Source organism: Doryrhamphus excisus, chromosome 5 (genome assembly GCF_030265055.1).
Source record: "Doryrhamphus excisus isolate RoL2022-K1 chromosome 5, RoL_Dexc_1.0, whole genome shotgun sequence".
Lineage (NCBI taxonomy): Eukaryota > Metazoa > Chordata > Actinopteri > Syngnathiformes > Syngnathidae > Doryrhamphus > Doryrhamphus excisus.
Window position 1 is genome coordinate 16,980,175 of NC_080470.1, and position 144,179 is coordinate 17,124,353.

General features: G+C 39.7%; 1 protein-coding gene across 5 annotated transcripts; it reads left to right on the top strand.

The window, feature by feature from the left end:
• Nucleotides 1-287: 287 nt before the first annotated feature.
• On the top strand, nucleotides 288-108,686 carry ttll7 (tubulin tyrosine ligase-like family, member 7). Of its 5 annotated transcripts, none has more exons than XM_058072664.1 (23): nucleotides 288-648; nucleotides 9,088-9,439; nucleotides 11,225-11,350; nucleotides 15,570-15,691; nucleotides 18,264-18,331; nucleotides 19,072-19,230; nucleotides 26,160-26,376; nucleotides 30,079-30,243; nucleotides 31,601-31,759; nucleotides 46,487-46,581; nucleotides 52,464-52,611; nucleotides 54,358-54,431; nucleotides 58,462-58,597; nucleotides 63,628-63,714; nucleotides 67,101-67,314; nucleotides 70,525-70,820; nucleotides 72,849-72,983; nucleotides 76,942-77,022; nucleotides 80,862-81,022; nucleotides 88,657-88,830; nucleotides 91,733-91,830; nucleotides 96,699-96,806; nucleotides 98,849-102,565. In XM_058072664.1, the coding sequence occupies exons 2-22, from the start codon at nucleotides 9,415-9,417 to the stop codon at nucleotides 96,779-96,781; spliced, it is 2,823 nt and encodes a 940-aa protein (XP_057928647.1). In that variant the 5' UTR covers nucleotides 288-648; nucleotides 9,088-9,414; the 3' UTR covers nucleotides 96,782-96,806; nucleotides 98,849-102,565. The 5 variants fall into 5 exon arrangements, 4 of the variants coding, with proteins under 4 accessions (XP_057928647.1, XP_057928648.1, XP_057928649.1 ...); XR_009129814.1 differs by lacking the exon at nucleotides 91,733-91,830 and adding an exon at nucleotides 92,587-92,713 and having other exon boundaries at nucleotides 289-648; XM_058072665.1 differs by lacking the exon at nucleotides 91,733-91,830 and having other exon boundaries at nucleotides 289-648.
• Nucleotides 108,687-144,179: the final 35,493 nt, after the last annotated feature.

Consider the following 144,179-nt stretch of genomic DNA (forward strand, 5'->3'; position numbering starts at 1 on the left):
ATTTTTGCTCTTTTGTTTTTTTCATGTTTTAACTGTATTTTTGAATTTTTAAAGTCATATTTTAGTCAATTTTAGTCAATTTGACATTAAAACCAAAAAAAAAACTTTTCATGTTTTAATTGTATTAACAGTAATAACAGTAAATGACTCTCGGGCTACTCATTGGACACCCACTGTGCTAAAACGTGAACGGCAGCTTGATGACTTAAGAGTAGGGTGCGTCCATGATGACGGGGTGGATTTTTAGTACCACGGTCAGCGACACTGTTGCCAGGTAGCTTCCAGTGTTTGCGTTCAGCCGGGAGGAAAAAGAGCAACAAGGACATCCCCAGCCATCTAACTGCTTCTAACTCTTCAACAAGACTCTTGTTTTAAAATATAATACATATTTTGATTGAAAACAATTCAGGTAGCGTCACCCACCCTTTTTCCACAGCAAATGGTTTGGTCCATGGATTCGCTCCAGTGCTCCTTGCACACCACAGTGCTCCAACACACAGATTTGTAATTTCTGTGAATGTCAAGCAGCATTTCGTGTTGTGTGTGTTTTTTTTGTGGGTGTGCATAACAAAACACACTGCACGATGACTTACCTCGGCTGGGAAGAAAGCAGGAGCTGCGCTAACGCTGACTGCATTGAATGATAAGGTAACGAGCTCCTAAACCAATCCTTCTCTAAGAATATAAGCTAATTGTGCAGCGTCTTTGTTTCCTAGCATCACGCATGGAATGAATGGACTAATTGTACTTGTCCTGCGTTGCCAAATCGAAACGCAGCAGATACTTTTCTTCATTTTAGCTCTTGCTATGTTCTTGGATTCCTACTATGACCTCCTGCTAGCAATAGCACGCTAACAACTACAGTATTCCGGAGGACACCTGCTCAGGTTGTGTGACGTGACATTACGGCGTATTTTCATAAAAAAACACAGCTTCTCCCACAAAGAGATATCATTTAAAGGTAAATTGGAAACACTGCTGTTCTAAAAAAGTTCACGGCTTGCAGTCTTTGCTGTGGCAAGCACTAGTCCTATCACCGCTTGTTAGCTTAGCTTTGTGAGGTAACTCTTAAAGTGTTCAGCTGCATGATAAGCCCCTTAACACTTAGAGAGAATATGAACGAATTCATGCCATGTAGTGTTGACAGTATACAAGTCAGGGAATCCTCTAAATGACAGATTTATTTTTTAATATAAGGCCATTCTGCAGAAAAAGGCAATCAAATATTATCTGTATCACAGGAACATTCTACTCTTTTTAAGGACCTAAAACACCAGTCAGAGATTCTCCATATGACAGTCGTGGTCTTATGGTCTTATGTTTTTAAGGAAATACTACCAAAACACAAATCAAAGATCCTCTATATGACATATGTGGTCTTATGTTTTTAAGGAAATACTACCAAAACACAAATCAAATCAAAGATCCTCTATATGACAGAAGTGTTCTCCTGTCATATCTACTGCCAAAAGACTACTTCAAGATCCCTTGCACAACAGGAGCACGGTATTATTATTAAGGGCCTAAAACATCAGTCAAAGATCATCTACATGACAGGAGCACTCTGCTGATTATACTGTCAGGACATACTGCAATAAGTGTATAGTCAAAGATCCTCTGTGTGGCAGAAGTGGTCTTATTAAGGTAAGGATATGGGAGGAATGCTGTGGTGTTTTTACCGACCTAAAATTCCAGTTAAAGATCCTCTATATGACAGAAGTACACTGCTGTTGTATCAGGACCTCCTGCACAAAGACAGGAGCACAGTATTGTTATTAAGGACCTAAAACACCAGTCATAGATCCTCTATATCATAGGACCTCTCTGCCATTTATACTTTAAGGACCAACTGCAAAAAATGCTAGTCAATGAGCCCCTATACAGCAGAAGTGGTGTTATGTTTACTACAAAAAAAACAAAAAACGGCAGTCAAACATCCTCTATATGACATGACTGATCTGCTGTTTTTAAAGACATTAAAATCCAGTCAAAGATCCTCTATATAACAGGAGAGCTCAGCTGTTTTCAAGGATGTAAAACACCAGTCAAAGATTCTCTATATGACAGGGTAACTGTGCTGCTCATACTCTAAGGGCCTACTGCAAAAAGTACTAGTCAAAGGTCCTCTATAAGACAGTAGCCATCTACTATTTGGAAGGAACAAAAACACCGGTCAAAGATCTTCTAAATCGGTGGTCTCAAACTTGCGGCCCGCGGGACGCTAGTTTGAGGCCCCCACCTTGATATGAAAGTTTTAATGTTAAATTAAATGTTAAATTGGTTATTTATCTCATTTTGTGTGGAAAACTAAAAATTAAGATATTTGAGAACAGTGGAATGAGTTTGAGACCCCTGTTCCAAATGGAATACTGTCGTGTTGAATTATGGGCTAAGTTGATAGGCTGTATCTGCAGGCGTATCGCTGTAAGAGCACAGTGCTGGTGGTGTAGCAAGGCTGAGTGTGTTGACAGATGTGTTTGCTTGGCATTCAGGTGTCTGTTGGTGTATTTCGGTGTGTTGTGGGTTGAGCTCTCCCACACTGTGTTGCTCCTCGCTTATGTGGAAGAAGACACAAAACACGTACATCACGTCTCTATCCTTTTTGCAACACCAGCAATCCTATGGCAAATATGAATAGGAACATAAAATCATTTCATCTCATCGCAGATGAGCGGCATAGTCATTTACACCAAAATAATTATTCTAGTCTTTGATATGTTGTAGAACCTGTTAGAAACTTTTTTGGTAGTTTTTTTTTTCAAGTGCTCCGACCTTTTTTTGTGGATTTATATACACAAATGCCAAAAAAGGTCCTATCTTGCAATGTTAAAGAGTCATTTAAAAATGTCCTGAATCCAGACAGTGATTCAGATCCCATGTCCGAAAATTCCCGACAATGTCGTCCAAATTCATTCGGAACATTTGAAGTTATTATTCATTCATTCATTTTCTACCGTTTATCCTCACAAGGGGGTGCTGGAGCCTATCCCAGCTGTCTTCAGGCGAGAGGCGGGGTACACCCTGGACTGGTCGCCAGCCAATCACAGGGCACAACCATTCACACTCACATTCATACCTATGGACAATTAACCTAGCATGTTTTCGGAATGTGGGAGGAAACCAGAGTACCCGGAAAAAAACGGGGGAGAACATGCAAACTCCACACAGAGATGGCCGAGGGTGGGATTGAATTCGGGTAGCTGTGAGGTCTGCGCGCTAACCACTCGACCGCCGTGCAGCCTTGAAGTCACTATTATTATATATATATTTTTTACATTTTTATAACACAAACAAACTGGCAAAATCATAACCTCCACTCCGCGGATGAAGAAATTGGCATATTTCGCACAATTGCTAATGGTGATTAATCATGATTAATTAATTTAAAAACTTTGTGATTAATCTAATTTAAATTCATAATCATTTGACAGCCTGACTGCATATATTAGACTGACAATATAGCGACGGACTGCATATTATTTAGCCTTGTTCTCTTTCTTGTTCAAGTTGTAAAAATAAAAACACACAAAGCCAAAGAAAAAGCATGGTAGTGAGGTCAAATCTCCTGAGGTCATTGAGCTCCAGTAGGAAGAAGGGAAATCCGCCTCTGCAGATAAGAACTTGGAGCTAAATGAGGTTTCCCCAAGCCTCTCTTTAGTTTCTCTCCCTTGGATGTTTGTTTTTTATGTAATGCAGGATAAAAACAACCCCCTCTGGGACATTCTTGAAGAGACCAGTGTAATATGTGTGGCACCACTTTTTAAAGAGTCAGCATTTTCTTCGTAGCGCTTGGTGTCTTTGACTTTGATACAGTATGGAAGCGAGGTTGTGGTGCCACCTACATGAATCACTTCCTTGAAAGATGTTTAGATCATTTTTAAATACCGCAGACGCTTACAGACAACAACAACGTACTGCAACAGCATACAATGTCAACAGACAAACATTTATTTGTTATGGTTTATGGCATGGCCTGGGACAGACGGGGGTGAGGAGATAGCTCCGCACAATGAAGTGTGTGTTGAGACAGAGGACTTGAATGAGCTCAGAATCCTTAACAGCACTTTCTCTGTCCCTGCAGTTCTTTATTGCTGTTTGGCTCCATCTGTTGTTCAAATCTAGTCACAGCAACAGTGGAAGACGGGCATAGTAACAGTTCTTGGAGTAGAAAGTTGATATTTAGTTGTATTGTTATATTGCACGGCCATGTAATTCCAACTTCCACCAGTTTATCCTGGTCAAACACAGAATTCTATGACAAGAGCAAGACCAAAATGCAATCAATTAAATTTTTATTTGACACATTTTTTTATTTATTTACAGCTTAAAAGTTTGGGATCACTTGGAAATTTTTGGGGCGAGTCTGAGATATGTTTTTTTCTTGGCAGTCCTGCTATGAACTCCAGGTTCTAAAATGTTGTGTTCCATGGGTTTATAAACCAAAAGAAACATTAGAATCCTGTCTTTCATCAGAAAAGAAATCCTACCCTTTTCTGTTCTTTAGTAATCAGCAGTAGAACATAGGTACGTTTCAGGAAGTTTAGTTCCTGACTAAAAAGTGAAAAAAGCAGCTTCAGTTTGACACATGCTTTTGTGCTTTTGTGACAGTTCAAATATCAAAACCACTATGCTAACTCAACACAAAAAGGGGTTGTTTTACTTCAAAATAACAAATATAACACCTGAACAAGGACCTTTTTTACATATGGAACTGAAGCATGTGTGTGCATGTGTTTACATTTCCATACAATGATGCAACCTTCTGCATGCTACACTCTCTATCACTCTATCATTTCCTCCTTCCTGTCATGTGTGATTTTCCTCATATGCGCTCTACCGAGGCTGCATGGTGGATATATATATATATATATACACACTACCGCTCAAAAGTTAGGGATCACTTGCAAATTTCCTTGTTTTCCAAAGAAAAACAAATGCTAATCCAAGTTCATCATTTTATAAGGCTAATAGATGATTAGAAAAGCCAACTAAAAATCTAAACAAAAACTAAAATCTCTTACCATGCTGTTAACTACTCCCTTCAGAGAGCAGCACAAACTGGGTCTAACAAGGGCAGAAAAACGCTGCACAACTGTGCAAGAAGACAAATATCAAACACCAAACAAACACCAGTGTCAGTATCAACAGTGAAGCGGCGACTTCAGGATGCTGGACTTCATAGCATGACTGCCAAGAAAAAGCCATATCTCAGACTGGCCAAAAACATTTCCAAGTCATCCCAAACTTTTGAGTGGTCGTTTATATATACATACATCATATCCTGTATATACAGTATATGTATATATGGGGTCGTCTCCAAAGGGGGTTTTACATGACATCAAGGTGTGTTGGTCCTCTAGAGCGAGTGTTCCTTCCTTGCCTACCGTACAGAAAGCCAGCAAGCCACTGGGAGGTGGGTGGGTTGGGCCAGTGTATTGTCAAAAGCACAGCTTTCCTCACTTCATCACTTGGACTGTTGTTGGTCTTTTGGCTCCCTGCTAAACTCATTCCAGTATAGTCTGAATCGATGGGTCACTCTGTCAAAAAGACCAAAGAGAGTGACGTTCAATGATGATGATGGTAATGTAATGATAATAATGATTGTTTCACTTTTTTTTTAGTGGATATTGATTGGATCAATGGGGGAAGTGTATGTCTGAATATTCTTTGTGTATCAATAGATGAGGAACGTGTGTGTGTGGACAGTGGTGGGGTTTGCATCTGACCAGTAGAGGGCAATGTTGGTCTCTGTAGGGAGGAGAAAGAAGGCTGGACATTATCTGTGATAAATACATTATGGAATCTTTATGTTTGTTATGAATTGACGACAACTCTTTTGTTTGCATTTTTTCTGAGAATTTTATTTTTTTAAGACTTTGTTATATATAGAGGCGGGTGATACTACAACTTTACTTTGTTTATCTAATGCCAAGTATACGTACATGGACAGTATCACCAATATCCATACAGATACCTTCTGCTCATTATTGGGCTCTTTTGAGTACTGAGTTGTGGACTCCTATAGAGCAGCTACACACAATAACCAGCACAAACAACTCTATAGTTGTAAAATGGTCTGTTTTAATGGATTCACCCACGGCCCGCCCCCAGGCACGCCTATTCTGCTGTGGTTGGTCACACACACGTGCGTAGGAACACTTCACCGCTAATTTATAGGAGTTAATGAGAGATTTCTTTTGCTGGTAGGAAATCAGGAACTCCAACCACTTGTGCTTGATGGTTGTGTTGTTAGGAATTGGAAACAAGTGTGGCTTTGCAGAAAAGGGTAGAGCGTTTAACTGGCTGACAGACACGCCCATATAAGGAAGTCCGCCTCTATATATAAGGGGAAGTTTTACCACGCCTTTTAAAACTGAGCGTTTTGAGCCATCCCGAACTTCTTTCAGGGCTCACTTCCAAATACGTAAACCTCATTATCTGAAACTTTGACATGGTTTAACACGGGAATACAACATGCTAGCGACAGTTATAGGTCAGAAAAGTGGAAAAAGCATCATAGGTCCCCTTAACTGAGCATTTTTCAAGATCACTGAATTATTTTGTAATGTTTTTACTTTGAATGTGTTGAACATGATTATAATCAGAATTAATACATATTCAAATTGAAATTTTTATATTAGATAAATATTTTAATAAAATTGTAATTAATTTTAAAAAAATATTTAAATATGAATAAAATCTAAAAGCAAAACCTGCCATTGGTTCTTGTGTGTCCAAGAATAATAAATAGACTTGAACAACACAATAAAAGTATTTGTAAAAATAAATTAAACTGAGAAATATCAATCCCATTACTTTAGCATCAAACCAATGCTAATATTACTCTGATATTGATAATAACGATATTTGGATTGATCCACCCAGCTCTATTGGATGCAATACAGTGGTACCTCCATTTTTGGTGCGTATGAAAATGTATGAAAACCAAAGCATTGTTTCTCATAGGAAATCATAAATATTAACACAAAAATAATTTTTTTAGAGATAATTAGAATTAAATTAATTCAAGTTGAATTAAACATGAGGAATGAAACGGATAAGTGAACATTTAGTATCACTGATGCCTTTACTGAAGTTGGGTGAAGACTGCGAAGATTATAGAGCGAGGAGTGTAAGGGGGAGTGTAATCTTACAACTTTGCGCTGAGTTTTCTTGAATTAAGTTGGGTTTCAATTGCTGGCACTTGCAACTTTTTTGGCCCCATTTAGCAGGAATGATATGGTACACAGCAAACTAGTTACTAGTTTGTCATGCACAATATTCTATGATAACTGAGACAGCGTATGAAAACCGGATCAGATTTCTGCAAAAAATTGTGTTGGAAATGGAGGTTGAATAGTAATTGTATACCAGGACCCCCCCCCCCCCCCCCCCCCCCCCCCCCATTGATGCCATTGCTTTTGTTTTCTGATTAGCTCAGGATTACAAGACACTTATTCACAATGTAAGCCTTTTAAGAGCAGGAGTGGCTCCTGTCTTTTCCTATGCTCAAGAGGTCCTGGTGGGCGGGGGTTGTGACCTTTATGATTGACAACCAACATTATGAATAATTGCAGGGTTGAGCAGCGATAGGCTTTTTATAGTATCCTGTTAAATGCTTCTTGTTTTTATACACTTTTTGACACATCCTTGAGGTTTATACATAACTAATAAGCCACTTTTAGCCACGGTTTACGCCGTCATGGCAGGACAAGATAGTATGTTGCCCACCTGAGGACAGGTGATACGATGATGTGCTTCAAGAACCATCACGCTTTCCGAGGCACGGCTGGATAATAAGTGACAGCAACGGCTGACGGCTGAGAAAACAGGAATTGTTTCTCGGGCCTGCTCGCAGACACCGGAATTTGGCAGAGGACGAGCGTTAATTCCTCACATTGTCGGTAGCCTGACGCGTCCACTTGACAAACTGCTGTGAAATCTGCGTGAATGACCTCTCAAGCCGTGCAGTCACATCCAACACAAAGTTGCTTTGTGTTGAACCAACTTTCTTTGCAAGTTAACATAAAAGTTACAAGTGACAAGAATAAATGTGCATGGTTAACCTACAATGGAGAATATGAGCGAGAGAAACATCACGTTAGGAAAAAATGAAACTTCCCTGTTTTCTGCTATGCTACCTATTGACACGAACTTGTGGACTTTAGTGAATTTGAATACGCTAAAGCAGCGCTGGGGTAATTTTACTGGCCTGCGGCACATATATATTTATTATATATATATATTATATATATATATATTTCTAGTTAAGTATAACTTAACTAGAAATATAACGTAACTTAATGGCAATAAAGTCAAAATATTAAGAGAATGTTTTTATTTTATGAAAATCACATCACAATATTATCATCGTTTTAATAGCATAAAGTTTAAATATTATGGAGTTGAAAAAAGTCATAAAATGAGAAACAAATTAAACAACAAATAAAGTTAGGTTGTGGAAAAAGTTACAAATTATAAGTCCAAAAGAAATTTGGAAGTGTTGGAAAATTGAAAAAAAAAAACAACAGCAGAAAAAAAAAATCTGATCAAAATATTCAGAGAAAAAAAGAACTTTATTAGAATAAATTAATAATATTATGAGGAAAAATAATGTAATTCTAGTAACATAGAGATGAAATATAAATTTTGTTGTATTTTGTATAAGTTGTAATTTTATGAAACAAAACACAATATATTTGTATTTTCTCAATATTTAGGTGAGGGAAAAAGTTATATTATTATGGGAATAAAGCCAAAATATTCTGAAAAGGACATTTACCAAAATTGTTGAAAAAGAATAAAAAAATGTTTGCAAAATTGATATCATTAATATACTTTTACATCTATATGACAAAGCTGAGATGCAGTTTTATCTCTAATCTAGATTTAAAAAATCACATCTTATAATATCAAAGTGGCAAAGTTGCATCCTTTCATGTTTCACTATGGTTTGGTTTGCCCCCCGCGCTCTTTTACAATAAATAAATAACCTGTGTGCTTCTCCTGTTCTTCTTCATGCATTCCTATCCATCTCTGTATTACCCCCCCCCCCCCCCCCCCCGCTCCCTGCCTTTTCCCACACAGAGCTGTAAATAAGCTGGGCCTGTGTAGACTCCTGAGACCCCCCCCCCTGCACTCTCCCACCCCCACTCTTCCCTCCGACCTCTTTTTCCATCAATTGTTCCCATCACCACTACCCTCCTCAAACTTCCACCCGGACCACCGCCGCTCTCATCCCTGCTGGAAGGCACCTGGGAGATGCTCAGATGATCCACCGACTGAAACACATCGTCTACACAGCCCGAGACCGTGACGACTATCTGCTGTGATTGCGAGCGTGTCCTCGGAGGGACCCACCTGCCACGTTTGGCAGGAAGCTTGGCATCTCTCCTCACACCTCCGGCACCGGAGATGCCCTCGCCTCCCAATGATGGAGGTGAGTCAAATATGCCGGACTGACCGTTCTTGCACAAAAAAATGCAAACGTACAACTTGTGTACTATGATACATAAGGATCATACACTATTATGTTGTTCCGTCTGGAAAACACTGCAAACAAACATAATACAGGAGGTCCTCGGGTTACCAAAGAGTTCTGTTGCTAAGTCGAGATCACAACGGGCTCCTACAGTTATACATGCATACCATGCAAGAAACGCACGTTTATGTGTATTTGTGTGACTTCGCGCACTACCGCTCAAAAATTTGGGATCACTTGGAAATTTTTTTGGGCCAGTCTGAGATATGGCTTTTTCTTGGCAGTCCTGCTATGAAGTCCAGCATCCTGAAGTCGCCGCTTCACTGTTGATACTGACACTGGTGTTTGACGGCTACTATTTAGTGCAGCTGCCAGGTGACGACCTGTGAGGCGTCTTTGTCTTAAACTACACACTCTCAGATATTTGTCTTCTTGCACAGTTGTGCATCGTTTTTCTGTCCTTGTTAGACCCAGTTTGTGCTGCTCTCTGAAGGGAGTAGTTAACAGCATGGTAAGAGATTTTAGTTTTAGTTTAGATTTTTACATTTTCTAATAATCTATTAGCCTTATAAAATGATAAACTTATTAGCAGCCAAGTTTAGTTTAGTCTTGTCCTATTTTGTCTTATTATGTTGACTATATTGGGTAATAGGAGTATAAAGATGACTGTGGGGTGTTATTTTATGTTGTTGTTGCTTTCATGATGTTTAAAATTGTATTTAGAAGTTGGTAAACACGTTTTCTATGTCTTATATGTCGTATTTTGTCTTATTATGTCGACTAAATTGGGTAATTAACTTTTTTAGCAGCCATTCCAGGAGATTGATGCAGAGGACTGACAGTTGTTGATAGTAGGCCTCTATGCAAAAATGTACATCCTTCTTTGAAAATCATCTAGTTCATTTTCATTGTTTGTGAAATGGATACAAATGTTTGTGAAATGGAAAAAAATGTTTGTGAAATGCAGGAAAATTTGTTTTTCTTTGGAAAACAAAGACATTTGCAAGTGATCCCAAACTTTTGAGTGGTCGTGTACGTCTTTGTGCCTCGTCCGTACGGCCAACGCGGCTTGGTTTGTTTGTACGTCGCACTTGCGGACTCAATATGTGTGTCGTGCGCCACACATGCACCCCACAGTTGGGACCAAAATAGTGGCCAGCATATCGGCTTTCCTTTTCTTTGTCATACTGCTAATTGGGACACAAAATTAAGTGCTTAACGTATACTACCAATCCATATACAGCACTGCATTCTTAGTCGCGCGTTCACGGACAGAAATGATGTTTTGAATTCATTTAGAGTACACTGGGTAACACACTCAATCCCACCCTCGGCCATCTCTGTGTGGAGTTTGCATGTTCTCCCCGTGCATGCGTGGGTTTTCTCCGGGTACAAAACATGTTAATTGGCGACTCCAAATTGTCCATAGGTATGAATGTGGGTGTGAATGGTTGTTTGTCTATATGTGCCCTGTGATTGGCTGGCCACCAGTCCAGGGTGTACCCCGCCTCTCTCGCCCGAAGACAGCTGGGATAGGCTCCAGCACCCCCGCAACCCTCGTGAGGATAAGAGGTAGAAAATGAATGAATGACTGAATGAATGGGTAAGACACAACCAAGGACGACCCGTGCATGTTAGTAACTACACCAGCGTATAATTCCCTGCAGACGTGAGGCGCCTTTCCACTCTTGCTTGCATGCTGTGACGACATCTCGCACTGACGTTTGCCGTCTTCTCCTCCAGAGGATCACGGAGCATCCCCCGTGAACTTGCTTTCTGTGGGCTCCTATCACAGCAAGAGGAAGGTGCGCAGCAAAAAGAAGAAGGGCATCATCAGCGCCAATGTCGCCGGAACCAAATATGAGATCGGTATGAAGCTGAAAAAAGCCTTTTCAGAGATGGTATTTTGGTACAACAATCATTTCCAAACTGAACTATAAGCAAGATTACATTACGGTCAAGACTACTTGTTTGACACAGTAAAAAGATAGAACGCTAAGAACAATTATACTAAACACAACTAGGCTAACTACGACTATCAAGGGGAATAATCAACATGTGAACATGCAGTGTGAGCCGCAAGGCATGCTGGGAAATTTTCAAATTTTTAAATAATTTCTGAAAAACTCCACTGGAATTGAGTACATTTTGGTTTGAGTCGGCCCTTCTGGAACGGATTGATGATGCTGACCAAGGTCCCAGTGTACTTGAAAGCCTTTTTTTTGTGTAATACTTGATGTGACCCGGAGTGTACCTCCTGTGGCACCCAGGAAATTTGAGTTTGAGACCCCGGCCTTGGACTTTGGCACAGTACCGCACATTATAAGAGTCTTTTCACTGGTATTACTGCTGTAAATTCAGTTAGTCATTTTCCAGAGCTCCACTAGATTGGGAAAAATCCTAATTGCCGTAAGAAAATGACTAATATAGCCATGGAAATGTTAGGCAGCGCCATCATTTGGTAATGTGGACGTCAAATTGGGAAAAGTGGACTCAATAAGGGTCAGTCAGTCCCGAACAATGCCCCTATGCTGTTTCGGAAGGCATAATGGTGACATTTAACATCTGATATGAAAGCTAATTAAGTTTCAGGTCGATGAAAGTGCTCGTGTGGAGACAACCCTGGCAAACATACATAGCTAAATCTTTACTGAAGGTAATCTAACGTGGCGGTGCGTGTTTCTTTTTTTTTTTTTTTTGTCTTAGAGACGGGCTAAAAAGAGCTCAGTAAGCAATCCTCACATGCTGGCTATATTGCACGGCGGCAAAGCTCTCAGGGGTGAACTTCAACCTTTGAAACAAAGGAGTCAGCAGCAGTGGAGGAGAAATTTGGGGCTGTCGGGATCCGGCATGTAGATGAGAGTCATGCTGTGAATCACTTGGCTTGCTGTGATGAGACCGTCACGGTAGCCATTTTCAGGGTAGAGCTGTGCTATTACCAGGATAAATAAACACTAAAAGGTAAATGGATGGCTCATATTTGCTCTTTTCTTTTTTCAGTTTGTTTTAGAATGGACTGAATTACGCACAAAGGTGCGAGATCAAAGAATGGTGTAATTTGCTGAGGGGGCCACGTAAACTGATTTTAGGTTTTATGAATGGGGCCTAAAAATATCCAAAACACTAGTCCCTCGTTTATCACGGTTAATTGGTAATGGTAATGGTTTAATTTCATTTGAACATGCATCAGATTACAATTGAGTGTATCACATAGTCAGTTCATAGTTCCAAAAGGAGTAGGAAGAAGCAAAGCTTATTAAATCCTACCCCTCCATCTGGTACTTTTACAATCAGTAAGTGTTACATTTGTTCATTTCCTGCTTTCCTAATATAGCTTATTTTTATTTTTATTTTTATTTTTATTTTTATTTTTATTTTTATTTTTATTTTTATTTTTATTTTTATTTTTATTTTTATTTTTATTTTTATTTTTATTTTTATTTTTATTTTTATTTTTATTTTTATTTTTATTTTTATTTTTATTTTTATTTTTATTTTTATTTTTATTTTTATTTTTATTTTTATTTTTGTAAGTATGAGGTGATTGACATAATCGGTAATTGGCTCCAGATGCGACAGCGTTAAATGAATTTCCACGATATAACATCAATGTTATTAAATTGAATATTTTGGTACTTAGAACGTATAAAACCAGGTTTTTAACACTGCAGTGGTGCCTTGGTTAACATCATTAGGTCGAACTCAAACCAAATCGGACTGTAACCAAAGCAAAGTTTCCCGTAGAAAATATTGTAAATTCAATTCATTCCAGACACCAATTTTTATTTATTTTTTTTAATTTTTATTTTAATTATTATATTTTTCCCCCACTTTGTGAGTTCTGGTTGATTTTCATTGTGATGGAAAGTAGTTGGTGGGGCCACCTTTCTTCTCAAAACAATATGCGCTCAAAAGAGTAATACATTTGCATAACAAAAAGTCAGACCCCTCAATGGCTCGGCATGAATTTATTTTCATTCCTATCACCGCACTGCTACTCCTTATTAAATTATGTCTTTAGAATGTGCCGCAGGCAAAACCCCCCACTGTTGGCTGTAAATGGCCCCCGAGCCGCCCTTTGGACACCCTTGTATTAAAGGAAGATGCTTTACTCTGCCTTCCAACACTTTCAGTGCAAATTGCACATTTACATTCCAAAGTCTAAATTTGTACCAGATGAGCCAGATTGTTGCCGTGTGGAGCATGAAAAAAACATACCGATGTGAACCGATATTTTATGTTCATGTCAGTATCCGCACAAATATCTCGTAAACGCAGGCCCTGTTCTAGTTATGAAAATACAGTTAACATCCACCAGCACCAGCAGATTGATGAAGTCGCATTGGAAATATGCTTTTCCCTTTCAAGCGCCAGCATGCAACATTAGGCAGACTGGCGTCAGGTTTGTGTAGGTTTTTGAAGAAATGAATGAATATGTCATTACGTTCGGGCACATGAATCTTTCATTACTGGCTAAATAATGAATAGTTGGTGGATTCATGTCCAAATGGGCTCACCACCTATCTCTCATACTATATACTTTCCAGTGGGATTTGAATGCATTCAGGACAATTCATGTATTGTACAGGGAATTAACTGTAGGGTTTTTTTTCATTTTAACCCTAATGAGGATAAGCGGCATAGAAAATAAATGAATGATTTTTTATTATTATTTTGTTTATTTCTGGGAAGTAGGATTCCGCATTTATAGATGTAATATTTTTGTAGTTTTTGTTTACGACATTGTAAGTACACTTTTCACATTATTAGAGCCCTCTAGACATGGAATAACACCCCTATAATCACCTTTACACTCCTTTTAAGCAATATATAAGAGAAAATAAAAGTTGTGCATGGAAAATGTGAAACTTTTTTACAAAATAAAATGGTGAAGACTTTACTGTATTTTCTTATATCGGGTGCCGGGGCATGTTCTTACTCAACTTCAGAAAGTACCAGGCAACTTTTAGGAGTAGCAGATGCCTTTTAGGGCTGTGAAATTATTACACATTTGGATGGATAGATGTCTACTATATTGTGTAATCGGAGTGTGTGTAAAAGGTTACTATAGGGGTGTTATTTCATGTCTGGAAAGCTCTAATAATGTTAAAATAAAACTGTATTTAAGGCAGTTTGTATATATGTGCCCTGCGATTGGATGGCGACCAGTCCAGGGTGTACCCTGCCTCTCGACCAAAGTTAGCTGGGATAGGATCGAGCGGCATAGAAAATGGATGGATAGATGTCTACTATATTGTGTAATAGGAGTGTAATAGTTACTATAGGGGTGTTATTTCATGTCTTGAGGGCTCTAATAATGTTACAAACCATATTTAAGATTGTTTGCATATTTGTGCCCTGTGATTGGCTGGCGACCAGTCCAGGGTGTACCCCGTCTTTCGCCCAAAGTCAGCTGGCATACCAAAGTCCAGCATACTCTGACGACCCTAATGAGGAGAAACGGCATAGAAAATGGATGGATATCTACTATATTGTGTAATAGGAGTGTCAAGATTACTATAAGGGTGTTATTTCATGTCTAGAGGGCTCTAATAATGTTATAAACCGTATTTTAGACCGTTTGCATATACGCCCTGCGATTGGCTGGCGACCAGTCCAGGGTGTACCCCACCTCTTGCCCAAAGTCAGCTGCAATAGGCTCCAGCATACTCCTACGACACTAATGAAGATAAGCAGCATAGAAAATGGATAGATAGATGCCTACTATATTGTGTAATAGGAGTGCAAAGGTTACTTTAGGGGTGTTATTTCATGCCTAGAGGACTCTAATGATGTTACAAACCGTATTTAAGACTACTTTAGGGGTGTTATTTCATGTTTAAAGGGCTGTAATAGTGCTAAAAACTGTATTTAGAAGGTTTTGCAGATTTTCTGTACTTTAACTATGACAATATGCCATTCATAAATAAGGAATCTTACTGTTATATTGACATATAAATCTGTGTGCTGATATTATTATAATACAACTCATCCAATACTCTTGGAATGGAACTTCAATGAAAAGCCTATTCTATTCTCAGCCTATTGCCTATTCTATTCCAATCTAATGCGAATGTCTTCCAACCAGTCCGCATCGTCATCAGCGAGATGGACTTTCTCAAAACGAGAGACGAAGACGAGACCGCCAACCTCATCTGGAACGATTCGGCCGTACAGCATGAGAAAATTGCTGAGCTGAGGAATTATCAGGTACTCTGCATGGCTTCCGTCAGCACATTCGTAAAGAAAACCATGGCAGGCTATATGGCTCCATAAAGTTATTAGGCAAAATAGAATCATCTGAAGAAGATCACACTGCTTAACACTGCTCAAACAAAACATTAAAACCTATAAACCTGTCCCTTCCAAGTGCTTGAGGGAGGATTTTCCCCAAGTATTCCTTTAAGGGAAAAGGTGAAAGAGATTCCTGTAAAAAGTAACATGCGTGTAGGATGAATGCAGTGGTTTGAACATCCAATGATAAGAGGATCTCCCTCAAAGGGCGTTTTACTGATATCGGTATCTGTTTTTTTCCCCGATCATCATCATTTTAAAACAAATGCTGTATACAACACATATGTGTTCATTCCACCACAGGAGATATGTCATGTTACGCATATCGGCATTGGCTGATATTGACAGTTGGCATATCAGTTTACGTCAAAAAAAGCCAATTGGTCACCCACAGAATAAAGTCATCATTATGAGAAGAAAATGTACAAGAAGAACGTTGAAATTGTTTGTGTTAAACATTTAAAGCAGAAATGGAAAACAGCCCCAAACAATTTTACAGGCTGCATGGCGGACAAGTGGTTAGCGCACAGACCTCACAGCTAGGACACCCGCGTTCAATCCCACCCTCGACCATCTCTGGATGGAGTTTGCATGTTCTGCCCGTGCATGTGTGGGTTTTCTCCGGGTACTCCGGTTTCCTCCCGCATTCCAAAAACATGCTAGGTTAATTAGCGACTCCAAATTGTCCATAGGTATGAATGTGAGTGTGAATGGTTGTTTGTCTATATGTGCCCTGTGATTGGCTGGCCACCAGTCCAGGGTGTACCCTGCCTCGAGCCCAAAGACAGCTGGGATGGCTCCAGCACCCCCGCAACCCTCGTGAGTATATGCGATAGAAAATGAATGAATGAATGTCTACTATATTGGTAATCGGACTGTATAGGTGACTGTAGGGGTGTTACTTCATGCCTAGAGGGCTCTAATAATACAAAGCCTATTTAGAAGGCTGTAAACATGTGTAAATTAACAATATATTCCATTCATAAATAGGGAATCCTACTTGGTGGAAATTCACTTATCCCAGTCGGGTCTGGAACCAGTTAATCACATAAACAAGGGATTACTGTGCGCCTTTTGACGTAATGCACCATGTATATGTCAATATGTCAATTGGGTGTAGAAAAAATTATATGATGTCAAAATGTCAAATGTCAAAATATTTGTCATAATGTTACAAGAAGAAAATTTACCTTTTCTAATTTTAGGGAAAAGGTTGAAATATTTGGAAAAAAACAGCAAAAATTTGAAAAAAAAGAGCAAAGGCCGAAGTTGATATAAAAATAGGATTTTTCACCGACTACATAAGAATTAAATGCACTTTTTTCTTGAAATATATATACCATACTTTCTGGACTATAAGTCACTCCGGAGTATAAGTCGCACAAGGCCAAAAATGCATAATTGGGTAGAATAAAACATACATAAGTCACACTGAAGTATAAACTGCATTTTTTGCAGGTAATTTATTTTACAAACTACTTGACCAAAAACAGACATTACGTCATCTTGGAAAGCAAGTTCTAACATTAATAAAAGAATAAAGAACAGGCTGAATAGATGTGGTGGTTATTCAGCTACTCGAAAAATAAACATAAACAGAGAAGATGTCCAGTGTTTATGTAAATAAACACTTTCTTCATTAATAAGTCGCTCTGGAGTATAAGTCGCAGGAACAGCCAACCTATGAAAAAAAAGTGTGACTTATAGTCTGGAAAATATGCTATAACCTCTTAGCATAATTTTGCACCATGTGGCCCTCACTGGAAAAAGTTTGGACAACCATACCGTATCACGTCTTCTTGTGCGGGGAGGGTCTTTCATTGGATTATTTCTCAGAAGAAACTTTTAATTTTCTCTCACGAACAGCGTCGTCTTGCAGCATTGGCATAATTGCGCAATTTCTACCCGATGCCTAATTGCATGTGTCTCGCTGGGATAATAATCACGTATCCTTTTTACACTCTGAATTCTTGGCGCAGCCCCCTCCCCCCTCCTTTTAGCGATGTACTATAGGAGTTTGTTGTCAAGTTTAAATTCATACGAACCTAATTAACGCCCCTGTTCAAGCTCATTTGGTCAAACAAGGCAAAAAAACCCCTACAGATTTCTTATACACCTCCCCCCACCCCGCCCCCACTGTTGGTGCATTTAAAGCAATTCATTCAGCTGTCACTGCAGGAACTTACGATGCAGAACCAATTACCTCGAGCCCTCAGAGCCAAGATTGATCTTTTTTTATTTTTTTTTACTTACTTCTTCCCTCCCCAACCTTTAAAGTCTGAAAAACATTGTAAACTAAATAAGGGTTGCGAAAGGTCTCACCGTCACCTTTTTGTTTTACGTCCGTAATTGGGCATAAATGTCAGAACATTCTAAGCTCACTTCAGGTTGCCGCCTCTAATGTGCTCATTTTTAGGATGGGGCGGTGGTGGAATCCAGAGGTGTAATGGCCCTAACAACATTATTATGTCTGTCTGTCCCTCTGCAGAGAATTAACCATTTTCCTGGGATGGGCGAAATTTGCCGCAAAGACTGCTTAGCAAGAAACATGTCGAAGTAAGTTTCGCCTTGGAGTTGTGTCAATACATTTCCTTTTGAAACTATTTCTAACTGAGTCCACAAAACTACAAATGACTACACAGACTCTGCGGGAAGCACACTAGATGCTTACAGACTAGTGTACACGCAAAACAATACAATGAATATACTGTATGTAATATATAATCCACAAGGCATGCTGGGAAAGTGTACCCTTAAGTGTGGGCTTAAGACAGTCCCATAAAAATGTTTCTTTTAACTCTCCAACACAGATATTTACACCCTTACACATCACAAACAAAATCATCAAATAAAATGCCTCCCTCGCTCATAGTGCAACCAAAAATATCACACAATGTTACAGTATCACACATAGACCATGCGAGTATTGAAATAGACGCCTCCACATTAGTATACTTTACATGCACAACGATATGTTACTTTGTTATGTTACTTTATATCCCACAAGGCATGCTGGGTAACTTCCTGCTAATTTTTTAAACATTCAACACAAACCAACAGGAGGTCATCAAACGGGCGCCTCCCTCACCAAACCAAAAATAACTCAACAATACTATTTTATACTCCTTTATAACGCTTATATTTATTATGTGTGTCGCAAAAGTCAAAGAAAAAGCACATCAGGCCTATGTTGTTAAGTATTTCACCAGATATATTGATATTTCATCAGATGGATTTTTACAGGAATGTTTTACATTGTGAATTCTGCGACTACAACTACCACTTTGTCTCTACAGAATGATTAAGTGCCAGCCTCAAGAGTACAGCTTCATACCCAAAACTTGGATATTCCCCGCTGAGTACACGCAGTTTCAAACCTACGTGAAGGAGCTGCGGCGGAAACGCAAGCAGAAGACCTTCATCGTCAAACCAGCCAACGGAGCCATGGGTCACGGGTAGGTCAGAGGCAAGAACCAGTGCCGCAGGGAACACACACACACAGACAAACCCACTGATTTCATGACAAGATAGACAGGAAGTGAGAAAGTTGAAAGAGAAATAAATAAAGAAATAAAGACAGTGAAGGGTGTTTGACCCTGGCATGGAAATGGCGTTATGGTCTGGTCCAGATTGATTATGTGGGTTGAGCAGGTGTGCTAAATCTCATTGTTGGCCTCTTTGTCCTCCATGGTCACAATCACCATAAATCAGATCTTATCGTGGCGAGATGACACTCACACACACACACACACACACACACGCACACACACACACACACACACGACCCCGGTAGTGACTGCACCTCCTCCCCTGAAGGTATGTGCTTATGAATATTGGATTCCTTTATGAGGCACCATTGGCACCCACCAGGCAGATTGGGAAATGGACTAAGAGGGTGGAAGGCTTGTCTTAGAAGATGGAGAGATACATTTTTCATACATGACATCCAAGTATTTCAAGGCTCATCTCACCAGTAGATGCCACACCTTTGCCACTCTACTATCTACTCTACAATCTACTTTATTTTGAAATGTGAGCTCTGTATGTATTTGTTTACAGGAGTGAGTACAGTCCTCACCTTACAGCAACCATTTTATTACCGTATTTTCCGGACTATAAGTCGCTTTTTTTTTCATAGGTTGGCTGTTCCTGCGACTTATACTACAGAGTGACTTATAAATGAGAAAACTGTTTATGTTACATGCCCTGTGATTGGCTGGCGACCAGTCCAGGGTGTACCCCGCCTTACGCCCGAAGACAGCTGGGATAGGCTCCAGCACCCCCCGCGACCCTCGTGAGGAAAAGCGGTAGAAAATGAATGAATGAATGAATGAATGTTTATGTTACATAAACACTGGACACATTTTTCTGTTTCTCTGTTTATTTTTCATGTAGCTGAATAACCATTGTGTTAGCATATCTTACACCTATTCAGCCTGTTCTCTATTATTTTATTGTTAGAACTTTTCTTCCAAGAGGACGTAATGTCTCTTCTGGTCAAGTAGTTTGGAAAATTAATTACCTGCAAAAAATGCGACTTATACTCCAGTGCGACTTATGTATATTTTTTCTACCCAATTATGCATTTTTGGCCTTGTGCGACTTACACCCCGGAGCGATTTATAGTCCAGAAAATACGGTATATCTTCGCCAGGTACAGTACTATGGAACATGACTATGTTAGAGTACTCAGTGTACAACATAGAAAGCAGTGAATTAACCCCTCGCCACTTTGCACAATTTTGCAGCGTTGCTAAATCACGGTTTTGAGATAGAGCATATTGTACTGTAATGTACTGTACTGCACTGGTATTGTATACCATTGTTTTCGGAAAGGTAATTTGGAGAGATTCAATTCAGAAAGAGGAAAAACTCCTCATGTAAACATGGCTACTGTTTATCACTTTCTTGTGTCATTGTCATAAATGATACAATTCAACAAGTAAAACACGCATACACTACCGCTTAAAAGTTTGGGATCACTTGCAAATTTCTTTGTTTTCCAAAGAAAAACACATTTTCATGCATTTCACAAACATTTTTACCCATTTCACATACATTTGTATCCATTTCATAAAGCATGAAAATGAATCAGATGATTTTCAAAGAAGGATGTACATTTTTGCATAGAGGCCTACTATCAACAACTGTCAGTCCTCTGCATCAATCTCCTGGTATGGCTGCTAATCTAAGTTCATCATTTTATAAGGCTAATAGATTATTAGAAAACCCATCTACATATACATTATTACCCATATACATTATTATTTATGTTTATGTCTTTTCTTACAGAGGTTACCTTGTCTCTTTTGTCCCAATAACCTTTGAACTTTTTCCCAAAACTATGTATAGTGAAATTCTGGTCTTGGAGACTGCAGACGTTTAAGACCTAAATATGCCTTAGACACTTAAACACTTAAAAGTAGTAAAATGTATCATAAACCAGCATAATAAATCAGAGCCACTGGGAAGCCAGTGACAACACACAACAATGGCGCGTTCAAGGACAGATACCAAAGTGTGGAATTTCAACGCTTGAGGAAATCAATGAATCAGACGTATGTATGGTGTACACTTTACCTGTATTGTTAAATATTTATAGATTACTTCCAAATTATGGTAAGTGAGATGCGTTTTATGCAAAAAACAGTTTATTCAGAGAAAAAAATCCACCAAAATTCCACAAATATGCAGGATCTGCTGCACTGTATTGACTTGAATGCAGTAATCCCTCATTTATCACGGTTAATTAGTTGCAGACCTGACCAACATACACTACTGCTCAAAAGTTTGGGATCACTTGCAAATTTCTTTGTTTGTTTTGTTTTCCAAAGAAAAACACATTTTTCTGCATTTCATAATTTCATAACATTTTTTTCCATTTCACAAACAATGAAAATGAATCAGATGATTTTCAAAGAAGGATGTACATTTTTGCATAGAGGCCTACTATCAACAACTGCCAGTCCTCTGCATCAATCTCCTGGTATGGCTGCTAATCCAAGTTCATCATTTTATAAGGCTAATAGATGATTAGAAAAGCCATCTAAAAATTAAAAACTAAAAAAAAACTAAAATCTCTTGCCATGCTGTTAACTACTCTCTTCAGAGAGCAGCACAAACTGGGTCTAACAAGGACAGAAAAACGATGCACAACTGTGCAAGAAGATAAATATCTGAGAGTGTGTAGTTTAAGACAAAGACACCTCGCAGGTCATCACCTGGCAGCTGCACTAAATAGTAGCCGTCAAACACCAGTGTCAGTATCAACAATGAAGCGGCGACTTCAGGATGCTGTACGTCATAGCAGGACTGCCAAGAAAAAGCCACATCTCAGACTGGCCATAAAAAATTCCAAGTGATCCTAAACTTTTGAGTGGTAGTGTATGTTAAGGCAGTATTTATGACCTCACCCTGTCATTCGTGTCGCAGTAAGTCTATGCTGAAAACTCCCAGGCAGATGTCCCTACTGTACCATGAGACATACAACACTTGCATTCATCATAGGAGCCAATAGATGGGGATATTGGCATGCGAATAGCTCAGAGTGCTCAACCTCTCCCTCTAATTCTCTGTGAATTTGTCCTTTCTGCTATAATGTGCACATTACTTATAGCTCCATGCTGCACTAAGCTCTTATTTATTAAAGAATAAAATGCAGCTAAGGCTGAATTACTGCAATACATTTAGAATATGAAAGATGATGAGCTTAGCTCAACCTCTCAACAGCACAGGGCTCACAAGATTAGATTTGCCTCTATTTTTTTGTGCATGTTATGCTGCGGCAGGAAATTAAGTTAGACCTACCCCCGTAATTTATTTTGTGGTGGGCCCACTAAGTGAAGTTATTGTTTGTGTCTGAAGCAGAGCTTGTTATAAAGGTAACAAAAGCAAAGCATGGGCGAGATCCCCTCTGGTGCCAAATGAAATAGGCAAGGGAGAGTGGGCTATGATTACGTGACACTCCGGCTCATCAATCACGTCGTCTTCTCCTCGCCGACTCCTCCTTGACTAACTAACGCTGTTAACCCCGTCCTCATCAATCAACGTGCCGGCTGCCCACTCGCATTATTGGTCAGGCTCCTATCAGCTTGTCGCTGTTTGGTTCTGCTCAAGAGTGCTGATAAGTGGGGAGATGAAGCACTGCTCTTTAACGCAGCCTAGCAAATGCTAACGTAACCTGATTGATAAGGATATGGCAGCGTGCGGGGGGGGGGGGGGGGGGTGGACTTGCTCCTCAGAGGGCCACAGTGAAAAACGAAAGGATGCAACTTTGTCATTTTGATACTTTGTAAATATGCTAAGGCGTAGAAGTTCCATTCCGTTCCGTTTAGTGTAAGTGGGAACTTACTGCTCAGTCATACAAGAGGGGAATTGCAAAGGAGGAAGGGCACTCGGTTGATGAGTTATCACTGTCCATTTCATAGGAAGAGATTCATTCATTCATTAATTTTCTACCGCTTGTCCTCACGAGGGTCACGGGGGTGCTGGAGCCTATCCCAGCTGTCTTCGGGCTCGAGGCGGGGTACACCCTGGACTGGTCGCCAGCCAATGAAAGGGCACAGATAGACAAACAACCATTCACACTCACATTCATACCTATGGACAATTTGGAGTCGCCACCTAGCATGTTTTTGGAATGTGGGAGGAAACCTGAGTACCCGGAGAAAACCCATGCATATTATTTACATATCATATTCATATATATATATTTCATATATATTTTTACAGTAAATGAATTAGCATGTTTATTTATTTTGTAAATAATTACAAATTAAAAAAAGAAATGAAAGTGACTTAAAGAAAAGTGTCAAATAAAACAATACAAATCTAATTATAAAAAATACATAAATAAAAAAAATATATAACAAAAGTGACTTATAAATAAAAATGACTTAAATAAAAGTGTTGTGACTTAATGTGTGTCCCAGGTTGAGACCATTTGAGAAAATGTGTGTGCAGTTTAGCCCAAATGTTATCCACCACCTCTACCATACTACACAGTGCCGATGTCATCAGCCTGTGTTCATGCTTGCTATTCTGGCCATTTCTCATTTTGTTAAATGATCTTTTTGTCTTTCCTGTGCCATATTTTATAATGCTGCTGAAGACGTTCCAATTTCATAGGAGTACCTGGATAAAACCCACGCATGCACGGGGAGAACATGCAAACTTCACACAGAGATGGCCGAGAATGGAATTTAATCCTGGTCTCCTAGCTGTGAGGTCTGCGCGCTAACCACTCGACCGCCGTGCAGCCTTCATAGGAAGAGATGATATAAAATTATTGAGGACCATTGGCTTAGTCCAAGCAATATTTCTTCACATATTTCTTCATTTACAATGTCCAATTTCACTTCACTTTTCACTTTCACTTTCTTTGACTGGCATTAAATAAGAAATATCCTCACCGTCCCAGTAGAGTGTGTACATCTCAGACATATATGTGCGTGTGTATAATCCCTCCTTACATAATGGAGCCGTCCTTCCAGGCTACGCATGCAACCAATTTAGGCCCGGTGGACTTTAAGTATGAGTGATGGGGATGTAGGTCAGTCGTATGCTGCTTTGAGACAGTTTAACAAGCACCCCTTAAGCCAGCAGCTCGCGTGCACGCAAGACAGAGTCACGCTGTCCCACGCAAACACAAACCCATAAAGCCTGAGTGCCAGTGACATGAGACCAAAGGAAACTGAATTAGAAACAAAGCCCCTGGACTGCTCATGTTTACCCAAGTGACCTTGCAACTTTGACTTTTCCTCAGATAATTACAATGCTCTCCAAGTCCCCTTACATACGTGTCTGTCTTTTTAAATGTCCTTTTATTGACGGGGCCTGGGAATCAAGTAGTAGACATAGTTTAGACGAGCCATAAATCAAGCCAAGGGCTTTTATTTACACAACGTCTTTTCAGTGACGCCTCCGCAGGAGTACAAGGTCATGTGAAGTATATACCGTCAGGGCACTTCCAATGCTTTTATCCCCCCCACCACCAACTCCACAACTTTAATGTACATATAGAAATCTTGTCGCACTGTAAAGAAATAACTAGGGATGTCCGATATTAGATTTTTGTCTGGAAACCGATATGCGTCTCCTATCATTCATTCATTCCTTTTCTACCGCTTATCCTCATGAGGGTCGCGGGGGTGCTGGAGCCTATCCCAGCTGTCTTTGGGCGAGAGGCGGGGTACACCCAGGACTGGTGGCCAGCCAATCACAGGGCACATATAGACAAACAACCATTCACACTCACATTCTAGCTGTGAGGTCTGTGCGCTAACCACTCGACCACGGTGCAGCCCGTCTCTTATCATATATTTTTTAAATATCGGTTTTCATGAAGCGGAAAAAGTCAGATACCGATATTTTATTTTTATGCCGATATCAGGCCGGTAATTATCAGTATAACTATCAGACATCCCTAGAAATAACCCTTTATGTTCCCCAAGAACACATTTTTAAAATGTCTTTATAATACTGTCCAACCTGTTTGGTTTTGTATGTCCTGGGTTTCATAGGATTTGTTTAAAATATATAAGAAAAATATTATTTACATATATTTTTCATGTATATTTTTATAGTAAATGAATTAGCATGTTTATTTATTTTGTAAATAATTAGAAATAAAAAAAGAAATGCAAGTGACTTAAAGAAAAGTGTCAAATAAAACAATACAAATTCATTCATTCATTAATTTTCTACCGCTTTTCCTCACAAGGGTCGCGGGGGTGCTGGAGCCTATCCCAGCTGTCTTCGGGCGAGAGGCGGGGTACACCCTGGATTGGTCGCCAGCCAATCACAGGGCACATATAGACAAACAACCATTCACACTCACATTCATACCTATGGACAATTTGGAGTGGCCAATTAACCTAGCATGTTTTTGGAATGTGGGAGGAAACCGGAGTACCCGGAGAAAACCCACGCATGCACGGGGAGAACATGCAAACTCCACACAGAGATGGCCGAGGGTGGAATTGAACCCTGGTCTCCTAGCTGTGAGGTCTGCGCGCTAACCACTAGACCAATACAAATTGAATTATAAAAAATACATAAATAAAAAAAATATATAACAAAAGTGACTTAAAGGAAAAAAAATCTATTAATAAAAATGACTTAAATAAAAGTGTGTTGTGACTTAATGTGTGTCCCAGGTTGAGACCATTTGAGAAAATGTGCGTACAATTTCACCCAAATGTTATCAGCTACTTCTACTGTACTACACAGTGCCGATGTCATCAGCCTATGTTCATGCTCGCTATTCAGGCCATTTCTCATTTTGTTAAATGATCTTTTTGTCTTTCCTATGCCATATTTTATGATGCTGCTGAAGACATTCCAATTTCCCCCCAGAGGATTAATCGAGCGTGTGTCTACGCAGGATCTCACTTATCCGTAACTGCGAGAAGCTGCCATCCCAGGAGCACTTTATCGTGCAGGAGTACTTGGACAAACCCTTCCTGATGGAGGGCTACAAGTTTGATCTGCGCATCTATATCCTTGTCACTTCCTGCGACCCGCTACGCATTTTCCTCTACAATGACGGCTTGGTGCGCATGGGGACAGAGAAATACCATGCACCCAGCGAGGCCAACCTGGTGAGTCATTTTATGCATACAGTATGGTATATACTTTGTATTATATATATACTGTATATACGATATCCATGCACACACATCCAATGGAACCTTAGTACACATTGCAGTCACTGCTAGCATGATGCACAGTTGCACTTTTGAGGCAGGTTTTCCTTCACATTTAAGGCAACAGATTTCTAGGTTTGAGATATACTTTATTCCAGTACGTTATTCCAGCAAAATTACAACTTTTGTTTGCATAATTATGACTTAATTGCAAAATGTTTTCCCTTATTCTTATAACCTAAACTTTTCCGCAATCATGGCTTATGGTGAAAGCATCAAGTGGAGCTAAAGACGCTAATCAACATGTTTCCGGTTCTTAGTGCACATTCCACGGAGCATTCATGGACAATTTTTGGTTATATACCAGTAACAGACTACAGGAGGTCCTGTGTAAGGATCGGCCGATACATCGGGCCGATATTTGCGTTTTTTTCCCTTTTATCGGCATCGGCCGGTACGCGCGTGGTTTCGCCGATATTTTTTTGCACCGCATGATTTACAGTCAGGCATCCGCCGGGGGCAACACAAAGCTGCCCCGGCGGATGCAGAGGACCCTGCAACACACGTAGTCACGATACCCTGCCCCCACTGTTGAAGCACATCAAGGGTGCGTATTCACAAGTAATAGAGTTAGCTTGCTTTTAACACTTTACTAAGCCCATCACATTTCACTGGGTGATCACTAGGCACAACAGTTTAAGTCACGGTGTGACAAGAAATCCCAAAAACATCACATACCAATGCAACAGACGAATAAAAGCACTCTCACTAGTTGAGCAGAACAAGAATGAACAACTATGCAACTATAAATGCATGTCGTGTTATGTGTGTGCACTCTCTCCGAGCACGCACACACACACAGAAGGAATTGGAGCAGCCGTGTCTGCTTATGAGAGGTCTTTCTTTCGTGCTCAACACGAACTTTAATGATGAGAGAAATGTTTTATATATCGTACTAAATTGTGTCAGTGTGATGTGTTTGTGTGTGTGTGTGTGGGGGGGGGGGTGCGTCACGCTGCAGAGGAGCAGTCATCACATCGATGCTAGATAAATTTAAACTACGACAGAAATGTTTTGCACATGGTTGAATATTTATTCCCTTTAAAGTTGATAATGCCGTTTAAATGTGTGTTTAAGAAAGCTGAATGCTACTGTGTTCAGTGTTTACATTTCAATAAATATTTGTTTAAACATGAGACCTGTAATATTTATTATCATGGTCATTTTTTCATGTAAATTGAGGGATCAAAAGCAGTATCGGCCACAAATATCGGCCCAAGCAAAATCGGCCATCGGTGATGGAAAAAAATCGGTATCGGCCCCAAAAAAAACATCGGTCAATCCCTAGTCCTGTGTTTGTTCTGTAAATAGCCAATGTATCATCCACAGCTCAGTTGAAGCAGAAGCAGGTGATAAATACAGTGTGGAAGCTGTGGAACTGTCTAATTCAATCCAAAAGTTCACAAAGTATCATGCTCACGTAGGACGTGCAGGCTCGGTTGGAGATATCCATATATTTCCCGGTAATATTACACCTTCTTGAGGTTCTGCAACCACTAAGTACACTTTGCTGCAACACACCCACAGATGTGCACGGAACAGGATGCGTATTATCAACACTGGGTGTGTATTCTCTCTCCAAGTGTGTGACACATGATGGAGTGTGCCGTGCCGTGGAGATGGATGTTCAGTCCCGCAGAGAGAGGCGGCCAGACAGCCATCAGGAGGCAGAGTGGCCTGCGGTCACAGCATTATTACCTTGTAGCTAAGACCATGGATGCATTATAACGAGAGGTGTGCAACAAGGCCACTAATAGGCAGCCGCTCAGCTACGCTGTGTGGGAACTATGAGGCTCTTATCTGGTTCACTTTTGTTTACTGCATGTAGCATTAATGCACAGCTGCTCTCCAAGGGTATGTCTCATAGGCTGGAGGTCGAGAACCAGGTTTTTTCTTTATTTAAGCAGCATCTCCAAACGTCAAATGTCCCTGCTGCAGGACAGTAGATGCAAATGCAGTTATTTATAGATGCGCTTTTCAAAAAATCAACAAATACCACACTGATGGCCGTTTTTATACGCATTATCTGCATGCTATAGTGTTTTTATCATGGCTTTTTCATCCCTGGAAAAAAATCTCTATTTACTCTCTCGAAGCAAGAAAAGGTTTTTTTGCGTCTTTATTTTTCTCAAGCTGTCGCACCTCCTCTGGTTTCCTTCCACATTCCAAAAACATGCTAGGTTAATTGGCGACTCCAAATTGTCCATAGGTATGAATGTGAGTGTGAATGGTTGTTTGTCTATATGTGCCCTGTGATTGGCTGGCCACCAGTCCAGGGTGTACCCCGCCTCTCGCCCAAAGACAGCTGAGATAGGCTCCAGCACCCACCCCCCACGACCCTCGTGAGGATAAGCGGTAGAAAATTAATGAATGAACGAACAGTGGTATCTTGGTTAATGTTGTTAATCTGTTCTGCAAGGTCCGACTCAAACAGCAAATTTTCCTATAGAAAATAATGTAAATCCTGTCACGCCCTGTGTGGGTTCCTGCGTGACAGTTTGTCTTATGTTCCCTGTCTGGGCTTTGGTTTCCTTTTTGGACACTCTTATTTTGTATTTGACTTCCTGTTTTGCCTCCTCTGCCTTCGTTGCCATAGCCACCCACACCTGTCCCTAATTTGTCCTCTCTATTTAGTTCAGGTGTGTGCTTCTCCCTTTGTTGGATCATTATCGTTTGTCAGTCAATCCCTGAGTTGCTTTGTTCTTCTGTTGCTGTTATTGCACAGAATAAATATTATTTACCTGCTATTGGTCCTGCTCTCTGCATCGTGGGGTCGAACATTAAAGCAATGAAGCCGAACCGTGACAAATCCAAACGTAAATCCAAATGTGTTTTTGTAAATATCCATGTTTGTGTGGCCAAGTTCTAAGAATGCATCTGTAAAGCCTTTTGAAAAACCTATATATGCGCCAACAACGCTGCATTTACATCATGTGAACTGCATATTTAACCAAGCTACTGTAAAATTATCATTATTGTCAACATTGTTACGCTCAAGAACTATCTTACTGGTGTAGTGACACCTCGCCACACCACCTGGGTAGCTACTCCAGCTTCATCAAACAGCCACCGATGTTGTTGGACATTATTTAGAATGCTTTGAAGAGCTATTTTCATAACTACATTCATTCATTTATTCATTCATTTTCAACCGCATTTCTTCACTATCCTTATCCTAGCCTATCCATCACTGAGATGGCCGAGGGTGGAATTGAACTCGGGTCTCCTAGCTGTGAGGCCTGAATGCTAACCACCTTCTACGGTGCAGCCCCATAACAATTCCCCAAATTCATATAGTTCATGTCTTACATAAGAATTGGGGATGATAGGCAGAATTACTAAATTAATTGCACTTTTCCTTTAAAAATGTGAGATAGCGTTTCGTATGAGACAAACCATAAAAGTCGGTTTCAAAGGTTGCACACACAGTTTTGGAAAATCAGTGAATTGGTACCAAGGAAATTGATGGGTGACCAAGAAACTCAACTTTCCATCTGGTGTACGCACATTGTCTTTTTATATGTGGCCACAACACAAAAATGGTTAGAAGTGGTCACCCAAAGGTGCTGTCCTTATTTCCCATGTTGATATCCACAGAGCCAGCTCTACATGCATCTAACCAACTATTCCGTCAACAAACACAACGAGAACTTCGAGCGAGACGAGACGGTGGACAAAGGCAGCAAGAGATCCGTCAGCTGGTTCACAGAGTTCCTGCGCACCAATGACTACGACGTGGCCAAGTTCTGGGGAGACGTCTCGGTATGTGCTCGGCAAATACAGAGCATGCTCACTTGCATCTGGAAGGGCACCTTCTCATACGCACATGACGGGGAAAGGTTTGATGACATTGTGTTGTGACAGTCAGCTTCACGGCTTTCTTGAAGTGAGTGGAAGAGCTCGGCCAAAACATCATTCTCGGAGGGTGAGCTCGCCCGACCGGTCACTATTCCCAGCTTATCTAAACACTGTGATAGAGACTGTGATAATAAATCAATTAATTCATCCCATGGCAAATGAACTTGATAATTGTGTATACTTGTGTGGTTTCCTCTCCTCTCCCCTCCAAACAGGCAGGAAGAGGGTTCACTCTGTGCTTGTTTTCAGGCCTTAGGTGCGTTTGCTCCATATGAATACGGCTTGAACAAAGTGAGCCCTCTTGTCAGTCTCTGTGAGGAGAGGCGGGGCTGCTAGCATACACACAGCAGAACAGTGTAGCCTCGCAAGGAGCAATGCATGCCAACGTATCCGTATCAGGTATCAAGATGCATACAGACCCATTTACCACAAAGAGATTCACATCCCTACATATTATAGATATCTGTGATTAATTGCAATTAAATATGAGTTAACTTTGCACTGATGAATCGCAATTAAATATTTGAATCGATTGACAGCCCTACTTGATCATAGAAGTAGGGCTGCTCTTTAACACGGTTGAAAGCACAGCATTACCAGAAATGCAGCAAACGTTTGACAGACAGAATGGATGGCCTGTGAGAAAATACATGTAACAAACGTCAATTCCACAACTTTACAATCGTGATAGATGATGTATTAGTTCAAATGAAGAAGGTGAGCCCATCAATCCGGACCGTATGCCGAATTTGTTCAAAAGTGGTGTCAACAAAAAGGCAACGCCCACCAAAATAGTAACCACCCGACCTAGTTTTAGCATGAGGGAAAAACACACTGACATACAGAGCCTTTAGCCTGTCAATCAACACTCGCTGAAATGTGTGGTCGACAAAGATCGTAGAAGTAGGGCTGCTCTTTAACACGGTTGAAAAGACGGCATTACCAGAAATGCGTGGAAGTGAGCGAGGGACAGACGGCGGGGCTTCTGCCTTAGCAGTCCGAGGCTAGAACATTACAGCCTGTGGGCAGCCTGTGGGCCAGCAACACCGCATGGGACTCGACTAAAGACAGGAAGCTTTGTGCACTGCGTGTGTGTGTATGTGTAAGCGCATACGTATTCACCTCAACTTGACTTCCTGGTAACTATGTGCTGCCGACTATAGATGTACTATACGATGTTAGCATTTTACTATGAATGCTTCTGTTGTTTTTCCTCCAGCTCGGGTTGACATTCTCTCATTGTCTCCTTGTGTTTGTGCAGGAGTTGGTCGTGAAGACGTTAATTGTGGCAGAGCCCCATGTTCTGCACGCATACCGCATGTGCCGTCCCGGTCAGCCACCAGGGAGCGACAGTGTCTGCTTTGAGGTCCTGGGCTTTGACATCATCCTGGACCGCAAGCTTAAACCTTGGCTCCTTGAGGTATGTTCACGTGTGAGTGTGTGTTATTTGGCTTATGAGAGCATAGAGAAATCAACGTAGACACATCAATATCATGTACATTCAGGCGTGTGAGGGGATGATTGTTTATTTTTGCTGACGTACCTCCTATTAAAATTGGTTTACCCTTGGGGATATGCGTACCGCACTTTGGGAACCTTGGATGTAAATTGTAAAACTGTTTCTACAGTGTAGGCGTGGCTCAGGTTTTAGACTGATCGTCAAACACCAACACCGTGGTTGCTGGTTCGCTTCTGTGTGTAATGGTTCAACATATTTATATATACTCGGTTTTTACATCCACTATTTTTGCAATAGGCTATCTATCAGAACTTTAAAAGACTGTCTAGTTTCCATTTGTCAGCTTTTTCTGTGACATTATTCCCCATTGAAAATAAATGGACGCTATTAATGGCACCCCCTATTGGTAGAAATTCGTGTTGCACTTAACATGATGTGTAACATTGTGCTTACTCTGTGCACGGTGGCACGGCTCGGGTCGTAGAGTGGTCATCTCGCCATTTTGTTCGATCCTTGTACGGGTTATAGATTTAATCACATATGTAATAACTATAAAATCAATCTTCACTCTCTAAAAATGTACTGCAAAAAAGGTCAGTAAGGATAATTCATAATGCCACCTACAGAGAACATACTGACTCCTTATTTCTAAAATCACAAATACTTCAACTTGCTGATATAGTTAATCTTCAAACAGCTAAAATAATGCATATGGCTAAAAATAACCAATTAGCTAAAAATGTCATCCAATACTTCTCAACAAGAGAGGAGAAATATGATCTCAGGGAAGAAGTACATTTGAAACACTTCTATGCTAGGACTACGTTAAAAAGCCATAGCATTTCAGTATGTGGAATCAAACTATGGAATGGATTGAGTAAGGACCTCAAACAATGCACAACGGTGAGCCAATTCAAGAAACAATACAAGCAGTTGATGTTTGCGAAATACAAGAATGAAGAGCCTTGAACCAGTCATAATGTGCTATATATATCACTATATTGACACTTACTATGGTACCCATTATGTCATTGCATGGTCTTATCACCTCGTACTTTGGTACGTGACAAAAAATAAAATAAAATAAATTAAAATAAATGAATAAAATAAAAAAATATTCATTCATGAATGAATGAAATGAAAATAAAATTTATAAAAATTATTTAATAAAATAAAATAATTAATTAATTCATTCAATCATGAATGAATAATTTTTTAATGTATTTAATTAATTAATTTAATAATTTATTTTTTTAATTTTTTTTGTCACATACTGAAGTACGAGGTGATATGACCATGCAATGACATCATAGGTACCACATAACTCTCAATATACTATTGACAGTTACTGCCAGTAACTGTAACTGTAACTGCCAATATACTATGGTACCCATTATGTCATTGTATGGTCACATCACCTCGTACTTCGGCATGTGACAAAATAAATAAATAAATAAAAAAAAAAAACCCAAACAATAATAAAATAAAATAAAAAACCTCAATTATTTTAGGAAAGCAGGAAGTGAACAAATGCAACAGTTACTGTTGTTAAAAAACAGATGGAGGGTAGGATTTAATAAGCTTTGCTTCTTCCTACTCCTTTTGGAACTGTGAACTGATTATGTGATGCACTCAATTGTAATCTGATGCATGTTCAAATGAAATTAAACCATTACCATTACCATATATAGGATATGTCAACATTCATTCCTACTCATTTTCTACTGAAACTGCATCATTTTAGGGGTGCTCTGATCGGTCCCTGAAAATGTCCTAGAAAGTCATTTCAGGGAAGGGGTAGGCCCCCTGATCAGGTTTTATGTGAGGGCGTGCTGGGGGTCAGAAAACAAGGACTGCTGTCTGTGGAGTGTCACCTGTCTACACTGCTAGTGACAGCGGCTTGTGAAGTGAAGCACTGTTCCATTGGTAGGAGAGGGCGAATGCCCGTGCATCACACTGACAGAAGGCATAAACACACACTGATTTGCTTGCACATGCTCGTCCTGCACCCCCACCCCCCACACCCCCCCCGGAGCACCGAAACACCCACGCGGCCCTTGATACAGTATGTATTTATGCACCCCCGAATATGAAACACACCCCTGTGTACACACAAAGGACTGTTTAGGTAGGCAGACGCACAATTACATGGAGGCATGCACTCAAACACACAGGATACGTAGTATAGGAGTACAGAATTTACTGCACACACACACACACTAAATATAGGTCAAGGTAGCAAGAAACCCACCTTCACTGTCAGTCATTCTAGAGTGGCGTTCAGGTTCAGGGTCCACTCCAGGATTTCTGTCTTGCCATCAGTTCAAGCCTGACCTAAATCTTTAAACGTCTCCTGGCTGAGTGACACCCCCCAGATGCCCCCATCCACCTCATTTCCATTCCTATACCCCCCCATGAAAATTGAGTTAAGTATGGAGAACGTAAGGTGATTTTTTTTGTTTGTTTTTTTAATGACTTTAATGAACAGCAGTAGGGGAGTATTTGTAGTAATAGTACAAGTATTAGTGATGCAACTAACTACTTTAACAATTTTTTGCTAAATCGATTCATCTGAAGCTTGTTGTTGGGATGAACTCATTTAGTCCCAGCCATTTTTCAAAAGACAACCCCTTCAGTACTGGCCATTTGGACTGATCTTTGTGTGAAGATCTTGTTTTTCACAGTATTATGATTTCTATATATCAACGTTTTTGCTCATAATACTATGTTATTCTTGTACAATTCTGACATATTATCGTTGGATGACTTCTTTCTTAATCTTAATCTCTTTTTTAATTCCACAATCTGACCCCTCCATACCTCACAGACCTCTCCATCCACACAATCCCCTGTGTCCCCTTCGCTCCTCAGACTCTAACCTCCTGGCACTCCCCTTTTAGACCAAGCTCAGAACCTGGGGAGACAGAGCCTTCTCCATCGCTGCCCCCACCCTCTGGAACTCTTTGCCCCATTCGCCCCGTGCTTGCCCCAACCTTCCCTCCTTCAAAAAACAACTGTTTAAATCTGTTTTTAATGTCTAACTTTTCATTATTATTCATTTATTATTATTAGCTTTGAATGAATCTATGGATATTGAATTTTAATGCATCGTTTACTCTGTTTTTACTCAACTCCATTTTTATTTCTTTTTTCTCTACTGTAAAGAGTCTTTGAGTACTCTGAAAAGCGATATACGAATAAAATGTATTATTACATTACATTACATTACATTATATTATGTTATGTTATATTATTTGGACTTAGTTTTGTAAAATTACTGCAGATTTTTCCGTTTTTGCTGTTTGCATAAAACAAAGATAGCAGGTCTGCATTCGTGGACGACTAAGGAAAGAGTCTGAAATCGATGTTATTTACATTTTTTAAATCAACAAACCGAAATAGCTGTCCATTATTTGGACGAATCATTGCTTAAGAATAAAGACTCAGAATTACCACAACAAATGTATATATATATATATGTGTGTGTGTGTGTGAGTGTGTGTCTCGTAAAGAGTGGTGGTGCTCCATTTGACTGCCACTTCATTGAGACCGATGGTGTGTGTGTGTGTGTGTGTGTATGGTACACACTCATGAATGCAGTCGTTCCACTCTAGCAGTAATGATCACCCCTGTGCGACAAGCAGCGCTCTATAATGTTCATCAATTAACATCCGTCACACACACACCGACTTCTCTTTCATGCAACATTTACAGCAACATCCATTTATTGCCAAAACTGAAAATGATTAGTCAGGGGATGTCTGTGAGCGTGGAGACCCTTTCTCAAACGCTGTGTGCACAGGCTGTCAGGTCTGAAAATAACTTTATTACTCGCGTAGCCTGTCGATGCGCATTGCTATTCAACGGGGACTCAACACGCAGCAAGGACAGGCTTTCTGCAAACTCTGCCCAGTGGCAAGCCCTCAAGCTTGAATTTGATATATTAAGACATTACTTTGCTACACTTTGAGGTTAATTAAATCTATTTCAAACCCTTCCACTGTTTTTCATTTTCAACTTTTCTGTCCTCCCCCAAACGCTGAGTCGTGCCTGGCATGGAAACACAATCTGGTCCTCCCAGGTTTGTTTGGAATATGCAGACGCCAGCTCTCGGGTTTCGCTGTTGGTGTCATTGTGAATTATCCGCGCCACGCCTGCTTGCTGCTTTTACCCGCTCTGCTGTTCCTGACGCCGGCCGTCCTGCCTTACGCCTTCAAATGTCAAAGCTGGTTGTTGGACATGCGTGCTCGCCGCCAGGAAATGGAAGTCCGACGTGTGTCAAGTCAAAGCCAGGTGGTCACCTGAACGCTAGGTGCCATCAAATGAACTGAGTCCTTTCCTTTGCATTGGCTGCCGATTGAAAAGGAACCTATATTCATATAGACACTGCAGAAGTTTCCTAGTTTGATATATTGCTTGCCTCGTAAAGATAAAGAATGAAATACCGTAAGACCTCACCACTTCGGGCTTCCTATTTTTGGGGCTGTTTAGTGGTTGAATTATTAGTCCCAAAATATGCATATTTAAACACTTTTTGGCCTAAATGAAGCATTTTTAGGCATAAACTGCCTATGTTATGTAGTATGTGTCTTATGTTCTTTTATTATGTCTACTGTATTGGCTAATCGGGGTGTAAAGGTGACTATAGGGGTGTTATTCCGTGTATAGAGAGCTCTAACAATGTTAAAAACATATTTAGGAGGTCCTAAACAGGTTTCGATGCTCTATGGAAATATTACATTTTTAAGAATCTCAAGTATCATGAGATTAGCCCCGCCTCCCTGACGCCTCCCTGGTGTTTTATTTTCTCTTATTATGTCCACTGTATTGGCTAATAGGGGTATAAAGGTGACTATAGGGGTGTTATTCCGTGTATAGAGAGCTCTAACAATGTTAAAAACATGTTTAGGAGGTCCTAAACAGGTTTTCGATGCTCTAACTATGGAAATATAAAATTTTTAAGAATCTCTTTTTAAGAATTTCTCTTATTATGTCTACTGTATTGGCTAATAGGGGTATAAAGGTGACTATAGGGGTGTTATTCCGTGTATAGAGTGCTCTAACAATGTTAAAAACATATTTAGGAGGTCCTTTAGGAGGTCCTAAACAGGTTTTCTTTGCTCTCACTCTGGAAATGTTCAGTTTTTAAGAATCTCAAGTATCATGAGATTACTCCCACCTCCCAGACGCCTCCCTGGTGAGGTGTTCCGGGCATGCCCAGCCGGGAAAAGGCCTTGGGGCAGACCTAGGACACGCTGGAGGGATTATGTCTCATAGCTGGCCTGGGAATGCCTTGGTGTCCACCTGGACCCGGATAAGCGGAGGAAAATGGATGTATCATGAGTGGCCCGCATCCTGCAGCTTTATTTACTTCTACATGCGCTTTAAAACAAAGAAAAGTACCTCCCCACACCGTTTCTTATATATTGAAGATTCGGGGGACTGAAGAGGTTCTTTCAATTGCGGATTGATTATTTATTTGACCAGGACCAAAGCCCCAAGAGCTGTTCCATGTACATGAATAGTCAGACGGTGCCTAAGCAGTATCATCACACTTGAAGCAGCATGTGACGTTGGATGCGGCGATATGGCACACGCAGCACCCTCTGCTCTCAAGTTCAGCTACAACAACTGCATAAATGCAGTGAATAAATGCTACTTGATCATTTTTGCAAGGGGGGGGGGGTTAGGGGGGTCCACCGAGCGCAACATAAGACAAATAGATTGAGGTCCGACCTCATTATCGTCTGTGGAACTCCAGAGATGCCAGCGCAGGCTGCAGTGGTGCCGGCACCGTGATTATTGATGGTTGTGATTACATCTCGCCATCCATTCCTTCCCATTTTCTATCACCACCGCCCCCCCCCCCCACGCTGTTCCAGAAGGGTTGTGCAGAGTGATTGGCAACTAATGAGGCGGGTATGGTTAGGTCAAGCGTGGCATGGGTTGTTTGTGTCTCACTGTTAGTGTGTGTTTGTGTGTGAATTGGCATAACGACAACAGACCAGCAGACTGCAGCTGGACCGCTTCCCCAAGGGCGGCGATACCTCAACCCCCCCCCTTTCCTGCAACTTTTAGTGCTTCAAGATGAGTTTGCTTTAACTGTCCATCCCTCAGAGCCAACATAATCCAGACTTCCTTTCCTTTCCACTGCAAATGTGTGTGTGTGTGTGTTTAGGGGCACTAATATGCAACGGCAAGTGTAAACAGTGCTCACACACACACACACACACACACACACACACACACACACACACATTTTATTCTCCTTCACATCCAAGTGCAGGGGCGTCCAAACCTTTTCCAGCAAGGGCCATATCTTTCACAAAAATGAAAAGATGTAAAAAAAAAAGTGTATTATTAATACACTCTTTTAATCTATTAATCACTCTTTTTTGCTGTTAATATTACAAATATTAAAAAATGTAAAAACATTTAATAAAAAAATTACTAAAAATATGACTTAATTCCCAGAACATTTTATTATTATTGTTAATATTATTATAATATTAATATAATATTATATAATATTATTATTATAATTTTATTTACTTTATTCATTCATTCATTCATTTTCAACCGCTTTTCCTCACGAGCCTATCCCAGCTGTCTTCGGGCGCGAGGCGGGGTACACCCTGGACTGGTGGCCAGCCAATCACAGGGCACATATAGACAAACAACCATTCACACTCACATTCATACCTATGGACAATTTGGATTTGGACAATTAACCTAGCATGTTTTTGGATGTGGGAGAAAACCGGAGTACCCGGAGAAAACCCACACATGCACGGAGAGAGATGGCCACTCAGAGATGGCCGAGGGTGGAATTGAACCCTGGTCTCCTAGCTGTGAGGTCTGCGCGTTAACCACTCAACCGCCGTGCCGCTTTATTTATTTTATTCCCATTTAATTGTTACTTTTACCCAAACCTAATTTTCCAAAAAAATTACATCTTTATTTTTTTTTCAAATAATCTGCTAAATCACATTATTTTTCTTCACACTGCTACTTTTTTATTCACACTTTGAACACCCCTGTCTGGCACATACAAACACTACAAATGAAATGCAACTGCTGCGTAGTTGTGAATTTCCCGTGCAGTGTAAATAATGCCGTTTAATTTTGTAGCCATTTAAATCAAACTCTCTCCGGGAGCGAGCGCGGGAGGTCAAAGGTCGACGTTCTTACGGCTGTAAATCGGCATGGCGGCCGTAAGCTTTGAATCTTCCAGGTTTGGCAGCCTCTGAGATATCTTCTCACCCCCCTCCCCCCACCCAACAGAATCCATTCTCCTGCCTTCACAGTGACGGTGACTTACTTTTGCTATCTACAGTGTATATATTCTCTTCATTCAATTTATTGAACTCCAGGGGTGAAAAATGATCCATAGTTTTATAGTTTTATATTCTTCATTTTCTCCCTCTAATACTCCCTTCCCTTTTTTAATTTCCCCTCTGCCTTTGATTAATCTGCCGCACTTAGTGGGATTCATTCTTATTTAAATGCTCATACAGTACGTGTGAAGGGCCGTTGTGTTTTCCCCTTTCACCTCTAGGTGGCAATAGATACCTGCAGGCAAGGCCGTGGCTCATAAAGAGGTTTATTAAGGAATAATTAGAATGACGTATGGGACTGTCTGGTCTATCCACGTCCATTTTCCTGCAAGATGACTATTTCATAGAATATGTATCAAATTAGGGTTGCACATACCGTAGCTCATATATGGGGCAGTTGGAAGTACACCTCAGCATTTAGTCATTTATCATCATGTGTGGCAGCGTGGGGGCAGAAGATATATGTTGCATGTAAATAACCAACATAGACTCGTGTGTGTCGGTAGGTACGGGATGCTCGGAAGAAAGTACACACTCCTCCCGATCAAAATCTTAAGACCAACTGAAATATGGCAACAATGTGCATTTTGTATGGCCGGATCTTAAGGAGGTTCCAAACAGAGCTTTAAAATGCAGAAAGAAAAATGGGAGCATTAAAGTGTTCCTGATATGATTGATCAACTTTGCTTAAATCGATTATACATATATTGTTTGTAATGGTTTTCTACATTGTTTGATTTTTGAAAGAGAACGGTAAATTTGCAAAAATAAGATTTATAGTTGATGGGTCTCCCTCATTTCCGAAAGTGACGTAAATGTCAAACAAATGCTATGACTTGGTTCAGTATAGTAGTCATGGCAAAACGTTGTGTTGCTGCTGGATGTTCATATTGTCCGTGTGTTACTGTAAGTTTGTTTTCTTTTTCAAAAGAGGACAATTTTATGCAAAAATTGACAAAGCAAGTGAAAAAGCAAGTAAACAGTAATTGGAAACTTCAAACATTCAGAGGCTGACGGAACAAAACAAGTCAAGTGTTAGACCTTTGTAGTATTTGGACACAAGTCCTCAAGTATTATAAGTTCGCTCTGCTTTTTTCCACCCTTGAAACACCAAACACACACACACACACACACACACAAGCACGATTGATAAGACGACTGAAATAAAAGCACGGCTTAACAGGGTCTCTGTGTGCCTGATTGCATCATTCCGACGGTTGGTGAACTGTGCCGATCGCCTGGAGTGTGCGTGGCAGAAAGGAACCTTGTTTACAAATTTCTTAGAATAATAGGAGAGAGGGGGGATTTTTTCTAAAGCGATTAATCACAGACGGCCATTGCACTTGTTTTGGCTTGTTTGACTTCGATGAGTGCTGATTTTGGTGAAGCTGCTGATTGTTGTTCATCCATCACAGTTGCTATGTTATTAATATTGTCGTGACACAGCAGAGGCCGTCGACACTAAACTGTTTCCCAGTACACTTTTTCAGTCATATAATCACTGATGAGGGTGACCAGACTCAATTGTACATTAATCTACTACCTCAACGTTTGAAATTACTTTGAAAAGTAATAACCACAGGGCACATTTAGGTGGAATTTTTGATTTTCCTCACTGAACCAAAGCTCCCCAGGGGCGGCAGCACTGATGCCGCCCCAGACCATGACGCTATCACCACCAAGACACAATTATTTTGCTACTCACTTGTTTTGACTCACTTTCAGTGAGTACTGTATTTCCGAGTTTCATTTATATAGTATTGATCCTTGAGAAGATATACTGGGTTCAAAATGGGTGCCTAAATGTGACGGATGTACTCAGACTAGGATGTAAAATATGTACAAAATCACCTTTTGGGAAAAATCAACTCAAGGCTTCAATTTTTTGGATTTCATTAATTTTGATTCACAACAATACCAATAACTTGTTAACAACTTTATTTTATGTATCTATTTGCTCTCATTATAATTGTAAATTATTTTATTATTTGGATTATTATTATTTTGATGACCATTATTTTTTAAATGATTTTATTTACTTGTTGTTGTCATGAGTTTTTAATTATTTTATTATTTGGATGTGATTTATTTTGATTTCCAAAATTTCTATTAAAAAAATTATTTTACTTACATACATTTTATGTATACTTTACATATACATATTATTTGATGTATTTATTTTGAGTATTGGGATTTTACTGCTTTTGAGTTACAACAATTATAATTTAATAAAAAAATTGTAAACAATAAAAACAATTATTTGCTGCTCTTATATTTAATGATTTAATTAAACAATAATTAATTAATTAAAATTATTTTATTATGAGGATTTTATTTTATTTACAACAATCATATTTTTTCTAATCACATTTTTATTTTATTTGTTATTTTAAATGATTTTCATGATTGATTTATGATTCTATTTTTCATTATTCTTCTTGGATGTACAACAATCCAAATTTTATTTTTTACTTATTACTTTATGTATTTATTAGTCAATGTTATTTTTAAATTATTTTAATAATATATGGGGTTTTAGTTTTATATATTATGATTTCCAAAATTCCCATTTAAAAAAAATATTTTATTTACATATATTTATATATTTTACATATATTTTATGTATTTATTTTGAGTATTGGGATTTTACTGATTAAAATTATTTTATAATGAGGATTTTATTTTATTTTCATTATTTTCATTCACAATCATAATTTTTTCACATTTTTCTTTTATTTTGGGGTTTTAGTTTTATTTATTTTGATTAATGGTAATTTCATTCACCACCAAGCCACCACAGGTTATTCTTTTACCCATATGCAATCCTGACAAAATTTATGGAACCAACAATTACATATGCTGTTGGATTTAGATCAAGCAGGTGAAAAAGTCGGGAGGTGTGCCCTGTACCAACAGCTGTTTTGACAGTAGTCTCGGTTCGATTAATGCCAGTATGGGACAAAGGTGCGGAATGACAGAATGGTCCACACAGAATCAGGCTGCGTGATGATACAGCAGTTGATAAAGCCGTCCTGTGACGCGATACCTTCCATCCTCGCCTGCTTACTCGGCTGTTGACTAAGTGATATTTGCCACATCTTACATGGATGCCATGTCCCTGCTAAAAGGAATCAAAGCAGGAGTAAAAGGAGCGCCTAATCTTTTCATCTGACATTTTTATTGAATGCGTCTTGGAGCAACCGAGGCTGCTCTAAGATGCTGCCAGAGTCACTTAAGGAAATCAGAGTCGGGCTTTGGGAGCCAGCAGGGGTTCATTACGACCAGACCGGCCCAACTTCCTCTGCCAGGGAGAGGAAACATACGCAGTGAGAGATGAATAAGGTAGCGAGCAGACAGTGGGCAGAACATGGGCTGCAAGTCGGCAAGGAGGAGAAAGTAAATGAGTGCGGCAGGTTTGGGAGGAAGACGGAGCGAGAAAAGACCAGTGCTGCCTTGCCCGTCTGCCTTGACAGCTTGACACCACAAATCAAACTAAGAAATGAAGACACGTAACGAGACAAGCATCCCCGGGATCCTTGCCAGTCTGTCTTTTACCTCAAGGCCTTTTAAAGCCAAACTCTTTTCATTGCATCTGCCTGGGGCTTAAATGGAAACAGACCTCTTTTGTTGGTTTCCCCCCCCCCCCAAATGTGTCTCAGTACACAGAAGAATGCATTGTTGATTGTTTTCTATTGAGTGAAAGCAGCGGAACGGGTCATTCATCACCTGTGGCTCCGCTCCTGATAAATGTTTGCTGTACAGAAAAAGCATGAGCCGATACTCTACACCACATGGAGGCTGAAGGTTTACTGCGTGGTCTTTGTGGACCTCGCTGAAGGTTGAACGCATGCTTTTTCTCAATGTTTTTATGATTATTTGGATTTTATTTACTTTAATTGACAATAATCCTATTTTCTATTATTCTTCTTGGATGTACAACAATCCAACTGTTATGTTTAAAGCATTATTTTATGTATCTATTTTATCAATGTTATTTTTAAATTATTTTAATAATATATGGGGTTACCTAGCTGTGAGGCCTGCGTGCTAACCACTCATCCACCGTGCAGCCTCATATTAATATTATTCATTCATTCATTCATTTTGGGGTGCTGGATCCTATCCCAGCTGTTTTCGGGCGAGAGGCAGGGTACACCCTGGACTGGTCGCCAGCCAGCCAATCACGGCACATATAGACAAACAACCATTTACACTCACATTCATACCTATGGACAATTTGGAGTCGCTAATTAACCTAGCATGTTTTTGGAATGTGGGAGGAAACCGGAGTACCCGGAGAAAACCCACGTTTGCACGGGGAGAACATGCAAACTCCACACAGAGATGGCCGTGGGTGGGATTGTACTCGGGTCTCCTAGCTGTGAGGTCTGTGCGCTAACATGCCTCGTCATTGACCTCCTTCCTACGATTTCAGATCAACATTTGCAATAAAAGTGACTCTTATTAGATTAGATTCAGCTCCAAAAACCTCCCCTTTTCTCCCAACTCGCAACAACATCCAGTTTTAAGTACAAAATATGCCCCAAACACATTTAAAGCATGAAATGTATACTACTAATCGTCTCTGAACAGACTGGGAGTCAGGCTAGTGCTAGTTGCTAGCAAAGGCGTTTCACTGAGATGTTACTTCCAAGTTTTGAGGTCAGATTGACTGTCAAAATTAGTACAGAGTTTTGTGTCACAGCACTCAACTGTGGTGCGTTCAAGGACCTCCAAAAAAAAAACAAAAACATTATCAGTGAAGCCATAAAGACAAACATGGGTAAATGTATTTTTAAACAGTGATGAATGTATGCTTTACTTACTTGTTTTATTTAAAGTATACATTATTTTAGGGACGTATTCACGGTTATGGATAGCTTACAGCGAGGGTAGCACACTATGGATGCGTCTTTTTCATGTCTTTTTCATGTCTTTTTCATGCCTCGTCCAATCAGAAGGCAGTGTAGATCCATTCACAGAGTCTTTCAAACACCTCGTTGTTGATGAATGAATGAATAAATCACAAAGGTCGGCCGAGGAGTCGCAGGTTACCAACCACTGGTTTAGGATGTTAGAGTTTGTTTCTCAATGATGCTAAGACACTTAATGGAGAGTTCAAGTCAAGTCCTTCACTAAATTGTGACTCCAGTTTCTGTGCTGGCTCTTCCCTTTTTTTGGCACCACAGTCCAACAAGCTGGCTGGGTCAGATGCCGGGATGCTTGTGAAATATCATCTTGCAGCTTTGTTCCCCAATCTGTCACACCACAGTAGGCAACTTTTGTGTGAGGATTAGTAATGACACAAAAAGAGGGATGGAGGACGCTGGGCCGGGCGACTTTGCACATCTCTGCAAAAGAAGCTCTTTTCTTTTCTTGCTCTTTTTCACACCAGAAATCGTTATGGCTCCAAGTGGACTGATGATGTTTTTCCACTCCATTCTTCCTTAAGCTTCTGAGTGGCTCCTTGTTGCAGAGTTAACAGCATATTTAAGTGTCCTTTCTAAAAAGGATTGACACCGGTGGATACATGTTTTATTGACTCTGGCTGCTGTACTAATAGTGTTGTGGTAACGGGGACGAAAAGAAGGTTGTTTTGCTGTAACAGATAATCTAATAAATGACCATTTCAAACCATACAGACAAAGAACCAGTATCGATATGAACCATCTGGATCGCCACTGTTCTCTACTACGACACACAGGAAGCTAAATAGCTAGTCAATAGCCATGTTTACATGAGTTTTCCAAATGGAATTTTTACGAATTACTTTTCTGAAAACAATGGTATACACCAGGGGTGCTCACACTTTTTCAGCATGCGAGCTACTTTTAAAATGACCGAGTCAAAATGATCTACCCACTACAAAAATGCAAAACATCTATTTATTTTCAAATGTATTGAGGATTATTTGTACGTACAATGTATGCTGATGTACCTTACATAACCAAATGAGCCAATATTGCAAAACACACATAATTAACAATTAATTTTTTTTGTAATTACCTGAGTTTACTTTGATGACTTGCACTGAACTGAACCAGCCAGGGATGCATAGTCCGGACAGTAGCTGCTGATAGCCAGCCTCAAGCACACTTCCAAATGTTTATCAGTCATGGATAATATCCGTATCACAATATCTGTATAATATTCCATATCCGTATGGAAGTGATATGTTTTTTGCCTTTTTACTTGGTCCAGTTTTTGCCTTTTTACTTGGTCCAGCTCCTTCACTCATTTTAGTGACCATAAACTTTAGCGAGGGCTTAAAATCTCGCAATTCGCCGACTAGCTTAGCACTTTGCATCGTTGTTTACGCATGAGCGGTGACCTAAAGGTCAAAATTCAGTTGTCATCTGACTGGTTGTCCTGTATGTCAATCAAGTAACGGGGATGGATGATAGGCTGACATCGTAAGTTCTGCTGCACTTAGAGACGTTGTTTGATTTGATTGGTCGCCCGAAGGGCAACATTCAGTTGTCATCTGAATGGCTGCCCTGTATATCAATCAAGTGACGGCATTGATGCTGGGATGATATTTTTTTAATGTCACGCCGCGATCGACCAGCGATCGACCAGTACCACCTCCGCGATCGACCGGTAGATCGCGATCGACTTAATGAGCACCCCTGGTATACACGGAAAGGTCTCTTGTCTACATGCGGCGCTATAATGAAACAGAATAGTCTATGGGGCATGCCCAGTAAAGCGTAAACATCAACATCCCATGATACCGGCTCCCTTGAGTTTTTCTTGCACTTCGATATTGCGAGTTTTTCGTTCGCCACTGTTCTCTACCACGACACACAGGAAGCTAAATAGCTAGTCAGTAGCCACGTTTACATGAGGATTTTTCCAAATGGAATCTTACCGAATTACTTTTCCGAAAACAATGGTATACACGGAAAGGTCTCCTGTCTACATGCGGCGCTATAATCAAACTGACTAGTCAATGAGGCATGCCTAGGAAAACGTAAACATCAACGTTCGTTCGTCTTAATTTAGTTTGTTACGTCATATCTCTGTCATATCCGTTTGAGCAAATAAACCAAATGCATTTGGAATATTTGGGTCCATGTGTCCATGCTAACGAGAGTTTGTGTTGCGCTATACCTGTCATCATTGGTATTATGAAATAAGATAAATATTCTGTGGAAATAAGCAACACACAATATTCTTTTACGTTTACGTTTTTGGGGAAAGTAACTGGCAACTATAACTCATGACTTGTTTTCTTTGCTTTGCTCTGTTTTAGTTTAGATGGTGATAACCAAGACTTGGCTGGCTGAGAATCTACACAGACAAAATTGGAAAAATAATATGTTATGTTCTCTCCTCCTTTCATGGACAGATCAATCGAGCACCAAGCTTTGGGACCGATCAGAAGATTGATTTCGATGTGAAGAGAGGAGTTCTGCTTAACGCTCTCAAACTGCTCAACATCAGGTATTCATTTGAACGGCTCTTGTGTTTCTATCATTATTGGATGCGTTTTAGGGTGGACTCTTGTGTCCACTTCACACCTAAAGTCTGACAAGTTTGGCCAGTGTGCATGCCCACGCACAAGGTAGCCACGTAGTTACTGTAATGCCTTCGCTCCTCTTCATGATTTCCCAGACATTACATCATAGAAATAAAGACTCTGAACAGCGGATGGTTTTATTAAAGAAAAGTTTACAATGCCAATCTTTTTAGTTTCTTTTTCAGTTGCTGCCATGGTTTGGACTGGTGAGCATCGCGCTTTCATTGTGGCAATGGTATTGGTAATGGTAATGGTAAAAGCTTATTAAGTCCTACCCCTCCATCTGGTACTTTTACAATCAGTAACTGTTACATTTGTTCACTTCCTGCCCTTTCTAATATAATTTGAAGTATTTTTTTATTGTTATTTTGTATTGTTATAAATTTTTTTGTCACATACCGAAGTACGAGGTGAAACGTTTATCAAAACAAACGACATCGTGTTTTGAGCCATCCCAACCTTCTTTCAGGGCTCACTTCCAAATACACAAACCTCATTATCTGAAACTTTGACATCATTTAACACAAGAACACAAATTCTAACTACATTTTTAGGTCAGCAAAGTGGAAAAAGCATAACAAATATGACAAATTTGTCAAAAAAAACCTCAAATGCACATATTTTTCTGGGCCTAAATTAAGCATTTTAGTGCACATAAGTGAATTATATATCAATAAAAATACAAATATAAGGCATTCAGAAGACATATTCAAAGATGCTTTGAATATGTAGTATTCTGCACTTGTCACTAGGTGTCACTCATGTTGTAATGCAGAGGTAGGGAACCTATGGCTCGGGAGCCAGGTAGGGCTCTTTTGATGACTGTATCTGGCTCTCAAGCATTTACCACAATAAAAATGTATTTTTGCTAACATTTTAAAGTAAACATCACAGAAATCACTGTTAAAAATAATATTAAAAATCAAAACTTTCTTATGCATTTTAATTCGTCCATCTATTTTGTACTGCAATATGGCCGACCATATCCATCTTTCTTGATGATATTTTCCAGGTCAAACACCAAAACTCGATTATTACTGGGTAATGCGGGAGTCTACCTCGGTCATTGAGATGTCAAAAAAACATGTAAATGTAAACTTTCCTCCTTTAGTCAAATAGCTAAAGCTGCAGAACCAAGCCTTCTGGTGAAGATGGCCAAAATAATGAAATACGTGTACTGAATACGGTTCAAAACTATGCAGCAGCAGAAGTTGCATTAATGGCAGCAAGTATTAGATTTATTATTAGACACTGCGCTGCTCACGAAAGTGTGCTGGCCACACCCCATTGACGTGGGGTAGTGTGCCTGGTCTACGTAATTAGAGCCCATTATATCTAAAACTGTTGGTCTTACATAAAAATGCACACATTTTATTGCATTCAATGTTTAAAAAAATGTATATGGCTCTCACAGATACACATTTTAAAATATCTGGCCTTCATGGCTCTCTTAGCCAAAAAGGTTCCCGACCCCTGTTGTAATGTAATGTTTGATGAGACATCAGACTTGATCACCAAAACAACAGGCTTTTATTGCAGGTTTGAATGTTCCAATAAAAGGCACAATAATAATTCAATAATCATAATAATAATGAAACCATAATCCACTCCAAGCTAAAACTCTGTCAGAGATGGTTTTCGAAGTGCAAAAATAACAAATCTTTATAACGTGTACCAACTCATCAGTCAGTTCATCCATCCAGTTACCGTGCGAGGCAGGCATGCTGACCACTAAACCACCATGCTGGCCTAAACGATGGCTTTCCTGGTAGTGGATGGAGTACATTTCCTAAGTCCTGGTTCTGCAGCTACAATGAACTTGCCCGCTGATTGATCTTTGTACACTCGGCTCCCTGCTCTTTAGTGACACGATTGATTGGTTGCATGTGGAATAGATCCGGTCGGGTCAGCTCTGGTGGGGGTTGCAACTACCCCACAGGAGGAAAATGTCGCTTTCATTCTTACGTACGTACAGCACAGGCTAACCTCTCATTAGAACGATTAATTCATGGTCCAGCTTGGTGCGGTTCCTTATTGTAGGAGGCCTTACAGGGTGGGAGTGGTGGCGCTCTTTCCACTTGACAACTTCTATTTTTTGTCCACATGGAGCTCTTTGGTCTTCCCCTTAAAGGGATAGCTTGGTGGCCTCTGCTTGCAACACCAACTGTATCAACGTGGGATCAATTCAGACCCAACCGTGCATGGACATTGATAAACCCCTGCCCCTACCCCAACGGTACTCAATATCCAATTTAAAGGGCCAGCGACTGACTAAAATGAATTGCCCTTTCTCCAGACAGCAGCCACACACTTGATGTCTGCTCAGATTCATCCGGAGTGAGCTTATGTTTTGTGTCAGTGCTGTTTTTATGCTGTATTCAATGTCTGCAGGGATTTTTTTCATTTTATTGTGCATAAATTGCCCCCCCAAAAAACTAAAACTACCCATGTTAGTTAAGAGTGGAGTTTAGTGTCTAAATTAAAATGTCCCTGAAGTGGCAAAGTATGGGATTTAACCAACATTTTGGGGAAACGCATCTCACAAGACTCAAATTCAGTGACTGTTTTTATTGGATTTTGGTGGCTTTGTCATCATGCGTCCCCTTAAAGATGGCACAAGGCCCTTAAAACAAGAAGAACGTGGAGATGATAATGGTAATGGTAATGGTTTTATTTCATTTGAACATGCATCAGATTACAATTTTGTACATCCCATAATCAGTTCACAGTTGCACATGTCCAAAAGGTGTAGGAAGACGCAAAGCTTATTAAATCCTACCCCTCCATCTGGTACTTTTACAATCAGTAACTGTTACATATGTTCACTTCCTGCTTTCCTAATATAATTTTATTATATAATTTTATAAGTTTATTTTTTATTTTTTTTATTTTTCACTTACTGAAGTACGAGTTGATATGACCATACAATGACATAATGGGTACCATAGTATATTGACAGTTACAGTTACAGTTACTGACAGTAACTGTCAATATTATATTGACAGTTACTATGGTACCCATTATGTCATTGTATGGTCATATCACCTCGTACTTTGGTACGTGACAAAAAATAAAATAAATTAAAATAAATTATTAATTCTTGAATGAATAAATGAATATTTTTTATTTTATTAATTCATTTTCATTAATTTTATTTTCATTAATTTTATTTTCATTAATTTATTTTATTCATTTATTTTAATTTATTTTATTTTTTTGTCACATACCGAAGTACGAGGTGATATGACCATACAATGACATAGTGCAGGGGTCAGCAACCCACGGCTCCAGAGCCATATGTGGCTCTTCGGCCTTGTTGTTGTGGCTCCCTTTTTTTTTAACACCCGAAAATATGCATCTTTGTAATGAGTTTTTTTTTTTATCTGACTTTCTGTGAGACCCTGAATCAATCCTGGCTGAATTATTATTATTTTTTTTAGATAGACTTTCTTTATTGTCATTGCACAATAACACAGCAGTAAAATTGCCAACGAAATGTTGTTGCCTGGCTCCCGTATAAAAATAAATAATAAATAATAATGTGGAGAATAAATAGAATTATATATATATATATATATATATATATATATATATATATATATATATATATATATATATATATATATATATATATATATATATATATATATATATATATATATATATATATATATATATATATATATATATATATATATATGTATAGAAATACAATTCTGACTAGTGATTGGATGAGCTTTTTTTGTAGTTTTAAATTCTGCCCGAACAGATGCCTTTCTCTTCTCTGCTTCTCTGGCTTACATTTATGCTTCGCATGTGGAGAGAAACAACAATTTGTTGTATTCTGCTATTAAAACTTATTATTAAATAAGTATTAAAAATTTGTATAAGTATTTAAAAATTGCTATTAAAAATTTAAGAAAGATTCAAACTTTTGAATTGTTTTTAAATTATGTTTTTTTGCGGCTCCAGTCTATTTTCCTTTAGTGAGCATGGGGGTAAAATGGCTCTGTTGGTAGTAAAGGTTGCCGACCCCTGACATAGTGGGTACCGTAGTAACTGTCAATATAGTGATATCATCATGACTGGTTCAAGACTCTTCATCCTTGTATTTAGCAAACATGCTTGTATTGTTTCTTGAATTGGCTCATCGTTGTGCATTGTTTGAGTTCCTTACTTACTTTCCATAGTTTGATTCCACATACTGAAATGCTACGGCTTTTTAATGTAGTCCTAGCATATAAGTGTTTCAAATTTAGTTCTTCCGTGAGATCATATGATACATATAAGTAGTGGATGACATTTTTAGCTAATTGTTTATTTTTATCCTTAAGTATTTGTGATTTTAGAAATAAGGAGTTAGTACAGGGGTGGGCAAACTTTTTGACTGGCGGGCCGCATTGATTTAACAAAATTGACGGGGGGCAGACTGGATATTTTACACGTAACAGTCCACCTGGAATTATTGTATCTGTAAAAGTGTTATGCAATCTGCTTTATGGGCACTTTGAGATCATTTATTTGATGTAAAGTAAGTTATAAATTTATAATAATAAATTTATTATTATTTGTTATTATTATTATTTGTTATTATTATTATTTTTATTATTATTATTATTATATGCCTGTGTCCCTTTTTTCAGGAGCACTTTGTAAATAACAGACCGCATCAAATAACGAAATTATTGTATCTGTAAAAGTGTTATGTAATCTGCTATGTGTGCACTTTAAGATCATTTATTTGATGTAAAGTGCGTTATAAATTTATAATGATAAGAATAAATTTATTATTATTTGATATTATTTGTTATTATTATTTTATATTATTATTTTATTATTATTATTATGATGTAAAGTGCATTATAAATTTATAATAAGAAGAATAAATTTAGTATTATTGTATATTATTTGTTATTTTATATTATTATTATTTGTTATTATTATTATTATTATTATGTGCCTGTGTCCCTTTTTTCAGGAGCACTTTGTAAACAACAGACCGCATCAAATAACAAAATTATTGTATCTGTAAAAGTGTCATGCAATCTGCTATATGTGCACTTTAAAATCATTTATTTGATGTAAAGTGGGTTATAAATTTACAATAAGAAGCATAAATTTATTATTATTTTATATTATTTGCTATTATTTTATATTATTATTTGTTATTATTATTATTATCATTATGTGCTCGTGTCCCTTTTTTCAGGAGCACTTTGTAAACAACAGACCACATCAAATAACGAAATGATTGTATCTGTCAAAGTGTTGTGCAATCTGCTATATGTGCACTTTGAGATCATTTATTTCATGTAAAGTGCGTTATAAATTTATAATAAGAAGAATAAAATTATTATTTAATATTATTATTATTATTATTATGTGCCTTTTTTCAGGAGCACTTTGTAAACAACAGACCACATCAAATAACGAAATTGATAAAACAGCCAAACCATGAAAATGTCGTCTCAAGCCATGATTCCAGCTTGTATGTTGACCTTAAATGAAATATTTTGGAAAGAACGGGCGGGCCGTATTCAAACACTTGGCGGGCCGGATGTGGCCCCCGGGCCGTAGTTTGCCCACCCCTGAGTTAGTATGTTCTCTGTAGGCGGCATTATGAATTATCCTTACTGACATTTTTTGCAGTACATGTAGCGAGTGAAGATTGCTTTTATAGTTATTACCCCATATTTCCACACAATAAGTAAGATATGGTAAAACCAGAGAGATAATGGTTCCTGTATCGGCTCCTCATGTGTTTCAGTAAGCATTGTTTCGACTTTATTTGTTTTTGTTTCTGCAGAGCCAGTGATAAAAAACGCAACTTGGCTCAGCAAAAAGCAGAGGCCCAGAGGCGGCTCTACGGGCACGGATCTGTAAAGAAACTCTCAGCTGCGTCATCGGACTGGGAGAGACAGCGTCACACCCTGGAGCGACGGCGAGAAGAGCTGGTAATTTGTAGCTTGGTTTATATGGTTTTGGCGTTTATAGGCCATTACATGCATTCTTAGATGTGTGTCTTTTTTTTTTTTTAGCTGTTTTTATATCTTTTGAACACACAGAAATGAGAAAGATGTGTGTTCATGTCTCACATAAGGATTGTAGATGGACACAATTTGCTTTAAGCTGCTGAACACACGATAAGCAGAAGAAGATGGATGGATCATTTAAAAGAGATATACAAGATATATATACACATTACAAAACAAGCATCACCTGCATGTACTGTATGCATTATCAGTGTCACATTGAAATGCACAGCCACTCACTACACCCATAAGCTCTCCACTTTCCTCACAGTTAAAAGTCACCTTTTTGTAGTCACTGACAGCTTTCCAAGACAAGTGTTACACCATTTAATTATTTTGGCATTGAACTTGAACGAGCTTTTTCTCATCTATAGCTACTACTACTTTACGCCCGCACCCTCTGTCATTTGTATTTGAATGAGCCATTAATCAGTGTGTCGTAGGAAAGAGGACGATGGCGGAAATGCACCTCCGATGTACTGTACTTGTCATTTGGTGCTCACACTTTTTCCTGCATTATTACGACTCGAATTGATGTTTTAATGACCTTTTTAGTCTTAAAATCATGAATAACAGCACAAATAGTGAGCAGGATTACACAAAAAACAACAAAAAAACCCCACAAAACTGTGTTTAAAACTTACATATTTTGCTTTACATCACATTACAATTGTTAATCTTGAAAGTAGGATTCCTTATTTATTTTATGTTTACATCCTGGCTGCATGGCGGATGAGTGGTTAGCATGCAGGCCTCACAGCTAGGAGACCCAAGTTCAATTCCACCCTCGGCCATCTCTGTTTGGAAGTTGCATGTTCTCCCCGTGCATGCATGGGTTTTCTGCGAGGTTAATTGGCGACTCCAAATTGTCCTTAGGTATGAATGTGAGTGTGAATTTGTGAGTTTGTCTATATGTGCCCTGTGATTGGCTGGCCACCAGTCCAGGGTGTACCCCGCCTCTCATCTGAAGACAGCTGGGATAGGTCCAGCACGCCCGCAACCCTCGTGAGGATAAGCGGTAGAAAATGAATGAATGACTGTTTACAACCAGGCTGAGTGATTAGCATCCAGGCCTCACAGGTAGGAGACCCGAGTTCAATTCCACCCTCTCTGTGTGGAGTTTGCATGTTCTGCGTGAGTTTTCTCCGGGTACTCCGGTTTCCTCCCCCATTCCAAAAACATGCTAGGTTAATTGGTGACTCCAAATTGTCCATAGGTATGAATGTGAGTGTGAATGGTTGTTTGTCTATATGTGCCCTGTGATTGGCTGGCCACCAGTCCAGGGTGTACCTCGCCTGAAAATAGCTGGGATAGGCTCCAGCACCCCCGCAACCGTTGTGAGGATAAGCGGTAGAAAATGAATGAATGAATGTTTACAACCGTCAATGCATTTTTAACATTAGCGCAAGAGGAGCTGAGTGGGTGGCGGACAGGAAGTAATGTCGGTGATTCAAGGTTTTATCTTATGGCTGCAAGAGTAGCCTGTATTCGGGATTACGGTGCCTGTTGTTCAAACCGCCAATGAAAGCCTGCGATCAAGCCTGGTGCTTGTGTGTCTCTCACCCAACATTAGAGTAACATTAAAACCTACACCGATATGAACATTTTTTTATGCTAATCTGATATGGGCGAATTTGAATTTTTGCTTTTTTTCTACACCTCTCCTAGAAAGAGCGACTGGCGCAGGTGCGCAAGCAGATCTGCAGAGAGGAGCACGAAAAACAACATCTGGGCAACTACCGGTAAGGAAATGGCAAACTGTTGAGAACTTTCCCTCCAGGAGCTGCACCCGTAATACCCCGCCTTGCCTGCTCCACTTACAATGATGGGACCATCTGTAGAGCTCTAAGGAGAACAAATAAGAGAGAACCAACATAAAACAGTTGGGAGAACATTGACACAAGAATGAAGGCTGCATATGCAAAAGTAGAATATGAACCAGCTCTAGAAAGGACATAAGAATTTGGAATCAGTACGTGGGCTTTATTTGATAATTGGCTGTACTTTCTCGCCCGTGCTTGTGTTATTTCCTTCGCTAACGCCACTCGAGACTTTGGAACTATTTCGCTTATGTACACATAAGCAGCCAGGGAACTTTCAGGCTGTTTTGAAACAGTACAAATAGCGTACGCTCCGAATCCAATGACTGGTTATGACTGGTAATGAGCCTGGTTATTGAACACTCACTTTAATCAATCGTGTACTTTTTATATCATTATGTGAGACATGGACACACATCTTTCTCTTTTCTGTGAATTCTAAAGATATAACTACCTCTCAAAAGTTTGGGATCACTTGCAAATTTCTTTGTTTTCCAAAGAAAAACACATTTTCATGCATTTCACAAAAATGAATCAGATGATTTTCAAAGAAGGATGTACATTTTTGCATAGAGGCCTACTATCAACAACTGTCAGTCCTCTGCATCAATCTCCTGGTATGGCTGCTAATCCAAGTTCATCATTTTATAAGGCAAATAGATGATTAGAAAACCACCTAAAAATCTAAACTAAAACTAAAATCTCTTGCCATGCTGTTAACTACTCCCAGCACAAACTGGGTCTAACAAGGACAGAAAACGATGCACAAATGTGCAAGAAGACAAATATCTGAGAGTGTGTAGTTTAAGACAAAGACGCCTCACAGGTCGTCACCTGGCAGCTGCACTAAATAGTAGCCGTCAAACACCAGTGTCAGTATCAACAGTGAAGCGGCGACTTCCGGATGCTGGACTTCATAGCAGGACCCAGTTTGTGCTGCTCTCAGAAGGGAGTAGTTAACAGCACCAGTAGTTAACAGCATGGTAAAGTTTCATTTCTATAGTATTGTTGATCGACGGTTGAGTTATGAGATTCGTTAGCATTCAAACTGCGTCTGAGCCCGAGAGTGGAGTGTGATTATTGTCATTTGGCTGCATAGGTAACAACTTCATCACTGGGTGCAGACGAGCCGGCTGGATTGTGCCACCGTCGCCATCCATTTAACATCTCACACGCAGGGTGCCAGAAAGACACTACTTAGTGATGGAAATGGAATGGGAATCTTCAGGCCCAATTGAAGGCGTGCGGGAAGGAGACAGTGTCAGATTTTATATTAAAAGTACTGCAGGGTCATTGTGAAAATGAAAAGTCCATATGTTCAGGGACGGAGGGCGCGCCGGAGAGCTGTTGAGCAGACGCTACTAAAGCGGTGGCCTTTTGCCGCTCGCTCGTGTGATTTATGGAGCTCTTTGAGGAGTGACAAGTCCTGGCTTCTCTCAGATATTATCATTTCTCTTCACTTGATGCAGCTGTTAGGAGGACAGGAGAGTTTTTATGTGCGTTTAGTAAGAATGCCGTATTGATGTTTCGTTTTGAAGATGATTTCATGCTTTGGGAGTTAAAAAAAAATACCCACAGTGGTACCTCGGTTTTTTATTTATTTCTTCCAAAGGGTTCGAATAAAAGTAGAAAATCATGTCAATAATCATAATTATAAATCAGCAGTTTTCTGCTGAGCAGCCAGGACGGATACATTTGTAGGGCTTGAAGGTTTCGTGGTTTAAAAGACGACAACCTATTTCTCCTCTTCTTCTGCACCGGCATTACAAAAAGCAATAAAATGCAATTTTCCGATGGCAGCGTATGAGATTTGTATGAAGTGGGTTTATTGCAAATGATACATTGGCCATCAGCATGATGATCATGCCATCACACAATATTGATAAATTTGCTTGATAAACACAAAAATAAAATAATCTGATTAACAGTTCAATAAAAACTGTATTGATTTCAAGTCACGTAACTTTTGATAAATTAAGGACCATGGCCATCAAATCTTTCATTAAATGAACATGGTGGTGGGGTGGTTAGCGCGCAGTTCGATTTCACCCCCGGCAATCTCTCCAGGGGGACTCCGGCTTCCTCCCACATTCCGAAATCATGCAAGCGAGGTTAATTGGCGACTCCAAATTGTCCATAGAGTGTGGTGAGAATGGTTGTTTGTGTATATGTGCCCTGTGATTGGCTGGCGACCCCGCCTCTCACACGAAGACAGCTGGGCTAGGCTCCAACATTCCCGCGACCCTCATGAGGATAAGCGGTATAGAAAATGAATGAATGAATGAATGAATTACATGAACAAAAATGATTTAAGACTGCAAAACACCATCCTCCCACATTCCAAAAACATGCTAGGTTAATTGGCGACTCCAAATTGTCCATAGGTATGAATGTGAGTGTGAATGGTTGTTTGTCTATATGTGCCCTGTGATTGGCTGGCCACCAGTCCAGGGTGTACCCCGCGCCTCTCACCCAAAGACAGCTGGGATAGGCTCCAGCACCCCCGCGAGCCTCGTGAGGATAAGCGGTAGAAAATGAATGAATGAATGTAAGACACCATTGATATTGGAGTTTTTTTTTAATAAATTAGAGATGCACAATATATGAATTCATTCATTCATGGACCAATTAACCTATGGTAATCGTAATGGTTTTATTTCATTTGAACATGCATCAGATTACAATTGAGTGCATCCCATAATCAGTTCACAGTTCCACATGTCCAAAAGGAGTAGGAAGAAGCAATGGTTATTAAATCCTACCCCTCCATCTGGTACTTTTACAATCAGTAACTGTTACATTTGTTCACTTCCTGCTTTCCTAATATTCATTCATTCATTTTCTACCGCTTTTTCCTCACGAGGGTCGCGGGGGTGCTGGAGCCTATCCCAGCTGTCTTCGGGCGAGAGGCGGGGTACACCCTGGACTGGTCGCCAGCCAATCACAGGGCACATATAGACAAACAACCATTCACACTCGCATTCATACCTATGGACAATTTGGAGTGGCCAATTAACCTAGCATGTTTTTGGAATGTGGGAGGAAACCGGAGTACCCGGAGAAAACCCACGCATGCACGGGGAGAACATGCAAACTCCACACAGAGATGGCCGAGGGCGGGGACCGAACCCTGGTCTCCTAGCTGTGAGGTCTGCGCACTAACCACCAGACCGCCGCTTTTCTAATATATTTTATTTTATTTTATTTTATTTTATTTTATTTTATTTTATTTTATTTTATTTTATTTTATTTTATTTTATTTTATTTTATTTTATTTTATTTTATTTTATTTTAATCACGTACCGAAGTACGAGGTGATATGAGCATCCAATGACATAATGGGTAACTGTCAATATAGTGATATATATAGCACATCATGACTGGTTCAAGACTCTTCATCCTTGTATTTAGCAAACATCAACTGCTTGTATTGTTTCTTGAATTGGCTCATCGTTGTGCATTGTTTGAGGTCCTTACTCAATCCATTCCATAGTTTGATTCCACATACTGAAATGCTATGGCTTTTAACGTAGTCCTAGCATGCAACCTAGCATGCATGTTAGTTAGTCTTAGTTCATTGGTGGGGTTTGGACTTCTCAGTAAAGTTATGTGTTGCATGTTGGTTCCCATGCATTCATGTTTTTCCTGGCTTCCTGCCTCTTACCTGTCTTTGGCCTCATTATTTCACACCTTTTCATTTAAATTCATTCTTGGGGCTCATTTTCTTTTTCATCTTATTTTGATGATGATGAGCCTCAATCTTCTCTGTGCCTGCCTTCATCTTTTGTTACAGCACCACTGTCATTCCCCTTGCCTCCTCTTCCCATCTCGTCATTTCCCCAAGTTCTGACCCGTGTTTCTTTCCTTCTCCCTGATGCTACGCTCCTCCCTCACTATCCGCACTTTTCTCTCTCTTTGTGTGTTTGTGTGTGTGTGTCTCTGTGGCCAACAGACGTATTTACCCCCCAGACGACAAGCTGCTGTTGGAGAAGTATGAAAGCCTGCTCTCCGCCGCCTTTCAGACCTTCCTCGCCGGGCGAGCTGCCTCGCTTCAGAAGGAAATGAATAATCCTCTGAAACAAATGAAGGCACGTATGTTGTACAAATACATAATCCACTTTGTGATTTCAATTTCACAGCTTCACTGTTTTTTTCCAAAATATCTTAATGAATACACTGTGCTGTTTCGTGATTGAAAAAAAGCCTTTTTAAGGCATATTTAAGGAAATATTTAAGTTTTCTTTAATATTAATAGTTTTATAATATTAATATAAGTCACTTGGTGTCAATCATGTCACTTATTAGGTGAGACACACAAGCACCAGACTTGATCTCCGGAACAACAGGCTTTTATTGCAGCAATGATCTTACAACAGACACAATAATCCCTAACACGGTAATCCCTACTGTCACGCTATGCTACACGCAATGCCTGACTCCCACTCAGTTCTCATAGCACTGGAACACATTTACAAGTCTCCTATTTATGGCTTAGTTTTTGTTATGTCTACTATGTTCACTAATAGGACTGTAAAGGTGACTATAGGGGTGCTATTTCATGTCCAGAGGTCTCTAATAATGGTAAAGGTGTATTTAGAAGGTCATAAATAGGTTTTCTGTGTCTTACTTTTGTTATTTTCTCTTGTTATGTCTTGTCTATTAGCTAATAGGAGTGCAAAGGTGACTATAGGGGTGCTATTTCATGTCTAGAAAGCTTTAAGGATGTTAAAAATAGTATTTAGGTCATGAACAAGTTTTTTGTGCTACAAAAACTATAAAAATATTCAGTTTATGAATTATTCTTTTTATCCGGACGCCATTCACTCCATTTCATACACAAGCTTTTAAAATCCTACACAATGGCAAGAGACGTTTTCACATATCATGTTTCCTTCTACTCTTCCTGGCTTATTTTCTGCTTTGTGTCAATATGAGTTGTGAAAAGGCTTCAAAGTTGATAACTACTACTTATTGCAGAGACTAAGAGAAGAACTGCGAGTGTGCTTTTTTTTGACAGTTGGACTGACACCACACAAAGTCATCTGAAAGGACCAGACAAAGACGTCATGTGCAACTATTGCAGCTTTTGTTGAGACATCAGCTTGTAGCGCGCCACCGCACATGTTTTAGAAGGTTATTGTTTTCCAAGGCGAAAACTCTTAGGATGCCTTTTGTACAGATGACAATCAGTGATCACGCAATGGAGGCACAAGGAGGAAGAAAATGTCATTTAGTCAACACGCAGAGATGCAATCTTCTTCAAAGCGCAACAATGTGGAGATGAGAAGAACACTTGGATAATCGTGCCCCAATGTGACAACAAGGCTGTTCTTTCGCAAGAATTGAAACAGTTTAGAGTCACGACAAATTAGATCTGAACTTGTGGCTTCATCAATGAAGATTTTTAGTCGGAGTGCTATTTTGTCATGCTATTTATAGACATTTAGCTCCTCTGATGGCTTGGTTCACGCTGCTTGACCTTCTTTCATGGAGATACTCCCACTGGAGCTTGTTTTGATATGCAGCACCACAAGTTTAGATGCACTTCTCATTCAATAGCATGAGAAAGTGAACTTGGAGGACACGTTTTGAGGCTGGCAATATTTTTCAGTTCATTATCATTTATCATGGGATGAATTAACTTATTTGTGATCGTCCCAGTCTTACTGCGCTTGAATGAGAAATATAGACATGTTTTAATCTCACACGGTCTTGTGACACCCCCAGTTTCATGTCTGTAACGGATGCATTGGATTTGCATTACTTTCTGTGCTAAAATGTGCATTGGTTAGAGTCCGTTTTGGTTTGGGTCGGTCCTTCTAGAACTGATGAACTAATGATGTTAACCAAGGCACCACTGTATTCAGGAGTCAATACCCACGTATACATAGACCCAAATATTCCAATTCCATTCGGGTTATTTGCTCAAACGGAAAGAATGTAGCCTTTGTATACACCTCATTCCAAAAGAAAAGTGCCAATGCAATTGGACATATAATCGGATTCATGGGGGTGGGATATTCCTTTCCCCAATCCGATTGAGGTAACTTGTACCCGCTCAAACGGAAAGTTGTCAGGGTGCGTTCTTCTTTGTGGTGTTTTTCTTCTTCTGTTGTTTATTGGCGGTTGGCAAGCAGCAAGCAGCTTTCGTGTGCATTCCTGCCATCTGTGGAACAGAATCTAAAACCTTCTGTACGCCATTCACAAGTCCAGTTTTATTAAAAAAGAAAATACATATCTATATAAAACATGTGCCGAGCTTAATTATAAAATATTAGCAAGATTGAACTTTATCTTTTCCTGTTCCCAGGTGCGTTCTTTCAGCGAATGCTGAGATATGACATAACACGCAGCTTGAGATGTTCTTCAATTTTAAAAAAAATGGAGGCGAGCGAGCGGCACTGGACTGCTGTGGAAAGTTTGTTTTTGATTCAAACTAAATTTCAAGACTGGACCAACGAAAAACTGGCAATACGAAGTTATTCCAGCAAGTGAAAAAAAAACTCAGGGAAGTCGGTATCACGTGATGTTGGTGTTTACGCTTTACTGCGCATGCCCCATTGACTATTCTTGTTGATTATAGCAGCACATGTAGACAAGAGATTGGAATATTCCTTTCCATGTATACCATTGCTTTTGGAATGGTCACTCGGAAAGATTCCATTCGGAAAGAGAAAAACTCCTCATGTAAACGTGGCTAATGTCTTCAAATCCTCACACCAAAAGGTTCTTACACTGATTATGTTAATGGTAATGGTAATGATTTTATGTTCATTTGAACATGCATCAGATTACAATTGAGTGCATCACATAATCAGTTCCCAGTTCCACATGTCCAAAAGGAGTAGGAAGAAGCAAAGCTGATTAAATCCTACCCTTCCAACTGGTACTTTTACAATCAGTAACTGTTACATTTGTTAACTTCCTGCTTTCCTAATATTGTTTAAGTTATTTTTTGGTCATTTATTTGATTTTTTTTAATAACGTACCGAAGTATAAGGTGATATGACCATACAATGACATAATGGGTACCTGTCAATATAGTGATATATATAGTACATCATGACTGGTTCAAGACTCTTCCTCCTTGTATTTAGCAAACATCAACTGCTTGTATTGTGTTTATGTTTGGTACTTTTAGAAAGTGTCATTCCAGAAGGACACATTTTTGTGGCATCACCATAACTAAGAAACATTTTCTCCTTTTGAAAAAGAATCCCCTTCATATGATGACACGATATGTTCCGTGTAAACCACAACTTGACTTGAGTCCAAGTTTTACGATATAGAAAAATAAATTGAGAAATTAACGTCCTGTGCAAACATGGGGGCCAGGTTGCGGAGGCAGAGAATGTCACGGCAGAAGCTGCCAAGAAGAGATATAAATATAAAATACTGCTCTTTCAACGAGCCTTAACAAGCAGAAAGTTTGTTCTGAGGAGAAGTGGATTGCACACTTGTTCTTTGGGTAGTAGAAAAGTTGGATAATAAAGTCTGGGAACTTTTTACCCTTAAGTACTGCAACAGGACGCTTCCTATCCGCTTACGTCGATATGAGTCAGCCAGTCTGAGAGGCGAGTTTCGCTGTTTGCAAATCAAACCGACACCCAAGATGAACGCTTATTAATTAGAGGAAGTTAAAGTGCATAATCAGGAACAAAACCACAGAAAAAGAATCAGACCCCAGATGCGTTTGGATGGCTAATTTGAAATAAAATCGCTTTTCATGAGGAGCAAAAATATTTTCATGGTGAAATAGCATCAATCACCTTTGCCTCCTGCATGTCATCATGGGCAATAAGTCCAAGGCCAACGCATTAATATGAATAAGAAAGCCAAAGAAAAAGCAAGATCACTCTTTAAAGTGTGGTGAATTGAAGTCTCATGAGGTATGTAGGAGGGACGTTCAAATCCAGAAACCGTGGTGTGTTTAAACCCTCTGGGGTCCCACCCCCCAACCAGAAAAACACACAGTTAGAACCCTTGGGACCCAAAGGGATGCCTCAGAATAGAGCTAAAAAAAAAAAAATTCTGAATCAGATTAAGCATTAATAATAACATTAGTTTTATTGCTTTTGGCAATAAATTTAAGAATACAAATACAATTTTTTTGCTCAATTTCTATTTTTATGCTCAATTTAAATATTTGTTTTTAATTAGAGGACACCCCTCTAGAGGACACATTAACATTATACAGATGAATTGGAAGACTGATTAATTTGCTTAAAGTTTTTAATTGTTTGACAGCCCAAATCTTTATGCTTGTCAAGCGTTGAGATTTTGCACTTGATTGGCAGTCCTTGAACGCATCACAGTTCCAAAAGTGAAACATATACACTACCGCTCAAAAGTTTGGGACCACTTGCAAATGTCTTTGTTTTCCAAAGAAAAAAATTTTTTCCTACATTTCACAAACAACGATTTTCAAAGAAGGGTGTACATTTTTGCATAGAGGCCTACTATCAACAATCTCCTGGTATGGCTGCTAATCCAAGTTCATCATTTTATAAAGCCAATAGATGATTAGAAAAGGCATCTAAAAATCCTAACTAAAACTAAAATCTCTTACCCTGCTGTTAACTACTACCTTCAGGGAGCAGGACAAACTGTGTCTAACAAGGACAGAAAAACGATGCACAACTGTGCAAGAAGACAAATATCTGAGAGTGTGTAGTTTAAGACAAAGACGCCTCAAGGTCGTCACCTGGCAGCTGCACTAAATAGTAGCCGTCAAACACCAGTGTCAGTATCAACAGTGAAGTGGCGACTTCAGGATGCTGGACTTCATAGCAGGACTGCCAAGAAAAACCCCCAAAAGCCCCAAAACATTTCCAAGTGATCCCAAACTTTTGAACAGTAGTATATAACTTTTACACCGTGCCTTTAAGTCCATCTATTTATCCATCCATCTAGAAATGTGTGAGGCATATTGACGAGAAGAGGAGAATCCAACCTAACCATTGCAGCTTCAACAGCAAATGTTGATCCGAAATCAGAGAAGTGCAAGCTACCGGGAGGTTTTAGGGCAGTACATCTCTCGGAGGCGTCAGGGGAGTGAGGCTTACTCACACAGCCATCCCTCGCTCTCATCTCTCTTTCTCTATGTGTTATCATGTAGGAGGAGGACATCTTGGATCTGCTGGAGCAATGTGAACTGGACGACGAGAAGCTGATGGGCAAATCCTCCAGGCAACGGGGCCCTAAGGTGCCTGAGCAAGAAGAAGGGAGACGTACAAACTGGGAAAGACAAGGGAGAATGGAGGCCTCATGCCTCCAGGGAGTCCCGGTAGAAGTACAGAGGGGTGATAGGCAGGCAGGCGTTTGGATCTAATGCCCACTGAGAGCACACGGGATAAGATTTGGACTCGTGTGTTAGGCTCAAGAGAAAAGAATCAGAAAAGGACCCGAAAGAAAAGACCCGAGTGCCTCAAGGGGACAGCTGTCAGACCGCCTTTTTCTCACCGCACTCCCCTTCTATCGCCCTCTTCCTCTGTCACATGCACCTACACGCCCCCGCTAGCACATTACTCTCTCCATCACCTTCTCTCGCCTCCCTTCAACCCCTCCTCCGCCCTTCACATCTACATCCGTTCCTCACTTGAGGGCTAAATTGGCCGGAACGCTCACTCGACAGGGTAGTTCAGTGATGCATTAGTGAGAATAAGGACTTGTTTAGACACAATTGTTGTTGTCCAAGTTCATTTGGATGGCGTCAGTTTCGCCAGGAGACATTCCGAGCCATAGAAAGAAAGAGCTGTGATGGGCAAATTCACCAACGCAGAGTGTTGTGGTCACAAGCCATCTGGTGAAAATGAGACCAAAAATAAGACAAGAGAGGTGGGAAAAATGAAGCGACAGGAAGAGGATGGAAAAGATGAAGGAAGTGCCCAACTTAGAACCCCAGTCGCATCTTTTCTATCTAGTAGATCCTCACAATTTGGTAATGGTAATGGTTCTATTTCATTTGAACATGCATCAGACTACAATTGAGTGCATCCCGTAATCAGTTCACAGTTCCACATGTCCAAAAGGAGTAGGAAGAAGCAAAGCTTATTAAATCCTACCCCTCCATCTGGTACTTTTACAACCAGTAACTGTTACATTTGTTCACTTCCTGCTTTCCTATTTTATTTTATTTTATTTGACGTACCGAAGTACGAGGTGATATGACGATACAATGACATAATGGGTACCATAGTAAGTGTCAATATAGTGATATATATAGCACATCATGACTGGTTCAAGACTCTTCATCCTTGTATTTAGCAAACATCATCTGCTTGTATTGTTTCTTGAATTGGCTCGTTATATTATTTATCATATGTAAATAATAATAGAGTATAACATATACAGCATAGAGTACATGTTTGTAATGATAGCTGCTAACAAATGTCTTACCAGCAGATGGCAATATAACTTCAGTACATATCTGCACACTAGTGATGGGAAACTTTTTTTTCAAACTCCTTTTACTTACTCGTTCTTATGAGTAACTCACTGAAGGGAATCGGGTTCTTGATTTACCCGAGTCACTCATCGAAACTCAAACATGTGCAACAAGTTGGGTGGATGTACATAAGAGCTGCAGATGCTCTTGAACACTCAAACTTGAGCCTTGATTGAATATTCGTGAGTCAGTGGAACTCGTGTCGAGTAGCTACGTGAGTTAGCAACGTGAGTCGTTGTCGAGTATGTGTGAGTCAGCAAAACTTTAGTCTTTGTTGAGTACCAATACCAGTACATATTCATTGTGCAACCATGTGTTTTTGCCGAGCACCAGGGAGTCAGTGAGACTGAAGTCTTTGTCGAGGACCATGAGTCAGTGACACACAAGTCTTTAGCGAGTGCCCGTGTGTCAGCAAAACAAGTCTTTGCCAAGTACCTGTGAGTCAGCGGAACTTGAGTCTTTGTCGAGTGACCATGGATCAGTCGAACAAGGGTCTGAGTCAAGCATCCTGACTCAGTGACACATGCGTCCCAGTCGAGTACCCGTGTGTCGATGAAACTCGAGTTTTCCCAAAGTGCCCTTTGAGTCAGTGTAACTTGTGTCTCAGTCGAGTACCCGTGAATCAGGTGTTCTCGAGTCTTTGTCGAGTGACCAAGGATCAGTCGAACAAGAGTCTGAGTCAAGCATCCTGACTCAGTCGAGTACCCGTGTGTTGATGAAAATCGAGTTTTCCCAATCGAGTGCCCTGTGAGTCAGTGTAACTCGTGTCTCAGTCCAGTACCCGTGAATCAGTGGTTCTCGAGTCTTTGTTGAGTGACCATGGATCAGTCGAATAAGAGTCTGAGTCAAGCATGCTGACCCTGTGACACATTTCGAGTACGCCTGTGTCGATGAAACTTGAGTTTTCCCAAAGTGCCTGTGAGTCAGTGTAACTGTTCTCGAGTCTTTGTCGAGTGCCCATGGATCAGTCGAACAAGAGTCTGAGTCAAGCATGCTGACTCTGCGACACATGTCGAGTACCCGTGTGTCGATGAAACTCGAGTTTTCCCAAAGTGCCCTGTGAGTCAGTGTAACTCGTGTCTCAGTCCAGTACCTGTGAATCAGTGGTTCTCGAGTCTTTGTCGAGCTTAGATTGGTAATGATGTTATAATATTAGTGTTTGTCTCTCATGAGCACCAAACTTTGCAAACTAAAGTCTGTCATATTCTCACTTTTGAGCGAGGAAGTGCTGAAACGGTTGAGTTTGAAGTTCCGGTTTCCGTTTTTTTGATCAGTTTCACGCTTGGCGCAAGCTTTCACCTGTTTGTAGGTTTTAATTAAAATACACACTGCCTCTTGAATGCACAATCCCAGCCTCGTGGAAGACATGCTAAACAGCTCCAGGTATCTCCATCCCCGGTGCACTTCATTCAACTCTCTGCTGGTCTTCCTCCTAATTTCTCCCTCTATTAACCTGCTGCTCCCGTCTTCCTCTTTATTGTCTCCTCATGTGCTTAATCTCTTACCGTCTTCATCGTCTTCCATCACTCACCCACATAACTACCCTGTGGTGACTGTGTAAGCCCCCCTGATCACTTCCTGCCCAATTAGTTTGGCTGGCCTGACAGCGCTGACGAGCTAATCGTAGCATAACAGATGTATACATGCTTTATTAATCAGTTTGTCGCCTAGCGGAATGTGACATAGACGCGCCATTTGATGAACATCATGCCTAATTTTGATCATACGTGTGAAGACTTGAAGACAATATTCAAAGTTACGCTCCTGAAGCAGCTGGGTCTCGATTGTGCAGTATTATACAGGAGGCAAGGAGGACATTAAACACAACGTCAAAATAGATGAGAGACGAGAAACGTTCTTGGAGAATAACAAGAGCAATATGAGCAAAGGGGAGGGACAGAGACTATGAAGGTCAGACTCACATGCCTAGACACCCAAGGTTATTTGAAATTAGGCGATACAGTAAGCATTAAGTAGCATGAAGAGGACTTGTGCATTTAGAATGATGCATGGCAGCAACACCATTTGTCGACTTCTAGCCAATTCTGACGGTCAACTTTCGAGGTTCTGTTGCACATGAAACTGCGTACACATACTTTATACGTAATCATCCTTACCATTCTAACTGTGCTCATCCCTGCCAGCCCTTAACCACCATGCCGGAGTGCAGCCAAACGCCACGACGTCAACGGCCAGACTACCTGGCTGACTTCACCAGCGGCAGCAGCGCTGAAAACTCCTGCTCTTCGTCAGATGAAGAAGAGAGGAGGAAAGCAGGAGGGGGAGGCGGCGAAAAGAGGGAGAAGAAAGTCTCATATGACCTTGGGCTCAAGGAGAAGAACTTAGCCGAGCGCTCAGGTAAAGCAAGCGGGTGGAGTAGATTTTGCTCATTTCTGGCACCCATCTATCCGTTTTGTACACCCAAAGTCAGCTGGGGTAGGCTCAAGCTCACCTGCGACCGTAATGGAAGCAAGCTGTATGCAGGTGCTTCTCGGTTTAAAACATTTTGGTCCGTACACGCGAGAGAAGTAGCTTCGAGTTGTCATTTCAACTTTGATTCTAAAATGATTTTCCCTCATATTTGAAATTGTAAGTTGTAACTTTTTTCTTTATGTTTTGACTTTATTCTTGTAAAATTACTGCTGATTTCTTAGTTTTTGCTATTGTTAAAATATATTTTTAATATAATAGAATGTGTTGCAGGCCAATAAAAAAAAATATTTAAAAACAGCAGCGGCCTGCAAATGGTCACCCCTGATCTAGGGCCCAACTGATTGCTAGATTAATCAAAACTACAACTTCAGACTAATCGACTAAGAAAATAATTCTTAGCTGCAACCTTAAATTATAGTGTGTGCTGATGGAAACACTCTCTGCACAAGTTTGCCAATGAAGTAGTTTCATTGTGTTAACTACTGTACTTTTACTACTATCCTTCATGTTGCAGTCATTAGGAACTCGAACCACCTGTAACGGATGGATGGCATTTTGAATGCATCATTATAGAAGGAGGAAGGTTTGAATCCACTTTATAGAATACAAGTGCCACGATATGTGTGGCTCTTAGTTGTTGATATGGCAAATAAATTGCAAGTGTGCGTACGTACGTAGTGTGCATAGGCACTTGTTAAAGCACTAGAAAGCACTCGAGGAGATGAAAGAGCGCGGTTCCTAAGAGTCGCAGGTGAAAGTAGCGTCAGAAATGTTCAAAACAAGGAATCTGATTGGAAGAAAAGTTTAGAAGAAGAAAAAAAAATTATTTGATCTTGAAACAACCTCAACTTTAATGCTGAAATGTTGCCTGTTTATTAAACGACGCGTAAGCCACATGTATACGTATATATATTAATATATGCCTAAATGTCTCTTGTATTTCAAATAGTAAAGACAGCACCTTTCATCACGGTCCGTATGTCGACCTTGTTGGAGCAGGAAGAAAAGGATCCGTGCATGAGCTTGCTGTGCTTGTCATGAAATAGCCGACAAAGCCGTGAAACATTTGGACTGTGAACGAGTGTGGACGTGGATGTGTGTACACGGAGACACAGCCACCCTGCCAAGCCCGACTCCACACCAAGCTATCAAAGGGCTGCAAGGACTAAGCCCCATCATGCGCTCATTTGGCATGCATGCAAACCTTGGATGCCTCAACACACACACACACACACACACACAGCAAATATACAGCAAAGACGCACATATGTTGGCTGCGAGACAAGCTGGAGGAGTTTCAAGGGCGACAGAGAGTGTGGATTCGGTGTGTGCGAGATGCAAGCAGGTCAATTGTTAGGGCTTATGCGCCCCTAAAAATACCATTGTTATTATTGTTACCGTGGAACCTTGGTTAGCATCATAGGTTCTAAAGGGTCTAACCAAATCCATGTTGCCATGAATAAATCCACTTCATCCACTCCAGACAGTCAAAAATCTTAACACAAAATATGTTTTATAGTTATGGTAATGGTAATGGTAATGGTTTAATTTCATTTGAACATGCATCAGATTACAATTGAGTACATCCCATAATCAGTTCACAGTTCCACATGTCCAAAAGGAGTAGGAAGAAGCAAAGCTTATTAAATCCTACCCCTCCATCTGGTACTTTTACAATCAGTAACTGTTACATTTGTTCACTTCCTGCTTTCCTAATATAGTTTAATGTTTTTTTTGTTTTTTTTTAATTTTACAAATGTTTTTTGTTTGTTTTTTTATTTTATTAAATTTTATTTTTTTATTTTATTTTTTTACTGGTTCAAGACTCTTCATCCTTGTATTTATCAACTGCTTGTATTGTTTCTTGAATTCGCTCATTGTTGTGCATTGTTATGCAATTATAGTTTCACATGCAGAAAGGGATAAATGAACATTTAAAGGGTCCAGCATTAACCACGCTTCTCGCCCGGGGTCAGCTGGGATTGTTGTTGTTTATTACAGATCCCCATTGCTCCTCACTGAATGAAGACTATTCTTCCCGGGGTCCAAAAAATTACATTTCAAACTTCAAACATAATACAATAAAAACAGTCATTACAATTAAATATAACTAAATGTAAACAAAAATGATCTGAGATGTAATGGAATACAACCCTTAAAATTATTGAGGCCAACCAGAAACAGAACAAAAATTATTCCAATTCAGACACTTAGAATTTCAGAATAAATCAACCAACTAGAAACTGACTAACCCTAACCCTAACCCTAAATATTGCTTCTCTTAATTTATTTTTGAATCTTGCTTTGTTATTTATCATGGTTAAATGTAGTGGAAACTTATTCCAATATGTTACTGCTCTGTACATTGTAGTCCTCTTTAATGCATTAGTTAGGATTCATTCATTCATTTCCAGAAGTGACGTCATCGGGGTGACACCGCTAAAGAAGAGTAAACAAACGCTTCTTGAGGTCGAGCGTCGACTTATTTCAGTGTATTTTTCATCAATATAGCAGTCATGGCAAAACATTGTGTTGCTGCTGGATGTTCATTTCCCAGTGACCCTGTAAGTTGGTTTTGTCTTCCAAGAGAGGAAGGTTTAAGACTGAGGTAGGGAACCTACGGCTTGGGAGCCAGATATGGCTCTTTGGATGACTGCACCTGGCTTCCAAACACCCCTTAAAAGATTAAAAATTCTAATATCTCACATGACTTTTACATTGATTGAAGACTCTTGTTGGAGGGCACGGCGAGGAGCAACGAGGGAGGATGGGAGGTGACACTATCTTTGCACCATGCGATTTTTTTTTCTTGTATTCAAGTGTTTCTTTATCAAATGGATACTTTCTTTAGCATTCGGACTCAATTAAAAAATGCACAGTCAGTGAGTTAGTAACAAGGTTTGTCTACATACAGTATGTACTGGATAGGTCTCTAATATAATTTATCTTTGTATTGAAATAAATGTCTGGTGTTTCCGAACACCACCAGATGGAACCTGCGTACCAGTGGTACCTTAAAATTATTCCATTATTAAATTATGTTTTTAATTCATCTTCCAACCAACAGTACTGCACATTGTTTTTTTGCTGTGCATCTCAAACTGACAGCTCCTGCACCTCCTTTTCCCCTCCCAGGCCGAATGCATTGGAAGCCAGCAGTCAAGCCGATGAAAACCGGTCCGGCCCCTTCCGTTTCCCCGACTCTCTCCGGCCCAATCAGGCGCTCCATCTCCTGTCCTCGTTCCATCGCTTCCCTCTCGTCGCCCAGTGAAGTGCGAGCTCTGTCCACAAGGCCCTCCCCCAATGTTCCTGTCATCACCACCCTTGTCCGGCCCAGCTCCGCCACGCTACGCTCTCACTCGCTGAGCCGCAGTGGCTCAGCCCACCGCGTGCCTCACAGCAACAGCTTGGGAACCATCCATGCCAGCATGGTAAGATTTCAGGCACGCACTCGCAACCTCTTTGATATTCCAAGCGGGATGAGGTGTCAGTCAAGAGGAAGTGGAGTAAATTCCCTTTCAGTTTGTCGGAATGTGGAAATCTTCCGCTCTGAGACTTTCTACTAAGTAATGTACTTTTCCTCCATTAAGCTTTGACATACAGTATATTTCCAACCCACAATTCTTTGGATTTTTTCTTACTTTACAACTTTTCTATTGGAAAAAAAACTAGCGTCACGGCCAACTGTCCTCTGTGACAATGACTGTCTATTATGTTGCCATCTGTTGTTTAACGCCTGCCTCCTCCATTCGCCATCCTGCTGCACAATTGTGTTGGTACTGGCTGGAAAACGTAGACGCTCACAAAGAAAGCCCTCGCATGACAAGAATGACATTTGCACTTAGAACACGACCTGATGCTTTTCAGTAATATTGGGACTAACAATTCCTAGAGGTGGCCTATCCTGCTCGTTTCTGGGATTTTAAAGTAATATTGGATCCCAGCAGTGAACTAGCTCATTTATTCACTTTCTACCACTTATCCTCACGAGGGTCACGGGGGTGCTGGAGCCTATCCCAGCTGTCTTCGGGCGAGAGGCGGGGTACATCCTGGACTGGTGGCCAGCCAATCACAGGGCACATATAGACAAATAACCATTCACACTCACAGTCATACCTATGGACAATTTGGAGTTGCCAATTCACTTAGCATGTTTTTGGAATGTGGGAGGAAACCGGAGTACCCGGAGAAAACCCACGCATGCACGGGGAGAACATGCAAACTCCACACAGAGATGGCCGAGGGGGTAATTGAACTCGGGTCTTCTAGCTGTGAGGCTGTGCGCTAACCACTTGTTCACCCTAAAGCAAGCTTTGTTTCATGAAATACTCCATAAAAGTTGTGTAGAGGGTAAATCTGTATTCTTCTCCTTTTGGCTGAAACACTCGGATTCCACAGCCCCGACCTGGCCTAAAAATGTTTTATTTATGTTTTATTTCCGCTTATTATGGTAATTGTAATGGTTTAATTTCATTTGAACATGCATCAGATTACAATCGAGTGCATCCCATAATCAGTTCACAGTTCCACATGTCCAAAAAGAGTTGGAAGAAGCAAAGCTTATTAAATCCTACCCCTCCATCTGGTACTTTTACAATCAGTAACTGTTACATTTGTTCACTTCCTGCTTTCCTAATATAGTTCAAGTTTTTTTTTGTTTTTTATTTGTCACGTACCAAAGTATGAGGTGATATGACCATACAATGACATAATGGGTACCATAGTAACTGGCAATATAGTAATATATATAGCACATCATGAAACAAAGCAAACAAGCAAACATCAACTGCTTGTATTGTTTCTTGAATTGGCTCATCGTTGTGCATTGTTTGAGTTCCTTACGCAATCCATTGCATAGTTTGATTCCACATACTGAAATGCTATTATTATGTCTACTATATTGGGTAATCTGAGTGTAAATGTGACTATAGGGGTGCTATTTCATGTCTAGAGGGCTCTAATAATGTAAATGAAGGTAGTAAACAGGTTTTCACCAAAAACTAATTTTTGCTTGATGGAAATTCACTTGTCTTGGTCGGGTCTGGAACAAGTTATGTGTGATAAACGAGGGATTACTTTATTGTAGGTTTACCACGAGACGCATGCCGCACGTGAATGCGGCCAACGCTTCTTCCATCTTTGGTTGGCTGGAACCAAAGGGAAACGCCACCTCTCAAATAGTCCTGCAGTGACTATCAAAACAGAAGTATACAAATTGTTATATGCACCTTCTTAAAGGAAAGTGAAAGTGAAAAGAAGGGAAATTCAACATGTTATGATCAACCCTCGGGCCAAGCCGCTTCTTGGGTTCTGCGTACGTCGTGCACGACTTTGTGTGGGTACATTTTGTGGGACTTGGGGTCCCACTTCCAATAAAAGTGGACTTAAAGCAAACCTGTATGCGGACCAAGTCCCTCCTTTGAATTTCATTCGACTTTCTCCTTTCTTACGGTGCTCAGGGAGATCCACTAATTAACCTGAGGAGTAAAGAGCAGGAGGCGGAACTCGTGCGTCAAACACTGATTGCGCTGATGGCCATGAGGATCCGATTTCCTGGCAAAACGGAGGAAGAGGCCGAGGCGGTGCTGGATGAGGTGGGTGTCTTTCCAACTCTGACCATACTCGTGTCAGAATTTGAAGAAGCACAGAGTGTGTATGAAAGAGAAAAGATGGAAATAATAGGAAGTGTGTGGGAGTGAAGAAGAGCTCCAAGAGTGAATCCAGGCCCCCGTTTTTCTCCCACAAGCCCCTCTGTGGCCAGTTGCTTCCCTGCATAATACCAAGCCTAACCTTCCATTGTCTTTGTACAGTGGTGCCATGTTTGCGTCTTTACCGAGTCCATACTGCTTTCTATCAATCACCGCCTTCCTGGCTTAAAGCGGAGCTGGACAAAGGCCACTTAGTGAAAAAGGAAAGGATGCAAGGTCCGCTCTGATATATATGCTAAGAATTAATATATATATATATTTATACACTGGTGTTTGACGGGTACTATTTAGTGCAGCTGCCAGGTGACGACCTGTGAGGCGTCTTTGTCTTAAACTACACACACTCAGATATTTGTCTTCTTGTACAGTTGTGCATCGTTTTTCTGTCCTTGTGAGACCCAGTTTGTGCTGCTCTCTGAAGGGAGTAGTTAACAGCATGGTAAGAGATTTTAGTTTAGATTTTTAGATGGCTTTTCTAATCCATTAGCCTTATAAAATGATGAACTTGGATTACCAGTCAAGTTTAGTATAGTCTTTAGTATGTCCTATTTTGTCTTTCATAATGTTTAAAATTGTATTTAGAAGGTGGTAAACAGGTTGTCTATGTCTTATATGTCATATTTTGTCTTATTATGTCGACTATACTGGGTAATTAACTTGGATTAGCAGCCATACCAGGCGATTGATGCAGAGGACTGACAGTTGTTGATAGTAGGCCTCTATGCAAAAATGTACATCCTTCTTTGAAAATCATCTCATTCATTTTAATTGTTTGTGAAATGGAGAAAAATTGTGAGCGGTAGTATAATATATATATAGAGGTCAATGATCAAAACTACATCAAACTACATCTTTGTCATATCGGTGACACACATTATTAATTTCAAATTCGCTCTTTGCTCTTTTTCCCCACTATTTTTCTTTCTTAATCTTTTCTTGTATTGTTATAACTTAAAATACAGCCATATATATTTGTTTCTTTCTCATAATATGACAGCTTTTTAAAACATATTTTTTCTTTAATATGCTACTAAAATTGTATTATTTTTACTCATGTGTTTATTCTCATAATATGTCTTCTGTCCTTAATATTTTGATTTTATTCATGTAAAATTGCGGCTGTATTTCAGTTTTCTGCTTGTAAATTTTTTTCTTGAAATTATGACTTTATTCCCATAATATTTTGACTTCATTCTCACAACATGACTTTTTCTGCAATTTTATTTTATTTGTTCAACTTTCAAAAGATCAACTGTCTTTTAAATGACATTATTTTTCCCTCCTATTACATTATTAAAATTAAGACTTTTCTGCATTGTTATTTTTTTATATTCATATTTTTACATTTTCTTATTAAATTACTGCAGATTTTCCATTTTTGCTGCTGCACTTTTCTCGTTAAATTATATTTTTAGAATGTGCCACAGGCCAATAAGAGAACAGGCACGGACCGAAAATGATTCCTCGGGCCCGCATTTTTCATGTTCTTATATTTTCATATTTTTTGGATACAAGGTAAAAAATGATCCTCGGACAGATCCTTGCCGGAACTCTGTTTGAAACAACCTTGAAAATCCTTGAGAAGTATCGTGTCAACAGCACCTCAGTCCAATAAATATGCCTGGGAGTGCAATGAAAGCACCCATCTGTCTCATTTTCAGACTCAAACCCTCTTAAAAGGCATCGCTGTCCTCAGAACCAGCTGTCTGCTCAGCACCAAAGCCCCCGTGGTGCTGAAAAGACGGACTCTCCCCAACCTTCACGTACAAATTAGCAGCAAAACAACACGGTCAGCCGGTGAAATTTGTTCAGTGACTTATTTCAAGTCAAAGTTAGAACTGCTGTGGCCTTTTGATGCTGATCACCGCTTCAATACGCAAATGCTTCTCTTCTGATTTGTTAGTATGGAGTTAGTTTCTCTGCACGGGCTGACCAAGTGTTTGTAGCGAGCATAAGTCAATGGACATTCAAAAACATTGCATTGCATGCAACATGTTTTTTTCAAATTAAAAAGTGAAAAAAACAGTTTAAAATAAATATAAATATATATATATTTATATTTTTATAAATCTATTATATATATATATTAAATATATATATATATATATATTTTTTAAACTGTTTTTTTCACTTTTGACTTTTTTGTTTAAAAAAAAAATATATATATATTTTATTATATATTTTTAAGTTTCTCTCAATGTGGGATTCTTTAAAAAAATTAACACTGTTTTTGCATGGTTGCTGTAATGTCAATGTACCCTCAGGCAAAGAGGAATTTAACATTTCCTGGCAATAGCTTGTATATTTTGAAAATAATAAAAAATATATTTTTAATACATTTAAATTAATATTTAAATAAAAAAATTGTGACATATTTTTTGTAATTTTTATTATTTTTTTATTAAAACTGTTAACACTCTCAACAATAACTTTATTGCTGTAATATCAATGTACCCTCAGCAGCATAAAGCATTTTTTTAGAAAGGAATTTTTGAGAAAAATGTATCCCGCCTCTCCTTCAAAATCAATAGGGATAGGCTCCAGCGTACTTCCTATTGAGGATTTTAAAAATGAATGAATTAATGTTAACAATATCAATAAAAACACGTGTTTTTACTTGGTTCTTGTCATGTCAATTTACACCCAGGATTTTAAAAACTTCTGCTTTTATATTAATTGAAAAAATATTTTATAAATTGAAAAAATAATGCAGTTAAAAAAACATTCTTTCAGTGGTGGTTGTTATACCTACTAGGCAGCGTCATGATATCACCAGAGAAACACACCTAAGGCTCTGTTCTCCGCCCGCACTTAGCATGAAAACAATCTTCGGTGTTTGACGTCCCCCATGGTTTCAAGTTGAGATCAAGTTGTGCTAACGACGTGTGTGCCTGTTGGACTAATTACCTCCTTTGTCACACGCGCAAAAGCCGCTTTTGGTTGCAACCATTGAAAGGTGAAATGCATCAAGTGTGTTTCTTTATGCTTTAATTGAGGGTAATTTGTGTGCATATTATAACCAACGTGACAAATGAGCACGCAGCTCGCCAGACGAGGTGCAAACAGACTGGAAAGATTCAGTGAGCAAACATACTGTGTTTACTTGATACCTAAGCCCCGTGTCTCGGTAAACATGCAGGTTACTTTCAGTGTACACATGTGTATACTTTTCAGCATAACATATAACATATGTAAAATCTACCCAGTAAAATTTGAAATACTCTTCTAGTTTAAAATTCAAAGTTTACAGATAATTCAAATAGTTGATATCATAATTACATTCAATACAGTGAGCAAACATAAGATTAAGATATGCCTTTATTCGTCCCTCAGTGGGGAAATTTGTAAACATACTGTGTTTACTTGATACCTAAGCCCCGTGTCTCAGAAAACATGCAGGTTACTTTCAGTGTACACACGTGTATACTTTTCAGCATAACATATAACATATGTAAAATCTACCCAGTAAAATTTGAAATACTTTTCTAGTTTAAAATTCAAAGTTGACAGATAATTCAAATAGTTGATTAAGTAGTAAGTACACATGATAATATGTCAGTCAAAAATAGCTAAATAGCATTCATTAGGACACACAGTTTCTGTATTACGTCCGGTTAGCATTCGCGATCAATCATAATCGATATACGAGAATTGAAAATGGTTACGCAAAAGACAAAGCCAATGTGAAGGCAACATTCAAAAGGTTTCAGCAACGGTTGCATTTTCCGATTCATCATGAAATAATAGTTGAAGAAACAGAAGTATATAAAACGGGCATTTTTATAGTGGAGTTCATGACAAGCAAAGCCATCAAACAATTGACTTTTGTTTTTTTACATAACAGATCCTTGACAACTGGAAGTACCATAAACCAAAGGTAGCCTCCTACTGGCTCGTGAAGCTGGACTCCACCAAACAACGGAAGGTAAGTGCAAGTATTCGCTTGATGCTCTTATGAGAATACCGCCTACGGTTTTGCCTCATACAACATTCTTGATATTTGCAATTATGTGGATCTATTACATCGCTGCGTCTTGTGGTCAATGCATGCATAATTAAGAGCAGAACGCAAGAATATGCTCATTTAAATCAACAGCTGTATCAGGCTGAAAGGCTGTCGGCAGAGATGTGCTAATGCGGCCTAGATAGTCTCTTGGCGCTGAAAAGGGAAGCTAATGCCTCATGTTTAAACACATTATCACCAATGTCAACATAACAACATAACATCATGTATAGCACACGGCTAATGTACTGGACAGTAGTTGTAACTTACCTGTATAATCACCTATTTATACACTAGTAGAGTGTGGAGAAATAAAAAAAATGAGAACAGTTTTTTTTTTATTTTTAGAAATACCCCTTTTTAAAATAAATATATTTAAGAATTAAAAATGAGCTATTTTTTGAGGAAAAAACATATCCAATGAATAATATTGATATACACTACTGCTCAAAATTTTGGGATCACTTGTAAATGTCTTTGTTTTCCAAAGAAAAACACATTTTCATGCATTTCACAATTTTTTTTTCCATTTCACAAACATTTGTATCCATTTCACAAACAATTAAAATGAATCAGATGATTTTCAAAGAAGGATGTACATTTTTGCATAGAGGCCTACTATCAACTGTCAGTCCTCTGCATCAATCTCCTGGTATGGCTGCTAATCCAAGTTCATCATTTTATGAGGCGAACAGATGATTAGAAAAGAGCAGCACAAACTGGGTCTAACAAGGACAGAAAAACGATGCACAACTGTGCAAGAAGAAACAAAGAAACAAACAAGAATTATTCCATATGATTGGTGTCGGAATCGGTCAATTTTACTCATGGATGATTGGTACCAAAATCGGCAACATAAATCCCATGTATTTACAAAGTCATAAACAGATTTTCCGTGCTCCAACTACAAAAATATTCTATTTATTGACTTGGAATCCTATATCGTGGAAATTAATTTATCGCTGGCAGGTCTGTAACCAATTAATTAAACCAGGGGTGATTGTAATCATGAAAGACAAAAAAATCCTTAGCAATAGCACAAACTGGGTCTAACAAGGACAGAAAAATGATGCACAACTGTGCAAGAAGACAAATATCTGAGAGTGTGTAGTTTAAGACAAAGACACCTCACAGGTCGTCACCTGACAGCTGCACTAAATAGTAGCCGTCAAACACCAGTGTCAGTATCAACAGTGAAGCGGCGACTTCAGGATGCTGGACTTCATAGCAGGACTGACAAGAAAAAGCCATATACAAAAACATTTGCAAGTGATCCCAAACTTTTCAGCGGTAGTGTACGTATATACAGTATATCATCATTCATCACAGTTAACCAGTTCAAATGTTCAGTTACAAATGGAATATTTTCATTGAAAAACTTATGACCTTGTAAATATATAAAATAAAATAAAATAAAATAAAATAAAATAAAATAAAATAAAATAAAATAAAATAAAATAAAATAAAATAAAATAAAATAAAATAAAATAAAATAAAATAAAATAAAATAAAATAAAATAAAATAAAATAAAATAAATCTGGAAAGCAGGAAGTGAACAAATGTAACAGTTACTGATTGTAAAAGTACCAGATGAAGGGGTAGGATTTAATAAGCATTGCTTCTTCCTACTCCTTTCGGACATGTGGAACTGTGAACTGATTATGGGATGCACTCAATTGTAATCTGATGCATGTTTGAATGAAATAAAACCATAACCAAGGTAACGTTATTGCCACCTAGTGACTGTTGTAGAATACTACATATGTCTTTGAATGGCTTTTGCTTGAAAATGTTGCATGCATATTGTTTGACTAACAATAAGCTGCAGTTCACAATGAAACAGCTATCATTTATTTTGGAGTGAACTCCTAAGATTTAATTTACGGTGTGGTCAATTCAGAATGCCGAATGTGCGAGGATATTCAGCATCGCGCCGAAATCTATAACACGATTCTCCATGTGTTACATGAACACAATGTAACATCAAACCAGAAAAACTCAGACCAACATGAGGCTCATTACCATGCCATCAAGGAACCTGAAAGAGGATGTAAACAAAATAGAAGAGGGGGGGAGTTTTGAAATGGCATCCAGTAGGCGTGCCCCTAATGATGCCATCTCTCAGCCACCCGCTGTGCTCGGCTTTGTTGTGGGCTGCGGTGGTGCTGATGTTTGATTTGGAGTGGAGCAGCCTAATGAGCAGCAGGCAGAGGTCAGGAATGAAGCGCCCACCGCTCTGCCATCTGATTACCATACCAAAACATGCCTATGTGTGTGTGTGTGTGTACTCATCTATCAGTTTGTCTGACAGCGTGTACGCATGTCTCGCACGCCTCGCGTTGCTGAAGGCAAATCTTGGCTCGTCCCGCCGCAAACACACACGCACGCCCGCACAATCTGACAGGCACGTCAGTAATGAGGAGCGAGGAATCAAAAGTCCAAAAAAGCCACAGCGTGGCTCTCTGATAGGAGGGTGGAAAAGAGGAAGGGAAAAGGTGACGAAAAAAGGAGGATGAGATGGAAGGTGTCCTCACATTCTGACACATTCTGTCCAAGATTGACGTGGTTACAGCAATTAGTCCGAGCCCTGGTACGCCTTCCCATCGTCTCTTCCACACACACACACACACACACACACACACACACACACACACACACACACACACACACACACACCAGACATATGCTATGTGTGAACATAACATGCAGAGATATGCGAGATGGCTTATTAAACATGCGGCATATAGTTCAGGATGGAACATCTGCATTAGCTCTTAGTCATTGCTAAGCTTATAAAATGATTAAAAACACCAAAACTTCTACAACAAATGACAACACACATGTTTGCTAAATACAAGGATGAAGAGTCTTGAACCAGTCATGATGTGCTATATATATCACTATATTCACACTTACTATGGTACCCATTATGTCATTGGATGCTCATATCACCTCATACTTCGGTACGGGACAAAAAAATAAAAAATAAAAAATAAAATAAATTAAAATAAAGGAATAAAAAAATCATTCATTCATTCATGAAATGAAATGAAAAAAAATACATTAAAATTAATTAATAAAATAAAAAATATTAATTCATTCATGAATGAATATTTTTTTATTTTATTAATTTATTTTTTAAATTATAATTTTTAAATTTATTAATTTATTTTTTTAATTATAATTAAAATAAATTAATTATTACAATTAATTAATTAAATAAAAATATTCATTCATTCGTGAATGAATAATTTTTTATTTTATTATTTTATTTTAATTATTATTATTATTATTTAATTTTTTTGTCATGTACCGAAGTACGAGGTGATATGACCATACAATGACATAATGGGTACCATAGTAATTGTCAATATACTATTGACAGTTACTCTAACTGTCAATATACTATGGTACCCATTATGTCATGCATATTACCTGGTACTTCGGTTTGTCACAAAAAATATTAAATGAAATAAAAAATAATAATACTACAAATTAAAAAAAAACTTAAACTAATTAATTGCAACTTAAACTATATTAGGAAAGCAGGAAGTGAACAAATGTAACAGTTACTGATTGTAAAAGTACCACATGGAGGAGTAGGATTTAATAAGCTTTGCTCCTTCCTACTCCTTTTGGACATGTGGAACCGGGAACTGATTATGAGATGCACTCAATTGTAATCTGATGCATGTTCAAATGAAATTAAACCATTATCATTACTACGATTTTCTTCTGAGCCCTTTCCTTTCTTTTCTAGGTTTTGGACATTGTGAGGACCAATGTGCGCTCTGCACTGCAGCGGATCTGGAAGGAGCCCGATCTGGAAAGCCTTCACCTGTGCCGCCTCTTTAACCGCGTCTTCAACCGACTACTTTGGAGTCACGGCCAGGGACTGTGGAACTGTTTCTCCAACTCCGGGTAGGTTTGACCGTGCCTCAAAGTAAAAAAAAAAAGTTGACATTGATTGTAGGGCTACAACTAATGAATTATTCAGTTGATTAATTTTTAGATTAATCGATTAACAAAAAAATCAGTCGCTTTATTAAGAAATAAATTGGAAGTCACAAAGCAAATCAGTGCATAAACACCAACAATCATGATGACTCTCTTCCCAAAATAGTCTATTAACCATCAATCAATTAATTGGTGCCACCACAATTGATTAATTGTTGATCATCATTGCTTGACAATGGGCATGGACGCACCTGAAACCAAATTATTTATGAGTGATTTTCTTTAGGAAAGGGTAAAATGACAGCAATGGGAGCAAGGTGGTGTCACAGACCTCATCGATACCGCCATTCCTACAACTGAATGAGATACAAACGCTAATGACCGACATCGGCTGGCAGAGGCCTCTCTGTAGCGGTTCTGAGTGAATATCGTTCTAGAATAAATACTTAGAATTTTGCACCATCCCTTCAGAATAGAGCTGTCCTACCTAGTCTTCCAGCATATGCTGATGAAGTTGGCTTGGATGACACATGTCAGGAAAATATGGTTTGTTACTGAAACATATACAATGTTTAGTGTCCATTTTACTAATAGTTATAAATAAGCACTAACATACATTTGTTTTGCTGTGATTCATGTCACACAGACTTGCTATGATTATCTGATCCAGGCTAGACGCCTTTTGTCCCTAGAACAAGTTCTTCACATGCTCTACTCTACATCCGTGGGTGTGTGGGCATTTTAAGATAGCTTTAGCCTCTCCCCATATGCATATTCTAAATAGCAACATATTTTTCCTGTAGAAGTTATAGACATAGAAGCCTGATCAAGTTGTATTGATCCGTCTACTTGAAATTAAATTGTGCCATTATTATTCTCAAAGAACTTTTCTTGTCTATTTTGAAGTCAGCAGAATGTTTCCCCTTGACAAGAGGCGCAACGTCTAAAACTACCTTCACAGTCCATCTGCGATCGATTCAATGTCCTGAGAATATAGTGACTTGGGGAATGAAAATATTCACTGACAATGTTGTGGAATATCAGAAGAATGCACTCAGACACAGCGTCACGGTCAGAGGGAGGAGTAGTGCTATTTTTTTCTCATTGATATAAGAGCTGACATTTATTAAAATATTCTCGAGCAGCATTGAATTGTTTGGTTAGCGGCCTGTCTAGCTTTGTGGTCTTTAAGTCTTGCTAATCCGCAGCACTGGGGTCATTCTAGCATACAGTTTCCCCCTACTGGGGGTCCCTCAACCCCCTAAAAAAATAAAAATGTCCCTTATATCACCTGTATGAGAAAACTGTAACATACATACTTGATTGATGACATACACTACCGTTCAAAAGTTTGGGATCACTTTGAAATTTTGGGGTTTTTTCTTGGCAGTCCTGCTATAAAGTCCAGCATCCTGAAGTCGCCGCTTCACTGTTGATACTGACACTGGTGTTTGACGGCTACTTAGCGCAGCTGCCAGGTGACGACCTGTGAGGCGTCTTTGTCTTAAACTACACACTCTCAGATATTTGTCTTCTTGCACAGTTGTGCATCGTTTTTCTGTCCTTGTTAGACCCAGTTTATGCTATTGCTAAGGATTTTTTTGTCTTCTTGATTACAGTCACCCTGGTTTAATTAATTGGTTACAGACCTGCCAGTGATAAATTTATTTCCACGATATAGGATTCCAAGTCAATAAGTGGAATATTTTTGTAGTTGGAGCACGGAAAATCTGTTTATGACTGTTGCCGATTTTGATACCAATCATACATGAGTGAATTTGACCGATTCCGACACCGATCATATGGAATAATTCTTGTTTGTTTCTTTGTTTCTTGTTGCACAGTTGTGCATCGTTTTTCTGTCCAGGTTAGACCCAGTTTGTGCTGCTCTCTGAAGGGAGTAGTTAACAGCATGGTAAGAGATTTTAGTTTTAGTTTAGATTTTTAGATGGCTTTTCTAATCATCTATTAGCCTTGTAAAATGATGAACTTGGATTAACAGCCATACCAGGAGATTGATGCAGAGGACTGACAGTTGTTGATAGTAGGCCTCTATGCAAAAATGTACATCCCTCTTTGAAAATCATATGATTAATTAGAATTGTTTGTGAAATGGAAAAAAAAAAATTGTGAAATGCATGAAAATGTGTTTTTCTTTGGAAAAGAAAGAAATTTGCAAGTGATCCCAAACTTTTGCGCAGCAGTGTATATGATGAATGAAAAGAAAACTTCAGCTTTCGAACATCATTCATTCTGTTTGGAGCCTATCCCAGCTGACTTCATGAGAGCCAGGGTGTACCCTGGACTGGGCTGCAGCCAATCACAGGGCACATACAGTAACCCCTTGTTTATCGTAGTTATTTGGTACCAGACCCGGACTTGATAAGTGAATTTCCACAAAGTAGGCTTACTTTTTTCATAAATTAGAGCTTAAAAAGCCTGTTTACGACTTTATAAATACAGTTTTTCACATGATAAGCCCGTTCTATGTGAAATAACATCTCATCATTCTCATAATATGATTGGTTTCTTTTTGTTGTGGCTTTAATAATAACTAATTATAATTAGAGCTTCTATAAGGAGACAACCTACTTGTTTACGCATGGGGATGTAGATCCTTCTTTGAAAATCATCTGATTAATTTTAATTGTTTGTGAAATGCATGAAAATGTGTTTTTTGTTGGAAAACAAAGAAATTTGCAAGTGATCCTAAACTTTTGAGCAGTAGTGTAGATACAATACAACATGGTTGTTTTCTTGAATTACTTGGTCTTATAGTAGCCACGTTTACATGGACCCAAATATTCCAATTCCATTCGGGTTATTTGCTCAAACTGAAAGAATGTAACCTTTGTATACACCTCATTTCGAAAGAAAATTGCCAATCCGAATGAATATATAATCGGATTCACAGGGGTGGAATATTCCTTTCCCCAATCCGATTGTGGTATCTTGTACCTGCTCAAATGGAAAGTTGTTCTTTCAGCGCATGCTCAGCTGTGATGTAACACGCAGACGTCTCTCAGGTTTGGAAAATGGCGGCGAGGAGTCATCACTGGACTACAGCGGAAAATTCGTTTTTGATACAAACTTTAAAAGAACTGAAAGTTCAAGTAGCTGCTGTAAAAAAAGCGTAGCAACTGTCCCAACAACCATGGTAATCACACTCTCGTCCGCCATCTTCGATGAATCATGTTTACGTTGTCCCATTGCCTATTCCGTTTGATTATAGCAGTGCAGATAGACAGGAGATTGGAATATTCCTTTCCAGACGGTACATCAAGATTACATTCGGAAAGAACTAAATCTCCTCATGTAAACATGGCTAATGATGCCGACACATGAAGAGATTGGGTATAAGCGGACAATCGCTAGCCACGTTTACATGAGTTTTTCTCTTTTAGAATGGAATCTTTCCGAATGACCTTTCCGAAAGCAATGGTATACATGGAAAGGAATATTCCAATCGCATGTCTCCATGCGCCGCTATAATCAACCAGAATAGTCAATGGGGCATGCCCAGTAAAACGTAAACATCAACATCACGTGATACCGACTTCGAGTTTTTCTTTCACTTGTTGGAATAACTCCGTATTGCCATTTTTTCGTTCATTCAGTCTTGAAATTGATTTTGAAAACAAAAACAAACGCAGCAGTCCAGTGCCGATTGCTCACCTCCATTTTTTTTAAATCGAAGAATGTCTCGAGCTGCGTGTTACGTCATATCTCAGCATTCGCTGAAAGAACGCGCGACAACTTTCCGTTTGAGCGGGTACAAGATACCTCAATCGGATTGGGGAAAGGAATATTCCACCCCTGTGCATCCGATTATATATTCATTCGGATTGGCACTTTTCTTTCAGAATGAGGAGCAAATAACACAAATGGAATTGGAATATTTGGGTCCATGTAAACGTGGCTACCTTTCTTCTGAACAGTCCAGTTGTGACGTATTCAGTGCCCCGAGAGTACAATGTCCCGCAGGCCCCTGTGATCTATTCATAATTTTTCCACTTTTATTGACACTAGTGACACTTTGACATGTTTGAGGAAGCAAATGGCAAAACGTGACTGACAAAACCAATCCGACCCCACTTGCACTCTCCTGAAACTGTGTGGCGACGGAGTGCAAATTAAGGTCAGCAATCGGGGGGCTGTCTCGGGACACATTCACAGCTGAAAGCAATAGAGACCAACACTGAGACGTATAAGTGATTGACGGCCTTTTACTGCCTCTGCTCGAGCTTGTTATGGGAAACTGTGAAGGCTTCTGAAATGTATTTCCTAAAACTTATTCTTATCATACTTTGTTGATGTGACAAAGCGTGGTAGAAATCACTGCAAGGACTGCAGGTTCACGTCCTTTCCAATGTGAAATCAGAAAACAAAGATGGTATACAATAATAATAATACAATAAGTTAGTCAACACAGTTTGATATCGCATTCCTAAACAAACCCGTCTGCTGCTCGAGCCGTTTCTCGTTGCTTTTCAGGCGACCTCATATTCTTAGCGTTCATTGGTTGACAAGGTGTGTTTCTGTTGGATCCTTCTGTTGTCACTGTTTTGTGGTTGGTCATCAGAAATTCATGTAAAGATGACTGAGGGTGTTATTTCATGGTTAGTAATGCTAAAAAACGCTAAAAATGCTAAGAAAACCTATACTGTTACTACAAATGTATTCCATTTAGATAAGAAATCCCACTTCATGGAAATTCACTTATCACAGTCAGGTCTGGAATCAATTAACCGTGATAAACGAGGGATTACTCTCTTTGGATTTAGTGCTGTTGGATAGGAACCAGATTGAAGTGTCAGTAAGTGTCAGTATTGCGGATCTTCCAGTTTAGCGCAGTTGACATTTTGGGGGGTTTTGGGGGGTTTAACGCCCACAGGTTTTTATTGAGACCCCTTTTCAAGTGTTTTTTCAGGTGCAAAGTTGGCACCAGGCTGCACGGTGGTCGAGTGGTTGGTGCGCAGACCTCACAGCTAGGAGACCTGCGTTCGATCCCGCCCTTGACCATCTCTGTGTGGAGTTTGCATGTTCTCCTCGTGCATGCGTGGGTTTTTTCCGGGTATTCCGGTTTCCTCCCAAATTCCAAAAACATGCTAGGTTAATTGGCGACTCCAAATTGTCCATAGGTATGAATGTGCGTGTGAATGGTTGTTTGTCTATATGTGCCCTGTGATTGGCTGGCTACCAGTCCAGGATGTACCCCGCCTCTCGCCCCAAGACATCGCCCCAAGACAGCTGGGATAGGCTCCAGCACCCCCGCGATCCTTGTGAGGATAAGCAGTAGAAAATTAATGAATGAAAGTTGGTGCCATCATGTGAAAAAAACGACAAAAAAGTAGAGATCCGAGCCAAAGGACAAAGCTCCCAATTTACCCGTCAATCTATGTTCTTACCCTCAACTATGGTCATGAGCTTTGCGTAGTGGCCGAAAGGACAAGATGGCGGGTATAAGCAAGTTTAAAATTAGTTTATTCTGCAGGGTGGCTGGTCTCTGCCTTATAGATAAGGTGAGAAGTTCTGTCATCTGAGAGAAACTCAGATTATAACTTCTGCATTGAGAGGAACCAGATGAGGTGGCTCGGGCATCTGGACAGGATGCCTCCCAGATGGCTCCACGGGGAGGTGTTCAGGGCACATCCGAATGGTAGGAGACCTGGAGGATGACCCAGAACACGTCAGGATCCACCGGGAGGAGCTGGACAAAGTCTTGGCTTTCCTTCTTAGGCTGCTGCCCCTGCGACCCAACCTCGGATAAGCGGATGGATCAGGGACATCTTGAATTGTCCTCCTTAAATGGGACGGCAGCGGCAAATTACGAGAGTTTCCCAGCAAAAAGGGGAGGCTTGACAGTTATTTGCAACTCCCAGGTTACTTTTTTGACACTCACAATGTCAGAAGAGCAGTCAAGGTTGCTGAAGCTGAAGCTGAAGTCGTTCAAAGTGAGACATCACAAAAGCGGGCAGAGAAAGCGTGGACGGCTCAGCGGCCTACGAGGATTAGCTTAGCTTCTCATGCTACCACTAACAGCTGCACCTCATGGAGCGTTTTTGTGATCACAGCATGACCTGCTTGATCCAGCTAGCTTGCATCCATATTGTCCATGCAGGACCTCCCAACAGCGTGTCATGGCCCAAAACATGGATAGACTCCCGGGGGTGCGGCTACAGTAAAGAAGAGCAGCACAAATCCATGTGTAACCCCTCTGACCCGCTCCTCTCTGGTGTTTGATACTTTATCTTAGGGACTTAGCAACAATCAAACAGCCCAGCTGCATTGTGGCCAATGCATTCAACAGGCTTTGGAAATGTTTAAGAGGGAGGGGATGGAAGAGTTTTGAAGCCTTTCAGACGAGGCAGCTCCCACCCCCCCAAGGAGTGCAAGAGGGTAGACATCAAACGCATAACCCAGGGTTGTGCGGCTCTTTTGTTGAAGCTCTCGCTCAGTCAGCGGTATGTCCGGGCTTTAAAGGGGGTTAACTGTACTCGGATTTGGTTCACCCTTCCTTTTTGTGCACCTGTCCGTCTGTGTGACGGAAGGGATGTGTGATTTCGAACTCAAAAGTGTAACATTCTGGGATTTGTTTTTGGACGAAATCGGCAAAAAAAAAGTCGCACCCAAAATAAATGAAAGCTGTCCTTGATCTGTTTGTAGTAGATGCATGACTTTGGCCTCTTTTGGAAGGTGAATTTAATCCCCGAAAGACAGAAACTGAATTGGAAAATGAGAGAGGATTTTAAAAATTATTTTAAAAGAAATTGTATATCTTTTTACATGATATTTATAATTTTAGACATTATTATTTTATTATTTTATAATTTATACATTCATAAATTAATTTCATTAAAAAAATAGATTTATAAATAAATAATAAAAAAAATACTTTATTTATTTACCCTAGGCATGTACCCTTTTTTCCAAAAATCCAGATGTATATATCGCCCAACTCAAAAGTTCTCAAAAGTTACAACATTATTCGGTGTTTTGTTTACTTCAATTTTTTAAAAATTATTATGATTATTATTTTATTATGATTATATATTATTATCATATATTATCATTGTTGTTATTGTTATTTGTTATTGTATATTATTATTATCATCATTTATTATTATTATTGTAATATCACAGGTTTTTGTTTCTTCTTGGAATACAACATTTTCCTTTCATAGTACGACTGAAAAAAACCCAACAAAAAAAACAGCCGCAGGCCGTAAATGGCTCCCTGAACACACTTTGGACACCCCTGAACTAGGGTATAATTCAGCCTTTGTAAAATCCACATATTCAATAAATAAACTGATACGGCCTGACGTCTTGGGCCAGCTGAGAGGCCAATTACACCGACAGGAAATTGAGGGATTGAATTGGGTTCTTCTGGGAAGAATTTATTATTATTAGGTTATTATTGAGGAATTACATATGTGAGGTCACTGATGAACACAGTCTCCATTCCAGTTCATGTCAAAGTGTTTGAACGCATCCATGCAGGGCCTTCCTCGTCTCCATACTAATAATCAATATGTCTAAAATGTGACCTGAACCGCAAACTAAACTGTTTGTTTATCTCCGCTGCCCTCCTCTAGTTCATCATGGGAGAGCATCTTCAGTAAGAGCAGTGAGGTGGTTTCGCCTCAGGAACTGCAATGCTGCCGCAGACTGGTGCAGCTGTGCCGAGACTGTTTATTGGTCGTCTACAAGTTTGTCTCCGAGTCCCGGGGCTCTTTGACTGGGCTCAGCCCGGAATGGGACGACACCAGGTGAGGACAAAATAACATCCCTGTGAAGTTTCCCTTGTCCTGTGAAGCTTATTTTTGTAAACGCACTTCGCCATGGGTCATGGCCATGGCCGGGTAAGATTCAAGGATACATTCGATAGGATTTAAGAAGTCTAATCTACTAGTTGCTCTCAGGTTGCAGAAATCCTGGCACGAGATATTGAGCTTTACCTCCGGGAAGACCGTTACTAGTCTAAACTCTTGAAAAGTTCACCTAGAATAAAGCTTATAAAGGAACTTCGATGATTTATCGTCACCGTGTGAAAAAGTGTTTGCCCCCATCCAAAATGTTTCAGATCAAACAAAATGAAATATTTAATAACACTAAACAGATTTTAAAAGAAACTTTTTATTAAGGGAGAAAAATCCAAACCTAGATGACCATGCATGAAAAAGTGATCGTCCCCCTACGTAATAGCTAGTTTGGCCACACTTAGCAGCAGCAACTGCAATCAAGTATTTGCAATAACTTGCAATGAGTCTCTTGTCATGTAAATACAAACATTTTTGGCGTGTTTTGTTTTTGTTTTTTTTTAGAGTGTGTCCCGTAGCTCCCGCATGCTAGCTGTTTTTCCTTCTTTAGAATGCACAGAGAAAGTAAAGATATGTGGTCATGATTCATAAAAGGATTGTGGATGATGTGCAAAATTCCCCAAAATAGTGCACGAATTGAAATATTTAATAACACTAAACAGATTTTAAATGAAACTTTTTATTATTAAGGGAGAAAAAATCCAAACCTAGATGACCCTGCATGAAAAAGTGATTGTCCCCCTACGTAATAGCTAGTTTGGCCACACTTCGCAGCAGCAACTGCAATCAAGTATTTGCAATAACTTGCAATGAGTCTCTTGTCATGTAAATTCAAACATTTTTGCCGTGTTTTGGATTTTATTTTTAGGGTGTGTCCTGTAGCTCCCACATGCTAGCTGTTTTTCCTTCTTTAGAATGCACAGAGAAAGTAAAGATATGTGGTCATGATTCATAAAAGTATTGTAGATGATGTGCAAAATTCCAAAACATAGCGCACTTTTCCTTGAAAGCATTCATTATTCAGATTACACTAACCGGGTTGAAACTCCTTTGATCAGGCGCTGAAATATCACATGAAATGCAGGGAATACATGAACAAATATCCAAATGTGGTCAAGAAAATGTTGAACATTTTAATTTCCCAGGAAACACTTGTCACATCTCCTTCAAAGCGCCTCCAAGCCATCATCTCCATCACAAAACCCAATAAGGATTTAATAAAGGCCACCAAAAATCATCCTCTTTCAGCTCCATCCCTGCAGGAAGCAGGCGCTCAGATTTAGTGAGTGAACTTTTAAAGTGCACATGCTTTGGGCCAGCACACAGGAGAGAGCATGGAGTGGGGGGGTGGGGGTCTGCCGTTAATAGGAAAAAATGGTCCACAGATTAGTGCTCAGGTTAGCTGGGGGGGGCCCTGAGGCCTGCTTAATTCAATTAGAGCCCAGATGAGCCTGTGCAGCAAATGACCTTATGAGCGAGAGATAGAGAGAGAGAGAGAGCTCCTCTTTTCCCGGGGCCTCGTTTTACATGATTCATAACTCTCACGCATATTTTAACAGGCTATCACTTAGCACCCACAGTGTAAAAACCCAAGAAGTGTGTGGGCTTTGTGTTCTGTAACGGATACCAGTTCGTGTGGATAGTATGTTGAGTAAAACTCACTCCCCCGCTTTTAGCTGACTGGTTAGCATGGTCGACTCTCGTTTGGTTACGATGTGTGGGGAGGATTTGACCCTGCCATAATTCCTGGTGTTTGTTATATTTGAATGATATCTGACTGAAAAACAGTCTGACTCACACAAACAAACTCATCACACAGCAACTTGACAATCAAAGTGTATACCTCAGAAATATAGAAACATGTACAAATATGAGTTTGAAATGGAAAAAAAGTTTTCCCATAATGCATTTGTTCGTTCAAACCATTTAATTGGAGGACAAGCAGCATAGAAAATGGTGGATGGTGCTGCAATGCTGCTTTGGTCCACCAGAGAGAGCCAGAGGACCCGGAGGCCTGAGGGAGGCTGACGTCATTATAGCGCCACAATGAATGCATTGCTCATACGCTATGCATTATAATAATAATATTAATACATTTTATTTGTATACCGCTTTTCAAAAATACTCAAAGACGCTTTACAGAAAAATGGAGTTGAATAAAAGCAAGCAAACAGAATAAAAGAAACAATAAAATACAACCTTCATTCATATATACACAGCAAAAACGTGGGTAAAAGTGGGGCACAGCAGTCAGGTATAAAACATTAGACATTAAAAACAGATTTAAAGAGGTGGGTTTTTAGTTGTTTTTTGAAACTGGGAAGGGCAAGCACGGAATCAATGGGGCATCTCTAGAGGGTGGGAGGAGCGATGGAGAAGGCTCTATGGGAAAACCAAGCGTGTTTTTGCATTTCCAACTCATATTTGTAGATGCTTGTATATTTGAGCCATACATATTGAGTGTTAAGGTGCTGTCTGATGAATTTAGTGTTAGTAAAGCATTCTTAGAAAAATGACACTGTGGGTTGGACTGCTGTCACACCGTCAGCTTGTGATTGGCTCCCGCTAAAGAAAGGGCTACCGTTTCCTCACTGACTCGTGAGCGGCTCAGTATTTAAACAATTGTCACAAATTTGTGGCTGCATATTGCGCATTGCGGCAGGGTTCCAAGTTTCACAAGAAAGTACGGTACTTCCTTCAACACCAACAATCCACCCAGAACTCGGTTCACAGGACAAAAGGGGGGGGGGTGCTGATGTGTGTAACAAGTGTAGTAACCTTGAGAGTCTATTCAAGCATGCACGTGCCTGTCTCTCCTTATTTCTTCTGTGTTTGTATATGTGAAAAAAAGCGTACCATTTGCTGCTGGACCAGCCTCTACCCATGGCTCCACCCCTGCTGCTGTCGCTGCCGCTTCCTCTTCCTCCGCCTCTTCGCCCCCCGATTCAGGTCTTTGCTTGGTTTAGTTGTGCTAAACCCCAACCCCCCCCATCTTTCAGCAACCGTCCCTAACTCACTGCCTTCTGCTTGCCCACTGCCTTAGAACAGTCGAGCATGCTCTCCTCTCCTTCCTCTCATGTGCAATCAAATGAGGGCCCATTCTGGATGAAATCAATTCCAAATTGTGTTTGTAAGTCTTTTGATGGGAAGGAGAGACTGTTTGGAGTTTATCGATGCTGCAACCTTTCGGCCTGGCTTGCTGTGCGTCACCCTGCTGCCACATGCCTAAAACTCAGCTTTTCACTCAATGCTTCTTTGCCTGAGTGCACTTTCTATTAAAAAAGGGCCTCACTTGCACATCAATAGTATTAATAAAGAGTATTTGTGTCACATGGCGGAACTCTAGCTAGTTCTCCCAAGCATGAACTCTTCCAGGCACATTCTGTCCTAACTCTGTATGGACGGCGTGTTCCCATCAAGTCTGACTGTTTAGAGATGCTTCTTTTACAAAACCTGGAGGAAAAACGGTGAAGCGGCTGGGATGAGAATCAGCACCTCCAAATCCGAGTCCATGGTTCATACCCAGAGAATGGTGGGGTGCCCCAAGTGGACTCGGCATCAATCCATTGTGGTGAAGAGGGAGCAAGTCGAAAGGCAAATCTCTCCATTTACCTGTCGATCTCCCTTCCTACCCTCATCAATGGTCATGCGTTTTGGGAAGATGGTGGGTACAAGCTGCTGAATGTTCTGAATGCTCTGCCTTAGAGATAAGGTGAGAAGCACTGTTATCCAGGAGAACCTCTGCTAAGGAGCCAGATGAGGTGGCTCGGGCATCTGATCGGGATGCCTCCTGGACGCCTCCCTGGGCCGGTGTTTAGGGCACGTCCGACTGGTAAGACCCAGGACACACTGGAGAAATAATGTCTTTCGATTGACCTGGGAATGCCGGAGAGATGGCCGAATTAGCCGGGGAGAGGGAAGTCTGGGCTTCCCTGCTTAGACTGCTGTCCCCACGTAAGCGGAAGACGATGGATGGATTGAGGGGGGGACCCAGTGTGAGAGAAAACAGGCAAACAATGGGTCAGAGTAAAACAGGCATATTTGTTTACATTGAACCCAATAGAGTTGGTCCCCTGAGGTCTATAATGGCTTCAACTCTGCTCAGAATGATTGTTACAGGATTTTTTGTCCTTACTGTAGTCAGAGGTGAGTGATGACAAAGCGATGGCCGAGTTCATCCCAAAGATGATTGATGGGGTTCTTGGACACCGGACTCATCCAAACGTGCCTGTATGGAACCACAGCACTACAACACTACAACAGAAAGGTCCCTTCACCAAACTGTTGGACGAGTCCAAAATAGAAAACTAAGAATATTGGGTGGATTTTACACTAAATGATGCATAACAAAATCTCAGTTATTGAATCTACCAATGCGATCGAAGCCTAAATTTATATTATAAAAAGCAATTAATAAAAACAAAAGCACCAGCTCTCATTCAAGTAAAATGGAGTCTAATCCAATGATACAGTCCTTTACAGTGGAGATATGCCAGCCATGAACGAATCATTCCAATGGTTGTTTTTTTACTGCAAGGGGACTCACAACTACTTGTCTCTGATAACTCATTCACTTTGTCACACATGCTACAGTTACCTTAATTAAAAAAATAAACAGTTAATTGTGTAACTGCATTTGTATCAGATGAAATCAACTCTCCTGTGCCCCTCCTGCCTGAGATTCATCACAGACTCAACAAAACAAACTGTTCACTGGGGTGGCGAATTTCATTGACCAACGAGTTCAGGAAGACTCACGGGTGTTCGACAAAGACCGGATTGTCACTGACTCATGGGTTGACACAGACTAAAATTGTGTCGGCTAACGAGTCCTCAATAAAGACTCTAGTTTCACAGACTCATGGGTAATAGGTAAAGACTCGGGTTTCACAGACTCATGGGTAATAGATAAAGACTCGGGTTTCACTGACTCATGGGTAATAGATAAAGTCTCTGGTTTCACTGACTCATGAGTAATAGATAAAGACTCGGGTTTCACTGACTCATGGGTAATAGATAAAGACTCGGGTTTCACTGACTCATGGGTAATAGATCAAGACTCCGGTTTCATGGACTCACGGGCTCCCAGCTAACACTCGAGTTTAACTGAGTCCCGGGTGACCAGTGATTCAAGTACCCGATTCACTTCGGCGAGTGACTTCACTCTCATAAACCACTCTGTGTAATTAGAAATCAGAGACAAGGAAAATGCGTTTAACATTTACAAATCATCTCTGGTGCATGTCCCGCCACCCCGCCAACCCCCCACTCGCTCCCACCCCCACACAAACAGTCCCCAAGAGCTTGGGCATTCATCCAAAGGCTTTTGCCATTGGGGTGTGTAGGTTATCTGCTGTTGCCCACACCTGCCAGCTTGTTTCAAGCATCACTCCCCCACGGAGTACCCTAACCGGGTGTGTCAACAGGCATGCGAGTTCTTCAGTCTGTGTGGGCGGATGAGAAGAAGTGGCCAAATGGATCCACTAATGACTTCCTTGTTAAGCCTGAAATGAAGTGTCTCCATCCTGAAGACAATTTTCACCATGATGACAAGAAGTTTCAGATTCTGTCAGCTTTCATCGGACTGAGAAGTAATTAGGGTTAATTGGGGTGTCGAGTCTAGTATCGGTCGCAGATAACCTTGAAGGCGCTTTGTACTTGTCGGTCTGTGATTGCGTCAGCTTTTGTAGCACCTCCCATCCCCCCGCATCCCTCATGACGACAAGTCTCTTTGTCCGACCTGCCCATCCAGCATGGCGGTGGCATAGAAAGCCCGACTGCTGTTAGTGTGTAAACATGGAGGTAAGCAATGGTGATTTGGGTTTCAAAGCAGAAGGTTCAACCTCCCACTCAAGATCTTCTTTGTGATCAAAGTGATGGCTAACATTGAATATGACAAATGAGGTTTCCAATTAAATATAGCCGGCAGTAACAGAGGAAGATGTTCACTACTACCACTGCTGTGATTCTTTCCGTCTATTGAATACACGTATACACTTTACTGCTGTCTAGGTACGCATTTTACTCATTTCAGTTTCAGTTCAGTCGGCCTGGGTTGACATGTACCTCCAAAAAGATGTTTCCGGGGTGAAATGAGGTGTGTGCTTCCGCACTTACAGTATACTTTTTTTTTGGGGGGGGGGGGGCAAACTCGGAAGCTTTATCTGTATGGTGTCTAGGGGCCACCCCCAATCACCTCACATCATTTTATAAGGCTAATAGATGATTAGAAAAGCCATCTAAAAATCTTAACTAAAACTAAAATCTCTTACCATGCTGTTAACTCCTCCCTTCAGAGAGCAGCACAAACTGGGTCTAACAAGGACAGAAAAACGCTGCACAACTGTGCAAGAAGACAAATATCTGAGAGTGTGTAGTTTAAGACAAAGACGCCTCACAGGTCGTCACCTGGCAGCTGCACTAAATAGTAGCCGTCAAACACCAGTGTCAGTATCAACAGTGAAGTGGTGACTTCAGGATGCTGGACTTCATAGCAGGACTGCCAAGAAAAAGGCATATCTCAGACTGGCCCAAAAACATTTCCAGTGATCCCAAACTTTTGAGCAGTAGTGCATATTCCCGCGGTTATTCAATTGCCAGGTTTCAATACCAGCGCATTCAATAGCAGCCATTTTCCCAAAGACTACCCTTCAGTAGATGATTTTAGCTGAGCAGCGGTAAAATAAAGGTGGAGGAGTGGAGTTTGCATGCGCGGGTTTCTTCCATGCTAGGTTAATTAGCGACTCCAAATTGTCCATAGGTATGAATGTGAGTGTGAATGGTTGTTTGTCTATATGTGCCCTGTGATTGCCTGGCCACCAGTCCAGGGTGTACCCCGCCTCTTGCCCGAAGACAACTGGGATAGGCTCCAGCACCCCCCTGCCACCCTCGTGAACACAAGCGGTAGAAAATGAATGAATGTACAATTTTTGACATTTTCGACTGAACTATGCATGAGTTAAAATTCCCCTACCATGCGTAAGATTCCACACCACACTCTCCCACTTCCTGCCACCTAATGGCCATTTGTATTGCTTAAAATTGCTTTGAAGCCAAATGTGTTAGTGAAGTATCACCTGTTTTAGCGTCATAAGCAAAAACCATAAAAGACGTATTAATATGTTGTCAGAATCGGGTGTTCGGGTTGAGTATTGGGTATTGAACGAGTTAATGAGATTCCGTGCATCCCTAGTTTGATCACAGGACAGTGATGCAATATGGTGCCGAGCAGGCATAAAAAGTTATAATAAACAGCAAAACTGTAATTCTACGTAGACGTTCGATCTACATAAGCTGAAGTGAGATGTTGGTGGAGTTCATGACAGCGGAGGGAGCGCCACACCGATTCCTACGGCCCACTTGAAGCCGTTTCAAGGACACTCGTCGGATGGAGTGAAGTTAATTTGAATCCATCCTAACTCTTGCCAGTCGACGTTAGAAGACACCGGCCAAGCAAATTTGTCCGAAAGCTATTTGCTGAGGAAAGAGAGCCGTCACTGTGTAATCCTCAGCGCCCGCTTCTCCCTCTTTCATTAGACTGACGGAAACGTCTCCTCAGGAACTTATTTCTCCTGACTGTTTGTTTAACTAAAAGAAAGCCGCACTGAAAGTAAAGATCTCCGATTGTGGAGATTTCTGATATGTCGCAGATCTCAAATGTGAGCAATTCTTCCAAAATGACCGTTTGGAAGAAATATCCCTCATGTTCAAGGTTGCCCGGATTGAATCATCTCATCTGACATTGCTTTGACAACCATATCTGACTCATTTCCTGTCAGATGAGCGGCATTTCAAGCTGACGCTGGTTTCATTCTCAGGTACTGGAACGCTGTTAGCAGGAGCTGCCTCACTGCTCTGTCTCGGTGGAAGGTGTCATAGGAAGGTCTTAGAGAGGTACTGACGTCGGTGCCGCCGCCGAATGATAGGTGAGGATTTCTCGATCATGTTAAGGTCTTAGTATTATAAACATCGGACATACAGTACTTCTTTCTAGAGTAGAATAATAATAGAGTAGAAGAATAATACATTACACGGCCATAAAACAGTAGAGTTGATACCGTAAATGCTCCAATTATTATCCTCTAGTCCATGCAATATTGCCATTCGGTTATCGTTCCCTCGCTATATTGTGGTTTCTAATAAATGAATTAATGAGTAAATTATGGATGTGTCGTGGTAGACTATGGCCTATTTGTCAAAACACTGAAATACAAGTGATATGTAGTATTCTGGTCACTAGGCGTCAGTAATGTAAACACTGCATGAAGTCGTGTCGTCAGTCATTGCATGTGTGAAAAAAAATTCTTCCCATCTCGTGTGGAAGTGGTACATTTTTGCATTTTTAAGTTTATATTGCTAGCTTGTCAGCTTGTGACCATCTGAAATCCCATTAAAAACGTAATTTTGGTTAGTAAATACGAGATTTGCTCGAGAACGAGATCCACACAGCAACAAAGGTTAAAAACGGTATGGTAAAGTCTACTTTAGGCCAGGCTCAAAATATTAGGAGAAAAAACTTGTAATCTAACAAGAAAAAGACGTAATCTTACGAGAATAATTCATTGGAAAAAAATAACATTGTATCATTTTAGTATTATTAGGAAAGAATATTTAAGTTGTAATATAAGTTGTAATACTGTATAATTAAAAAACAAAATGATGAATAATGTAATTTTTGGAAAATTTGGGTTGTGAAACAGGAGAATAAAGTCAAAATGCTATGGGAATAACGTCATAATTCTGAAAGAAAAATGGGAAAAAAACAGTACTTTTACAAGAAAGTCCAAATACTAAGAAAAAACATTGGATTCTATCGAGAAAGTCATAATTTTACATAAATAATATTGTAATATGCGGAAAAATAATGTAATTCTAGTAGCTTAAAGCTGAAATATTAAATAAAAAATATGCTTCTTTATGCTTTTTTTAAAATTAAGTTGTAATATGATAAAACTAAATAAAGGTGAAATTTATGGATAATTAGGTTGAGAAAAATCATGGGAATAAAATCAAAATATTATGGGAATATAATCTAAATATTATGGGAATAAAATCAGTAATATAAACACTGCATGAAGTCATGTTGTCAGCCATGGCATGTGTGAAAAAAAATCCTCCCATCTCGTGTGGAAGTGGTACATTTTTGCCTTTTTAAGTTTATATTGCTAGCTTGTCAGCTCGTGACCATCTGAAATCCCTGAAAATCCAACAATTTTATAGACAATAATTAAAAACGCAAGCATTGCTCATAGGTTTCTTGCATAGTGTAAAATTTATGGATAATTAGGTTAGGGAAAATCATGGGAATAAAATCAAAATATTATGGGAATAAAATCAAAATATTATGGGAATAAAATCAAAATATTATAAAAATAAAATCTAAATATTATAAGAATAAAATCTAAATATTATGGGAATAAATCTAAATATTGTTGTGACATTTTCAGTTCAGTCGGTATAGTGTACAGTGAATGCTACAAGTGTAAAGGTGCCTATAGGGGTGTTATTTCATGTCTACAGAGCTCTAATACATATTTCAAAAGTCATAAACTTACTTTAACTACAAAAATATTAAATGTATTAACATTGAATCATAAGTCTTGGAAATGTATCGGGATTGGGTCTGGAACCAATTAAACGACATAAACGAGGGACGTTAATGTAAAACCGCTGAATCTGTTCGGACAGCCAAAATTATTTACAAAAATACATTAATAGATCATTATTATACATTCAGGAATTGTACCCACAACTTTCTTTGGTCCCTGGGTGAAATATTGTAAAACAACATTTTTTTTTTCAAACTGGGACATCCAACGTTAAGTAAATAAAGGTTGGGTATAATCGGAGCGTTTACGGAATATGGAAAACCCGAGAGGTTGGATGTCAGTGCCGAGCATCCTGACCTCTAAACGTGGCTCCTCGCATCGCTAATCCTCTCATTACATCCGTGCTGCCGTCTGTCCAGGTATCTCCTGCCAGTGACCTCCCAGTTCATGAAGTGGCCTTCATCCAACACCTCAGCCGCGCCACGCTCACGCAGCCTTTTCGCCGCCAGGATGGGCCGCTTTTGAGGTCACCGCCACCGCCTTTGACTTTCTCCCAGCCAAACTCTGGACGATCTCAGTGTGTGTGTTTTTTTTTAACTCGGAGTACCTGACGGGGCTTGATGAACGCCAGGCAAAGAGAAAGAACAACAACAAGCCAGAGGGTTTGCGACGAAAAAAGCTTCCATTTAGGTCGGCGGTGCCAACAGACCACCTGAACGTTGCCTTCACCCCAAGAACAGCAGACCGCTCAAATTGTAATTGTTTTATTTTAACAACGCACTGCAGTGACCAGTCTTGGTACCGACAAAGGAAACTGGACCTACCTATCTAACGAAGCAAGGATTTTATTTATGGATCTATTTATTTTTTTCAGATGTTCCACGAATGCAGTGAATGCGGACGCAGAATGTCGTTACGGAATGATAAGAGCTATGAGTTGCAAATCTTATTTTTCGCTGGCTGTTTTTAATGTTTTATTTCTCTATTCACAGGGAATTTTACTTATTTTTCTCTGAGTCTTTATCTTTATAGCGACTTTATGACCCACTTTGCAGAGGGGACATCCTATTAAGTGTGGATTTGTTTTTTTTCCAACAACAGAATGTACTGTAAGTGTGTTGCCACATAGAGAACACGGCGTCTCGCCGAGCACTTAGTTCCAAATATGCACTTTGCAGTTTGTCCCAGAAAGAGAATGAGAACATTTTTTTAATGGGTCCACTTTGCAGTCGTGCTTGCATGCTTAGACTTTAGCCTGCGAGACAGAGGAGCTGAGTTGGGATGATACTTGAAATTAGTCCCCCCCTCCCCCAAACATTTCCCTTTAACATTTACAGAAGGTCCTCGGGTTACGACTGTCCATGTTTACATACTGTATGCAAACTTACCGTATTTTCTGGACTATAAGTCGCTCCGGAGTATACACTACTGCTGAAAAGTTTGGGATCACTTGGAAATTTCTTGGGGGCTTTTTCTTGGCAGTCCTGCTATGAAGTCCAGCATCCTGAAGTCGCCGCTTCACTGTTGATACTGACACTGGTGTTTGACGGCTACTATTTAGTGCAGCTGCCAGGTGACGACCTGTGAGGCGTCTTTGTCTTAAACTACACACTCTCAGATATTTGTCTTCTTGCACAGTTGTGCAGCGTTTTTCTGTTCTTGTTATGCTACGTTCACACCGACGCCGAATCGATGGCGAATTAAATCGGTGAGCAAAGCGTAACAAAGCTTAATGAAAGCGTAAAGACCGTAATACAGCGTAAGAAAGGTTTGAGCAATTCGGGACATTCGGCAAGAGCGCCAAAATCTTTTAAACTGTTTAAAAATTTGAGGCGATCTGTCACGAATTGCGTAAAGCGGGGAGAGCGTATTAAAGCTTATCAAAGCGTCACAAAGCTTATCAAAGTTTTGCTCAAAGTGCATGAAAGCTTAACAGAGCTTGGTCCAAAGGATCAATGGATCTGCTGCATCTTTATATATGCTCTGGATCAGAGGCGGGGTGCAGTCGGGATCTCGAAATTTTCCATTGCGTAACAGAGCTTAACAGAGCCTATCAATGCACAAGAGAGCTTGATAATCGTATCAGAGCGTTATTTAAAGCGTGATAAGCGCACCAAAGCTTATCAATGAGTATTAAAGCGTATCAAAGCGTGATTTAAAGCATAACAAATCCTGATCAATCGGCATCAACGAACGAATTTCGTATCAGAGCTTATCAGAGTATAAACATATCTGAGGAGATCGTGAGATTTTTTGAAAAATTTGTCGCCGATTCAAAGCGCGACATTCGGCGTTGGTGTGAATGTAGCATTAGACCCAGTTTGTGCTGCTCTCTGAAGGGAGTAGTTAACAGCATGGTAAGAGATTTTAATTTTAGTTTAGATTTTTAGATGGCTTTTCTTTAGGCCTTTAGGCCTCTATGCAAAAATGTACATCCTTCTTTGAAAATCATCTGATTAATTTTCATTGTTTGTGAAATGGATACAAATGTGTGTGAAATGGAAAAAATAGTTTGTGAAATGCAGGAAAATTTATTTTTCTTTGGAAAACAAAGAAATTTGCAAGTGGTCCCAAACTTTTGAGCGGTAGTATAAGTCGCACAAGGCCAAAAATGCATAATTAGGTTGAAAAAAACATACATAAGTCGCACTGGAGTATAAGTCGCATTTGACCAAAACAGACTATTTGACCAGATCAGACATTACCTCTTGGAAGGCAAGTTCTAACAATAACAGAATAGAAAACAGGCTGAATAGGTGTAAGATATGCTAACACAATGGTCATTCAGCTACACAAAATATAAACATGAACAGAAAAGGTGTACAGTGTTTATGGAACATAAACAGTTTTTTCATTTATAAGTCGCAGGAACAGCCAACCTATGAAAAAAAGTGCGACTTATAGTCCGGAAAATACGGTAATTTCGGTTCGTAATCACGAGGAAAAAAAATAGTTGTAATCTAACAAGAAAAAATAACATTGCATCATTTTACTATTAATAAGACAGAATATAAAAAAAAACTTGAAAAAACTTTTTAAAAGTTATAATACTGTATAATTAAAAAACAAAATGATGAATAATGTAATTTTTGGAAAATTAGGGTTGTGAAAGAGGAGAATAAAGTCAAAATACTATGGGAATAACGTCATAGTTCTGAAAGAAACATGTCAAAAATGGAAAAAAACAGTACTTTTACGACAAAGTCCAAATATTAAGAAAAAACATTGCATTCTATCGAGAAAAAGTCACAATTTTACACAAATAATCTTGTAATATGAAGAAAAATAAAGTCATTCTAGTAGCTTAGAGCTGAAATCTTTATGATTTTTTAAAATTAAGCTGTAATATTATAAAACAAAATAAAGGTGAAATTTATGGATAATTAGGTTGGGGGAAATCATGGGAATGAAATCAAAATATTATGGGAATAAAATCAAAATATTATGGGAATAAAGTCAAAATTACAAGGAAAAAATGGTCGAAATTGTTTGCAAGAAAAGTGGGAATGAAATTAAAATATTATGGGAATGAAGTCACAAGAAGAAAAGGTATGGAGATTATTTAAGAAGAAAGCTGAAATATTTGTAAAATCTAAAAAAAAAACAAGGAAAAATGGGGGCACGTTGATATGAACGACACATTTTCACTTGAGTGTATATAACAAAGGCATAAAATTGTTTCAGCCTTTCATTTTTCACCATGCTGGTACAAACAAAACAGGCCCAAACAACATCAGCAACATCAACACTCCACACAACAGCCATGTTGCTACAGTATCGTTGAGCATGGCAAACCATCTGCCCCTTAAAGCGACAGTAACAACTAAACTGTCTTTTTTGTGGACCGTGTGATTGACATTGGAGTTCATTTACCAAAAATCACCGTCTAGGAACGGCAATCATACGTAAGCAGAGGAGCAGCTGAGATGAAGATGTGTTTTTTTCACTCATGGATTGTGTGCAGCTCGTTGACTGAACGGGATCCGCAGCCCAGATACTAAAAATGAATCAAACACGGAGGAGTGTGCCAGTAAGAAGCACACCTACTTCACGTGTAAATGCTAATATATCACAAACCAGCGTAGTACTTCATTGAAGTACGGTAAAATAAAAGAAATAAACATGTTGTTTTTGGAGAGACGTGTTGTGTGTTAAGTAGTTTACACTGGGGAACACTCAAAATGTTGCATTTAAAGTAAGACTTGTTTTCAGTCAATTTAAGTGTGCTGAGTTCAAATCTGAAGTTAGTTTTTTTCTGCAAGCTACAGATTTTATGCAATCTTTAATTTTTATTAAAAATAGAAAAAAATCGAGCATTATTATAGGATATTGCAATATCAGCCACAAATCAGTATATTTAACAAGGCAAAAGAAACAGAACATTAAAATGTGATTTTAGATTAAAGTACACCATTGTTAGAAGTGCCATATGTTTTTCTGGAAGCGTTTCTCAGAAAACAGTCTTTATCGCAACGTGAGATAAGCATAATTTACAACGTTCTTCAGATAAGAGTCAATCACAGCTAATAACGCTTATCACTTTCTGTCAGTACAGTATTTTAGTCAGGCAGGAATTTGCGTTTGTAACTTTAACACTTCATCTGGGCAATCTCGTTTAATACTCCAGCAGTAGTCGGCCATCATACTTTTGTCCCAGCGACCTTGGTAGCGTTCTTCCATGATCTTTAGGTCTTGGTGGAACCGCTCTCCTTGTTCGTCACTCACAGCCCCCAGGTTTTCAGGGAACTGGTCAAGGTGGCTGTTCAAGAAATGAAGCTTGATGCTCATGTTGCACCTGAGAGCACGAAAAGCGAGGAGCATTCTGTTCACAAGTTCATTGTAGTTCTCTGCCTTGTTGTTTCCAAGGAAGTTCTAAGCGACTGCCACAAAGGATAACCATGCTGCCCTCTCCAAGGCGGTCATCTTGGCAACAAACTGATCATCACGAATGAGGGTTCGAATCTGTGGGCCATCAAACACACCTGCTTTGATCTTCTCGAACGACAACCCTGATTATGTGTTGGAAACATTCACCTTCGGTATCCAGTGCCTTGACAAATTGTTTCATCAAACCTAGTTTGATGTGCAGAGGAGGAAAGATGATCCTATCTCTGTCAACAATTGGGTCATGTGTGATATTTGGCATGCCTGCTTCAAGGGTTTCACGAACAGGCCAGTCCTTCTGGACCCAGTGTCTGTCTCGTGCTCGACTGTCCCACATGCAGAGGAAACATGGAAACTTGGTGAAACCTTTCTGTTGACCAAGAAGGAAGTTTACCATTTTCAAGTCTACACAAATGATCCAGTTGTGCTCACGATATTTTAAGAATTCCCTGACCATTCTGATGTCATCATAGTCTTCCCGCAGATGAACTGAATGACCTACAGGCACTGCCCCGTAAACATTGCCATTATGCAAAAGAACACACTTGAGACTGCGTTTAGAACTGTCTATAAAGAGCCGCCATTCAGTTGGATCATAGTGAGGAACACCCAGTTCTTTGAGAAGACCTGGGATATCATGGCAGTAAACAAACTGTCTGTCTTCAGAAAAGAAGGTCACAAAAAGCTGGTCGCGCTTTCTGTAATATGACACTTTAACAGTGTGATCAACAAGATTTTTGCCTTGTAATCTTGATGCCAAAAGCTCAGCTGCTTTCTTTGAAAGACCTAAATCCCGAACTAAGTCATTCAGTTCAGTTTGGTGAAGAGGCTTGGGGACTGGGGGAGATTCAGTCTCTGAAGAACATTCCTCGGATTGTTCCCACTCAGTTTCTGGCAATTCATTGTCACAACTGTCTTCCTCGTTCGTATCATGTCCAATGTCTTTATTGTTTAATGAAGGCAAACCTTTGAAAACTGGAACAGGAATGGAATCTATGTATATAATCTCAAAATGCATAGATTTGGGTTACGTAAGTTCATATATTTAGACTATCTCAAATTGCATGAAAACTAGAGCTTATGGAGAAAAACTAATTTCAGATTTGAAATCAGCACCTAAAAATCATTCAGAATCAGTTAAAAAATCCAATGCAACAGAAAGTTGAAAAAATATTGTTCCCCAGTGTTAGCAGCTCTGACTCAGTGTGCCAAACAGTAAAATAACAGCAGTGTCGTTTTCGACTCCCCTCATATTCGGACTACAATTTACACACCAAATACTTAGCTTTGCTGGACTATGTACAGGATATGTGTTATTTCAAAGGCAGGTTTCAATGGAGGAATGCCATTTTAAGGTTACAGAGCAATAAAATGTAAAAAAAGTCATTGTTTTGTCATTGGAGTTGAACGAAAGGGCCTATTGATACGTTTAACAGATATAGGTGGCATCAAGCAGAACAACATACTTGCTCACGGTGCAACAAAACCAACACATCCACAGCAAGTTAATGCATTGCATAAATCACGTAACGTATGATTTCCAAATGGCCACTAGGCATGCTGGGTAGTCCAGATGCAATGACAATATGAGCTGTGACTAATAAAACAATGTATTTTGAAATCTAGAAAAAATTTATGGCAAAATGTTGGGAGAGAGAGTACCACAAACTACCCAGCATGCCTTGCGGCAGAAATATACCAGTGTTTATAGGCATGGGTATTGCGTGTAGGTTACCTTGTGTGTCGTGTGTTGACATGTTGTGTTGTTTGGGTGTATTTAATTTCAACAGTCGCTGATATTGTAAATGCTGATCCAAAATCAGAGGACAGTATCATTATCAGCATTAGCCGATGGTCCTGGAACATAATGCTAGCAAAAATGGAGGATCTACTGTACACCCCCCCCCCCCCCCCCCCAACAGAGCAGAGACTGACAGTCTGACTCTGTGAGCCTGGCGTGCCGTCCAAAAGCATCCCCCTGCAACGAGGCTGCACTGTTCCGTCCTGACCTTTCCACTCATCACGCTCCCCTGCCACCAACCACCAATCCCGGCTTCTTTAATCCCAGCAAAGTCCAGACAGCAGAGTATCCACCAAGACCCGTATGACCTCATTTCAGGGGCCTAGGCCGACATCCCTGGCTTGGGAACTGTGAGGGGTGGATGGCTGGGATAATATAAGGTAGCACGAAAGCTCCTACAGATGGCCGGACTTCCAAAATTGTCTCTTTTTTCCTTCTCTTTTGGTTCTTAATCCGCCATTTTCAATTGACACGGGGGGGAAAAGAGAACTGTGATTTGTTCTGTCATTATGAACATGTTTTTTCCAAGCATGGCTTCCCTTCTTTTTCCCTCCCATCCGACAAAATTCCATCCAAGTGATTTCACTTTCTTATCAGAGGACTATTTTGTGTGTCCAGCTTGTGTATCTCTGCTCCCTGTTGAGTGTAATGATAAATCCTATATGGTGCACCATGCGTTCACATATGTCAAATCCAGTATAGTTCTCCGTTTACGACATTCTGTGATTAGGAACTCGCTCCCACAACATCGCAGCAAACCATTATGTCTCGCAAACAGCAGTGCGCCAAAGAAAAGGAAAGCCATTATCATGAAATTGAACAAAACAAACAAAAAAACGCTTAGATTTCCTTCACCTTTAGTTTATTAAACCAATAAAACCAAATTAAAATTGGTTTAGCAGTTGGATTTACGGTAATCCCTCATTTTTAATTGGTTCCAGACCCAACCATGCCGAGTCAATTTCCACAAAGTAGGATTCCTTATTTTTATATTTAATATATTTTAATATTTGGAGCATAGAAACCCTGTCAACAACCTTCTAAATAGGATTTTATTAACATAATCAGAGCCCTCTAGACATGAAATAACACCCCTACAGTCACCGTTACACTCTTATTTCTCAATTTAGTAGACAAAATAGATAAATAAGACATAAATAAGACATGTGGTCTGCTGCAAATGTGTATCAGTGCTTAAGGGGCAGACAGGAAGTGAGGTTTAGACGTTTTAGCTTCAGCAGTAGCTCGTGTCAGGGATCAGGGTGCTTGTGTGTCTCACCCAACATTACAGTAATGTCACTGACACCTAGTGACCAGTGTAGAATACTACATACCACAATGCCTTATATTTGTATTTTACTTCATTATTACTTCATTTATGCTTGAAAATGCATTAGGCAAAAAATGTGTAAAAATAAAGGCTGAAAAATGCTAATTTTTGGACTAATAATAGGCTGTAAAATGTGAAGCCTGAAGTGGGGAGGGAGTCGTGTATTTTAAAAAGCTCTCATGTTAACTTGGTACTATTAGTAACATTTTTATGGACATATCAACTCCTGCAATTTGGCCATTAAGAAAAAAAATTGGGGCATAAATAGACTTGTTGAATATATATATATATATATATATATATATACATAAGACATGTGGTCTGCTGCAAATGTGTATCAGTGCTAATTATATATATATGTATAAAAAGTTTGGGATCACTTGCAAATTTCTTTGTTTTCCAAAGAAAAACAAATTTTCCTGCATTTCAACATTTGTATCCATTTCACAAACAGTTAAAATGACTGAGATGATTTTCAAAGAAGGATGTACATTTTTGCATAGAGGCCTACTATCAACAACTGTCAGTCCTCTGCATCAATCTCCTGGTATGGCTGCTAATCAAGTTTATCATTTTATAAGGCTAATAGATGATTAGAAAAGCCATCTAAAAATCTAAACTAAAACTAAAATCTCTTACCATGCTGTTAACTACTCCCTTCAGAGAGCTGTATCAGTATCAACAGTGAAGCGACTGGCCAAAATGATTTCCAAGTTATCCCAAACTTTTCAGCGGTAGTGTATATATTTAAAAGAGCCTCCAAACATCACACACTGCTTCGAAATCCAAGAAAAAATCCTGTTTTTTTTGGTCTGAAAAAAACAGGATGAGCGTGTTGTGTGTTGCTCATGGAGCAACACACCGAGGAGCCACAACGGCGTCACAGTCAGGGAGCTGTGTCATCTGCTTGCATACGCATTCACCAAATGACCCCTGCAAACGTATGCACTTTATGGCAAATATTCAAACCCCGCAACATTCCATTACAATATTTATAAGATCCAATCACAATTCCAGGATGCTTATGTCATAAACTCCTTTGGGACTTTTACCAAACACAGCTGGTGGTATTATATATTATACGTATGTAGTATCTTAATAGTTCAGGTTAAATGCGGGAGATGCTCAAGGATTGAACTTGCAACCACCATATTATGAGAAAACAAATACAGAGAGCACAAATTGGACTTGTTAGTTGGGTTTGTTTGATCATCGATGCGTTTCTAACTAAATATTACATCATATTCCCTGAGTGAGGGGCGGACAGGAAGTGAGGTTTAGACGTTGTTTTTTACATCTGCAGAGCATTAAATAAACTTGCACTTCAACTTTTAAAAAAAAAACCAAAACCAATAAGACTTTAGTGGTGAAAAAATGGCGTTCAGTGTCCGTTATACACTTGATTAATTACTCATTCATTCATTCATTCAGTCCCTCATTTATCACGGTTAATTGATTCCAGACTTGACCGTGATAAGTGAATTTCCATGAAGTAGGATTTCTTTATTATTATTATTATATTGAAAGCCATGGCCTTGCAGCCATAAAGTCACCTGACTAACTTTGATGGTTTTTGACCCCGCCCTTGAAGCTGCAGGGTCGTACTTGCCTGCATGGCTTTCACTCAGTGACCTTGCTCTTGACACCCAAAGACTCCCACCATGGGGGGCGGGTGGGTAGTGGGGGTGGCTGCAGACAAGCACAGCTCTGCATATGACCGTCATTCACAACACAGTCTTACCCCGACTGTGTGTGTGTGTGTGTGCGTGTGTGTAGCGCATGAAGGCGATCAGTAAAGGATTGACGAGAGGGAACACGCAAGGCCAGGAAGTGACTTTCTCTCCCATCTGGGCTCCTAACAAGTGGGGCTGCTAGCTGCATTAGCACATGTGATGGTAGACGACCTGACTGTCCATCCCTTCACCCTGTGATCATTGCTCTCAGCAGCCAGTGAGGGGGGGGGGGGCACAATGAGAATAAATGAGGTGTGGGGAACATGTGGCATGTGTGTGTGTACCTGCCTCCTTTCTTCTTCGGCAGAGTTGGGCTATGGAGCCAATAGAGCGTCCGGGGACTCTTCATCCATTTGCTGCCGAGAGCCCCAGGGGACGCGTGGAGCCTTGCAGGATGGGATGTTATCAATACCACCACCACCCCCCGGGCAGCCTGGGAGACAGGAGGGGAAGTCAGTGACTCCTGCTTATTATTCTTTAACTATTTTATTCTCAAGCTGAACAGGAAAAATGATGCCAAAGATGCGGCTCAGACCACTTTCTGTACGTAAGCTACATTCATTATACACATTGTTTACATCAACATTGCTTGGAATATTTTTGGTACCACTCAATGACAAGCGGTGATCCAAACTGCAGATATTTTTCAGCTCAAAAAACATGAAGGGATTATTTGCAACACAATGTGATCTCTTTTCTCCAGCAGATATCTGTAGCTGTGTGTCGGACAGACTCCCTCCTGCTCAAACTTGACAAAGCTGCCAATAAACGTGGCATGCATCCCATGGCGGCGTAGCAAGCGAATAGCACAGACAAAAACGCAGGATGCATTCATGGACATCGGGTTATTACATTTGTCTTTTTGAAAGCAACTTCACGACCCACTTTTGGGTTTCAGCCCACCAGTCGTGAATCACTGCTGAAGGGGGAGCTGCAAGGAGTTGGGAGGATGGGGTGTGGGTGGGGGAGAACACCAAAAGTTGACCGTACACCCTAGGGGGACCCGCCCCACCGTTTGACCACTCTTCTTCTTCTGAAGTGCTACACACAGAAGGGTGAAAATATGTGAAATATATAATATCATATTAATATCATTATCATAATTACGTATATAATATAATATAATTATCATCATTATTATATATAATATAACGGCCCATACCGTTATAAAAGTGCAGTTGATGTTGATGGTGGTTTGCACACGGGTTGTTTACTTGAACAAACTACACCAAAAAAATAAGAATTGACCGGGAGTTTGACCCCTGATTTACCTTCCTTGCACCTCCTACATTGGTGCGGTACATGTACCTCTGCTAGTTGGAAGCAGTTACGCGCCTGATAAAAGCAGCTTTCTTATGATTATTATTCTGCCTCACGTTTTACTGTAACGTGTGACAACGTCACCATATCTCTATGGATTCCAACTCAATTAAACTACAAAATGTGCAGCTTCTTCAGCACCGAGATGAGTTATTACTTCTCTCAGCCTAACTGGGTGGTGGAATGGAAATATTGGACTGGCAAGAATGAACCATGAGATCTGGATGGGAAAAATATTATATACTGTAATACAGTATAGAATCGAGCCGAGGTGCAGATTTCACGACAGACATCTCACAGCAAACAAACAGAAATGCAACTCACTCACAGAAATGAATGAATACTGCACAAAAACATTTTCCAGCTTATTTAGGATGAGTGCCATTGGCCAAAAATGACCAAAAATAAAAAACATAAAACATAAAAAATATGTTTTATGTTTTATGGTTTATGGTTTGTTTGTTGTCAGAGTTGTGTTGTTTATTTTTTTATTTTATTTTTACTCTTTTTTAGTTTTTGTTTAAATAGGATGACACCTCTTCAAGACCACTGGTAAAATGATGATTATTATGCCTCTTTAGCCCTTTTTACTCGACTTTCCACTGATTTATTATCATTATTATTATTATTAATCATTATTTTTTTCTTTTTGTATTTATGTTTATTTTTATATTTCACTCTTTTTTATTTTTGTTTGAATAGGACGACACCTCTTCTTCAAGACCGCTGGTAAAAATGATTACTATTATGCCTTTTTACTTGACTTTCCACTGATATAAATAGAATCAGCAGGGGGAGCGTGACGATTTGGGGTATTAGACTGACAAAGCCGCTGTTCACTGCTGTTTTAGCTTGCTTCCTCCGTTGTCATAGCAACGAGTCAGCCATCCAACTCATCCCCGATCTCATCTTTACCCTTGATGAATCCCAGGGAACGACCTGTGGCCGGTCCGTTTCTGCACTCTTACACGGGAGGTTAACGACGACCTGAAGAAAAACCACGGCTCTCGTCTCTGGAGCTATCTTCCAGCTATGACCTCATGCCTCATCAAATACGAGAAAATCTAACCGACCACCCCGTGACCCCTCCCCTCAAGCTGCTGTTCTTCCCTTCTTTTCCTCCTTGACTTAAATCTGGTATCTGGCTGTCTTTGTTGTGGTTCACAGGCTCCATTTTCAGGCTCCGGTCAGTGATGTTAATTTATTATTATTTTTTTTTAGGGGGGGGGGGGGGGTAGCGAGAGGGAGGGGTTACACCCACAAAAAGCTATCAAGATTTAAAATTTAAAAAATGTGATAGAACACATGCCCTCTGCTTTTAAAAGGCAGCAGCTGTACCATTACACTACCTGGGATTGACTGATTGTTCCCCCCTCCTTGTGTAAAACAGGACCACCTTCGGACCGTGGGGCCCTTCGCAAAAAGAATACTTACAAATCTTACAATCTTAAAAATTGTTTTTTTTAACCTCATGCAATTTTTTCCCAACATCATGACTTCACTTTCTTAATATTTTTTTTTATTATTATTAATCATTATTTTTTATTAAAAATAAAAAAAATTTAAATTTTTGTTTGAATATGGCGACACCTCTTCTTCAAGACCGTTGGTAAAAATGATGATTATTATGCCTCTTTACTTGACTTTCCACTGAGATATATAGTGATTATTATTATTATTATTATTAGTAATAATAATAATAATTATTATTATTATAAATAAATTAATTTAATTAATAGCTAATAATGAATTATTATTATTATTTATTAATTATTAGCTTAATTAATGAATTAATTCATTCATTTTTATTTAAATACAGTTTTCTAAATATTCTACGCTAAATTTGTTGACAATGACACATCTCTGATTGTTCATCATTCGTCACATGCTCCCTGTCGTCACACAGCAATGCTACCCGGTGTTGTGTATTGTGTATTTAGGCAAATGGCTGTTTGTGTTTCATCGGCGCTGTGGTAATGCATGAAAACACTTAAGTAAATATAGCTGTTATCTTGCTCCCATTATGTCTGAGGAAGCCAGCCGCTCAGAGGCTGACATTTTTAAAGACGCGCCCGCAGGAAGATGAGCCACTCAAGGTCCCTCAAAGTTTCCTTCAGCGGCGGCAACTCAACTCGCGTCGTCGTGGCTGAAAACACTTTTGAAGTTGAGGTGTTGAATCCAAGAAAGGGAATGACTTTAAAAGAAAAAAAAAATCTCTCAATACTAAGGCCAACGTTAATTACTCTGGGTACTCAGTGGGAGCAAATTGTTTTCAAGTATCTGCAGCTTTTCAGCCTGCCAAATGAGCCGGCTCCTCCGTAATTAGACGAGTATTCTTGCAGCCTTTGAGACAGGAAATAAGTGGCCTCTCAGACTGGCGTGCATTTGCATCCCGCCACTCGCGCAGCCTCAGCCTTCAACCCGATGCCAACGGCAACGTCACAACGGCCGCCTCGTGAATGGGAATTATCAGCAAGCTAAAGATTTACTCGTGGTGCAATTAGCCAGATCTTGCTTTCCGATATGGGCATTTCTTTTATACGCCTCTCTATGGAACTTGTAACAAAACATGACATCGGATTCAACGAGTTCCCAGCTGTGGTAAGCTACTTGTTAATATGACGAGTAACATGTTTTTTTCATGTGCTGTTGAAGGCATGCAGCTAAACAACAGGAAAAAAACAGGAAAATACATCTCTGGGATCACAATAGATGAAACTATGAACTGGAAGCCTCATATTACAAATATACAACATAAGGTGGCAAGAAATATTTCAATATTGAACAAAGCAAAATTTGTCTCCACACTCTTTATTGCTCTCTGGTTCTACCATACCATTTCTTACTTATTGTGTGGAAATATGAGGTAATAACTATGAAAGCAATCTTCACTCGCTAAATGTACTGCAAAAAAGGTCAGTAAGGATAATTCATAATGCAGCCTATAGAGAACATACTAACTCCTTATTTCTTTATTATTATTATTATTAATCATTATTTTACATTTTTTAATTTAAATTTTTTATTTATGTTTTATGTTTTTTTTACTCTTTTAAATTTTTGTTTGAAAAGGACAACACCTCTTCTTCAAGACCATTGTTTTTTTTCTAACTCCTGATTTCTAAAATCACAAATACTTACTAAAAACTTGCTGATATAGTTAATCTTTAAACAGCTAAAATAATGTATAAGGCTAAAAATAACCAATATATGTTCACATGAGGCGTTCGAGTGCAATCTGAACATAATAATAATAATAATAATACATTTTATTTGTATAGCGCTTTTCAGAGTACTCAAAGATGCTTTACGGTAGAGAAAAAAGAAATAAAAATAGAGTTGAGTAAAAACGTGATGAGCATAAAATATAATAATAACAAATAATAATAACAAGTTAAATATTAAAAATGGATTTAAACAGGTGGGTTTTAAGTTGTTTTTTGAAGGTGGGAAGGTCGGGCAAGCACGGGGTGAATAGGGCAAAGAGTTCCAGAGGGTGGGGGCAGCGATGGGGAGGCTCTGTCTCCTCAGCCCCCCAAAATGTTCTTAAGCCCCCCCCAAAAATAATTTTATATTTTTTATTGATTTTAAAATTATTTTTATTTTTTACAAAAATAATCTGACACATTTCATATAATAGGGCAACAGCAGGCTAATAAGCCACAACAGACCACAACAAGACCACAACAGGCAACACTCACAGATCATTGAAATGGTCCAATCAACCAAACATGTTGTCGGAATGTAAAGATGAAAGAACCTCCCTCTACATTCATGGAGACACAATCCCGTTTTGTGCCGGCAGAAGGAGAATAAATCCAACGTTTTGTTTCTCTGTTTGATGAGAAAAATATTCACGTCCTATCTCACGCTTAGCAACATTTCAAAGCACTTCACCCAAGGCTCAAGCACTTTAAAAAGTAACTTTTGTATAGCCGCCATGCAAAGTGTAACATAAAAAACTCACATTTGGTCTCCGCCGCCAACCGCTGTTGTCCGATGAAAAGCTTCATTTTTCATTTGCTTTAAAGCTTCGAACATACAGTATTTGAATGTCAAGTCTCTTATCTCAACTCAAAAATATGAGTCGTCTGCACTCCAAGCACACGACTGTTGGCTTGGAGAGTTACTCCAGGTGAAAAATGGCATCTCGTCTCGTCAGCGGCTGTGACGCCGAGCGAAATGTCATAACATTGGCTTTTAAATGCACCGCAATGTTCTACATCATCTCCAGCGCTCCTCAAATAGTGGGTGGGGCGTGCCTCCCTGGGGTGGGTGCACTTTCAGTGTCGGTGTCTTCATGCTTGGCCTACATGTACTGTATGGTATTCCTGCTTGAACAATACACAAGCTTCCATTAGGATGAGATTCAAAAACATAATTTTGACAGACAGACAGATGAAGGTCTACTGTGTTATGGTGCCAAGTGGACTCATGTTCAAATATGATGTTAGTTATGAACAAACTCTGGTCCCATTTGGTGACGCTCCACGTGAGTAATATGTCCTATGACAACAGTGCAGCCATAACGGCACCATTTAATGCTAACGAGGCAGCTAACAACATTTGGCAACACATTGGAAACCGCAGTACCCGGAGAAAACCCATGCATACACGGGAACATGCAATTGGTGGAATTGAACTTGGGTCTCCAAGCTATGAGGCCTGTGTGCTAGCCACATTTTAATTTAATTTAATTTAATCACAGGGCACATATAGACAAACAACCATTCACACTCACATTCATACCTATGGACAATTTGGAGTGGCCACAATTAACCTAGCATGTTTTTGGAATATGGGAGGAAACTGGAGTACCCGGAGAAAACCCACGCATGCACGGGGAGAATATGCAATTGGTGGAATTGAACTCGGGTCTCCAAGCTGTGAGGCCCACGTGCTAACCACTTGATTACTGTGCAGCCTCATTTTAATATTATTCATTCATTTTCTTCCGCTTATCTTCACCAGGGTCGCGGGGGTGCTGGGGGTGCTGGAGCTGTCTTTTGGCGAGAGGCGTGGTACACCCTGGACTGGTGGCCAGCCAATCACAGGGCACATATAGACAAACAACCATTCACACTCACATTCATACCTATGGACAATGTGGAGTTGCTAATTAATCTAGCATATTTTTGGAATGAGGGAGGAAACCGGACTACCCGGAAAAAACCCACGCATACACGAGGAGAACATGCAATTGGTGAAATTGAACTTGGGTCTCCAAGCTGTGAGGCCTGCGTGCTAACCACTCGATTACCGTGCAGCCTCATATCAATATTATTCATTTATTTTCTACCGCTTATCCTCACGAGGGTCGCATGGGGTGCTTGAGCCTATCCCAGCTGTCTTCGGGACTTGAGGCGGGGTACACCCTGGACTGGTGGCCAGCCAATCACAGGGCACATATAGACAAACAACCATTCACACTCACATTCATACCTATGGACAATTTGGAGTCGCCAATTAACCTAGCATGTTTTTGGAATGTGGGAGGAAACCGGAATACCCGGAGAAAACCCACGCATGCACAGGGAGAACATGCAATTGGTGGAATTGAACTTAGGTCTCCAAGCTGTGAGGCCCCCGTGCTATCCACTCGATCACCGTGCAGCCTCATATTAATATTACTGCTTATTAATTTTTATTCAATGAAAGGCAAATAAATGAGTTCCATACATTTTGTTTAAAAGGATCTTTGATGATCTTAGGGATGGAATATTTCCCACTGTGTTTTGCATAAGAATAAGTACTGCAACATATTTGCACTTGTTCACAACAGCACGCCAACACACAATCACAAGACCCTGGACTGCCCAGGTAGTCCCGCCCAGGTCAAAGGGCAGGACTGAAAAGATCTAAAGAAACAAATAAACCTTCATCGTTTGCCATTGTATGAAATAGCTCCCATGTTTGATGTTAACAAATCCTCGCATGAGAAACCTGAACAATATCTTTGTTTGTCGCCGTCTTTCAGAGGACCTAAAGCCTTGAGTGATACTCAAGTAGGCGACGGGAAGGCAAAATGGAGGTCCACCAAGATAAAATGTTAGCTGCTACCATGGCAACGTTCACACTGCATCCACTTCCCTCAAGGTGACAGGATTATGATTTGGACGCCAGCTGGAAGACGTCTGCCAGGTGTCATTTTGTGCAGCGGTGTGTTGGTTGACAGTGTCAGTCAAGCTAAGAAACACACACTGTGGGAGGGACGGGCAGAAATAGGTGGTTTGAAACACTGCACTTGTCAGCGCATATGATGGTTTTTTTCCACTCTCCATCACTTTGGCATGACAAATGGTTCTAATGCTGCCTGCAAAACCTTCCACACCAGGCCTCGGCACTTTCTCAGCAATAAACCAACTTTGTTTCGTCGAGGGACTACTCCTAGTATTTGTTCGGTTTTGGTTTACGATATATATCAAAATATACTGTACCTAGTTCTTATCTTTAACGTTGGCTTTATAGCTCAACATTTCTATAACACTCATCTGTAGTTTCCCTTTTTAAAACAACATAGTTGCTATATTTGCAAAGACCAGAGCTCATTGAACACATACATCATCAGTCAAAACCAGACACGCAAATAAACAACAACAACGGAGGAGAATTAATCTCCTGTATTTGCACATTTTAATCGCGAGGAGAACAGCAAGATAATTGCATGCGTAAAATTAATGAATAAAGTAAAATCATGTGTTTAATAAAATTGGAATTAATTTGTCATTTTATGGATTTGGTCCTGGTTGTTATCCTGGTGTATTATTTTCTTGCTTTTCCTTTTATTCTTTTTTTGGTTGAGTCGTTGTAGTGATTTTGTATTGGAGGAGAATGTTATATAACCCCATTAGGCTTCTTTTTATCCCCTGCAAAGTTATTTGCCTTAAATTATTGTATATGTATATATCTGTTTTTTATTTTTATTTCTTTTTCTTTTTGTGCATATATTTAAAAATATAAAAATTAATACTAAATTATATTATATAATCATATATAATAATATAATCATATAAAATAATATATATGTATATATATATATATATATGCAGCATTTCGCGTTGTGGTTTTTTTTGTGGGTTTATTATATTATATTATTATATTAAGGTATAGATTGTATTATTATTATTATTATATTATTATATATTTATTATATTAAATATAATTATATATATAATTATATATATATATATATTAAATTATTAAGATTAAATTATTATAGCTATATTTTATATTTTATTTTATATCTCTATATGTACATTTTATTCTGCTATTATTTATATAATAAATTATACATTATTTATATCATAAACCGTCCACAATCCCACCAGTGGAGAATCGCCGTTCAACTCCGTACCATCCTCGTCTCGCTTATTTTCCATGCTTGTAATAAATCCTTTTCAGTGGGAGGATGGTTCTTATCTTTAACCTTGCTGTTTTATGGGATTTCAAACACTAAACTATATCATCAGCCCTTTCCACTGTACGATACGACTCTATTAGCCTCTCTTTCCCATTTTAAGACACCATCGTTGCCGGTACCTACAGTAAATAGACCTCATGGAACACGTCTGTTAAATTAGACACACGAGGGCTTCTTGTATTGACTGCATCCTATCAAATTCAAGCCATGACTTTAGAATATGTCTCCAAGAATCGAGGCACCTGCAGAACATACACATCCAAAGTAAGGCCGATTTTAAAAACATGTCCACTAAAAGTATCTTTCAAGTTGCAATGGTGCATGTGCTCGCCCCATGTGAGAATGTGAGTTATGCGACGGTACCCGTGTGCGTGTTTCAGAGGGGGAGAACATGTGCCTTTGTGGACACCTCAAAGGCGCGTTGAGGTTGTTAAAAATAGCCCAGTGGCTGATTAGGAGCGAGGCGGCCCCTTACGGCACCTGTAAGGCTTTTGGAAGTGGCGCTGACGCACAGTCCACCCGCTCGCATCTGCCAAGAACCGTTGGACATGTCAGTAAAGGCCTCTCATGTGTCCTCCTGGGGAGGAAGACAATGGAAGGGAAGCTGGCTTCAGTACAGCCTCTAATACCATGCCAAGAACTTTGTGAAGAACGCTGCCAGCATTGCTGCTGCTTTTTAATTGCGTCCTCAACCATGGTTCCTACATGAAGAATATCATCCAACAACATCTGATTGTCCTTATCTCACATGCACAGGAGACGACTTACATGACTGGAATTTTTATGGTCAAATCAACTGGCACTGTGGGTTATATAAAAAAATGTATAGAGTGAGCATATTTGGGTTATTCGAAGGATGGAATGTGAGATTGACAGGCAGATTGACGCAGCGTCTGTAGTCAATTTACAAGTTGGTCTAGCCTCCTACCCTCATCCATGGTCATTAGCTTAGCAGAGTGACCCAAAGGACAAGATCACACTTACAAGTGGACGAAATTAGGATGGCAGATCTCTCTCAGAGATCCGTTGCTCCTCATTGGGAGGAGCTGGATGAGGTCGCTTGGGCATCTGGTCAGGATGCCAACCGGACAATACGACCGTTAGGAGGCCTTGGGGAAGACCCAAGACCCACTGGAAAGACTTGGTCTCTCAGCTAGGTTGGAAACACCTGTTACCCAACTTCATATACACTACTGCTCAAAAGTTTCACCTACAAATTTCTTTGTTTTCAAAAAAACCCCACATTTTCATGCATTTCACAAACATTTGTATCCATTTCACAAACAATGAAAATGAATCAGATGATTTTCAAAGAAGGATGTACATTTTTGCATAGAGGCCTACTATCAACAACTGTCAGTCCTCTGCATCAATCTCCTGGTATGGCTGCTAATCCAAGTTCATAATTTTATAAGGCTAATAGATGATTAGAAAAGCCATCTAAAAATCGTAACTAAAACTAAAATCCCTTACCATGCTGTTAACTACTCCCTTCAGAGAGCAGAACAAACTGGGTCTAACAAGGACAGAAAAACGATGCATATACAAGAAGGCAAATATCTGAGCGTGTGTAGTTTAAGACAAAGACGCCTCACAGGTCGTCACCTGGCAGCTGCACTAAATAGTAGCCGTCAAACACCAGTGTCAGTATCAACAGTGAAGCGGCGACTTCAGAATGCTGGACTTCATAGCAGGACTGCACAGAAAAAGCCACATCTCAGACTGGCCAGAAACATTTCCAAGTGATCCCAAACTTTTCAGTTTTTTTTTTTTCAGTTTTTTTTTTTAAACCTAATGTGGCCCCAGCCTCACCCAGACCCCAGCTCCAGTGGCCCCCAGGTAAATTGAGTGTGAGATCCCTGTCGTAGATGGATGGATGGATACATACAGAAGTTCAACAATAACAGCCTCAGGAGCCTTCTCTCTTCACAGTGTCAGTAAATGTAACTCAAAAGAATAATTATTTGACTCTCTGTACCTTTTCCCAGGCTGAATAAATCGAAAATAAATCTAAATGAGCGCATTTGAGGCCCCAGACGGTACCACGTATAGCACTTCTTTAAAAGTAGAGCACCAACAAGCCGAGCCATGTTTGGCTGCGCTTGTCCTCTACAAAGGGTATACAAACACTACAGCGCGATGCCGGGCACCTTTATTGAACCAGCAATCTGTGGGGTCTATAGAGGCCACGCCCCTCTGTCAAAGTCCTCCTATGAAGCCTCACCATGCCTTGACCAAGGTCGACTCCCATCAGCTCTCCTGCTGGGACACTTAAACAAACTAACACCCCCTCCAACACCCCACAGACAGGCTGTTCAGACATGTGCAATGTACTGATGCTTGTCCCCGAGCGCCTTCAGCAGACAGGGACCAGAAAGGACAGGATGATGAAGCCTAGTTTCATCACAGATCACAAATGCAATCAAACAATCCTCGCTGACTTAAATAGCACTGTTTTTTTTTTAACATGAGTGAAAATGAGAGAATTTCCGTTGTTTTGTTTTGCCAATTTGGGAGCGACAACACAACATGGAATCTGATTTGAATATTTGGATGAAAATGATCTGTCAGTGGACTACTTGGATGCTAAATCGCTGGCTTGCGTTCTTGCAAAGAGATGGCTTTGGAGCCGGCTCAGCTGGACCGTCCATGCAACCACTATGTTCCCGTTTCCCATTCATCTTAAATCCTGCTTCATTCCGCCAGTCCACCAATGGGAACGGGAGAAGTAATCCAAATAGGTTACATCACACACAAGTGTTCATGTGATCATTTGAGACAAACATGAGAATGTTTTCATCTGCACATCAGAGGCTGGGATTTTTTTTTATTGCTAATCCTATCAATTATTTATTTAATATACTCAGCAAAATTATCAACCCGACATTTTTGTTTTGCTCTCACATTTTATGAGCATAACTCAAAGATTAAAAACTTTTGATACATTTGATATTTTTCTTCATAACTCCTGCTGTTTTGTGGTCGAATACGGCTTATGATTAGTGATTTAAGCAACATATGTATTTTTTCTCCTAAATTAAGCATATTCAAACATGAAAATTAAAGTAAAATCCAAATTTACACTACCGCTCAAACCATGCTGTTAACTACTCCCTTCAGAGAGCAGCACAAACTGGGTCAACAAGGACAGAAATAACGATGCACAACTGTGCAAGAAGACAAATATCTGAGAGTGTGTAGTTTAAGACAAAGACGCCTCACAGGTCGTCACCTGGCAGCAGCACTAAATAGTAGCCGTCAAACACCAGTGTCAGTATCAACAGTGAAGCAGCGACTTCAGGATGCTGGACTTCAAAGCAGGACTGCCAAGAAAAAGCCATATCTCAGACTGGCCCAAAAACATTTCCAAGTGATCCCAAACTTTTGAGCGGTAGTTTAAGGCATTCAGAAGATGTGACAAAATATGTAAAAATTCACAATACCATTATGAATTATGAATGCTCACTAAAACATATTAGACAGTCTTGCGTATACAGTAATCCCTCATTTATCACAGCTAATTATATCTTAGCTAATTAAATATCGCAGTTAAACCATATATATATATATATATATATATATATATATATATATATATATATATATATATATATATATATATATATATATATATATATATTAGCATTTTTAAAGTCCTCTAGACAGCAAATAACTCCCCTATAGCCAAATATAGCAGCTCGATGAATGGACCTTTTTTTTTTGCCCGCCCACTCAGCACAGCACATAAATGTCCTTTATCAAGTTGAGGACTCATACAGAGTAGCTACACACAATAACCCAGCACAGAAAGCTTTCTAGATCTTCCAGAATCTGCACCTATCCCACAGCTTGTGCCCGGCCCGGCTGACTTGTTTTTCACAGTGAGCTGAATACAACATTCTAACTCCATTTATAGGTCAGAAAAATGGATAAAGCATAATAGATCTCCTTTAAATATCCTTTTAAACTGTTGGAATTCCACTTTCTTTGTGTGCATTTATCCAGCCAAGGTCGCCTGAGTGTGTCTCCTTTCCTCCTATGGATTTACATTTACACTTTCACAGTCAGGGCCAACAAAGCCAACCTGCTACAAAAACAACAGCTTTCCCATTATTCATCCTAATACACACACACACACACACTCAAATACATAAAGTGTAAGAGGGTATGCAAATAGAGTGAGGGTCATCTCAACAATGACCTTTCCTCCTTCCATTCATCAAGCTTTCTTCAAGCTTTCCTCCTCCCTCACATGTTGCACAGCTGCAGCCTCTCAGCGGCCCGGGCCGGTCCTCGAATGTTGTAAAAGCACTGAACCCCAACCCTAAAAGAGCAGGGGCTCGCCCACGCCATGTTTTCACAGGCCGCAGCATCTGGATGTGCCCGCGTCACTCCTTCGGCGTCCTGTTTAGGGTCAAGGACACACTGGAGGATCAAAAAGGAGCGACCATCTATCACTTCTATAAGATAATATACAAGGTGCGGGAAGTGGAGTGTTCTTGTGAGAAGCTACGTACAAGCGGGATGGCGCTGGTGTGCTGCCATCTGAACACTTTGGGTGTAAAAATGTTAAGTATGAGCGGATCTTTGGGGCTTATGTTTATGAAAATGGAATCTCTCTTGCTTTTCTAATTTCATCTCCCATCCCCCGGGTGTTTTCACACAAGATCAGCACCTCTTTCTTCCCTGAGACCTCTCCCGGCTGCTCGGCTTAGGTGGGCTCACCTCAGCCGCTTGCTCGATACAATCCGATGGTCTCCTGCTTTCTCCGAGCTTTCCCCCGGTCACCTCCATACCCCGGCCTCATTCCGGCTCTTCCTGCCTGGTTTAGCGGGTCCTGAGAGGGGTCACAGTGGCTTGGTGTGCAAGTGGGAGTCATACCGTGGATATTTATTATTTCATTTAAGTCCTCCCTTTGCTCAGGAGGGTCCGGGGACCGCTGATGGGGAGCAGGGGGTTGAGCTACAGTTCACAAGGTGGCTGTGTGAACTGTTGAACCCAATTCGGGTCTGTGTGTTTATGTTGTGTGTGTGTGAGAGAGTGTACACGCAGTGCTCTTACAAGCCCCCCACCCCCAAAGAGTCCAGGAACGATGAGTTGGTGGGACATGATATATTCAAAGCGGAGCATCAAGGTTGAGAAACCATCTCTGAACAGAGGGGGAGGTCTGAGGCACCCCCCCTGCCCCCCATGCTGCCCTTGCATCCCTTCCTAAAAGACTGTATCATTTAGCCTCCAACAACAACAAACAACACAAGCCACCTTTAGTTCCATGTGCATCCATGAACTTTGTTACAATTTTAGGGTGATGCACCCAAATGCAGAGGACTCGCGCTGTCTTACTGCATCTCAAGTCTACACAGAATCCGCAAGTACAACATGCAGAAAAATTTACACACACATATATATATATACATATATATATATATACATATATATATATACATATACATATATACATATATATACATATATATATATACATATACATATATATATATATACATATATATATATACACATATATATACATATATATATATACATATATATATATATACAAATAAGACGTTCAGAAAACGCCTTCAAAGATGTTGCGATGATATATGGTATCCTATACTAGCCACTAGGTGTTAGCAATGTTCCATTGATGAGACAATAGTAAAAATAGTAGACAATACAATACAACAATAGACAATACAATTTCTATTAAACATTAAAAACAAATTTTTTAAAGGACATAACAAGGAACTTCATTATATATTTTTATTATATTATTTTTTCCATTTTATTATTTATTATTATTTATTTTATTTATTATTTTATCCGCTATCTTGGGTTATAGGGGTGTTATTTCATATCTAGAGGACTCTAATAATGTTAAAAAGTGTCTTTCGGAGGTTGCAAACAGGTTTTCTATGCTCAAAATATTCCAGTCCTACTTCACGGAAATTCACTTATCAATGTCAGGCCGGAAACCAATTAAATGTGATAAACGAGGGATGTCTGTATCACACAACTGTAGTTGCACATTATAGCATAGTATAGCATAGTATTTCATCACAAAAAAGCATCCGGTATGCTCCGTATCAGTCAATTTGTGTGCCTAACTGCGTCACAAGCTCAACTCCATGAATTATTGCAGTCACTAAAGGCAGCACGTGATATTCGATGATATATGTTTTTTCATATCTAAGTCACAGGACCAGCCAAACTATGAAATAAGTGCGATCAATCCAATACCCGGAGAATTCATAGGAGAACGCATGAAGAAGAGGACATATGGTCACAGCCGTGCACTCCCACTGACCTCGCTTTGGCCTGCAACTTAATTTCTGACGACATCCATTCGTTCAAAAGCTTCAGCTAATTATCTCGGGGCACGAGGGAGTCCCACTAAGCTGAAAAAGCCTTATTAGCTAAAAGAAGAAGAAAAAGACTTCTTGTTATTTACAGCACAGCCATGCAAGCGGCTTTACGTCTTCTTAGCTCTTGGGTTGCTTGTATCGATGAGCTCATCTCAACTACTAACTCACATTTGTTTTGCATCAGTATGCTGCTTGCGTTTGTTTACTATAGCATCATGCAAAGTCCTCATTAGATTCATTAGTACTAATTAAATCTGCTCTACATCAAAACAAATCAAAGTCAGAACTTCCTTTCAGGGCTTCAGTTACCTTTTTTAACAGAACTACAATTTCATGTGTACGTCAAATCGAAATCATTTACACCATGACATCCATTGGGACAATATGTATCCACAAATCCCTCGTTCATTGTGATTAATTGGTTCCAGATTTGATGGTGATGGGTAAATTGGCGTCAAGTACGATTCCTTATTTAGAAATGGAATATCTTCATAGTTGGCACAGATAAAACTTGTTTATGACCTTCCAAATATATTGTTAGAGCCCTGTAGACATGAAATAACACCCCTATAGTCACCTTTACACACCTATTAACCAAAATGCAAAACATAATGAGACAAATACGTCACTTAGGACATAAATAAGACTTGTGTTTGTGTGTGTTTGTGTAAATGTTTTCCGGTGCTATAGGAGCTAAGTTGCGGGTAGACAGGAAGTGACATCAGGGGTGGAGTTTGAGCTTCAGGCCCGCAAAAGTAGCCCATGCCAGGGATCATTGCGCCTGTTGTGAGATCATTCAATCCTGCAGTAAAGGCTTGTCGTTCTGACAGTCAAGTCTGGTGCTTGACTCCCAAAATTGCTTAGTGACCCTGTGTGACCTCTGAATGCGTTTCCTGAATGCTTTATATTTGTATTCTACTTCATTCAGCCAATTGTAGGCTTGAAAATGAAAACAAACAAATATATACAACTTTATAATCTGCAAAGCATGCTGGGAAGTCCACACGCAATTATTACAATTACTTAGTCACATGGTTTCTCTGATGAATATGTCCATATTGGAGAGTATGGGAGAATGTTATCTTTGTGTTCATACAAATTACCCACGCTAATTTGACTTTCGTGTTTGTTCAAGTGCAACTTTTGTCGCCGTGGTGATGCAACAGGTAGCCTTGGTTGCCGCCGGATCTATATACCATACACTTCCAACCTTCCATTAGAGCGTCTGAAATGAAGGAGAACATTAATGAAAATGCTTTCGATCCGCATAAAGCTTGAGGGTATGCATTATTTTCAATTCCGAAACAAATGTTTTGTTTTTTAATCTGGATGTGAAAGTTGAGTGCAGTCTTGCCAATATTGCCTTGTTCCTGTTTGATAAACGCAGGTCGACTGTGGAGCACGGCAACCCAAAGCAGCTCCGAGTCTTAGCATCATTATTGGACAGGTGGAGGTAATAAAACAAAAGTCTTTGGGGATTAGCTCCACTGCAGCCCACTCGAAAATCTGTTCGTTTCTGCATGGGATCCTTGAGTCAGGTCTGGTACCACAACACGATAGAACAGGGTGTAGGGTGACACAAAAACGGGAACTTTAACAACCAAATAAAAGCAAGAATGACGGAAGAAAAATATTTTATTCATATTCCATTCTCCGTTTTAACTCATCTACAGTTCTTGGTCGGGTTCTAAGTTATAAAAATGCCGGCACTCCCTCTGCGTAACTGACAAACAATCACAATTTTTATAAAAGATTGTTATGGCTAACGCAGGCTGTTGCCCGTTCCACTGATCCGTGGTTACTAAAATGGCGGAGTGTTTACTTGCTCGAGGTGACAGCGCTGCTAGTTGCTCATGTCTGCCAAGACGTACTTAAAAAAAAATCCTGTTTATTTATATATTTCATGAAAAAAAGTTCAATATATAAGTATATTATATACACTACCGCTGCAAGTGCAACTTATAGTCTGGAAAATATGGTAATGATATAAATTATAAAAAATTCTTAAAAAATATTATATTTTAGTAGCATAGAGTCAAAACATTGTATTATGTATTTTTATTTATTTTTAAGTCATTAGGTTATGTAAAACAACCAAAAGAAAACAAAAAGTTGCCATTTTTGCATCATTTGGTTGGGGAATTTGTTATAATTTAATGGGAAAGAAGTCATAGTATTATTATTAGAAAAGCCATCTAAAAATCTAAACTAAAACTAAAATCTCTTACCAAGCTGTTAACTACTCCCTTCAGAGAGCAGCACGAACCGGGTCTAACAAGGACAGAAAAACGCTGCACAACTGTGCAAGAAGACAAATATCTGAGAGTGTGTAGTTTCAGACAAAGACGCCTCACAGGTCGTCACCTGGCAGCTGCACTAAATAGTAGCCGTCAAACACCAGTGTCAGTATCAACAGTGAAGCGGCGACTTCAGGATGCTGGACTACAAGGTAGCAGGACTGCCAAGAAAAGGCCATATCTCAGACAAGCCCCCCAAAAAATCCCAAACTTTTCAGCGGTAGTGTATGTTGTTTTTGTTTTTCTTCCCATAATTGTGATATGATGACTTCTTTCCCATTAAATTATAACAAATTCCATTTTTTTCATACGCCAGAGCGACTTATAAATGAAGAAACTGTTTGTTACATAAACACTGGACACTTTTTCTGTTCATGTTTATTTTTTGTGTAGCTGAATAACCATTGTGTTAGCATATCTTACACCTATTCAGCCTATTCTCTATTCTTTTATTGTTAGAACTTGCCTTCCAAGAGGAAGTAATGTCTGTTTTGGTTAAATAGCTTGTAAAATAAATTACCTGCAAAAAAATGCGATTTATACTCCAGTGCGACTTATGTATGTTTTTTTCTACCTAATTATGCATTTTTGGCCTTGTGCGACTTATACTCCGGAGCGACTTAAAGTCCAGAAAATACGGTATGTTTATTCTTGTAAAACTTTATTCTTGCAAAATTACTGCACAGTTTTAAATTTTTGCTGTTGTTGTTTTCTTGTTCAATTATATTGTCGACTATGCTGCGGGCCATTAAAAAAACAGCCGGGGGCTGCACTTTGGACACCCCTTGTGATGGATGATGGAAGCTGGAAGCGGCGTGTTGTGAACTCATTGCGCTTTTCATCACCTGCAGCATCCACGGCTACGTCTCTATGTCTGAACATTCGGAGGCGAGCCTGGGACCAAAGAGAGAAGTTTTCCAAGAGCCCATGCAGGCTTTAACGTGTCATCTCAGACGTGAGATGGCTGGCGGTGGAGCCCGAACGAATGAAGTGGAACAGGACAGGTTTGGATCCCATCTGTAGCCAGTTGCTCTTGACCAGAAAGGAGATTAATGGTTTTACAGGAATGATGAATGGCTCAGGCTGGTGGTGACAAGCTCTGAGTGACACATTACAGGTGCACAGTCTTGCAACTCCCCAAAGTCTCCAACTTCAACTCCCGCTCCAAACTTTCTTTATTCTTCTTGAGGAAACAGGAGCGACAGCCGCTCTTGTCTGACGCCACCTTTGCTTATCCTGCCAGCCGCCACACCATGTTCCATCTGCGGCTATTAGAACTCGCATGAACTCTGACCCGGTGTAATAAACAAGGTCAGCCCTGCCTATGAAGCCCGGCTGACGGTTACTCCAACTGAATCCTTGCGACTTTGCTGTTAGTTCTGCCACTGGCGCTCTTGACCGAGCAGCGAAACGGTTAAGCTGTCACACATCAGAGCGGACAAGGAGCAGCCTTTAGTGCAGCTCAGCGCCAGTTGGCCTCCTGGTCGGGGAGAAAAAGGGGGAAATCAAAGGGCTGCAAAAGCAGCTGCACATGGGGTTTGGGTTACCAAATAAAGATGACGAGGACCAGGCCAGACTGTGGTCATTTGTGGGAAAGAGACTGTCAGAGGTTTTCAGCCTTTGCACTTTTGACAAGACATCACATTTCACTAACATCTGACATGGACGCAGCTTCTAATCAGGACTGGCATCGCAGGCCCGGCTCCCACTGAGAACAAGCCGAGATCTTATTCAACGTGTTTGCAAAGAGCAAACTGGGACGGGTCCGAATACACTGGCATGATCTATCAATGTTGCTTAAATGTTATTGTATTATTTTCTCCGGGTACTCCGGTTTCCTCCCACATTCCAAAAACATCCAATCCACTTTATTTATATAGCACATTTTATAAACAGAGTTAAAGTAAAAATAAAATACAATAAATAAAGGTACCAATTGAATTTAATCCAAAACTAAAAGATCAACTAAGAAATAAAATAGTAAAATAGATATTAAAATATTAAAAACAGGAAGCAAAGCAATAAAAGTATAAAAAATAAAACCAATTAAAATAAAAAGAAAGAACTAAAAGACACAGGACCATATGACTCACTCAGAGTTAAAAGCCAGAGAATAAATGTGGGTTTTAAGACGAGACTTAAAGCTTTCGATGTTGGGGGCCTTTTTTACTTGGGAGGGGAGAGAGTTCCATAGCTTGGGGCCAACCACATAAAAGACTTGGTCTCCCCTGGTCTTAAGTCATGTCATGATGAGGTCTGAGATGTATTTGGGGGCCAGCCCATTCAACGCCTTAAAAAAAAAAAAAAAAAATCTTAAAATCAATCCTAAAGCGAACAGGCAATCAATGCAGGGAGGCCAGAATTGGGGTGGGACACTCGGGATCTAAACGGCCACTTTCTCGCCTGATTTTTTTTTTAATCTCAATAAAGTGATGTATTTAAAGAGTTTAGAGCTAAAGTGAAATCAGGTAGGAACTCAGGTAGGAGCGCAATGCATTGTGGGTTATGTAGTACGCCGTAATGTAAACGCTTTGCATACTGTCTGATGGATTGGGTATGTAGTATGGAGTATGGATACTATGTGCATGGAAGTATGTAGTAGTTAGTATGCAGTTTCAAATAGCCACTATCTTGCCGTATTTTAACGATTTAAATCATTACCGAACCTTCGTTCCTTGGCACACTGATTTAAGCCAGGAGCTTACGCTACTTCTGTCAACAACAGCAGCATAGAAACAACAACAACAACAACAACACTTGCAATGTCCGCTCCCATTGGGATGGCCGTGTCTTCCAGCACGTGACAGCAAATGAGTATCTTGCGGAGTCTTCGTAGCAGAATTGAGAGCCAGTAGCTGTGTGTTCCGTCTGTGAGACGAGCGGCTAGTGAGGCGTTGTTTTATTCCGCCAGATAAATACTTTTTTTTCTTGTTAGCTGCTACGATAACAGTAATGGCTGTAGCTTAGTTTATTTACGGGTCAATAGAACACTAGTTTACCAGCTTGCCTCAGTTAGACATTTAGACAGAATCGTGCAGCCCTAAAACAGACATTAGGATCCCATTGCATTGTACAGATGCATGCAAAATACAGTCATATAATCAACAATGTGCAATTCATCGGTGGACAAATTTTGAGGAGGTTAAAGTGGTGTAGCGTGCGAGTGGGGGTGGTGGTTAGATGTGAAGGTTGATGGGAATCAGGTGGAGAGATGAGTGGATAAAAGTGTAAAAGCCGATGTCGACATGCTGCTACAACAGCAGCAGGACGCACACAGGTTACCAATCACGCCGTTCCCTGAATTCAAACTGTGGTAGTGCATCCTCCAGTTGGTCCGCTCGTCTTTCGGATGCCCTTCTCTCACTGCTTTGTAACAACTCTGATGTTACATGACCACTAAACATCCAGAGCCTCCGATACACAACAAGTCCCCCACCCACCCACCTACCCACCCCCACAGGGAGGCTTAAGTGTGTGCCCGCCTACACAGGGCTCAGAGTATCAGGCTGTCAGGTATGCACTTGGCAGATGACCTTGACAAAGCAAATCCTCATCTATTCTATTTGCATGGAGACAGACAGAGGCCTTGCCAGATGCTAATGTCAGGGACACTCTAAAAAGGTATTTGCCCCCCACCCCTTTTCTTTTCTTTTTTTTGCTATTGTCTCCCATACAGCTTTTGCTGCAGTACTGGAGACAGCCAGCTGGGGGCGGTGTCTGCACTTGCTTCATCAATCACTCCCTCTGCCCTCTCCTCTTGTTATTCATTATATCGCCTCAGAATAATAAGTCCCCGAGAAACTGGTGAACATGTGATGAAGTCATAGTTAATAATGTATACCCCCCACACCCCACCACCCTCCTCCTAACCCACTCCGCCCCAGCTTCTTTTCCCGCACACCCTCCTTCCCCCTCTGTACCGCACCCATGGCCTTGCGGTGAATGGGGGTAAACATGCATTAACATATTTATATCTTACACCAGCCCATCAGCAAATAAATGCAAAAACAACAGTGATGTAAATGCACTCATTTGAAAGCCTGGAGAACAACAACTATCACACTCCATCACTGCTGTTTATTCACGCCTATGCCTAAACCTACTTGGGTATTTTAAGAAACACATTTCAACTCACCCCCCATGCTCCGAAACCCCCCTCATCCATACCAAAATGTTTCTCCAGGTACGGCTCCCTCCCACATTCCCAAAACATGCATGTTAGCGTAACTGGAAAGCGAGCAAGTATTCTGCAAAAAGGGTTTCAAAAATAAAAAATAATTAACAAAACAAAGATAAAAGTATAGAATTGTGCTTATGGCTTCCCAGCATGCCTTGCGGCACTTATTTTTCCTAACGTTACTTAGCGTTAACATAGTTATTATTCCTTCTAGTAGTATTACAGTAACCTTTGTCACGTTTTACCACATTATGGGTAATGAAGGGTTGTGTTCAAAGACACCACACAATTTATGATGAATTCACATTTTGAGTGTGGATGTACAGTACACGCTTGGGAATTTCCAAGCGTGCTTAAATGCATCAAAATGTTCTTTGTGAGTGATATCCACTTGTGAATATCCACTTATGACCTCCAACATGTGACCTCATATTAGAGTCCTACACACAGGTAATAACACCCCTATAGTCACCTTTACATTCCTATTACCCAGTGTAGTAGACATAAGAGAAAATAATAGACTCACATGTTAGCATTGGTGCACGGCGGTCGAGTGGTTAGCGTGCAGACTTCAGATCTCACAGCTAGGAGACCCGAGTTCAATCCCACCCTCTGTGTGGAGTTTGCATGTTCTCCCCGTGCATGCGTGGGTTTTTTTCCGGGTCCTCCGGTTTCCTCTCACATTTCAAAAACATGCTAGGTTAATTAGCGACTCCAAATTGTCCATAGGTATGAATGTGAGTGTGAATGGTTGTTTGTCTATATGTGCCCTGCCCTGATTGGCTGGGGAACCAGTCCAGGGTGTACCCAGCCTCTCGCCCGAAGACAGCTGGGATAGGCTCCAGCACCCCCGCGACCCTCATGAATATAAGCGATAGAAAATGAATGAATAATAATATGAGGCTGCACTGTGGTTAGTGGTTAACACGCAGGCCTCACAGCTAGGAGACCCATGTTCATTTCCACCAATTGCATGTTCTCCTTTAGCTGGGATAGGTTCCAGCACCCCCTCGCCCCTGTGGGAGAAAATGAATGACTGAATGTTAGCATTGGGGGAGTCACACTGAGTAAGTAGCGAGGAACAACACCTAGTGACTATTGTACAATACTACATCTCGCAACCTGTATTTAATGTCTTCTGAATGCCTAACATTTATATTTTATCCACTTTTATGCATGTAAATGCTTCATTTAGGCGAGAAATACATACAACTTGAATGCTGTAGCCAGCATGCTAACTGTTAGCAGTATACCACGCTAAATATACAAGTTTATGTATATGAAAATGGGTAAAATGCTAACTGTTAGCATGCTAGGAATGCCAAAACCAATGCTAACACAATAATAGGCCTTTCCTCCAGGAAGGACCGACTAGCTGCTGATGTGCGTGCGTGTGGACTCCCATTCACAGATGATAGCGCATCTAAAAGCTTCCGTAATTGCTTGTTTTGCTTGGAATCCAAGCTACCCATGGAGGCCACATGGGTAGCATCCAGACACAGTGGAACCTTGGTTAGCGTATGCCCTTGTTAGCGTGTTCTTCAGCTTCACAGCAAAAGCGTTGCCTTGGTTTGCTTACATTTTCCAGTTAGCATATGCTATGGTGTGTTGTTAATACGTTATGTGAGTCCAATTGCATTCTTAATGTAAGTTATCACAGAATGTCCTTGTTAGCAGCCGACTCCCTTGCTAATACATGGAAAAAGATAGCAGCACGTTACCATGTTAGCAGCGTGCTATACTGCTAACAGTTAACAGTTAGCATGCCAACATTTTCACCACGTTAGCAGCGTGGTATACTATTAACAGTTAGCAGTTAGCATGCCAACATTTTCCCCATGCTAGCAGCGTGGTATACTGCTAACAGTTAACAGTTAGCATGCCAACATTTTTACCATGTTAGCAGCGTGGTATACTGCTAACAGTTAGCATGCCAACATTTTCACCATGTTAGCAGCGTGGTATACTGCCAACAGTTAACAGTTAGTATGCCAACATTTTCACCATGTCAGCAGCGTGGTATACTAACAGTTAACAGTTAGCATGCCAACATTTTCACCACGTTAGCAGCATGGTATACTGCTAACAGTTAGCATGCCAACATTTTTACCACGTTAGCAGTGTGGTATACTGCTAACAGTTAGCATGCTGGCTACAGCATTTCAGTTGAATGTCAGCCTGTCTGGGTTTGAGTTTTTTTTCTGATTAACTCGGTAGGAAATTTTGCCATTTTTTGTGTAGATCATGTGTCTATATGTCGTATTGCCCTTTATTATCTGTACTATATTTGGTAATGAGAGTATATAGGTGACTATAGGGTTGTTATTTCATGTCTAGAGGGCTCTAATAATGTTAAAAAGCATATTTAAAAGGCGGTAAACAGGTTATCTAAGCTCCAACTACAAAATGTTCCATTCCAGTGGATTAATTAGTTTGTATGATATCCTACAGGAAAAATTGTTTTAGTTTTCATACGTAGATTTTTTATCAACATATTAATCACGAAAACCAATGCGGCAATGCAAATTTAATTCAATTTAGGTCAGTCTGTTTTTCCATGAGGTGTTTTAAAGCTGGACAACTCCTCCAAAGCTAACCAGCCCTCTTTTATTTGCCCCCAATATATACATGACTTTGGTTACAGGAAGTTATTCATTAAAAAAAAACATACATCCTTCATGCATCCCTCCCATTTTCTTTCCCATAAGCTGCAGATGTAAATGCGCCTGTGTGTCGTCCTCTATAAATAGCAGCCACCAGAGGCTTTCTTCCAGGAGTCGGCCATAGCTCCTCAGGGGACACGAACATCTAAGAGCAACACGGTGCAAAAGCAGCCACGCTCACTTCCAGTCACAGCAACACTGGACCGGCATGGAGATCAGGAGGGAGGGGGGAGTACAATTTGGAGGGATTCCCGGAGCAGCAACCTGATAGGACAGCTGCATCCTACTAGTCACGTTTTCATTGGCTATGGCTCTGTGCCCCAGTTTTGGCATAGGTCCCTCCCTCTCGCTTCGAGAGTCGTGTTTAATGACACTCACAAATGTCCGCGGTGTTGTAACAACAACTTTAGCATCTAGCTTTAAATGGCAGGCAAATGGGTTCAAATGAAAGTGAATTATTCATCAAAAATAAACACACAAAATGTGTCAGTTATAGCTAGTATATTGGAATCTTTATCTCTCGGTACAAATGCCAACGACAAAGCCTGTCTACCCACATTCAGTATGAATTGATACAAAATACATTTTTTAAAAATACATTTAAAAAATATTGAACACATGTACATTGGTGTTTTATTGTCATATATGTTATTAATTTAAATGTCTTCATTTTATTTGTATTATTTCCATAATTAATTGATTTATATTGGTAGGTAGGTAGGTAGATAGATAGGTACTTTATTCATCCTCATGGAAAAAAAATATTTTATTAAATTTTATTTTATTAAATTATTGTGGCAAAATGTAGCATTTTCAAAATAGTCCACATTAAATATTTACATATACATAATATACGCTAGATCATGGTTAAAAAAATACACATTTAATATATAACAGAAAGCATCTTACCAGTTAAATTATACTATTCATACCATTGAGTTTGTTTTTATTGTGTATATTTTCCCTCCAGATAACTACATTTATGAATATTTGTATCATGTATGAGAAATTGTTTCATTATAATAATGTGTTTAATATTCATCCCAAAATGTGTTTGTCTTCATTAATATTATTTATTTGTATATGTTTTCCTCCCAAAAAGCTAGACTCAAGAATATATGTCTAGAAAAAAAATGGGATCTTATGTATTAAAAACCAAATAATCCATAAGGAATGTAATAGCTCAACACTGTAAAAAATATATCAATACAGGAACCCACTACTGTATTCATGGATAAGCATTTCACATCACCAACTGACTTCGAAGAGGTCCATATTCCACAGCCTGCTAATCAATTCCGTATTGTCTTCCCAGCTTCCATCCTCTTCCCTGCCTCTGCAGCTCGTAAAAGTCCAAGTCACCCAAACAGCCGTGGAAATTGCAATAAAGGCTGCCATCGCTTATCCATGTTGTTGTAATTGCAGGATTCACGGCAATTTCATTAGCTGCACGACGCCGAACCTGTCGAATAATATTCGCTCAACTCTGCAAGATTGAAGTGGGGAAAAAAATCAGACAAATATGCATGGGACACGTAGAAAATGACCACATGGTTCCAGTTTGAGGACGGCAGGCATGTGAATGTGTTCAAGCATTCCCATTTGTTTTGGTTCTGCTACAAATGAGGCTGCCATGTGGAAACTGCCAACAAGATGGCACAATCACAGCCTTGTCCCATACGGATTCATTCACCTGACTCCCAGAATACTGAAAATGCACCAATCCAACCCCCACCCTGACTGGTCCCTGAAGAGACTCTTGAATTGTTTAAACCTTCCTCTTTTTCTTGCCCATAACGCGACACAAGCACACAGACACAGAGAGGGCCTCTAATCCAATGCCGGTTTCAAGGGCCGATCGGGTGCATGCTACCGCAGGCTCAAGCCAGCCCAGCTGAGCGACGGTAAAACATTTAGCATGCAGCCGAGCACGGATTTAGCAGCTGAAACGGCACGCTGAGTTCCTGGTGGGGTTTGAATTTATGCATGATACCCACTTTTGTGTTCATTTCAAGTGTCAGGATTCTGTAGGAAGTATTATACTACAGTACACCAGCTACAACATAACATAGCAACATAGAAAAATGCAACAAAGATAATGTGGTTTCATCATATTGCTTTGTAACCGATTTACTACAGACACTTTTTATTGTGTTGTATTCTTATAGTTTGCACGCAGCATTGGGCTAACGATGGCCTGACTTTCCCAAAAGTCATGGTAATGGTAACGGTAACGGTAATGGTAATGGTTTTATTTCATTTGAACATGCATCAGATTACAATTGAGCGCATCCCATAATCAGTTCCCAGTTCTACACGTCCAAAAGGAGTAGGAAGAAGCAAAGCTTATTAAATCCTACCCCTCCATCTGGTACTTTTACAATCAGTAACTGTTACATTTGTTCACTTCCTGCTTTCCTAATATAGTTTAAGTTTTTATTTATTTATTTATGTATTTTTAATTTTATTTTTGTCACGTACCGAAGTATGAGATGATAGCTGTTTTCAAAGTAAAAGCAGTGATTTATCACTATGTTTTTTTTGTATGAGAAAAGTAAGGGGTGTTTTAGTGTGTTGCTCACTAGCTAGCTTAAATTTTGCAGAATTTGTCTTTTTATTTTTAAAATTTTTTATTTATTCATTTTTATTTTATTTTTAAGTTTTTATTTTTATTTGTTGTATTTTTTTTGGTCACGTACTGCAGGGTAATATGATCATACAATTATGGTCATTGAATTAGTCATGGAATTAGCTTGTGGCTTGCAATTCTCTACCACAACACAGGGGGGCAGTGTTTTCCTGACAGTGCACAACCACCACTCTCGTTGACTAGCTGTTTAGCTTCCTGTGTAGTAGCAGTCATGAACAATGCCGACTGAAGCCACATATAACGCTGCATTTCACGGACGATGATGGTAACTGCATTGTAGCATTTAAAATAGTATAGTTTTGATAATATGACGGGGATTGCATCTTAGCATCCACAGTCAGGAGATCTGGAAGACCTGGGTTCGAATCGCCTCTGTGTGGAATTTGCATGTTCTCCCCGTGCATGCGTGGGTTTTTGTCCGGGTACTCCGGTTTCCTCCCACATTCCAAAAACATGCTAGGCTACTTGGCCACTCCAAATTGTCCATAGGTATGAATGTGAGTGTGAACGGTTGTTTGTCTATATGTGCCCTGTGATTGGCTGGCCACCAGTCCAGGGTGTACCCCGCCTCTCGCCCAAAGACAGCTGGGATAGGCTCCAGCACCCCCCGCGACCCTCGTGAGGAAAAGTGGTAGAAAATGAATGAATGAATAATGTATGAATATAATAATTTATACGATTACCTGTTACTGTAACAGTGATTGTATTAATAAATATTCGAAAAATATATAAAATTTGTAAAAAAAAATCATTATTAAATATTGATGAGGTATAAATAATATAATTAATTTAGTTTCTTTCAGCTTTTTCCTGATTATGGATAAGCTGCTTAGAAAACGAATGGAGGATAATTACATGATACTGCCAGTAACAATTACAAATGGTTATTGTAAATTATTAATATTAAAAAATAAAATTAGCAAAATATGAAATAATGCCTGAATATAATAATTGATTAGATTACCCGTTACTGTAGCTAGCCAAATAATTATAAAACAATTAAACAGTTATTGTATTACTAAATATTTGAAAAAAAATATAAAATTAGTAAAAAATCATTATCAAATATCAATAATGTATACATAATATAATTAATTTAGTTTGTTTCTTTCAGCTTTTTCCTGATTACGGGGTCGCCATAATAATAATAATGTATAAAATATGTATATTACCTGTTACTGGTAGCAACACTGCATGTGCTTTAGATTAACTACTTAAAATAACTGGAAACCGTCCTTATTGTAAATTAGTAAGATTAAACAAACTGTGAAAAAATTAATTAGTAAAATATTTATAAATAGAAATAATACATAAATAACTAACAGTACAGTGTCAGTCCAAAACTGCAGATTTGCCCCAAAATTGTATATGAGTGGATAATGTCAGCTGTTATTATTTACACGTAATTCAGCAAAAGTTAGTTTAAACTAAAATGCATTAATTTTGATAAAACAAAGTGTAAAACCAAACAGGAAAATATCCTATAGCATACATTCTCTCCTGTTCCCGTCCAAATAAAGTGTTACAAAATCCATTTTGCCCACAGAGAATGCGGGATGCTTCTTGTTGCCATTTGCAGGCCTCTAAAGCTCCATTAGCTGCCTCGCTGAGCTCCGGAGATGGTGCCTCACGGGACAGCAAATAACAATTCCGCAGATCCCACCCCTCCTCTCCAATTGTACATTTAAAAAAGAAAGGCGTCGGGTAAAGAATTCCACTGTTATTGACTGCATTGGGCCATATTTGCAAGTGATGACAATGAGATACTGAAGCCAGGGCGATGCGTATCTCCTCCACGTCTGTTCCAACAGAAATATGAACGGGAATCCAACATTTAGCGCGGCAGTGATTAAGACCTGCTGACAGTTGAAGGTAAAGTTTATTGTTGCACTGGGACCCCCGGGGTGTGCTGCCATATTAGAAACGAGCTCTGCATGCATGAAAGCCGACATAGGAGGCAAGGGGGGCCGCCCAGAGAGTATCTCGCTGCTGCACACGTGTTTACATCTGTACAGTAGCACTGAAATCATTATCCGAGGTAACATAAGACCTTGAGCTGCTTGTATGAAGTCATCACCATCGTACATTCAAAGTGGAAACAGGTCGGGAAAAAAAGGAAACACCTATTTGTTATTATTCCCCAGGCTTGTGTTTTTCTGCTTTTGTAAATGCATGGCGAGTCAGACCAGTCGGGGAATGGGAATTGGGAAAAATAAGATGCTTCCAAGGCCAAATCTTAACACAAAGTTGTGGCAAATAAGCAAACTGGTATGTACATGAGGCACCATAACAATTAGAAATGGTTATTGTAAATTTTTAATATACGTATATAAAAAATAAAATTAGTAAAATATGAAATAATGTATGAATATAATAATATTACATTACCTGTTACTGTAGCAAGCCACATAATTAAAAAACAATTACAAACAGTAATTGCATTACTAAATATTTGAAAAAAATATATAAAATAAAAAAATAATTATTAAATATTAATAAGGTATTAATAATATATTTAATTTAGTTTGTTTCTTTCAGCTTTTTCCTGATTACCGAAAAGCGGCTTAGAAAACGAATGGAGGATAATTACATTATACTGTCATTAACAATTAGAAATGATTACTGTAAATTTTTAATATATATAAAAAATAAAATTAGTAAAATGTGAAATAATGTGTGAAAATAATTTCTTAGATTACCTGTTACTGTAGCTAGTCAAATAATTATTAAACAATTAGAATTACAGAATTAGAATTGTTAGAATGATAGATATATCATCTATCAATCAATCGTATTTGTGTGAGTGCTAAATAACCTGCCATGGGACCAAACTAAATTGCAAGTGCCGGCAATTTGATAATTGATTTGAAAGAAGTCAATGCAAAGTACAAAGATGGCACCCCAGCCCCTCTTCTCCTCACCATTTTCTCCATTAAGAGTCTTCCATAAAGGAACAAGTCTATAATTTTTTTTTTTTTTTTCATATTTTGGGGTTTGTGGATCATGTTAATTGGGTTTATGTTATTTCTTACAGGAATAAATGCTTCTTTTGTAACAAACAAATAACCAAATAGGTCATATCACGTCGTACTTCGATACGTGACAAAAAATGAAGAAAATAAAATTAAAAAAAACAAAAAAACTTTAAAGATTTAAAATAAGTGAGTTGTCAATGTAGTCGTAGTGCAGTGCTTAAAACTTTTTTCCTCTCGCTCCTGAGACAACTTTGTTAAATTCCGCTCCCGTTGGAGTTTCATCCTACGTACATGAATGCCTGGGTTACGAAAAAAATACAATTAAAAAAAAAATTAATTAAAAAATTTAAAAATTTAAATAAAAAAAATTAAAAAAATAAAATTGAAGAAATTACAAAAAATAAAAAAAAACTTCATTAGGAAAGCAGGAAGTGAACAACTGTAACAGTTACTGATTGTAAAAGTACCAGATGGAGGGGCAGGATTTAATAAACTTTGCTTCTTCCTACTCCTTTTGGACATGTGGAACTGTGAACTGATTATGGGATGCACTCAATTGTAATCTGATGCATGTTCAAATGAAATAAAACCATTACCATTACCAAAACTGAGGTTCCACTTGAAAACACTAGTAACACTAACGACATACAATCATTTCTCAGTGCACCCAAACCAAACAAAGTACCGTAAAAGAAGTACCATCAAAAGTGATACATGTATATTTCACTCTAAAGTCCTCTTGGCGGCACCCGAAGGGGTCTGCTTAAAAAGTCCTCCAACTGTGAAACAACCTTGCAAAAACAGAAACCCAAATTCCAAGTCAGCCGACGCTGTTGCACCCAAAGTCCTCGCGGATTCGCAAGTTGGATGATGAAAACGCCACTTTTCCTGCAGGCAGCCCCCGGCGTGTCATTAGCAGCCCAATTTTGATGCCTCCAACAAGCGCTTGGAACTATCAAGTGCAGTAAAAGTGAAAACTCATCAGTTTTGGGTTCCCCCCCCCACAAAATTGCAACCTGTCCTTGACGCTGCAGTGGCTCACACATGCGCGCACACACAGGATTAGCCTTTTGTTTTTTTAATTTTTGTTGCAAACACAGTATGTACTAACAGCAGTCATGGACATAAAAAGTAGGCTGTACAGATGAAAACTATGAAGCAAATATGAAAAAAATACATAATGTGGGCTATATCAATTAATTTAAATTCCATTCATATTTAATATGAACATGTCAAAAAAGTTACATACTCACACCATACTGCTGCATGACATGTTGGAACAGCACTTTGCTCCACTGGTTACTTCCTCCTGGGATGGATGAGTAATGGCTGGAGAAACAACTCTGGAGTTGTTGGCAAACTCAGATTTCTCTTTGACTTCCATCATCGTTCCCCAGCGAGCATCTCGAGTCCGTTTTGTTAGACTAGAGTGCCGGACACTGAGCAGGAACAAAGCTTTGTAAAATGTAATTGCTGTAAATGATTCTCCTCTTTACTTGTGATTCTTTTCTCACGGGGTGGGGGGTGGGGGGATTCCCCTCCCCAGCAGGGATGAAAATAATTCTTTTAAGCCTCAACATTACAAATTGAACAGCGCAAGAACAAAGAGGAACTGTAAATACATCCATATGCACTGTTTGTGGCATCGTTTTTCTGTCCTTGTTAGACCCAGTTTGTGCTGCTCTCTGAAGGGAGTAGTTAACAGCATGGTAAGAGATCTTAGTTTTAGTTTAGATTTTTAGATGGCTTTTCTAATCATCTATTAGCCTGATAAAACGATTAACTTGGATTAGCAGCCAAGTTTAGTTTAGTCTTGGATGGCCTATTTTGTGTTATTATGTTTACTATATTGGATAATAGGAGTATAAAGATGACTGTAGGGTGTTATTTCATATTTCGAGTGCTTTCATAATGTTGAAAATTGTATTTAGAAGGTGGTAAACAGGTTGTAGTAGTAGTAGTAGTTTAGTAAGTTTAGTATGTCCTCTTATTATGCTTACTATATTGGGGAATAGAAGTATAAAGATAATGCTCCTCTTTACTTGTGATTCTGTTCTCACGGGGGGGGGGGGGGGGGGGGGGTCCTCTGTGAAAATTTTTTAAGTCTCAACATTACACACTGAACAGTGCAACCACCGTTTGTGGCGAGGCATATTTCTATTCAAGGAAAAACACGCGGTTTTATGCTGAAAGACTTACTATTCACAAAATAACCTTTGTAGATGAGAAGATTTGAAAGTGTTTTTCCCTCTGCGCCGCCCTCCTTCACGCTCCCTCGCTCACTTTCATCGCAATTTTACAACTGCATCACCCCGGATAGAGAACTGCCGTCTACGCTGCATTCAATACTAATCAGGCCTTGCATTGTGATCTTGTTAATATTCAGACCACCCTCTGCCAGGGAAAAAAGCCCACAACAACAGGCATAATCACGGAGCCTGAGCAACAGCAATGACAAACACTGCGTCGGTGTCGACAAATAAACACATGCTAATGAACACAACACAGGCTGTGAGACCGGCGAGAGTAAGGAGGTAGGGGGTTGGACTCTGACCTTAAACAAGGTTTATGGGAGCCAAGTTTGTGTGTTTGTTTGCGATAGTCACTTCAGGAGGCTGTTGTCATGGCGACTCTCACCTGGTTAGGCTTTGTTACAAGGGCTTGTAATGTCGCATTTTTGGATCTCACGGGCCGACCGGACAATGTTGCAACTTCTGTTTACAAGCATGACGGATGTCAGCTGGTCACTCTCTGGTGCCTTCAGAGCTGCGCTAGACAGCGAGTTGAGAGCTTGGGCTTTTAGCTAGATGGCTTGCGCTGCTCAAAAGTTTGAGCTCTGCGGGGTACGTAGGTGACCACCGCCCTAAACCAGTGGGTATGTGGGTGGCCACCATCACTTGGATAAGAGTGAGGTTTACAGATGCAAGCTGGTGTTGCTGAACATGACAATTTGACAACCCAGACTTTTAGCTCAAAGACGAGTGCTGTTAAACTCTCATTCCGTAAAGGTTGACCGTTTTTCGATTACCGGAAACCAGGACACTCAGGACGGCAATGAGATACTCAAAGATGCCTTTAATTTCAATATAGAATAGCTCGTCTGTATGGATTGAAAATTATTCATTCATTCATTCATTTTCTACCACTTTTCCTCATGAGAGTCACGGGAGGTGCTGGAGCCTATCCCAGCTGTCTTCGGGCCGAGAGGCGGGGTACACCCTGGACTGGTCGCCGCCAATCACAGGGCACATATAGACAAACAACCATTCACACTTACATTCAATTTTCCACACAAATTCTACATTTCATTACATTTCTAATAAATGAATCATGCTGTTTTGTGGTTAAATTTTGCCAATTATTTGTCAAAAATATGCACATTTTATATATTTTTGGTCAAAAATTAGCATTTTCAAACATGAAAATGTAAATTAAATGCAATAACAATATAAAGGCATTCAGAAGACAAATTCAAAGACGTTGATGAAGTGTAGTGTTCTACACTGGTCACTAGGTGTCAGTAATGTTACTGTAATGTTCAGTGAGACATTACATTACACCATGCAGGTTTGAATTATCCCAGAACAGGCATTCATTCATTCATTTTCTACTGCTTATCCCCATAAGGGTCACGGAGGTGCTGGAGCCTATCCCAGCTGTCTTCGGGCGAGAGACGGGGTACACCCTTGACTGGTGGCCAGCCAATCACAGGGTGGCCAATTAACCCTAGCATGTTTTTGGAATGTGGGAGGAAACCAGAGTACCCGGAGAAAACCCACGCATGCACGGGGAGAACATGAGTGTGAGTGTCCTGATGTTGCTCAATTTAATTTTGGCATCCGTCAGTCTCAGAAGTCCAGGGTAGTACTGTACTGTGATTGGGCAGTAGCTACAGACCCAGGTACAGATACAGTTGCTGGAGGTAAAAGTCAAAAAGTCAAAGAGTCCTGCTGGAATGAAAATGGCCTGGGTGATACTGGGTGCAGAATGTAGTCTCTGCTGTCCCCTGATCCCCCCCTGTCCCCTGAACTTCTGTTCTTCCCAACTGGTCTCTTTCGTCAGTTCTGCTTCTTCGGTGGACCGTCAACTGATGATCTGAGGATGTCGTTTCCAGGTTTGCTGCATCCATGCCGCCTGCCCGTTTACAGATATCTTTGTAGCACAGTGTGGGACGTTCTACAGGTGTGTAGCCAATGGCCGCAACATGCAAGGCTGAAGGTTGTGGTGATCCTGGGGTGCGAAGTCGTCAGAATCCCCGACTTGTCCTTGGATGAGTCAAAACAGTTACTGTCAGCAAAACCACCTCAGGGGCTCCACTTTGGATTTCTCTTAGGGTTTACTCTCTTAGCCTTTCCCAAACCAATGGTAAACCACAAGGCAGTGGAAGTCGTATCCCTGAGTGGGGGCCCAGTCGGAGCCTGTCGGCTGGACACTCGAAGTAGCACCACTGGGCTACCCGCTACCTTGTTCCCCCAAAAAATGAAATCCAAGAAAAAAAATGTAATAGAATTAAATCTAAATTCCATATCTGGCCAAAAAGCCAAAAAGTCAAGGTTGTTTCATTACGACGGTTCTTCCTGCTGAGATGACGCCTTCTGACAAGGTTTAGGGAACATCAGGTTCTGTCCCGATCCACTTGAGCTGATGCTCCAAGGCCTCAGCAGTTGGTAAATAAGAAACATTTTTGACCTACTGTTCTCTCTCTCTCTCTCTCCGTCTTGACTTTATGCTTCTGTTGGAAATTAGCCGCAAGACAAAGACGCTGTGTGTTGTGACATGGCATGCATACTGTTCCTTCCTGGTCAGGATTTGCAATGCACAGCCTTGCAGGCATGGCTGCACAGGTAATTAAAAGTCAGTTGGATTCTTTATGCATTGCTTCCAGCAGGACTCTTTGACTTTTGGAGGCAAAGTCTACCATGGAACATTACTGCAGGGGAGTCCAATAGAGCATGGCAAGGAAGCAATATGTGTGTTTGCTGTGCAGAGTGGGCATGTCTTTTTTGAGGAACAACAGGTAAGAATTTGGGCAATCACTAAAGGGCAGCGGGTTCAAAAAAGAAGGCACTAAGAATATTCTATTGAACAGGTTATTCTAGTCTCCCATTTGCTCCACAATGCACATAGGTTACATTGTCGTGAAATGTATTATATTATACATAAACATGTGTAGATAATGTATAAAAAAATAGCACTATATTTTCAGAGACAGAAGCAGAATATTTTTTCATATTATAACATTTTGAAATTTCCCATAATATTATCATTTTCCCCAACATAATTGTCCATACGTTTTTCCATTATTTGTGAAAATACAGCAACTTAAAAATTATTTAATATTTTAACTCCATGCTACTAAAATGACATTTTTCCTCATACTACTAGAACCAATCCAAGTTTCCAAAAGCTACATTACTTTATTATGTTTTTAAAAAAGGGTTTTCTTTAATAATTAAACTATGCGGTAACACTTTACATTAAGGTGCTTGTAATAAGCCTTAATAAGTAGTAATTAAAGTTACTAAGATTGTTAAATGAGATTCTTATATGCCTATTAGTATTAATAATGCTATATAAATGCTAATAAAAAAGCTTCATTAATTTATTAATATTAATATACTGAACTGATTGTAAAAAGCCCCAATTATATGTTAATGAGGTAATGATAATACCTTATGAAGGCTAATAAATCCTGGTATTATGTACTTATATTTAATATTATATTATTATTATATTATTATCATATATTACTTACATATACTGTATTAATGTTAACAATGCTGCCCTGCAGCTACTGGATCTAAAGTAGGAACACTGCCTTATTAGTCCTAATGAAGTCATTATTACATACTTATTAATGTTAACAACTATGCTGCTAAAATTATTTTTCCTCATAATGTTATGATTATTCATTCATTCATTTAGTCATTTTCTACTGCTTATCCTCACGGGGGTCACAGGGATGCTGGAGCCTATCCTAGCTGTCTTCGGGCGAGAGGCGGGTTACACCCTGGACTGGTGGCCAGCAAATCACAGGGCACATATAGACAAACAACCATTGACACTCACATTCATACCTATGGACAATTTGGAGTGGCCAATTAACCTAGCATGTTTTTGGAATGTGGGAGG

Coding starts and splice junctions, on each gene's coding strand:
- ttll7 (XM_058072664.1), top strand. CDS start 9,415: ATGCCCTCGCCTCCCAATGATGGAG. Junction 30,244..31,600: donor AGTTCTGGGGAGACGTCTCG/GTATGTGCTCGG, acceptor GTGTTTGTGCAG/GAGTTGGTCGTGAAGACGTT. Junction 46,582..52,463: donor CTCAAACTGCTCAACATCAG/GTATTCATTTGA, acceptor TTGTTTCTGCAG/AGCCAGTGATAAAAAACGCA.